Genomic DNA, 144,179 nt, shown 5'->3' on the forward strand with positions numbered 1-144,179 from the left:
CCTTAGTTCACAGATGTCATAGAGTGAGGGGATAAGCAGGAACACACTATAGGGAGATCAAAGAGTTCCCATGCACTTCAAAGGGTGCACATGAACTTAACTGACAGCTAACATTTAACAGACCTTGAGATGCCCTCTGTTCATCAGGAGGAGGAAAAACTATTATCTCTAACAGATTCATGGAGAGCCAAAAAAATCTCCCTATGTTCCAGCCTTGGCAGGCATTTCTGAGATATGTACATTCATCTTCAAGGGCCTGAGAATATGTAGCCCAAGAGAGGTCATCATGGAGACATAAACAAAATGGAGGTCCAAAGATGGAGTCAGTATTGTCAGTGCTCCCATATGTAGCCACAGCAACTGGATTAAAAAGAAAGAAAGAAAGAAAGCCCATCTAAATTGGTAAAAAGTAAAACTGTCACTATTTGCAGATGATATGGTACTACACATAGAAAACCCTAAATATGATACCCAAAAAACTATTAGAATAAATGAATTCAGGAAAGTTTCAGGATACATAATATACAGAAATTATGTTGCATTTCGATACGCTAACAACAAAGTAATAGCAAGAGAAATTAAGAAAGCAATTCCATTAACAATTACACCAATAAGAATAAAATATCTAGGAATAAACTTAACTCAGGAGGTAAAAGATCTGTACTCTGAAAACCATAAAACATTGTTGAAAGAAATTTAAGATGACACAAACAAATGGAAAAATATACCATGTTCATGGATTGGAAGAACTCATATTGTTAAAGGGTTCATACTACCCAGAGCAATCTACAGATGCAATGCAATTCTTACCCATATTTGAATGGTATTTTTCACAGAACTAGAACAAATAATCTTAAAATGTGTGAAGACTCACAAGAGACTCCCAATAGCCAAAGCAATCTTGAGAAAGAAAAACAACCCAGAGGTATCGTGCTCTCTGATTTTGAGATTAGAAAGCTATAGTTATCCCAATAGTATGTCACCAGTGTAAAATTGTATATACAAATCAATAAAACAAAATAAAGGGCCCATATATGATTGATTAATCCATGAAGATGATGACAAAAATATACAATGTGGAAAAGGACAATCTCTTCAACAAGTGGTGCTGGAAAAACTGGACAGCTAGATTCACAAGAATGAAAATGGATCACTTTCTTACACCATACACAAAAAAATAAACTCAAAATGGATTAAAGACCTAAATGTGAGACCAAAAACTATAAAACTTCTAGAAGAAAACACATGCAGTAATCTTTGACATCAGCCTTAGCAATCATTTTCTAGATGTGTCTTCTCAAGCAAGGGAAACAAAAGCAAAGCAAAAATAAAATTTTGATACTCCGGCAAAATAAAAAGGTTTTACACACAAAGGAAAACATCAAGAAAATGAAAAGATAACAAGGTGATCTGTGGCAAATACCTGTTTTCCTTCTGGGGACCTAGGGTCCAATAACTGTTATTGGTTGTGAAGACACTGCATGCCTATGTGAGTGACCACTGACAAAAACCCTGGACACTCAGGCTCAAATTAGCTTCCCTGATACACAGCATTTTTCATGTGTTGTCACTATATGTTGCTAGAGGAATTAAGTACATCCTGGCAACTCCCCTGGGACAGGAATTACTGGTGTTTGTGCCTGTCTGTTTGTTGTTGTTTTTTGGTTTTTGTTTTGTTTTGTTTTGTTTTTGTTTTTTACAAATGGATCCCCATGTACTTTTTCCCTTTGCTGGTTTTCTTTGTATCACTTTGCTATAGAAAGAAAGCAGAAGTCGTGTAATGACCTCTGAGTCTCATGAGTCTTTCTGTTGAATCACCAGACCTTGGGTGGTCCTTGGGACTTCTGATGCAGATCCAAACAATGAGAATCAACTATCTAGCTTATAAAAAACAGTTTTGAAAAAAAAAATCATAAGAAAGTTAGTATCACAAAGAAAGCTCAGGACTTAAAATAGGACTTGCCTATACAGGCAAGAATAGATTGATCACTGCTTTTATCTCTGGCACAACCACAGAAGGAGAATAAAGCTACTACAGGCATGGTAAAAAGAAAACAGCCAATTTTAAACACATTTTCAAAGACAAGTATGAATTTGTATGATGGTTTCATTTGCACTCATCTGCCAACTCTTGTCCACAGTTCATCAGCTGTTCATGAGAACTATTGCTGGCAGAGCAGGAGCACTGATAGACCCTCCCTGAGTCAAAGGCATAAAATACTGATTGAAGGCAGGACAAGTGAAAGACACCTCCCATTGCCCCTGCAGGCCTTACACTGAATACCAAACAACAGCCAATGACTGGAGGAAAGGCAAGAGAGATCAATTACACCTTCCAGGCAATCAGATCCTAAGTGCCAATGAAAGGAAGGTTCTGATACCATATTCAATTAATTTGAAAACTGTGACAAACTCAATCTAACCAAATCAAATCAAACCAAACCCCAAAACAAAAACCTAGCAACAACTAGGTCTAGTTTAACTATAAACTAAAGTAGCTTAATGTCATGCAAGAGACTCAAAGAAGAGGAAGCATGTTCTTTTCTGGGTGTGTATTATTTTCCTAGGGCTGCTGTAACAACCACAAATTGGATGACTTAAACAACAAAAATTTATTCCCACAGTTCTGATGACTAGACATAGGAAATCAAGATGTTGGCGGGGCCATACTTCCTCTGAAAACACAAAGGAAGAATTTTTTCTTGCCTTGTTTAGTATCTGGTGGTTGTTGGCAATCCTTGGCATTCTTTATTTTGTGGTAGCCTAACTCCAATCTTAGCCTTTGTCTTCACATGGACTTCTTTCCTGTGAATGTCTCTCTCTTTCTAAATCTCTCTCCTTCTGGGGACATCAGTCATTAGAATCAAGGCCCAGCCTAATTTAATATAACTTCACCTTAACTTGACTATACCTGCAAAGTCCTATTTCCAAATAAGCTTACATTCACAGGTACCAGAAATCTGAACTTCAAAATATCTTTTGGGGGACACAATTCAATTCACAACAGAGTATAGCTATTATTCACTTATAGCCTCTGTTCTTTTACTGACAGTGTTTTCTATTCACTCAAAATTATTAAACATATAAAACAAACAATCAAACAAACAAACAAAAAAAACACAAAAAAAGGTGACTGGTCATCAAGAGAGAAAATAGTCAATAGAACCAGATCCAGAATGACCCACATGCTGGAACTGTCAAATAGAGACTTATAAAATAGCTATGGGTATGTTATAGAATCTAGTGGAAAATGTGGATAACGCGCATGAGAACACATGCACATAAAACACATAAACAAACACATAAAACACATAAAAACCATTAAAAAAAGAGCCAAAAGGGAATTCTGAGTAAGAATCATTTTTATGGGCTTATATGTAGAGTAGACAGAGAACAAAGGGGAAAAAAATCAATAAACTTGAAGATAATGCAGTAAAATCATTCAATCTGAAACCCAAATGGGGAAAAGGGTATACATTTTAAAAAAAGAAATCAGAGCTATATAGAACAGTACCTAATATATGTGTCATTGGAGCCATAAAAGAAGAAAGAAAATATAGAAGACATTTTGAAGAGATAATGTCTAATAATTTCCTAAAATTGATGAAAGAAATCGAATACACAGGTCCAAGAAGTCCAGAAGAGCCAAAAAAGAATATTTTTAAGACTACAGTTAGGCATATCATATTCAACCTTCTGAAAATCAATTCAATCGAATCAATTTTTAAAAGCATTCAGACAAAAAGACATATTATGTACAAAACAATGATAATGAAGACAGACTTCTCATCAGAAGATATCTAGAAAGCTCCCCAAGTATCTACAAATCAAACACTTATAGGGGCACCTGGCTGGCTCAGTTGGTTAAGCAGCTGCCTTTGGCTCAGGTCATGATTCCATGGTCCTGGGATGGAGCCCCGCATCAGGCTCCCTGCTCAGCGGAGAGCCTTCTTCCTTACCCTCTGCCTGCCACTTTGCCTACTTGTGCTCCTCACCTCTCTCTACCAAATAAATAAAATCTTTAAAAACTTTTTTAAAAAATAAACACTTATAAGCCATTAGAAATTAAGTAAAACAATTATAAACACTTATAAAGGAATTAAAGATGATACTACTTCCTTCGTCTATCCAGTACTACCACAACAATACTGTCATGGTGCCAAGGAATTATAACTATAATTCTTCTACTATGAAATGTTTCAGAATAAAATGTGAATTTAATAAAACAAAAAAATGGAAAAATTTTTAAAAAGATGACACAACAATGAAAATATTAAAATATATTTTGATTGAAATGACAATAAAAAAAATAGGTCAAAATTTGTGGAACACAAATAAAACAGTCCTTGTAAGGAAATTTATAACTTGAAGGGCTGTATTAGTAAAGAAGAAAGGGCACAATCAATGTGCTAAGATTTACTTTAAGGAGCTATAGAAGGAAGAGTAAACTGAACCCAAAAGAAGAAGAAAAAAAGTAACATAACAACAGAGATCAATAAAATAGAAAACAAATAGAGAAAATGACTAAAGAAAGAACTTTTTTTTCTTTTATGAAAGAGAATAATGGTAAAATTTCTAGCAAGATTGGAAAATAGAGAAAGCAGAAATTCTGAATATCAAGACTTAGAGAACATTACTACATATGCTGTAGAATTAAACAGATAACAAATAAACATTATGAACAATTTTATGCCAACAGATTTGTAAACATATGCTAAATGTATAAATTCCTCAAAAAAAAACTTTAAAAATCTGGCATGACAAGAAATAGAGAATATAAATATATAAGTATTCCTATAGCTATTAAAGAAATTATATTAGTAATTTTTAAAATTCCCACAAAGAACATTCCAAAATGGTTTTAAACCAGCTATCAAATGTGAATTCTATCAAACATTTAGGGGAAAATATACCAATCTTATATCCACTATTTTAAAAAATGGAAGAGGAGACAAAATTCCCCAGCTTGTTCTGTGAGGCCTGCTTAATGCTAAGATCAAGAACACAAAAGGACATAGAGAAAAATACATTAGGGGGACACCTGGGCAGTTCAGTTGGTTAAGCATCTGACCCTTAATTTTGGCCCACATCATGATCTCAGAGATTTGAGATCAAGCGCTGTATCAGGCTCCCCCGGCCCCAGCACAGTCTGCTTATGATTCTCTCTCTCCCTCTCCATCTGTCCCACCTCCCACTTGCACATACAGGCTTTCTCTCTCTCCCAAGGGGGGAAAAAAAAGAAGAAGAAAAACATATTAGAGACAGGTATCCTTCATGAACTTAGACCCCAAAATATTAGCAAATAGAATACAGAAATTTAGTTTTAAAAGGATAATATGTCATCAACATGTGGGCTATTATTTCAAGAACACAAGATTAATTCACGAAACTCAAACAATGTAATTCACCAGAGTAACAGATCAAAAAACAATCATATAATCATTTTAAAAGGTTATGATGTTAAACAAGTACTTAACACAATTTGCCAACTATTCATGATACAAATACAAACTCAGAAGCCAATTTGTCAATGTGATAAAGAACACCTAGGGAAGAATGATAATTGTTAAGATGCCTAACTTTGGGCACCCGGGTGGCTCAGTGGGTTAAGCCTCTGCCTTCAGCTCAGGTCATGATCTCAGGGTCTTGGGATCGAGTTCCATGTCGGGCTCTCTGCTTGGCAGGGAGCCTGCTTCCTCCTCTCTCTATTTCTCTGCCTGCCTCTTTGCCTACTTGTGATCTCTCTCTGTCAAATAAATAAATAAAATCTTTAAAAACAAAAAGATGCCTAACTTTGAAATACTCAACCCTATCTCCCGAAGACCAGACTAACACAATGATGTCTCTTCTTACCACTTCTGCCCGACACTGTAATGGAGTTGCCAGCCATTGCAAGTAGTCAAGAGAAAGAAATAAAGAGGCATAAAAATGGAACAGAAAAAAAAGGAAAAATTCCTCGAAATGAGACAAATATAGACTAACTGAAATAAATATAATATCTAGAAGCAAATAGTAATCTATGACAAAGTTGTCACTGCAACACAGTAGGGAAAAGTCAATCTTTTCAATACTAAGCCAATTAGCTAACGTGAAAAAAAAATAGCTTTGACCCCTTCCTAATATCACACACAAAAGTTAATTTCATATGAATTCTAGATATAAATATTGGAGATAAAAACAATAAAGATTGGGGCACCTGGGTGGCACAGTGGGTTGAGCCTCGGCCTTCAGCTCAGGGTCAGGATCTAGCTCTCTGTTCAGCAGGGAGCCTGCTTCCCCCTCCCTGCTTGTCTCTCTGCCTATTTGTGATCTCTGTCTGTCAAATGAATAAACAAAATCTTTTTAAAAACCCCAACAAAGATTCTAGGAGATACTGCTGGAGAATATCTTTGTGACTTTGAGTTAGGCAAAGATTTCCTAAACACTATAACTGTAAATAAAATAATAATAAATAAAATAATGATAAGTTGGAATTCATTAAAAATATACCATTTCTGTTCATCAAAGCAAGCTCTTAAGGAGTGAAAGGTCAAGCCATAGAGAAAAAGAAGCCATTAAAATGTATATACTGCCAAAAGAGATTGTGTCCAAAGTACGGAGAATTCTTAGAATTGAACAACAAGAATAATAGATAATCCAATTAAAAATGGGAAAAATCCTTAGACCCTTTCCAAAAAATCCAAATGACCAATAAACAACAAAAATCCCTGAGGACATCAAGTGTTGCAAAGAGAGGGAGTATGTGGAGATCTCATGAACTATTGAAAGCAAAATTGGTTTAATCACTTCAGAACACTTTAACAGGACCATTCAAAGCTGTTCAGAACTTCTGATCTATCACTCCCATTCCTAGGTACATTCCAACAGGAGTTCTAGCACTCAAAGATAGAGGCAAGGTGCTCTGGCCAATAACTGGAGAAGGATGAAGTAAAAGAGATGCCTAGTGCTTAAAATTTAAGGGAGCACTCCTCTTGAGGTCAAGAAAGTGCAAGTGTGGTCAGAAGAGTGGGAGCTTCCTTAAATTTTCTAGCAAGGGAGGCACCTTTTTTTCCTTACCCTAGTCCCAGTGCTGGTCCTGGCAGAAGCCAGTATTCACAATTACCAAACACCCAACTATCCATCAAATGTAGGAGGGATAAGTAAACTCTGCCATACAAGCAAACTTTGTTTTGTCTTTGTACTTTGTCTTTCAAATGTTTCATACTTTAAAACATACACACACACACACACACACACACACAAAATGGGGGTTGTCTGGAGCTGAGATCTGATCCACCGTGAGGACAGTTCAACCTACATAATTATCAGCACCTCTTGCAAAATGTTATAAAGCCCTGTCTTCCGCAGGAGACTTTTCACTCTGCTCCCTGACCAGGCAAAATAGGATATTTGCAACAAGCCCTTCAATTTTGTTTGAGAAACTCATGCAAAACAAGGAGAGCTTGTTTTAGCTTTCCTTTAATATGATAGGTTTTGAAACTGAAGCTTCAGAAAGAATATCTGGCCCTTCTGTGTCTCCATCAAAGTCTGATGTTCCTTGAAAAACAAATTACAAGGGGTTCTGTTCACTTCTCACTGATCCCAAATCACAGAAAGGATAATAAATAAGATTAACTTCCCACTTTCGAGGACTTCTGTGTAACAGACCTTCAAATGCAGACACCAAGCTGGAGTTTATTTTCACATTTCCTTTCACCTTTCAGGCTGAGTTTTATAAGAAACTACCAGAAACACTAGGACTTTCCTTTTTTTTTTTAATTTAAGCTTTATTTTATTTTTTCAGTGTTCCAAGATTCATTGTTTATGCATCACACCCAGTGCTCCATGCAATATGTGCCCTTCTTAATACCCACCACCAGGCTCACCAAAACCCCCAACCCCACTAAAACCCTCAGTTTGTTTCTCGGAGTCCACAGTCTCTCATGGTTTGTCTCCTCCTCCAATTTCTCCCAACTCCCTTCTCCTCTCCTTCTCCCAATGTCCTCCGTGTTAGTCCTTATGTTCCATAAGTAAGGGAGACCATATGATAATGACTCTCTCTGCTTGACTTATTTCATTCAGCATAATCTCTTCCAGTTCCGTCCATGTTGATACAAAAGTTGAGTATTCATCCTTTCTGATGGAGGTATGATACTCAATTGTATATATGAACCATATCCTCTTTATCCATTCATCTGTTGAAGGGCATCTTGGCTTTTTCCACAATTTGGCAATTGTGGCCATTGCTGCTATGAACAGGGGTACAGATGGCCCTTCTTTTCACTACATCTGTATCTTTGGGATAAATACCAAAGAGTGCAATTACAGGGTCATAGGGTAGCTCTATGTTTAATTTCTTAAGGAATCTCCACACCATTCTCCAAAGTGGCTGCACCAACTTGCATTCCCACCAACAGTGTAAGAGAGTTCCCCTTTCTCCAGAACCCCTCCAACACTTGTTGTCTACTGTCCTGTTAATTTTGGCCATTTTATCATGCTTCTGTTAGCCTTCTGCTCAGCTCCATTTAAAAAATGGCTTCCTTTTTTATATTAAAGACAGACTGGCTGGAAATACTCCACCCTCCCCCATGTCATCACCCAGAGTGGAAGATCCCCCATGATACAGGATAGAACCAACTGAACAGATTTCAACAGATACTAACCAGCCCAAGGTTGCATCCAGCCTATGCCAGTTTCCACAACAACACTCTCTGTAAACCTGTTCCTAATCTCTACTATTCCAATTCTCTCCTAGCTCTAGGCTCTAATAAAAACAGGGAGTCAGGGAGGACATCCAACATGGATTCAAGGGGACACGGTGGCAAATGGAACATATGCAAAGACAGAGGCAGGGATGAGAGAGTGTAAAGAGCAATGAACTTACAAGTCAGAAGCTTTGTGTTCAAATTCTGACTTGGTGGGCTGAGCAACCATGAACAAGTCCTTGAGTCCTTTTTTTCTCTGAGTTCCAACCTCCCTGAGTCCTTTTTTTCTCTGCACAATGAGCAAAGGTAATGCTGGTCTCTGACAAAACTTTATGTGGTTTACATGCTATGAGATGTTGGGATTATTACATGGGCATAAGGCAGGGAAAGAAAATGCCTATCATCGGCTCACCCAACTAGTCCAAAGCCTTGAACACACTAATTTGTCTTTAAGTCAGATTTAATCTTTTCCTTATATGCTCATTAGTCATTGCCTGCTGGTTTCATCTCTTCCACTTCTTTTCCCATTTTCTCAACGGGCTGTTGAATATCATCAAAATCCACTAGGACCTGTCAAAGTATTTGAACCTTTGCACTTCTGGACTTGTCAGTTTGGGTGTGTCTGAAATGCTATCTTCTGGTTGAAAGAAATATATGCCATTCTTAAGCAGCTCACCAGCTGACAGACACCTTTCAAAAGGCAAGTTAACAAGACGTTACTGAGTCACACCACTCAACAGGATGGTGTCAGAAGGTGTCAAGGTTTTGAACAGAAGTGACTGTCAGCCTAAGTAAGGAAATATTTCCAAGCTTTAAGGCTATGCCACAGCCTATGCCAGATTGCACACTTTGGAACAACATTGCAGTAAAACTGACAAATTTTATTAGCTTCTCGTTCCATGACAACACAACATTTGTGATCAGCAGGCTGATTATTTCCTGCTTCATCTACTTTGGAGGCATTTACATTTTTTTAAAATGTGTATTTGTGTTCAAAAGGCTCCCCATCTTATTTTCTACTGGTTGTCAGCTCAAGCTCCTTCTCCTACAAGGTAAGAACATTGGGGTTCCCATTGCTTTAGTCTCTTTCCACTCTTTTACTCAATCCTTAGCAAGGGAAGAGGATTCACTAATGTGATTTTCCAGAGCATCATATGGGACATCTGGCAGGCATGGTCACTACTTTGGCCATTCCATCTCCTTCTGTCTTCCTTTATGAAGCAGACATATGGTTCTAACCAGTGAATTTGGAGGAGTAATTCAGCTCAAGGCAACATTACAGACTAGGTTGTCTTCAAATCAACAGAGGAGAAACTAGGCTATTGGAATTCAACCTCTATCTTTTGTCTCCAGTCCAGTTTTACTAGACATCCTTGCATTTAGAGTTATAGGGTTCTTGTGTTCCATTAGTCTGGAGACTCTGTATAAATTCTCATCAGGCCTCTAAAAGAACAGCTTTAGAGCCTTAATTTAGGGTCATGAATCTGAGATGTACCCTGAGATAAAAAAAATTTAAAAGGCAGGCTTGGAGGGAGACAAACCATAAGTGACTCTTAATCTCACAAAACAAACTGAGGGTTGCTGGGGGGAGGGGGTTTGGGAGTAGGGGGGTGGGGTTATGGACATTGGGGAGGGTATGTGCTATGGTGAGTGCTGTGAAGTGTGTAAACCTGGCGATTCACATACCTGTGCCCCGGGGGTTAAAAATATATTACATGTTTATAAAAAATTTAAAAAAAAAAATTTAAATAAATAAATAAAAAGTAGAGGGGATAGATTTAAAAAAAAAAAAAAGGGCAGGCTTATGCAGCATACACTACTAGATCAATCCCACCTTGCACTGGGCAATGTTCTTAGATAATGCAACAATACGATTTCATCAAATTCAGATCTCTTTTAGAAAGATCACTTGCATAAAAAGCTAAGGCCCAAGTTCAGTCAGCATGAGCAGACTCTCCTACTTGCCACAGCCTGCAGCTGGATATGATCAATCTTCCCTAGCAGCCTACAATATCCCATTTTGAGAAAATGTGGGAATATAATGAGACTCTTAACAGTTGGGGAAAGAACCCAGAATCACCACAAGATGGAATTCAACATCAGGTTAAAGCTGAGGGTCAGAAGTCAGGCAACATTCATCATCAGCCAGTAAGGGGATAACCTGGGACCTACAACCAGGGGTTAAAGAGTTTGTGGATGTCCAACACTCAGCGTGACAGAGACAAGTACTCAGTGAGCACAGTGGTCAGGCATGGGGACCATGGGCACGTTTCTCTCTGTCTCTTGTCCTGTAAACAAGTCTGAAAGAGGAATCCTGGGCCTGAGGTCAGTATGATTACCGCTATCGAGTAACACCCAAACATTCTAGGTGGCAAGACAGACTGTGAAAACATTTTCTTGACATTTTGCTATAGAGCAGGATATTCACAAAAGAGAATGAGAAATAAACATGTGTTTTAAAGGATCTTTTACTCTCCCCCTCTCCATATGGAAAGAGAGCTGATTTCCATAAAAGGTGTTCATCTGATATCCTGGCAGGATATCACTTCTACTGTTGTCTTAGTTCAAGAGATAATTGATCATAACATCTGCACTGTCTTCATGCAAATGTGTAACTGAGTTTCCAGCAGTATGTCTTCACATGCCATAACAGTCTCTTGTTACAAACGAGCAGTTTGCATGCCCACAGAATCTTCTATGCAATACTGGTCCCTAGAGATGCTTTTTTTTTTTTCTTTTGGAGGTGAAGGGAGAGCTTGCAATGGTCAAATATAATTTTGAAAAGCAAAATAGCACACCCTGTCTGGAGATTCACAAGGCATGTTAATCTATCAAAGACTCTGGAAAATCTAGCAAAAACAAAACAAAACAAAGACTTCTGATTAACATTTTTTTAATGTACTAGTTGTCCAAACCTAATGCCCATAAATCTTTTCCATATAACAGTTATTAGGATCCCCTATCACAGAACCGACATTCAGAGGGGCAGGTAGCGGAAAACTCTGTCCCATAGATTTACAGGTACAAGGAATTTGGAGCTAAGTGTAGGTGACCTGACTCTCACTTCTTATCCAAATGCTAATGGGGAGAAAAACCATAACAGACTGTGGACTCTAAGGAAAAAACTGATGGTTTGGGGTGTGGGGGAGATGGGTGAGCCTGGTGGTGGGTATCAAGGAGGGCACGTATTGCATGGAGCACTGGGTGTGGTGCATAAACAATGAATGTTGGGACACTGAAAAAATTAAATAAAATTTTAAAAAAAAAAGAAAAAACAAAACAAAACAAACAAAAATGCTAATGGGAAGGGAAGGGAGGGGAGCAGAAGGGAAGGGGAAAGCAATGAAGTACCTCTCCTACAGGCACATTTGAGTGGTTCAATTTATTGCTACCATGTATGAATTACTACGGTTGTTGCTGAGTAGCCAAACATGGCAGAAATCAGTTGGTCGCAGCATTATTATACCTAGCTGAAGCAGGCTGCATTGATTCATAAGCAGACAGTTGGTACTTGAACCCAGCCATACAGGAGAGCAAATCCTTTTTTCACATCCCTCAGACCCAAAGGAAAGACTCTGCTATGACATGCTTGAAGGTGACCTTGGCAGGATCACTGGTGTAGTTTCCTTCAGACCCTCCTGCCCCTGGGTCTGAAAAACCTGTGCTTCAGTCCTTGGGGTGAAGTGTCGCAAAAGCAGCAAAGAGGGTAAGGAAGGAATCAGAGACGATCAACCCCCGTGTTAGTCAGCAATCACTGCATTAAAAATAACCCCAGCACTCAGAGGGGTAAGCCAATGATTTATTATTACTCACAGTTTTGTGAGTTGACTGATCTCAGCTGTGGAATTCTTTTGGGTAGCTGAAGCGATTCATGAGGCTGTCTTCAATGGGGGCTGGAATATTTAAGGTACATTCTTACCTTCCAGGGACTCTTACTCCACTCCACAGTCTAGTCAGGACTCAACTCACTGCAGGGCATGTGGGCCCCAAGGGAAAGGGAGGAGGAATCTCTAGTTCTCTTACAGCTTCAGCTCAGAAATCCCCCAACATCACTTGTGATGCACTCTAATGGTCAAGGTACTCACTCACCAAGGCCAGAGGTCAAAGGTCCAAGCCTCACCTCTTGATACAAGAGACATAAGAGGGTGGCAGATGATTGGTTATTCCTGCACCTACCACAGTACCCAATGCTACATATTCAAAAGCTTCAATGGGCAGCAAACGGGGGAAAAAAAACAATCATCATTCCTGACAAAGGGTCCTAGGAGAACAAATTCAAAACTTGGTCCTTTTTATCTAGAACTATATAATACTTTAGAAAAACAAAAGCAAACTATTACAGACTCCTCCAGGACCCCAATTGGTGCAAACTAAATGAGCAACTATCTTGCTCTACTCTCTAAATTTCTAAGGTTAACTCTTTTAAGGAGATGATTGGAATACTTTATTCTGGATTAACATTGAGTTCTTTTATGGAAAAATTGTATTTCCTGGATACTCCGTAAATTATAAATTAAACTTCTAATTTGGTTCCTGTTTTCATTTCTCACTTGCCCCCCTTCTCAAGGAGTAACCAAGTCTTCTCCTTATCAACAGTCCAACTTGCCTGAGGCTGGATATAGCCCTATCCAGAGGAGAAGAGCTAACTATTTATTTAACACTAATTCTCACCTTCCCTTAAAGGAGCCAGCTCTTCTTTTTGTCTCATTCACCACTTGAAGCAGAAGGGAAAGATGAGTGGGCTGGGCAGCTGCCTACATGGTACATTCTGAGGGATGCTAAGAAGGGGCCCTGCCCAAAAATAATCTTTGCAGCTGCCATGACATGATGTCTGAAATTCCATCCTGAGATTCGTTTCATTCATTTATGGTATGGTATTGACTCTCCTAGGATTCAGGGACAGAATGCAAGGCTCCCAAGACATGGAGGAACACATGGGGTCCATCATCATCCTTCGCTTCCCAACCTGGGGTCAATGACTGGGTGAGAGATTTTGAACAGGGAGGAAAAACCAAGCAGGTCCGGGGATCTGTGAGGGCCTGCAAGGTGAGTAGGTCTCCTGTAGACAACCTGTCTGTTCTCGGAGGTAGGAACACCTCAAGGGTAGAGATGGATGAAGAAATAAACATGTCCCCAATTTTGTCAAGTTCTGAAGGTTGTTTGTGGGAACTGACATGATGGAGAGAAAGGCAAAAGGATGCATTTGGAGTACCTTCATCCCCAAAGTAACATTTTTCTTAATATGATGGTTAAGACAATGATGAAAAGATATTAAGGAATCACTGTGTGTAGCTAAAAGAACTGAACCCAGTCTAACTACTAGAACACAGAGCCTCGACCCTTTATCACTACTCTGTGATGCCAACCAGGGACATCATACATCCAAATGTTTATCCACAGAACATGCTAAAAAGGATAAGGAATTGTTTCAGTAGTGATCTCTAAGAAAGGAAATTTTGAATCCAATGTTGTTGGTTTTTTTTTTTCATTGAATTACTACTAGTATTGTTAGAGTTTTTATTGTATGTGCTTTAGATTTTTTTAAAGATGGATTTTATTTTAGAGAGAGAGAGAGAGAGAGAAGGCAGGGAGGAGGGGCAGAGGGAGAAGGAGAGAGATAATATCAAGCAGATTCCCCACCGTAGCCTGGTATGGGGCTCAAACTCACAACCCTGAGATCAACACCTGAGCCAAAACCAAGAATTTGATGTTCAACTGACAGTAACACCCTGGTGTCCCTGTGTTTTATGTTTAAAAATAAAACATGGTATTAAAATAAGAGGTTTCCTTCAAAAATAACACATGGAAACTATTTTCTAGCATTTAATCATCGTGACTCAAAATTTATGGTCATTCAGGCAATGGTGAAAAACTGCAAGAAAAACAAATCTCTAAGAAGCATTCATTAGTGTGTTTTCTTAACCCAAAGCTTGTGTCACAAGTTATGCCTGGGCGTACCGAAAACCCCCCAGTGCACCTCAGGATGTGGGATTCTGGCTGGTCTGACCCTGCTCAATGAGTCAGGCAGCCTCTCTGCACCACTGTAGAATCTGAGCGCCAGCTCTGAGAACATACCTAACCCTATTTATTTATTTTTTTAATTTTTTTTATTATGTTCAATTAGCCAACATATACTACATCATTAGTTTTTGATGTTGTGTTCAATGATTCATTAGTTGTGTATAACACCCAGTGCTCATCACCACACATGCCCTCCTTAATACCCATCACCTGGTCACCCCATCCCTTCACCACCCTCCTTTCTGTAACCATCAGTTTGTTTCCCGGAGTCCACAGTCTTTCTTGTTTTGTCTCCTTCTCAGATTTCTTCCCATTTAGTTTTCCCTCCCTTTCCTTATGGTCCACCCTATGTCTTGTTGGTTAGATATTTGATCAACTATAAATGCTGGCGATGATGTTAATCTTCTGCCCATGTTCTGTATTTCTCCCCTTCTTTTCTCCCCTTGACCAACCTCAAACACACAGGTGGTGAAGGCGTTGAGGGAGCCATTTTGCTAAGGTGGGGAAAGTGCTCAAAACTGTAAGTGAAGTCCTTTTCATAGACTGCCACCATTATAGATCTACCCACTTAGACTAATTTAATAGAAATCCAAGTTAGGATATAGCCAGGGAAGATAAGAGTACAGCAAATGTACTACCATCAGTCTCTCTCAGTAAATTGTTAATGCCGGAAAGGACTAAGTCAGAAAATGAGGAGGCTTTGCTCACTCAGAGGGAAGTATAGTATTCAGTATTTAAAATCCAGTGAGAGAACTTCCTGCCCTGCAATATGGCTTTGAGTTCATTGGAGTGAATCACACATTAGGAATGAGAAATGTCCTTTCCAAATGGTAACGCTAAAGAGACAATTCATCCAGAGGAAGCAAAAGCATCTCCATTTCCTGCAGTCTCCCCCTGGTGGTTCTGAACCCAGCACAATGCCATGTTCCTCGCAATTGGAATTACAGGAGAAATGTTCATTAGTCGTCACAGTGACTGAGAGACGCTGCTGGCATTCAGTAAATGTCAGCCAGGGATGCTCAATGTCCTGCAATGTGCCATCAAAGCATGCTGTGAGGGGACAATTTCTTCACTGACAGAGCACCAAGAGCATCCCTACTGAATGCTATTACACAGGACAGCTGTTACATGCTCTCTGTCAAGATATCAGTCCCCAAACCTGCTGTCTACTTACTTGGAATGAACATATTAACTCCCCACGTTGCAAAGTCATGGTCTCCTCCTCATTTTTTTAATTATGAGGAAACACGGTAATTCAACACTACCCAGTCCCACAGCAAGGGATCAAAGGGATTACTTAAATAATATGTAGATCTGGTGGATAGAGACTCCTAGGAGAAAATCCCTCTTTAAGTACAAGTAAGATCTGTGGAATTCGGTGACACAGAAAGACATCGAGTGACTGGATTTGAAAGAGAGGTCATGGATTAATGGTAACAAGGATTTGAGCCAAAGTACGTTCTCACATGTCCTTCCTTCCCTCCTCCCTTCTCTCCCCAATAGTTATTGAGTGACCACTGTCTGTAGGTGTTAGGTGAGGCACCGTAAAACAATGGTAAGTGAAAAGTGACACAGTCTTTACTCTCACAGAGCATATGTCCCATTGAGGGGTGATGTAAAACTAACAATGAGATAATCATGCAAATAAACTGATGAAAGAGGACCATTATGATCAACCATGACTGCCAGATGCATTACCCCCTAGATACAAAGAGCACTGAAGACTATTACCCGTGTGAGAGGTCCTGGGTTCCATGTATTCATGGAAATTAGTTAGGTAGACCAGCTACACAACTTTGATAGACCCTTTTTTTTTTCCTAAGCATGCCAATGCACATTGCTTTGCCTGGCAATATGGTCTCTGAGTAACTAGGGAAGAATCTTGTAGATTTTTTCAAAACAAACAATCAGGACATGACTCATTTCAGCTCAGGGTGAGTCATCAGGGATGAGGGACCCTACTTCCAGATATAGTCTTGATGATTCCTTCCCACAGAGAGGCCATGAGTTATCAACAACCCAGGTGGTCTTCACATCCCTCATGGAACTTTCAAGAGCAGGGAGCATCATTCCACTAATTCCACAAATGCTTATAGGATGCCAACTCTGGGATTGGCTCCCCATAAAGCCTGAGTATATAAAGAGGAATCAGAAGCAGCACCTGGCCTCCAGGGCCTCGGACAAGAGAAGAAGGCATCATCTTACAATGCGCTGTGTCATATGAACACAAGGGCCAAGTGTCATGGGGCCACAGTGGGGCCACAGAGGAAGAGACTCTTTACTCCTGCAGTGTGTTCTGAGAGAATTCTGGCTCAAAAGGAGAATGCTGAAGATGGAGAACTTGGGTCTCAGCCTTTCCTGATAGACATCATTAATGCTGTTTGCTTTGCACAGATTATCTTATCCCAAGACTAAGAAGTCTGGCTTTTTTTTTTTTCCAGTATGGATTCCCCATGATATTTTTTGTCCTAATCGGAGTATCAAGTGCTATCATGAGTAAGATGACTTAACTCCAATTAGCAAAAAGAAGAGATGGACGAATTCCCAACATGTACCTATGGGAAGCTGTGATTTGCTCTTTGCATACCTTAGGAACATTTGCCTTTCTCAACTCCCAGAACCCTCCACCCCAGCTGACAGTCTTCAGTGTACTTGCAGCAATAGACAAGGAGAGAGGTTCCCACCTTTCTCCCCCTCCACCCTGACTTTGCCTAGACAGGAGTGAGGGCTACTGGCCAAGCCCCCAGCATTCAATCTGCTGACTCTGTTCCTTGAGGTCAAACTAACTAGAGCTTGTTGCCACCCACCCCCCCCAAGGCTAGAGAAGCTGCTTGGTTTACTTTTCAGGATGGGTCTCCATCTGGAAACAGTAGGAAGTCAAAGCAAAAACCTCATTTATGTGCTGGGGAAATGTAAACAACTAAACAGTCCACTGGGACAAGAGCAGAAAGAATTCCAGAGTGTAAGCCTTCTTCCAGGAAGCAGAAATCCAGGTAGTAAAAATAAGAAAGAGTGAAAAAAAAAAAAGTGACTTCTATTTTTTTAGGATTCCTTGATTTTTCCCTCACTCCCCTCACCTTCAGCTCATTATCTTAATATCTGCCATTCCTCTTTAGGGAGGCAAACTCAGGTCTTGTTCTACCAGGACAGACAAGTCTCTGAGGATGCTGTGGGCATCACCTAAGTAAGACACAGTAAATTTCTCACTACCACACCAAGCTGAATCAGCTCATCTGTTTCAGTCACATTTTTTCCACAATATCCACTGAGTCTGAAAATGTCTCTGTCCTAAGTTGGTCCAGTTTTCATGAAAGGTATCAAACATGGGAGCTAGAATAATAATCATTCTTTTTTCAAAACTCCAATACAGCAGATCACGTCTTTACACATGTGTATTATGTGTTATTTACACACAATATCCACAAAGATTTCGAGGGCAAAGATATTTATGTATGAAGCTCACTCCACAAACTTCTAAGAGAGCATAAGGTAATTTTTAATAAAAGACATATAGAATAAGGCAGCTGAATTGGGAAATCAAACAGTGGCAGTAATGTTTCTTGGAAGTCAGGCTAGAGGCAAGCATTATTAACCACCTATTTGAGATCAAGAATGGAGCACTCAGAGTTCTGTGACACCCCCTCCACCATGACTTTGGCCCACTCTGCATTCCCAGCTGATAGCCTGGATTCCATTCAGGGACCTATGGCTGGTCAAAGTCCCTACCAGCTCTCCTGGAGGAGCACAGAATGACTTACCAGGGTGAAGTGACCTCTGGGGGGGGCAGGAGGGGAGTATGGGACAACTTCTCCAAAATCTGGAAGTTACAATTTACCACTCTGATGCCAATACTTCAAAGGCCGTGGGATCATGGACCAATGTAGAACTATTTGATTACCAACCAGGTATAAGGGATTAAGTTGGCTACTGCCTGTTGTTACTCAGAGGAAATGATCTTTGATGAAGATGTGTGTCCCATTCAGAGGACGAAGTGTAAGTTATTATCAATCAGATGGTATAAGATGGTATTTCCAATCAGATGGTATAAGTTTAACTGAGCGAGGATTGTGACTTAAGGTCTCATGAGAGGTATACTCAAAGAACTCACTTCTACATGCCATGAAGTAAAGACTGCCACTGTCAGAGAATTGGAGCCACAAAAGAGAAAGCAACAATGTTGTCATCCCATCACTGTGTATATAAATTCAGAATGGCTCTTCCCCGTCCCCAGATTCTCAAGACCCTGGCAGCCTCACCCTGGAGTTGCCCCCTTCTAAACACCTCCCCAGCCCCCCACTGCCCTTCCTTCCTCATGGCCACCCAGGTACTCAGAACTAGACTGTTCAGAGAGCTTCCTGCCTTGACCCTTTCAATCTTGCCTCCAAGTATCACTCCCAATTATGTTTGGCAAAATCAAAGGTAATCATTAACTCCACTGCCATAAATCATTTAATGACTTTCTATAGGAGGGAAAGTGTAAACACCTTAGTTTGGCATCCAAAGACTGTAAGAACAGACTATCATCTCCTCTTTATTCCCACACTACATTATCACAGCCTTTTCTCCAACCCAACACATCCCATGCTCTAAGTGTCCCCAGCTACTCTTCCTTCCTCACACAAACTCTGCAATTTGGTGCATCTGTGCTTTTCCATATACCAATACCTGCACCTGAAATGCTCTTTCCTACCATCTGCATCTGGAACACTTATTCAAATGTGAATTTGCCTGAAACCTTTAGGCAGAATTACCTATGGCCTCTGTATTCACCTAACTCTATGTGCACCTGTTCTCTCTACATGATGAGTAAGTGATTTGGGTGCATGCTATGTGTCAAGAATATGAGAGTGAGTAGAAGAAGAAGAAACCCAGTTCCAGATATCATGGAATTCCCATGGAGGCAACAAAGATTATCAATGTAAGAACTGCTCAATGTGCTACGGGAGAAAGTGGGGTAAGAGAATAAATAATAGGTGTGAGTGACTTAGGGGGCTCAGAAGAGGCTTTTCTAAAGGAGAGGTATTTGAGCTGAAGTCGGATGGAAGACAAGAGTTGTATGCAAACCAGAGGCTTCAGACCCATTCCAGTCTTGGGATGGTTTGCTACGGTTCTGCAACAGTGGTATAGTAATTGAGGAGAGGCATTTAGAAGTTTTTAGAGCAATTTGACAGAGTAATTTTCTATCTCTTGGATCTAATAAAATGCAAAGCTTGTATTTTGTGTCTTTTTTATCCATTTTATTTTTCTTGTATTTCATTTTTATTGTCCTTATAAAAGCATCAGTCTGTGATGGATTAGAAAATTAAAGAACAACTATTCTTTCATCACAGATAGTTTAAGGAGCACTGGCCCAGCCAGAAGGAAAATGTGAATCACCCCAGTGTGGGGAGGGCATGGGAGAAAACGAGGCTGGCAGTATGGATGCTGGGAATATCAAGCTCATACGTGATCAATGAAGTGGTGATTACTGTTGTCACCAGCTGGGGAAAGAGGATAGAATCGGAGCGGCAGCCCCAAAGAGTTTCAGTATGCAATGACTGATTGAGAAAGACAAGCCTCTAAGGAAGACAAGGGAGGAAAAGCCAGACAGGCTGAGTGACAAGAAACGTGCAGCCTTAGAAGTGAAGAGGAGAGAAGGTTTCAAGTGGGTGGAGTGGTCAGCCATGTTGATGCCAACTGAGATGACAACTGATGGAAAACGGTCACCTGAGTACAGAGGTGTTGGGATCTCTGCTGGCTTTAGCAGAAGCAATGTGGTGGAGAGGTGGGGCGATCTGGAAAAAACAAAGCAAGGAATTCAAGGAACAAGATGCAGCCAGTTGCACAGTAGTGAAAAGGGAAGAGAATTGGTGGCTGGCAGTGGATGTGGGCACAGGTGTTGCTTTGGTTGGGGTCATTGTATTTTTGTTTTAATGAGAGAAATTTTTTCAAAGATGATAGACACCCATTGAGAGGGAAGAGATGAATACAGAAAACGGAGAAAACACAATCACTAACTTATGTTTTTGGAGAAAGTGGGTGAGGTTAGTATCTAAAGCACAAGTAAGGAAAGGGAAGTTAATCCCAAAAGTGATAGTCTTATTGAAACAATGGGCTGTGAAATCTGCCTGAAGAGGAAGGAAAGGAGAGAGGCATAGGAAGAAAGTGGATGCATCCAAGCACCGAGGTGCCTTTGCGTCTGAAGAACAGTGATTACGGGAAAGAGGAACAAGAGAACTGGAAGGAAAGAACATTCTAGTGAGAGACGTGAATCCCTGATGTAGGGATTTTTGAAGAGAACACATAACCCCACGGTTATGGGGTTTTTCCCCGGTTACTGCATTTCTCTTTGATGTTTTATATTTCTTCCTCGAGTTTTGTTTTGAAGACTATTTATTGTCTTTAGTGTCTCTGAAACTACAAGAGCGCATCAGTCTGAATTCTTCCATATTTTCTCAGAGGAGTCTTGATCTAAAGGATATTGTTCCTCTCTTGGCTTCCACCGCTTTACTTAACAGTTGGCATAAACGTGTGCTGATTGACTTGTGCACATTTGCTCTCTGCACTGATGCTGTGCTGTTGCTTCCTGGTTATTAATCTTCTCTTCAGCACTCCATCCCGACCAACTATTGCTAAAGAACAGGAGGGGAAGGGGAAGGCCAAGGAGCTAAGGCAGCTCCAGTATGGATCCGGCTATCTTTCCAACCCTCAACTAAATTGGATGTGTCTTCTGCTATGAGCTACACCTACCTGACCCAGTGTTCACTCTTGCGGGAGGCAAGAGAGCTCACATTGAGCACTTAGAGTCCCAGGACTCTGTCCATCAATGCTTTGACTCCTTCTCACCCTCCTCACCTCCCTTGCCTGGAAACCCAGCCATAAACAACTCTACCACCCCATCTTGTCGTAATGGAGAATTAGCTATCTCTGGAGACTCTTCTCTTCCACTCATATGTCTCATCCATCTAATCAAAGAATCATTACATGGGCCTTTGAGAATTATGCCACTTACTTTCTGAGCAGGGATCACAGATTGGCAGCCCACAGATGGAATCCAGCTGGCAGATAATTTTGTTTGGCCCACACAGTGTTTGAAAGATAGGAACATTTCATATAAAAATCCATCTTTTCAGCTTCTTAAAAAAAAATCAGATATCTGGCAGTCCTCAATAGCAATTTTTCTGCATGGCAAAAATTGGCTAGATCGAGCTATGGCTGTCCTCCTCAGATGGGAATGCCATTTACTTCCACCCTCCCTACTCCCTACTGCCTTGCATTCAGCTCCCTTCAGACTCTGTGGCTCCCCCGCCCCTGGGTTTAGAGGCGCTACAGGGTATCACTTGCATCATCTTTCCCTGAGTCCACGTTATAGTCTGTCTAGCAGATCATTTTTATACTTTATGTTTGGGGTTTATGGCTGTGTTCCTTTTTTTTTTTTTTCTTCCTTCTCTCTCAAGGTGGATTTTCTCCTTTGCTTTTTGTTATTTGAACTTTTTGGAGTTATTTCTGTTTGTTACTCCTTTTATTATTTAGTATATGTGGTCCGGGGAGGAGGGAAAGAGTAAAAAGGCTTTTTCATTTCATCTTGAAAACCTGACATCTTCCTGACCTTTTGACATTTCCTACTCCTAAAACAGGCAGTGACAAAACAGACTGCAAAATGTTTGATGCAGCTGTTGATGGAGCACTTTAAAGCCCTAAAAAATTAACTTGCTATAACATCACGCACAAAAACTTCGTGATTTATGCATTAATTGAAAGAAGTGCCAGAATGGAAAGAACTTATAACAAACCTGTTTCCCTTTCTGTTCCATTTTTCTTTGGTTCTCATGGTAATCTAAATATGCAAAAAGATGTAAATAGCTTCTTTTTGGAAAACACTTAAACACTATAGCAGAAGATGAAGGCAACTTACAGGGTCCATTCCTAGCGGGAGGCAACCCCGGAAGGCCCTGAGAATTTTTAAAACTGGGCAAGTGGATTTGAGCCTTTTTGGAGAAAGAAGATCTATACCCTCAAAGATAATGAAATGTTGATCAGAGTCTGACGCCATTGCTTCCCAGTGGGATTAGGTGCAAGCTTCCTCGCAGCCTCCCTGCCTCCATTCTTGACCCCTACAGTCCATTCTCCCACAGGGCAGGCATTCTATAAAAACAATCTGCTAACATTCATTGTTCAAAATTCTCCAATGGCCTCTCGTGCACTTAAAAGAACCTCTTTCTCATGGCCCCCAAAGCCCTATAGAATCAGCCACTGCCCTACTCTGGCCTCTGAGTCCTCTCCCCATGTTGCCCCCTTCCTCATTTTGCCCCCTTCCTCATCATGTACCATGTAGAGTGAACACCTTTCTGTTCCAGCACAAACCATGTTTACTCTGGCCACGGGGCTTTCTCGCTTGCTATTCTGCCTACCCCTCCCTGAACTCTTTCATGGCTTGTCTCCCCCTTTGATGTGGAGCTCAGTTCTAATGTCACTGTGCCATAGAGCTCTCCTCTGATCACCCAGGCTTGAAGGATCTCAGTTATCAACCCAGCCCACTACTCTTATGCCTTCACAGCAGTCACCATCTGAAATCACCTTGGTGATTCATTTGTCTATATCACCCTCCAGCAAATGTCTCCTTTCTTCACTGCTATTTCCTCCACTCATTGGCTGAATGACTGAATTTTATCAGTGTCAAAATGGGATTTACAGAAGAACATGGCTCGTGCAAAGTTCCACAGCTCATCAAAGGCAGAGCTCATCGTGTAATCCACACCTCCTGCCATCAACCCAGAACCTTCTTCATCATCCCTTAGGTCAGCAAAAAAGAAATCTTACTAGGAATGCTTAGAAGATAATGGATAGGTAAAGATGGTGAGCTGTGTTTTTATATTATCAATCTTAGTACTATTTTTATTTTATAGGACTATACCACCACCACCAATAACATATTTTAATACACATTTAATTAAATATATTAATATACAAATATATATTTGTATATATTTGCATATTTATTTATACGCTTTATGTATATGATGTGTTTGTTCATATTTGGTAAGAAAGTCTCTTCGAAGAAAATGCTCTGATAAATCCTAAAGCCGCCCACTGATTTCATTAAATTTACCAATTATTATTTAGGATCATTCTCATCAACAGAGATTTACTCGATTTTATTACATTTTACTACATTTACCATTATAACTGAATGCAGTATACATCAGCTGTTTGTATTAATATTTATTTTCAAAGAAATACCAGGCAGTGTTACTATTTAGCATTGCTCATGGTGTTTGAACCACTTCTAGCAATAAGATTCACCATTTAGCAACAACAATGCTGTTAACGTTCAATGTATATAATTCCTTTGTCCTCCTAAGACATCAAATTGCTAGTGAGCTTACATTTTCTTTCTCAGGCTCTAATGAATAAGCAGTAAACTGCCAGGGTTGCTAATTGAGTAAATTACTTCTGAGTGACTCCAGGGCCAAATGAGTCCCTGTAAACTGATGGTATGAATCTTCCCTTTGACAAAAAGTTAGAGCTATACTCAAAGCCAAGAACTATGGTATAGGAGCTCACTATGATGCCAGGGGCGGGAAGGGGGGGGAAACGAGGGGAAAAAACAACCAAATAAAGTTAAAAAAAGAAAACAAAGTTGTGTCAGTGAAGGAAACATGAAAGTTTCTTCTTACAAGAGCTACAGAAAAGTCTACTAGAAAGGAAACTGGTCCCTTCTCCAGGGACATCAATCTTTAAAAAGGGGGTTCAGGGGAGGGCTTGGATTGCATCCAGTTTTAGACAATTCATTCCTAAGAGGGAAACCCTCCTTGAACACTCACTGGAAAGAGTTTACAATCTCAAACTCCAGCAGAAAAATAGGAGTCTTTTTTTTTTAAGATTTTATTTATGTATTTGACAGACAGAGATCACAAGTAGGCAGAGAGGTGGGCAGAGAGGGGCAGGGGGAAGGAAGCTCCCTGCTGAGCAGAGAGCCCAAGGTTGGGCTCGACCCCAGGACCCTGAGATCATGACCTGAGCCCAAGGCAGAGCCAGCCCCTGAGCCACCCAGGCGCCCCTAAGAAACAGGGATCTTTTGTCTCATGGTGTCAGCTCTGTTGGTCTCCTTACTGCCTACCAAGCTTCCAACACAGTTGGAGCTCAGAAGAGAGGTTGACCAACCAAACACCTTTACAGTACAGAAATGGTTCTCTGTGCCTCACTGAAATTTCCACAGTGTTATGCTCAACTCAAATCCACATTCTCTATTTATAGTTCAAATGAAAAATGGAGTAAGGTATGCAGATTTGAGAAGATCCAGGTGGAAAAGTCAGAAGAGTATGGTCTTCCTGAAGCCTTGACTCTCAGTGGAGCTACTCCAGGAGTTAGTACAACAGAGGCAGTTAATGATGAATTCAAGGCAAACCTTGAGAAGCACACTTTGAGGAACATCAATTACTCTGTGTTCTGGTTTGGAATCGGGGACAACACGATCTTTAGGGCTTGAAAAGTCTTCTTTCTTTGGGGGCCAGAAATGAACGAAGCCAATGAGGCCATTAGCCTGAGAAATCAGCACTGACATTTCTAAATATTTTATGTAAAAGAAAGCAAAGTCCTCTAGTCCCAGCTGCAAATGAAAGGTACACGAAGCATCCTACATCCAGACCATTAACCACTTTCTGCCAGGTCCCTCCTCAGCAAACTGAAACCTACTTCTGCTTCTTATGTGATAATTCCAGGTGGACATGGCAAACTTTCATAGAACAGCCAGAGTGAGTTTGAAAGCATATGAGAGAGAGTTTGATTCCAAAGCACAAATGTTTTAAGTAGCAGCACTGACTATGTTTGATATCTAACACTAGACTTATTAAACATCAGTAGAGTTCACGAGTGTGCGAAAGGGAAAAGAGGACTTCCCCATCGATCTGAGTCAGTTGTTTTTCTGATCAAAAACCTTCAAAGATATCAACATTCTACCACAGTTAAATCTTTCAAGCCCCCTGTGAATCTGATGTTCCCTATCATCCTCTATCACTCTCTGCTCCAGGAGACATGCCTTCTACTCAAGAGTGGCTGGTTGTCTTGTCTTACAAGCTCTCCAGTAATATTTTTTCACCCCATACTCTTTATTTTGTGCATCCAAAACATCTTTTTTCCAAATCCAGATCAGCTCAAACCCCCTTTCCCTGATAATCCCAGCCTTCACTGATAACTTCTCTAATGGGACCTGCTTCGGATCAGGCACTCAGTGGTTTACATTTTACATTCTTCCCCCGAACCAAAAATGAAAATTTCATGAGCCTAAGATCAAATGTCTCCTGTTTCTTCATAAAGGAAAAAGTCCTGGCAATACTGTGGGTACATACCAGGTCGTTAATAAATTCTGGTTATTTGTCATCCTAATCAGTATTGTTACACATACCAAATCCCATGGCGATAAATACAATTTCATCAGAAATATTTTTGATTAATTTGCCAAAACGCAATTATTGGTTCACTTATTTATAATATTAAAGTAACATGGTCAAAAACTAAGCTACTTCATGAACTATATTTAGAACTATCACTGCTACAATAATGATTCTTGTACTCATCACTCTCATGGAATTTGAATTTAAACTTTCCCACTTGCTAACATGCCATACATAAATATAAGAAAATCTGGGAAATTTCCTAAGAAAACCCTACAAGAAATCTCTTCTTCAAATTATAAGTCAGCCAGCAGGATTCCCCAGCCAGAAGGCAAGAATGGAAGTGCATTTTCTCTCTCACTCAGAACCTAGAAGTTTCTGTTGTTTTTCTTCCTTCACTCTCTGGTTTCAAAATTCATCCTTTGAAAGCAGTTGGGTTTAACGGAGAGGATGTAAAAGGATTCTATATCAACTTCCTTACCTCTTTCTCCAGTGAGTCCTGTACAGAGGGAGGGGAAATGTGAATTTCTTCATTACTGAAGAAGTAGCGTTTCCAAGAGCTCCAAGCAGGTAGAGTTAACTGTGTCTGGTACCTGCTGCTGGTTGATCACTTTCTCTGCAGCAGGAGAGAGGGGGCAGAGAAGGGGATACCTGATCAGATAGTTTTTCTCTTACTTGTGAAGTATCTGCCCTGGGAAGTCAGAGGTTCAAAGGTCATACCCTTTGTGCAACACAGGAAGAGGGGAGGGCTGTCCTACCAGTTCCTCAGAGAGTTCAAGGATAACATTACCCAAGAACACAAAATCCCTCAGGAGCAAAGTTCACCTGAGGGTCCAGTTCAAGTACTTCACTTCGGGTTGGTCTTACTGAGTGAAAAGCACAAGTTCAGTATGCTGATGTGGGCCAGCTTTTGAACAAAGGAGTTTTCTTTCCCTTTTTTTTTTTTTTTTAAGATTTTATTTATGTATTTGACAGAGATCACAAGTAGGCAGAGAGGCAGGCAGAGAGAGAGGGGGAAGCAGGCTCCCCACTGAGCAAAGAGCCCAATGCAGGGCTTGATCCCAGGACCCTGAGATCATTACCTGAGCCGAAGGAAGAGGCTTTAACCCACTGAGCCACCCAGGCGCCCTGAACAAAGGAGTTTTCAAAAGCCTGCTTGCCCCAGCCTGAAATCCTCAACTTTGTAGTTATTCTTTTGTTTGGCAGGTTATTTCTAGGAATCCACGTTTAAGATGCAGGGCAGCTCGTCAGCTGAGTGTAGGACTCTTGGGTTCAGCTCAGGTTATGATCCCAAAGGTGTGGAATTGAGCCCCGTGTAAGTGCCTGCACTCCGCAGGGAGTCTGCTTGAGATGCCACCTCCCTCTCCTTCCCCCCACGTGCACACATTCCATCTCTTGCTCTCTCTCTCTCAAATAAACAAATAAATCTTTAAAAATAAATTTAAAAATCAAATAAAATAAAATGCAACTGCTGTCCAGAAGATAGACAAGAATCCTCCCCATTCCAACCCTCCTCAAATCTGAGCAGGATTGGATCTTATACAGACAGGAGAAAGGTAATGTTCTCCTAAAGATTTCTACTAATATTCAAAGGCTTATGTCCTTCTGGCTAAATCTCCTCTCCTCCTCCAACATCCATCATCATGTGACTCTCTACAATGATTTACAAACACACACATACAAAATTCATTCACCAAGCTACTCCATTCAGTCAACTTTTTTTTTTTAATGTGTGTATATTTTTTTTCAATTTATTTATTTTCAGAAAAACATTATTCATTATTTTTTCACCACACCCAGTGCTCCATGTAAGCCGTGCCCTCTATAATACCCACCACCTGGTACCCCAACCTCCCACCCCCCGCCACTTCAAACCCCTCAGATTGTTTTTCAGAGTCCATAGTCTCTCATGGTTCACCTCCCCTTCCAATTTACCCAAATTCCCTACTCCTCTCTAACGCCCCTTGTCCTCCATGCTATTTCTTATGCTCCACAAATAAGTGAAACCATATGATAATTGACTCTCTCTGCTTGACTTATTTCACTCAGCATAATCTCTTCCAGTCCCGTCCATGTTGCTACAAAAGTTGGGTATTCATCCTTTCTGATGGAGGCATAATACTCCATAGAGTATATGGACCACATCTTCCTTATCCATTCATCCGTTGAAGGGCATCTTGGTTCTTTCCATAGTTTGGCGACTGTGGCCATTGCTGCCATCATTAGCCCTCAGGGAGATTCAAATTAAAACCACATTGAGATATCACCTTACACCAGTTAGAATGGCCAAAATTAACAAAACAGGAAACAACATCTGTTGGAGAGGATGTGGAGAAAGGGGAACCCTCTTACACTGTTGGTGGGAATGCAAGTGGGTGCAGCCTCTTTGGAGAACAGTGTGGAGATTCCTCAAGAAATTAAAAATAGAGCTTCCCTATGACCCTGCAATTGCACTCCTGGGTATTTACCCCAAGGATACAGATGTCGTGAAAAGAATGGCCATCTGTACCCCAATGTTTATAGCATTCAGTCAACTTTTATTTGAAGATTTGGGTGACCTCACAGAACCGGGTCTTCCATTACCTTCTCTCCAACCCCACTCTTCCTTTCCACAGCCCCCACTTCTCTCTTTCTCCTTGCCCTCACTTCATTCCTACCCTCTACCATATCTCTCTCTTCTCCCTCCCTCCTTTTCCCTCTCTCTCTGGAATAAAACAAATGGCTCTTCTTTTCTTAGTCCTCCTAAATCTGAGTCCTCTGTGTTGCTCTACTATCCTTGTGATTACACTATTTCCACGCCAGACATCGAGGGATTTCTTCCAAAGTCAAGGCTTTCACTTGCAGGAGCTCAGTCACTATTTTGTTCATGTCTTCAACTTCACAGCCCAGTGTGATAAAGTAAGCCACTGATACTGATACCCTGGTTGATAAAATCTGTAAAGAAGAGGAGAGTCTAAGGGAATGGGAACTTGAGCTTTCATAGAAGAGAAAGCCAAGTAAAACCACCTACCCGGAGCCTAGGGAAGTCCTAAAAGGATCCTGAAAATACTGATGGCAAAGTACTTGAAGTTAAATCCCACCACCTTCTCAGCTGTACCATCAATGGTCTCAGTTAAGAACCTTAACTTTCTGAATGACATTTTGTCATTTTTGCACCTTGGCTTTTTAGAAGGGAAAACTCTATGACCAATTGAAAGCCAGTACCTCTAAAGACATCTTCAACACCTAATTGGAAAATGGAAATATTTTTTCTAGTTACTTGGATTTGTAGAGCCTGAAAGTTACTGATAACCTAGCCCTTACCTACCCAACTTCAGCCACATTTGTGAAAGGGCTTCATGACTCAGCAACCCTGTGCTTACATTGGTCCCTCCAACACTATGTGCTGTGACTCCCTGCCTTCATTGTGTTGGCCCTTTACTCGCACTATCCTTTGCTCCTGCCCAGCCTCCAAAACTAGAATCAAGTGTCTTTTTTCCTGAGAAGATATTCCCAACTGTCCTTTTATGGTGGTTTCGGCTCCTCTAGGTACCTATGTAAATACTTATCTTCTAGCTTTGTGCATTTTACATTTCATTTTAAATATCTGTTCACATGTGCTTCTCCTCTGCTAGGAGGTGATATATTTGAAAGCATGGCTAGCATCTTATTCATTTGCACATCCCCAAGGCTTACTAGCAAAACCTCTTCCACAGAAAGTATCTGACAAAGGCTAACGGCAAGAAAATAAATGATTGAGCCTACATCAAAATAAAAAGCTTCAGCACAGCAATGGAAACAATCATCAAAACTAAAAGGTGACCTACAGAAAGGGAGAGGATATTTCCCAAGACATCTTATAAAGGCTTACTATGCAAAATATAGAAAGAATCTATACTACTCAACAGTCAGAAAACAAATAATCTAGTCAAGAAATGGGCAGAAGTTGCTGTGGCCGATGACAAAGAGGTAACTGCCTATGTTCCTCTCTAGGATTTTGATAGATTTCTGCCTCACATTGAGGTCTTTTATCCATTCCGAGTTGGCCACAGCAACTTCTTTTAAGATATGTCTCCAAAGGCAAAGGAAACAAAAATGAAAATGAACTTTTGGGACTTCATCAAGATCAAAAGCTTCTGCACAGCAAAGGAAACAGTCAACAAAACAAAGAGGCAACCCATGGAATGGGAGAAGATATTCACAAATGACAGTACAGACAAAGGGCTGATACCCAAGATCTATAAAGAACTCCTCAAACTCAACACACACAAAACAGATGATCATGTCAAAAAACTGGGCAGAAGACAAGAACAGACATTTGTCCAAGGAAGACATACAAATGGTTAACAGACACATGAAAAAATTTTCATCATCATTAGCCATCAGGGAGATTCAAATCAAAACCACATTGAGATACCATCTTACACGTTAGAATGGCCAAAATCAACAAGACAGTAAAACAACAAGTGTTGGAGAGGATATGGAGAAAGGGGGAGCCTCTTACACTGTTGGTGGGAATGCAAGTTGGTACAGTCACTCTGGAAAACAGGGTGGAGCTTCCTTAAGAATTTAAAAATATAGCTACACTCTGACCCTGCAATGGCACTACTTGGTATTCACCCCAAAGATACAGATGTAGTGAAAAGAAGGGCCATCTGTACCCTGTTCATAGCAGCAATGGCCACAGTCACCAAACTGTAGAAAAAATGAAGCTGCCCTTCAATGGATGAATGAATAAGGAAGATGTGGTCCATATACACTATGGAGTATTATGCCTCCATCAGAAAGGATGAATGCCCAAGTTTTGTATCAACATGGACAGGACTGGAGGAGATTATGCTATAAGTCAAGCAGAGAGAGTCAGTTATCATATGGTTTCACTTACTTGTGGAGCATAAGGAATAACATGGAGGACATTGGGAGATGGAGAGAAGTGAGTTCAGGGAAATCAGAGAGGGAAATGAACCATGATAGACTGTGGACCTTGAGAAACAAACAGGGTTTTAGAGGAGAGGGGGGTTGGGGGGTTGTGTGAGCCTGGTGGTGGGTATTATGGAGGACACATTTTGCATGGAGCATTGGGTGTGGTGCATAAACAATGAATTTTGGAACACTGAAAAAAATTAAATTAAATTAAATTTTTTAAAAAAGAAATGGATTGAAGACATGAACAGACTTTTCTCCAAAGAAGACACCCAGATGGCAGACACATGAACAGATGTCAGTATCACTCAACATCAGGGAATTACAAATCAAAACTACAATGAGCTATCACCTCACACCTGTCAGAATGGCTAAATTCAACAACACAAGAAACAACAAGTGTTGGCAAACGTGGAAAACAAGGAACCCTCTTACACTGTTGGTGGGAATGCAAAGTGGTCCAGCCACCATGGAAAGTGGAACTAGGGGTCCTCAAAAAGTTAAAAATAGAGCTACCCTATGATCCAGTAATTACACTACTGGGTATTTACCTAAAGAATAAAAATAAAAAACACTAATTCAAAGAGATACATGCATCTTTACGTCTATAACAGCATTATTTACCATTGGCAAATTACGGAAGCAACCCAAGCATCCATTAGTAAATGAATGTATAAAGATGTGTCATATATATACAATGAAATACTTTGCATCCATAAAAGGAATGAAAGTTTTCCATTTGCAAAAACATGGATAGAGCTAGAGGGTATAATGCTAAGCAAAATAAGTCAGAGAAATAAAATTCCATATGATTTCATTCATATGTGAAATTCAAGAAAAAAACAAATGAGCAAACAAAAAGAAAGAGGCAAACCAAGAAACAGACTCTTAACTATAGAGAATAAACAGATGGTTACCAGAGGAGAGGTGGAGGGGGATAGGAGAAATACATGATGGGGATTAAGGAGAGCTCTTGTTAGATAAGTACCCAGTATTGTACAGAAGCATTGAATCACTATACTGTGCACCTGAAACTAAAGTAACACTAAATGTTAACACACTGGAATTAAACTTTTCTTAAAAAGACAATCTGTTGCAACCCTTCATTACTCTCTAGAGCTATTGTTAAAAGTATCTGTTAATGGAAATGTTTTAATCTTAATACCTTCATTCTGGTCAGGATTATTTGTAAGATCAGAGATTTTATAGCTTGGCATCTTACATTATAAAGATGAAATGTAACTATTATGAGAAAGCACAATATACGTTATAATCAGGTTCTTGTATTAGTCTACTGACCCCAAAATTTCACTTGCTTACAGGGCTGTGTAGATGTGCCTATGTTTATATTAAGATTCTACTACTTATTACATTTAGAGGAATTTGTAAGGTTTCTCTTGTCTTCAATCTCATCAATAAAATCAGAATTCTAAAAAAAAAAAAATTTAACTTCATGTTTTTCCCTCTATTTTCATAAGTCATTTGAGAAATAACAAATTCCATTTTCTGCAACTTCCAACCCACCCAGTTACAGTGTTTGTAAATCACTTTTAAACTATTGGGCACCTGGGTGGCTCAGTGGGTTAAGCCGCTGCCTTCAGCTCAGGTCATGATCTCAGGGTCCTGGGATCGAGTCCCGCATCAGGCTCTCTGCTCATCAGGGAGCCTGCTTCCTCCTCTCTCTCTCTCTGCCTCTCTGCCTACTTGTGATCTCTCTCTGTCAAATAAATAAATAAAATCTTTGAAAAAAATAAACTATTATAGGGCTACATAAGGAACATGAGAGTTAAAGCAACACTCCAAAACACACACAGTTACCCTCACTGCAAATATACACTCCAGCAGAGGACAATGATTTAAACTGAGAGTCAGTTTTCCTTCCTTACCTTGGTCAACATCACAGGCTCTCCTCATAAGCTCAAGCAATTTTAATATTATATTGGTGAAAATAATGATATTAAGACTTGTACACTGGGACACGTGGGTGGCTTGGTCATTAAGCATCTGCCTTCAGCTCAGGTCATGATCCCAGTGTCCTGGGTTGGAGTTTTGCATTGGACTCCTTGCTCAGTGGGGAGTCTTCTTCTGCCTCTGCCTCTGACCTCCCCCCCACCGCTTCTGCATGCTCTCTCTCTCTTTCTCACACACACACACACAAATAAATAAAATCTTAAAAAAGAAAGAAAGAAAGAAAGACACACTTGTGCACTAATGTCACCAAAATGGCAGAATACATGTTTTCTACCATCTCCTACAAAGAATGCTGATTTTAACAACTACCAAAAGAGTGCCTCTGTGGAAGTCAGGGAGACTAGTGGAGAAGTTTCCGCCCACCGTTGGAGCAAAAAAATTTCCAGTATTGAATGTAATAAAGAGGGTAAAAACAACAGTTTCATTTTACTTGTCATTCCTTGCCCAAGGCAGTACGGTATTGAGAGAGAATTTTCTGCCTCATGATTTCTCCTGTAGGGTAAGTGAGGGTATGTGCGTGAACATCCAGGTTCTCCAGCTGTGCAGGATGCTTCCAAAGCATCCCATTTCTTTCTACCCCATCCAGAATTCTGAGGTGTGCCAAGTGACTGGGGAGCAGAGAGTAACTAGGTCTGGAGAGCACCAAAGGGACACAGATCCTACTAATAATTGCATGGGTTCCATTAGGAAGCCCATCCCTAAACCACTAGTGATGCCTCTCCTACAGATCCCACCAACTGTCTTGCAGGCACCCCTAACATTCTGCAAAACTCACCCACACAGACATACCCCTATCCTGTGGCCAGGTTCCAATGCACAACCCCCCCAAAGCAATGAGATTAAGTCTGCATATCGCTAGTGAGCATGTGAGGACAGGTGACCTGATTCTGTCAGTTTGGGAGAAAGTACATTAGGAGCATTCATTACCACCCCAGGGAAAGCAAACAGGAGGTTGTCAGTACTGGCCTGGCTTTACTGGATCAAAAGAAGGCATATCATCTTAAGAATTCCCCACCAAGAGGGAACAAGAAGTGTGGAGCAGGAGTATACAAAGAAAAGTCTGAGAATATCTCAGAATCCCTAACACAGTAGATGGGAGGTATTTCTCTCTTGAAGCCCATCATAAAGACTGGAAGAGGTGACTGCTTTTAAATGCAAGATGGCAAAGGACTACTATAAGGAACTGGAAGAATCAAGGAGACATGACACCAGCAAAAAGAATACAACCTTCTAGTAACTGACCTCAAAGATCTATGATTTGCCTGAACAGAATTCAAAATGCTATTTTATGGAAGGCCAATGAGCTACAAGAAAACACAAGGACAATTCAATAAAATCAGGGAAACAATACACAAACAAATAAGAAGTTAAACAGAGAAACAGAATCATTAAAAAAAAAGTTCTAGGGCTGAAGAATACAACAAATAAAATGAAAAAATGAAGTAGAGAGCATCTCAGCAGACTGCATCAGGCAGAATTTAAAAAAATCTGTGAAGTAGAAGACAGTTGATATGAAATCATCCAGTCAGATAATAACAAATGAAAGAGTGAAGCCTATGTGAACTATGGGATACCATTAAAAGAAACAACTTATGCACATTATTGAAGTCTCAGAGGAGAAGAGAAGGAAAAAGAGGGCATAAAAGTTATTTAAAGAACTGATAGCTGAGGGGCACCTGGATGTCTTAGTCGGTTAAGTGTCTGATTCTTGATTTTGGCTCAAGTCATGATCTTGAGGTTGTGAGATCAAGCCCTGTGTAAGGCTCTGTGCTCAGTCGGGAGTCTGCTTCATATTCCCTCTCTCCCTCTTCCTCTCTCCCTCTGCCCCTCCCCAAACTCACACACTCTGTCTCTCAATATCTTTCAGATTAATGAAGGAATGAATGAAGGAATGAATAAATGAACAACTGATGGCTGAGAACCTCCCAAATCTGGGGAGAAATTTGGACATCCACATTCATCAAGCTCCTAATTCTCTAAAAATTTTTAACAGTGAAAATTATTTTCCAATTCAGAATTCTCCAGCTCAGAGTACTATAACATAGACATGTGTTAGCCACTTAACTCTATATATTTACAGTATTTATTGAGAAAAATCCACAGATAAGTGGACCCGCTTAGCTCAAACCCATGTTATTCGAGAGTCAACTTTACTTTTTTTGTCTTTCCCAATCCTCCCCCATCAGATTGTTAATCTCCTGATCTGTAGAGTTGGAGGATCCAGCTATCTGGTCTCTAATGTAACAAATGACTGGGTGACTTTGACCTCAGTCTAACTTGGCAGGAAACCCTGTAACCTGCTCTCTATATGGCAGCTAGGCTGTAGAGACTGCTCTAGGGTTCATACTCACTGAAACTACCAATGTGGCCTCATCTGTGTTCCCTCTGTGGAGCTCAGCAGGCTTAATATATTTGATAACTGCTGATATTCCTAACAATTCTCCCATGTATGACACTTGGGGAAGGGCTAAGATCAAGGAAATTAGAATGTCACTGCAGGAAAGCATGGATTTTAATCAGTTATGCAGGGAAATGACTTTAGCTCATAAGCCCCTTATGCTCACATGGAACAGAAGGCTTGGACTCATTGGACTAATTTGAAAATCCCTGCTGTGAATTGTTAAAGCCATGGGAATTTTGATTAGCAAGAATGCTGTGTTACCTAAGATCTGTCCAAGTGAAGTCCTTGGTGACCAGTGACATTTTCCTTTTTAAAAAATCTTTTGAGGGACACCTGGGTGGCTCAGTTGGTTAAGGGCTGCCTTCTACTCAGGTCATGATCCCAGCGTCCTGGGATCAAGTCCCACATTGGGGTCCTTGCTCGGCGGAGAGCCTGCTTCTCCCTCTGCCTCTGCTGCCACTCTGCCTGCCTGTGCTCGCTCTCTCGCTCTCTCTCTCTGGCAAATAAATAAATAAAATCTTTTTAAAAAAATCTTTTGACACCAGTTTTTGTTCACCTAAATATATAGGGGTTAGGAGAATTTGTGTGGGGAATACATCAATATGGCCCATGCAATTAATACAGGTATTCCTTAGTAACCTGAGGGCAAGCTGAGTGGCCAGCAAGCTGAGTTTGCATTTTCTTCCAAACCCATGTTGCTGGTCTCATCTGGATCTTGAGTTTTGATTTGACCTATTCATTAAGCTTCTATTCTATGGATCAAAGAGGTATTCCAAAATCACTTTAGGCGATTAGATCAAGCTCAGCCTTTTTATTATTTTTGGCAGAGAAAGCTGGTCTCCCAAAAGTTTGAGGTGGATGAGGGTTAGCTATTCCCCGACAACTTTGCTAACAGGCTGTAAAGAAAATATGGGACTAAATCTTCATGATGTTAGGTTAGTCAAAGCCTCCTCAGATATGAAATCAAACATAAGCAACAAGAAGGAAAAAAGATACACTGGTCTTTGTTACTACCCCAAAATTTTGTGCTTCTGGGAATGCCATTAAGAAAGTGGAAAGACAACCCACAGAATAAGATAAATATTTGCAAATTGTCTATCTGGTAAGGGACTTATACCTCAAATATATAAAGAATGCTCACAACTCAATAATAAAAATAAACCAAATTTTTAAAAAATTTTTTAAAAAGAGGAGGTGATCTGAATAGAAAGGACTCCAAAAAAGGTATACAGTGGTCAATGATCAGATGAAAAGCAACATACAACGAGATACTGCTTCACACCTACTAGGAGCCAGCCATTATTGGGAAAACATTTTTATTTACAAGAAATTGTGCTTGACAGATGAAGCTCCTTTATAGGGGGAAGCACAGAGAATGCTTTGTCGATTGTTTCATAAGAACACTATATGTTTAAAGTCCTTAAGTGAAACAGAAATTATTCTGAGTGTTTCCAAAAACACCCTTAAGTCAACAAACTGCATTATGTACAAATGGATTTTAAAATTACATACATGCTTACTGTCAATTACATTTCTTTCTAATCTTGAAAGTAAATTTGATGTGCTGATGGATTACCCCTTCAGTCTGGATGGATTTCTCCTGAGTCGCAGCTGATGCTGACTCTTGGCGGGTTTGACATAGCTAATTCCTCCAAGAATTGGGTTTGCAATCAAAAGAAATGAAATCTTGCCATTTGCGATGATGTGGATGGAACTAGAGGGTGTTATGCTTAGTGAAATAAGTCAATCAGAGAAAGACAACTATCATATGATCTCCCTGATATGAGGAAGTTGAGAGGCAACGTGGGGGGTTTGGGGGGAGGAAAAGAATAAATGAAACAAGATGGGATCGGAAGGGAGACAAACCATAAGAGGCTCTTAATCTCACAAAACAAACTGAGGGTTGCCAGGGGGAGGGGGATAGGGAGAGGGTGGTGGGGTTATGGACATTGGGGAAGGTATATGCTATGGTGAGTGCTGTGAAGTGTATGAACCTGGTGATTCACAGACCTGTACCCCTGGAGCTAATAATACATTATATGTTAACCAAAAAAAAAAAAAAAGAATTGGGTTTGCAGTCAGGATAAGCTGACAGGAAGTAAATGGGGAGGGGAACAGTCCTTAGCTGTTATAACCTCAAGGTCTAAAGACCTATGTTTCCTGTAACAGTATCTGAAGGCAAAGACTATACTGTGATTCCTATCAACTATATCAGCTTTTCTATGTAACTGAATAATTAGCCAAGAACCAGAAAATATCATTCTTGAAAAGATTTACTTGAACAGGATTTAAAGAAATATAAATTTATAGCTATTTAAGATGACTTTCTATTAATATCACTAACCAATATTCACTGAAGAACTGTAGACTATTTGCCCCGACTTCAGAGCTGGAATTGAACTACATGTGCCTTTCTACCTACTTCAGTCATAATGCTTCCAGTTAACTCTTTCATTGGGTATAACTTCAGGGTGGACCTAAGGCTTTAACACTACAATTCAGACATACAGATACCTTGATATTGAAAAGAAGTACATTTTGATACCTTTCATATTTGCCTGTGGCTTTCTTTAAATATCCAATGACTCTTTTGAAATGTTATTGATGAGATAGACTTATATTTGGACTGCTTTTTTTTTCCACATTTCTTCTATGCTTGTCCTACCACCTTACACCTGGATTTGCCCCCCCCATTTCATCATTTAAAAGAAGAGATCAGTCACACCTCATTGGATTTTTGTTTCCTTACCAATAATTTCCTCATAGATTTTTAAAATTTTTTTTAATTTACAAATATGTATTACTAACCCAATTTATAAGTTTCTGCAGTCCCACATCTCTCATTAATCTTTGGCTTCCATCCATTTACAACTGAGCCTTTATTCACTCTAAGATTATAATAAATCACTCCACTCAAAAAGACTCAATATTACAAATAAATCTAAACTTTATTAAAATATAACTTTTGAAAATACACTTAACCAAAGTTGTAAGAAAAATTAGAAGTAGAAGGGGGATCATCTTCTTAGCTGAGGAAAAGCAGTGCTCTTAACACAGAAACAGAGATTAAATATAAATGGTTTGGGAGAGAGACAGTGACTCAAAGGCCATGAGTTCACAAGAAAAAACAACTAGAAAATAATCAAGCCTGACCTTGAAGAATGAACACAAAACACACACACACACACACACAACAAAAAAGCAAAATATTCAGAACATGTAACAGAAAATAAGTTTTAATATCCATGATATATAATGAATTATTTCAAATTCCAAAGGAGAAGAATTCATAAAAATAAGAAAAGAATGATAATGAGGCAAAAAGATGTAACTGGTTAATACTCCTGTAAAGAAGTATTCAATTTTAACTAGTAATCAAAGGGATAAGAATGTAAATGATAGGCTTCTATTTTCAGACTGAGAAATGTAAGAAAAATTGAAAAATCATAAGGTTGAAATTTCTTTGGGTTCATATCATTGCACAACAAATTCCCCTAAACTTTGGCAATTTAAAACCATCATTCAATTCTGTTCTCAGATTCTGTGGGTCAGAAAATTCAGAAAAGGCATAATGGAGGAGCTTGTTTCTGCTCCTTTGGTATGTGGGGACCTGGCTAGCAAGACCCAAAAGTTGGAAGGGCCTGGAAGCTGGGGACAGGAATATCTTGGAGGGGTTTACCTGGCTGAGACTAGATGCTGGCTATTAGCTAGAACTCATCTGGGGCTATGGGCCAGAATACTACTTGTTTCATTTCCAAGTAGCATTGGTATGGAGGCCTCCAAAGACAGAGGTCCCAAGGGAAGCAGATAGAAACTTATGACCTTTTATGACCCAGCCTTGAGAGTCACTCTCAAATCCACTGGTCACAAGCCTGCCCAGATTCACAGGGAGGGAGCAAACAACATCACTCAATGGGAGGAGTATCAAAAGTTTTCTTGCATAGGGGCACCTGGGTGGCTCAGTCAGTTAAGAGTTGGACTCTTGATTTCAGCTCATGACTGAGCTGATTTCAGGTCAAAACTCTTGATTTCAGGTCATGATCTCAGGGTTCTGGAATTGAGCCTCAAGTCTGGCTCTGAACTCAGCACGGAGCCTGAGTAGGATTCTCTGTCTTCCTCTTCCCTTACTGCCTTGGGCTCATGCACTCTATTTCTTTCCCTAAAATAAAATTTTTTTAAGTTTTATTAAAGTATATTAAATATATATAAAGTATACATAAAGTGTATTAAGTATAAAGACCATGTGAGAAGGGAAATTCTATGATGGCCATCCTTAGAAAACAGAATTTGCCACAGAAAAATCATAGAGAAATGCATGCTCTCATGGAATGCCAAATGTTAACTGGTATCTTTCTGAAGGCTAAATGGGCAATGTAAACCAGAGGCATCATAAAAGCTGTAACCCTTACCCAAAAAAGTACATTGTTTCTTCTAGATCATATTCTAAATAAAAAATGGATAGATCTATTTCACTTCTCAAATACATCAATTAATAACCTTCCAAGTATCAGGAAATTAGGTTCTAGAGCACCTTACTTAATGAAGATTTTCTCCTAGAAAATGTTTAACTGAATGAAATCAAGATATGAGTTACCCATTCATTCAACAAACAATCACTGATTTCCTACTAAGTGCCAAGAGCTCTGGTAGGTGTCAATCAAACTGGAAACCATCTTTCCTCTCATGGGTTTAAAATCAATTGGTAAGGTAAATATTAAATAACTAAGTAATTATCATCAAAGCCTGTGAGAAGTGCTTCTAAAATAATGTATAGGCAACTATAGGAGGATTTTCAGGCAGAATTATATTAGGAATTAAGAAATTGATACTAAAATTGAGACCAGAGGAAATACTAGAAATTTACTATTTGGGGGCTGGAGAGATATTGTGGACCATGGGGAGAATTCATAAAAAAGCCATGAAGCGGAAAACAGGTTGGCATGGATGACAAACATCAGAAAGCATTGACTTTCCTTATGTACTTACATGAGGGGGACAAGGGCATAAGAGGATAGAGAGAGGTAAACAGGACCCAGAGGACCCATGGCCTTATATCCATATTAAAGTTTTTATATTAGCTGTGTATTGAGCACTCCTTTTTTAGAATGATTTTTTAAAATATTTTATTTATTCAATTGACAGAGAGAGACACAGTGAGAAAGGGAACAGAAGCAGGGAGAGTGGGAGAGGGAGAAACAGGTTTCCCCCTGAACAGGAAGCCCAATGCAGGGCTCAATCCCAGGACCCTGGGATCATGACCTAAGACAAAGGCAGCAACTTAACAACTGAGCCACCAAGGCACCCCTGTACATTAAGCACTCTTAAAAGGTGTGTTTGTTTGTTTGTTTTAGGATTTTAACTTATTTATTTAAAGAGTGACAGCAAGAGCATAGCCTGGGGGAGGAGCAGAGGGCAAGGGAGAGAGTGGATCTCAAGCAAACTTTGTGCTGAGTACAGAGCTTGACATGGGGCTTGATCCCAAGACCCAGAGATCTGACATGAGCCAAAATTAAGATGCTTAACAGACTGAGTCACCCAGGCACCCCCTTCTTAGAAGGTTTTAAGGCAGTAACATAATTTTGTTTCATTTATTTATATTATCAAAACATTGTTCCAACTTTTCTCTAAAGAACTTAGATAATGGGAATACGAAATGGGGAGACTAGTTACAAATCCATTGCAGTAATCCAGGTGAGAGAGGAGTGTGACTCAGACTAGTGTGGGAAGTGGAGTTCAGATATACATCTGGGAGGGAAATGGAGTTTACTGAGTTCAAAACCCAAAACTATAACTGCTGATACCACTCACTCATATTAATGAATATCTTCTTTCTCAAAGACAACTTGGCAATATATGGAAAGTCTTAAAATATTACATTCCCCTTAACCCAGCAATTCCACCACTAGAACATTGGTCATAAGGAGTCATGACAGATGTCTGCCAAGAGTAGTAAGCTTAAGAGATATTAAGAGCAACAATGTTGTAACTGAGCTTGGAAATTTTCACAAAATTGTTGATTGCCCAAATCTTGGTTTCTAAATATGATTTTGTTATAAAAGAAAATAGGGGACCTCAGAAAAAAATGGCTGATTTGAGGTCTGGGGCAGAGAAAAGACAAGATGAACATGGACACAAATTAAACAAGTACTCCAAAACCCAAAGGATGAGAAATGCAGCTCTCCCAATGGGCAAAACTGGAACATTTTAACTAAAAATGATGTATTAATAGTTATAAGCCAAAGAATAAAATAAATATGTGTGAGTCTCCACTAATAAGTACATGAGTGAATAAATAGAGGGGTGAAGAGACAAACCTCCTTTACAGAAGAAATCCAAGTAATTTATGCAAATAACCCACCCAGGAGATGGACCTTGTGGTTCCTAACCTGTCTACTCCATCCCACCATTACCTCCATACCCTGAATGTGTCTCAGACTTAGTGACTAACTTGTGACAGAAAGACTGGAAAGAAGGAGGACAGGTAACTTTACAGTGGAGAACCTGATGAACTCTACCTGGGCTGGGACATCAAAGTGAACATTGTTGAGGATAAGGCATGTTAATACCATGTATTCTGAATATAGAATGAGAGGATGAGCCCTGCACTTTGGTAGCATTCTTCCCCAGATCCATCATCTCAGTCTATTCATGAGAAACAAAAATTCAGACAAACCCAAAATGAGACACATTCTACAAGACATCAAGTCAGTACTTTCCCAATTTGTCAAGCTCATGGAAAACCAGGAGAGATACTAAGAAGATGACCCAGCACAACGTGGGTTTCAGGACTGGACACTAGAATCATAAAAAGGTGCTAGTGGTAATGCTACTGAAACTCTTAATGAAGTCTGGAGTTCAGTCAAGAGTAGTGCACCCATGTTCATTTCTGAGTTTTGCCAAATATACCCTGGTTATGTAAGATGTTAACAATAGGGGAAGTTGGATGTGGGTAAATGGGAACTTCCTTCACTATTTTTATAACTTTTCTTTAAATCTAAAATTACTCCAAAATTAAAAATTTATTTTAAAAAACAAGCTTACAGAAGGAAGCAAGATGTCGGAGTAGTAGAAAACTGAAAGAAATATCATCAGGTCCCAGGAGTTCAGCTAGACAGTTATCAAACCATTCTGAATACCTACAAACTCAACAGGAAATAGAAGAGAAGAGCAGCAATTCTAGGAACAGAAAAACGATCACTTTCCAGAAGGTAGGACGTGCCGAGAAATGAATCAGAAGCTACAGGAGGATACAATGCTGGGGGGAGAGACTGGCTCCTGGGAAGCAGTGGAGCAGCGGAGCACAAAATCAGAACTTTCAGAAGTCAGCTCCACTGAAGGATGTTGCTCCAAAGGCTAAGTGGGGGTGGAGCCCTCATGGGGAGAGTGTGATCTCATGTACTGTGGGGTCACAGAAAGATGGGGGTATCTGAGTGTGGCAGAGCACACTTGTATCAGAGCAGGGAAGCAGACTACAGAGACAGAGTCAAGGAGGGACTCTCAGCTCAGGGTTACCTTAAACTATGATCCAAGGCACAGTTGGACCACTGTTCTTCCAGCAGGGACCCCACAAGCGGCAGATCTGGGAGACTCACCTTCTCCTCCAAGAAGAGTGGCACAGGAGAGCACAGCAGGAATCTGCTGGGTTTGGAGACTCAAAACAGGGCTATGTGCCAGAGTCAGAAATGCTCGGTCACAGGCCTGGTGAACTCGAACTGTGGCCAGAGACCAGGGAGATGGGAGGAATTGACTGCTTTTCTCTGAGGGCACACTCAGGAATGGGACCCTGAACTCTCGGCTCCTCCATGTAAAAGATTGGGAGGCTGCCATCTTCATTCCCGTCCTCCAGAGCTCTTTAGAAAATGTTCAGGAACAAAAACTCCCAAGAGCAAACCCAAGCAGATTACTTAGCCTGGCCCCTAACAAGGGCAGTGCAATTCTGCCTCAGGCAAAGACATTTGAGAATCACAGCAACAGGCCCCTCCCCCAGAAGATCAGCAAGAACATCCAGCCAAGACCAAGTTCATGGATCAATGAGAACTATGGAACTCCAGAGCTAGGGGAAAGCAACACATAAAATTCATGGCTTTTTCCCCCATGATCCTTTGTCTTTCAAAGTAAAAGTTTTTAAATTTTACTTTTTTCTTCTTCTATTTTTTTAACTTTTCCTCTTTCCTATTTTAATGTTAAACTATCTTATCAATACCTTTTTAAAAAAATATTTTTAGGGTTCCTGGGTGGTTCAGTCAGTTAAGTGACTGCCTTTAGCTCAGGTCATGATCCTGGAGTCCTAGGATCGTGTCCTGCATCGGGCTCCCAGCTCCACAGGGAGTCTGCTTCTCCCTCTCACCTTCTCCTCACTCATGCTCTCTCTCACTGTCTCTCTCTCAAATAAATAAAATCTTTTATAAATACATATATTTTTAAAATTTTCATTATTATAATCATATTTTATCCCTTCGTTGTATTTAACCTTATTTTTTCTATACATATAGGTTTTTTTCTTTAAAAATTTGGGATACAATTTCTTCTAATAAATCAAAATATACCCTAAATCTAGCACATGGCTTTCTTCTAGTCTCCAGTCTGATCACATTCTCTCCTCTTTTTTTTTCCTTTTTCCAAACAACTTCTTACCTTATCAATTCCTTTTTCAGAATCTTTTTTAATTTTCATCTTTACAGTTACATTCCATCCTTTTATCATGTTTACCCTTATTTTTGTATATATAGAAGTTTTTCATTTTTAAAATTCTGGGAAGCAGTTTCTTCTAAAAGACCAGATTACACCCAAAATCAAGTAGGTGGCTCTGTTCTATTCACAAGTCTAATATACATTTTTTTTTCTTATTTTTTTCTCCCTTTCTTTTCCCCCCAGTTTTGATTCTTTTCTGATCTGGTTAGCATTTATTTTCCTGGGGTCTTTACCACCCTTTTAGTATTTTGTTCTCTCATTCATCTATTCTTATCTGGATAAAATGATGGGCAGAAAACTCAGCACAAAAAAAAAAAAAGGCAGTACCAATGGCAAGAGACCTAATCAATATGGACATTACTAATATGTCAGAACTAGAGTTCAAAATGACAATTCTCGAGGTTTTAGCTGGGTTCAAAAAAAGTATGGAAGATGGTAGAGAATCCCTTTCTGGAGAAATAAAAGAACTAAAATCTAACCAAATTGAAATTTAAAAAGCTATTAATGAAGTACAAAAAAACCCATGGAGGCTTTTACTGCTAGGATAAATGAGGCAGAAGAAAGAATTAGTGATATAGAAGAGCAAATGACAGAGAAAAAAGAAGCTGAGCAAAAAGAGACAACTACTGGACCACAAGGAGAGAATTTGAGAGATAAGTGATACCATCAGATGAAACAATATTAGAATAATTGGGATCCCAGAAGAAGAATAAAGAGAGAGGGGGGCAGAAGGTACATTGCACCAAATTAAAGTAGAGAATCTCCCTAGTATGGCAAAGGAAACAAGCATCAAAATCTAGGAGGCACAGAGAACCCCCCTCAAAAGAAATTTAAAAAAAGGTCCACACCCTATAATCTAATAGTAAAACATACAAGTCTTAGTGACAGAGAGAAAATCCTGAAAGCAGCTTGGAACAAGAGGTCTGTAACATACAATAATAAAAATATTAAGTTGGCAGCAGACTTATCCACAGAGACCTAGAAGACCAGAAAGGACTGGCATCATATATTCAGAACACTAAACAAGAAAAATATGCAGCCTAGAATACTATATCCAGCTAGGCTCTCATTGAAAATAGAAGGAGAGATAAAAATCTTCCAATACAAACAAAAATTAAAAGGATTTGCAGACATCAAAACAGCCCTATAGGAAATACTGAAAGGGGTGCCCTAAGCAAAGAGAGAGCCTGAAAGTAACAGACCAGAAAGGAACAGACACAATATAAACAGTCACCTTACAGGCAATATATTGGCACTAATTTAGCATCTTTCAATAGTTACCCTGAATGTAAATGGGCTAAATGCCTCAATCAAAAGACACAGGGTATCAGAATGGATAAAACAAGACCCATCAATATGCTATCTGCAAGAAACTCATTTTAGACCCAAAGACACCTCCAGATTTCAAGTGAGTGGGTGGAAAATCATGCTAATGGACATCAAAAGAAAGCTGGGGGTGGGGCACAACCCTCTATTAGACAAATTACATTTTAAGCCAAAGACTATAATAAGCAATGAGGAAGGACACTAAACCATACCTAAAGGGTCTTTCCAACAAGGAGATCTAACAATTTTTAATATCTATGCCCCTAACATGGGAGCAGACAACTATATAAACCAATTAATAACAAAATCAAAGAAACACATCAACAGTAATACAATAATAGTAGGGGACTTTAAATATGTGGGGCAGTCCTGAGAGGAAAGTATATAGCAATATAGACTTTCTCAAGGAACAAGAACGGTCTCAAGTACACAACCTAACCCTACACCTAAAGGAGCTGGAGAAAGAACAGCAAAGGAAGCCTAAATGCTGCAGGAGAAGAGAAATTATAAAGATCACAGCAGAAATCAATGAAATAGAAACCAAAAGAACAGTAGACGAGATCAACAAAACTAGGATCTGGCTCTTTGAAAGAATTAATAAGATTGATAAACCCTTGGCCAGACTTATCAAAAAGAAAAGAGAAATGACCCAAATTAATAAAATCATGAATGGAAGAGGAGAGATCACAAGCAATACCAAAGAAATACAAACAATTATAAGAACATATTATGAGAAACTATAAACCAGCAAATTTGACGGTCTGGAAGAAATGGATGCATTCCTAGAGACATACAAACTACCAAAACTGAACCAGGAAGAAATAGAAAGCCTGAACAGACCCATAACCAGTAAGGATATTGAAGCAGTCATCAAAAATCTCCCAACAAACAAGAGCCCAGGGCCAGATGGCTTTCCATGGGAATGTTACCCAACATTTAAGGAAGAATTAATAATTACTCTCCTGAAACTGTTTCAAAAAATAGAAATGGAAGGAAAACTTCCAAGCTTATTTTATGAGGCCAACATTACCTTGATTCCAAAACCAGACAAAGACCCCACCAAAAAAAGAGAATTACAGACCAATATCCTCAATGAACACAGATGCAAAAATTCTCACCAAAATACTAGCCAATAGGTTCAACAGTACATTAAAAGGATCATTCACCACGACCAAGTGGGATTTATTCCTAGGCTGCAAGTTTGATTCAACATCTACAAATCAATCAATGTGATACAATACATTAATAAAAGAACAAGGACCATATGATACTCTCAATAGATGCTGAAAAAGTATTTGACTAATTACAGCATCCTTTCTTTTTTTTTTTTTTAAAGATTTTATTATTTATTTGACAGAGAGAGATCACAAGTAGGCAGAGAGGCAGGCAGAGAGAGAGAGAGGAGGAAGCAGGCTCCCTGCTGAGCAGAGAGCCCGATGTGGGACTCGATCCCAGGATCCTGAGATCATGACCTGAGCCGAAGGCAGCGGCTTAACCTACTGAGCCACCCAGGCGCCCTACAGCATCCTTTCTTGATCAAAACTCTTCACAGTGTAGGCATAGAGAGTACATACCTCAATATCACCAAAACCTTCTATGAAAAACTCACAGCCAATATCATTCTCAATGGGGAAAAATTGAAAGCTTTTTCCAAGGTCATGAACACAGCAGGCCCATCCACTATCACCACTGCTATTCAACATAGTACTAGAAGTCCTAGCCTCAGCAATCAGAGAACAAAAAGAAATAAATGGCATCCGAATGAGCAAAGGAGAAGTGAAACTCTCACTCTTTGCAGATGATTTGATACTTTACGTGGAAAAAGACTCCAAAAGACTCCAATCCAAAACTGCTAGAACTCATATAGGAATTCAGTTATTGATATAAAATCAATGCACAGAAATTGGTTGCATTTCTATACACTAACAGCAGGATAGAAGAAAGAGAAATTAAGGAGTCGATCCCATTTACAATTGCACCCCAAACCATAAAATACCTAGGAATAAGCCCAACCAAAGAGGCAAAGAATCTGTACTAAGAAAACTATAAATTATTCATGAAAGAAATTGAGGAAGACACAAAGAAATGGAAAAATGTTCCATGCTCATGGATTAGAAGAACAAATACTGTGAAAATATCTATGCTACCTAAAGCAACCTACACATTTAACACAATCTCTATCAAAATACCATCAATGTTTTTCAAAGAAATGGAACAAATAATCCTAAAATTTATATGGAACCAGAAAAGACCCTGAATAGCCACAGGAATGTTGAAAAAGAAAGTCAAAGTAGGCAGATCACAATTCCAGACTTCAAACTCTATTACAAACCTGTAATCATCAAGACGGTATGGTACTGGTAGAAAAACAGACACATAGATCAATGGAACAAAATAGAGAGCCCAGACATAGACCCTCAACTCTATGGTCAGCTAATCTTCGACAAAACAAAAAAGAATGTCCAATGGAAAAAAAGACAGTCTCTTCAACAAATGGTATTGGGAATACTGGACAGCCACATGCAGAAGAATAAAACTGAACCACTTCCTTACAACACCCACAAAAATAGCCTCAAAATGGATAAAAGACCTCAAAGTGAGACAGACATCCATCAAGATCCTTGAGGAAAACACAGGCAGCAACTTCTTCCTAGAAACATCACCAAAGGCAAGAGAAATAAGGGCAAAAATATAAATATTGGGACTTCATCAAAATCAAAAGTTTTTGCACAGCAAAGGAAATAGTCAACAAAACCAAAAGACAACTGACAGAATGGAAGAAGATATTCACAAATGACATATCAGATAAAGGGCTAGTACCCAAAATCTATAAAGAACTTATCAAACTCACCCAAAGAACAAATAATCCAATCAAGAAATGGGCAGAGGACATGAACGGACATTTATGCAAAGAAGATATTCAGACGGCCAACAGACACATGAAAAAGTGCTCAATATCACTGGGGATCAAGGAAATACAAATAAAAACCACAATGAGATACCATCTCACTCCAGTCAGAATGGCTGAAATTAACAAGTCAGGAAACAACCGAGGTTGGCGAGGATACAGAGAAAGGGGAACCATCCTACACTGTTGCTAGGAATGCAACTGGCACAACTACTCTGGAAAACAGTATGGAGGTTCTTCAAAAAGTTGAAAATAGAGCTACCCTACAACCCAGCAATCGCACTATTGGGTATTTACCATAAAGATACAAATGTAGTGATCTGAAGGGGCACGTGCACCCAAATGTTTATAGCGACAGTGTCCACAATAGCCAAACTATGGAAAGAAACTAGATGTCCATCAACAGATGAATGGGTAAAGAAGATGTAATAAACAAACAAACACACACACACACACACACACACACACACATTGGAATGCTATGCAGCCATCAAAAGAAATGAAATCTCACCATTTGCAATGATGTGGATGGACCTGGAGGGTATTATGCTGAGTGAAATAAATCAATCAGAGAAAGACAGTTATCATATGATCTCTCTGATATAAGGAATTTGAGAGGCAGGGTGGAGGTCTGCAGGGCATAGGGAAGGAAAAAATGAAACAAGAACGGATCAGGAGGGAGACAAACCATGAGAAACTCTTAATCTCATGAAACAAACTAGGGGTTGCTGGGGAGGGGAGAGGGATATGGTGGCTGGGTTATGGACACTGGGAAGGATAGTGATATGGTGAGTGCTGTGAAGTGTGTAAGCCTGATGATTCACAGACCTGTACCCCTGGAGCAAGTAATACATTATATGTTAATAAAATATAAAAAAATAAACTTACAGTATGGGTGGAACAACAGAACTAAGACCCCTGAAACAATCACATAACCAAAGGAGGAGGAGCAGAGCTCCCCCAGCTGGTGATTTCCCACCCGCACTGGCTCACTGCCAACATCTCTATGCTGCTTTATACATATTTGCCTGGTGGTTATAATTTTCTTTTGAGACACTGGGAATTCCTTTAATTAAAAAGAATGATTCTGTGGAATTCAATTTATAAAAAGGCTATTGGTTAAACATAATATGGCATAATCATCAAATAGAATACCACTGTAAACCTTAAAAAATAATGTTATAAGGTAATACATACTGATATTATAAAAGTTTTAGAGCATATTATTAACATGAGATTCCCTCATAGGATGTTCTCATCCTTTTCCATACATCTCTGTCCTGGGAATTACTATAATTGGAATTAACTATTTTTGCTCTTAAGTCTGTAATGCATTTCCTTTCAGTTGAAAGGAACATCCAGTGACCTTTGTCATTTGGGAACTCTGCACTTGCTTTGTCTTCATTTGTTGTTTCATGAGTGTCTCAAGGATTTTCACACGACCAGCCTCTTCTGACAAGTCTCAGCTCCAGTGTCACCTTTGTAGCAAGATTTTCTGACCACCTTTTCAACACAGTATATGCTACCCCTATTTCTCTTCCTCGATCACTCAGCTTTATTAATCTTCACAAACATTTGCCGCCATCTTAAATTACAGGATTATTTGATCACTTGGCTGTGGTCTATCTAGTCCTTCTAGAACATCATCTCCAAGACAAGAAGGCACACTGCCTATCTTCTAGCCACATACAGTGCCCAATCCAGAGCCTCACATGAGGGGCAGCCTGGTTAAGTATCAGTGGCAAAGATACATGGGTAGTTTAAAACCCATGGGTCTTGTTTGGCTACATTCATTTAGAACTCACCACACAGAGGCGACAGCTGAAGCAGAAAGAACAGATGGTTGTCATCCGATGAAGCATGCAGGAAGGGGAAGGCTAAAATCTGAACCTAGCAAGGAACCTCAATAAGCAGAGAGTGGAGGTCGAAGAGTCAGTGGAGATGCAGAGGGAGAATAAGGTCCAGAGTAGTCCTGGGGTCAAGAAAAGAGAGGTAATAGACGCAGGTTCCCCATGGCCACACTAAATACGGGTATCAGGAAAAGTCACAGGTTTTACCCACTCAAATCTAGTTTCTAGTCAGCATGGTTTGCGTGCTCATAGACCAGAACTCTGCTCTAAAACCTGCTACCTCCTTGTGTTTCCTTTGAATAAAGCATTGGCCACATCCAGTGCTACTCCGGGTCAGCAGGGACCAGACTGCTGCCACGTAATTACACCTCCCTGTAGTAAGTAACTGAATACAACACATGAAGAAAAGCCTAATCGGGGTTATAAACATTCGTAATATATTTTAAATGCTTCCTATCGAACAAATGATCAAGACTCATGGCTTTCCTGTTTTATATATTCTGCATGTTCTGAGTTTTCACGCATGGACGTGTGTTGCTTTTACAAGATCTTTACGTATTTGTCAAGATTGTCCAAATAGTAAAAATAGATAACTAAAAGTCAGCTTACATTGTGCCCGACTGTCATGTTCTCATTCTTCAACATTAAACCTAGTGATACTAACATTACCTGGAGAAGTTTGGGGACAGAATATTTTATTTTATTTTATTTTATTGATTTTATTTTTGCCTTCTCTAATCTTCACAGAAACAACTTGACTCTGGTCTAGATCCTTTTTTCCAACAGAATTGGTTTTAGCCCACCCAGGCACTCTGGAAGATGAACATTCAAAATGTTGACTTTTTACAGACTGCCAGGTATTAGACAAGGTGGTTTTCACTGTAATTCATTTAGATACACAGTAGCAAAAACCCAGGGAAATAAAGCTTTTAGAAGATGCCATGAAATGAGGAAAGTCCTTACAAATTAAGAAATGTTAATAACCAAAAAGTAGGACAGAGGATTGTTATTTTTAGTGGAGAAGTAAAGCAGCAGGGTTTTGGCAAGAGGGCCTAGAGAGAAGGCAACAGCGTTTACTCCCCGGAGCTGTATGGAAACATCCCAGTTATTCTATTTGATCACAAGCTCCTACTTTCCTACACACTTCACAAGGCAGTGGCAAGTGCCAGCCCTCACGTCTCATCTGTGCGTTAGACCAGGGCCTTGCTGCTTTTCAGTTGGGGTTTTAAAATATAAAAGAAATCCAGGAAACCTGAAGGATTTTCCCAGGTTCTAGAATCCTATTATTTTTTAAACCCCTCCAGAGAAATTCTTTCACGTACGAAACTACACCGAGAGGAAAGAGAAAAGGCATGTATACTGGGAAGCAGTTCTCAGAAACATGCAACATTATGTCCCAACCAACAGCCACAGACTCTACATTCTGTTTATTTCTTATTGTTGTTCCTGTCCTTGACACATCACCTACAGATACTCTTAACATGGATCATGACTAACCGCTAGCTCTCTCTTCACTTCACAGTATACTATGACATAACTCTGCCCACCTCTACCCTCACCTGTGTCTCTGGAAGGTTTAACCTGACCCTTTAGGTTGTCTTTCCCTGAAGGGGTATCTCCTTAACAAGAGAACTGGTAACATTTCAGGTTGACATGGTGAAGGTTCTTAAATATGTATGAGCTTTGACACCAACGATCAGATTCTACTGTCATGCCTGATACTTGACCCATCATTCGCACAACAGATGTAAAAGTTCATTAGAACACAGATTCAGCTTTTAATGTTGCCACATGTAACTACAAAAACACCAAGATCCTGAGCATACTTATTCCTGGATGTTAACAGCTCATCTATGCAAACAGTGCAGTAATTTGTTAATTAGAGTTGCGTGTGGACTGAGCAGGGTATTTGTCCCATTTGGTAGAAATCCAAAAGACTGCAACTCTACAGTTGGGTTCCAAACATACTGGGAATTCTCTGTCATTTGGTTCCAGGCTACTTCATACTGCTGAAAAGTTAGACTTTGGATTTTTCCAATACCCAGTAAATTAAGAATATCAGGGTAATGAGTTCGAACTGTGCCTGGGTTCACCTGCAGGCACAATTTTGGCCAACTTTGAAAGAACTCCATGATTTCTTTTAAAAAAAAAAAAGAAGAAGAAGAAAAGGAAGAAGAAGGAGGAGGAGGAAGAAGAGGAAAAAGAAGAAGAGGAGGAAGAAGGAAGAGGAGGAAGGAGTGGGAGGAAGGAGGGGAAGGAGGAGGAGGGGGAGAGGAAGGGGGGAGGAGGAGGAGAAGGAGGAGTCATCTCAAGAAATCATGAAAATAGGACATAGCCTAGGTTGTGGTAAAGACTGCCCTTAAATCCCAGTCTAAGGCTTCTGAAATGTTTCTCATGTATATGTAAGGACCTAACAGAGCTCTGGCCAGAGAGTTCCTGTCCAGGGCCCCAATCAACATAGATTGTTCCCAATACACATATCACCGTATGTTACTGTTTCACAAAGTGTGTTCCCAGAACCATAGGATCAGCATCACCAGGGAACTGGCTAGAAATGCATATTCTTAGGCTCCCCCCAGACCTAAGTCAGAAATTCTGAGGTTGGGACCCAGCAGTTTATGTTTCAAGAAGGATTCCAGATGATTCTTATGCACATTAAGTTTGGAGAGCCACTGCTCTCTATGAAGCTTTTCCTGCCCTCATCTATGGCAGGATCATTTCTTTCTGTCTTGACCAGAAGCCTGACATAGGATGGCATTTATTTTTACTCAAACTTGGTATGGAGTAAGTATGTTTTTCACAAACACTAATGTGAAGAATCATTTCTTGGGGCTCTTGCTAAAAGGCAGACTATGGCTCAGTGCTCTGGGATAGAACCTTAGAGCCTTCGTTTTTAGTAAGCTCTCAGGTGATGTCAACCACTGATCAGTGGAACACCCTCTAAGGAACAAGGGAATATAATTACTTATACTCCTTATACTACTATAATTAATTACCTCAACAGACATCGAAATTTGGAGTTATCTTGGACTGTGATATCCACTGTTTATGGGCCCTTTCATGGTGTCAATATCACAGATACCCTGGAATCCTCTGTTTAAAAAAAAAAAAAAGAAGGAACATAATCAATAACCCTTTATCTCTAACATTTTGGCAAATGTTAGGTAGGCTTATAATAGCAGTAGTACTTTTACCACAATGTATAGGAGAGAATTGTGGCTGCAGTGAAAGAAGCAGCCCCAAGAAGAATGTCCTGAGGAGTGCTATTGTGAGGGGGGTCAGAAAGACAAACACTGTGCTTAAAAGGGGAAGCTGGAAGGCATGGAAAGCATGCCTGACCAACTTCACAATTTTGAGAAAAGTCAGCCCAGAGCAGTGGTGCCAAGGAATGTCAATTAACCGTACACAATTGAATCTGAAGGAGAGAACTCATCATGTCCAATGGGATGCCTTCATCTGAAGTGTCAACTCTTACCACTTCCCTGTGTTGACATGCAGTAGTCTTAGATCTGTCTTTCTTATTTTCCTTCTTTCTTTGTTATTAATATGGAGAACTTTCCTCAGAAAAAACATTCCCTTGCCAGTTGCCAATAAAGACATCCAGATGCCCAATGGAAAAAGATGCCGTTGGACTGTACACAAGGAAACATATGACCGCCATGAATTATTCTGACTGATGTCCCAGTAACGAATCTGTGCACAGCACCAGCCTGACAATAGGGCAAGAGAAAGTTCTGCTGCCTGAGGGCCATTGAAATAAGGTACTTCTCACCTCTGCCTTATAGGCCTACATTCCATAATCAGTTTTCATACTCTTCCTTGCTTCTGACTTGGACAAATGGGCAGTTCCCGGCAGTTGTGCCATCCAAAGGTCAAATGGACCTGATGACTGAAACCACATACATGGGGGATAATGATAGGGAAGACCCATGACTCATATTCATGGTACAAATCGAAGGCCAGACACTCTGTGGTTCACTCAGAGAAGATTTGATGTCACCCAGGCTGCTGCCCTGGCTAACCCCATATAATGGATCTTCATTCAATGATATCCCAAGGCGAATTAAAAAGCATAGCCCCTATCATCCAATGGAATCAAACTTCTAGGGCCAAGTTATCTCTGCTATAGGTCAGGAAGGAAGAAAGTAATTACTTATCTTACCCTCCAAGTGACTTTGAAAACTATTTTTTGGCACATTATACTTAGTTGAACTACACTATTCCTGTGCTACAGAATAAACATAGGAGATGGAGCAGCCCAGAATATTTCCCTTCTTGGTGGTTTTACATTATAGTTAGTTGGTGACTTGAAATTTATTTCCAACAAGCCTTGAACCCTGAAGTCATTCTCCTCAGTGATGGTTCACCAGCTGACATTTATGTCTACTGTCTCCTGAGCCAAAAATGCCTCTTTGCTTTTCCAAATATCCTGCCAGGTTCCACCAGGGAATTCTGGATGGTGTGGAAGATTCAGGAAGTCAACTGAGGCTGCCAGGAATCTTCATCCAGGTTAATCATCTCTGTAGACTCTAGGAGAAAAAGAAGCAGGCTGGCTGGCAGAGTGATGCAGGTAAGCAGATGGTGTGGGCACAAGTTAAATGAACTGCAGATTGGCTTCCAAACCCTCCTGCATCTAAAGCCATCAAAACAACGTGATGTTGCTACAGATTTCATTATCAACTCGAAGAACATCTACCATGAGGGGAGAGAAGGGACAAAAATTCAACACGTCGTTGTCTTGGAAATGTGAAATTCCCTTTGACATTGCACACCAACAGTAGTCAAGGAGATGAACTATTAAAGGCATTTGAGTATTTACTTAATGTTTTTCGATGATTCCAGAATCTGTTTTTACAGTGATGGTGAGGAGTCCTAGTAAAATTGAAGAACTTGAAAAAATAAAGAACAATTATTCACGACCAATAGGCCGCAAGCTTTATCTGAAATACTTTTATGGTATGTTTACTAATAAATAGAATATTGCATCCAGTTGCATCAAGATTTCATTAGTTCAGGAAATGATAGAAAAACATTACACATACCAAGATGATCTAACAATTGTAAATATCTATGCTCCCAATATGGGAGCAGCCAATTACTTAAGAAAACTGTTAATCGAGGGGGAGGAGTCAAGATGGCGGAGAAGTAGCAGGCTGAGACTACTTCAGCTAGCAGGAGATCAGCTAGAGAGCTTATCTAAAGAGTGCAAACACCTGCAAATCCATCGGCAGATCGAAGAGAAGAAGAACAGCAATTCTAGAAACAGAAAAACAACCACTTTCTGAAAGGTAGGACTGGCGGAGAAGTGAATCCAAAGCGACAGGAAGATAGACCCCGGGGGGAGGGGCCGGCTCCCGGGAAACGGCAGAGCAACGGAGCACAAAATCGGGACTTTTAAAAGTCTGTTCCGCTGAGGGACATCGCTCCGGAGGCTAAACCGGGGCGAAGCCCACACGGGGTCGGCGTGACCTCAGGTCCCGCGGGGTCACAGAAGGATCGGGGGTGTCTGAGTGTCGCAGAGCTTGCGGTTATTGGAACGGGAAAGCCGGCTGCAGAGACAGAGCCGACAGTAAGCTCGCAGCTCGGGGTTACCTTGAACCGGTCGCAAGCTCGGTGAGCTCGGAGCGCGGCCGGAGGTCAGGCAGACGCGAGTTACTAGGAGCGGTTCGCTGAGGGCGCACAGGAGAGCGGGGCCCTGGGCTCTCGGCTCCTCCGGGCCGGAGACCAGGAGGCCGCCATTTGTATTCCCGTCCTCCGGAACTCTACGGAAAGCGCTCAGGGAACAAAAGCTCCTGAAAGCAAAGCCGAGCAGATCACTCAGCCCGGCCCCTGGTAAGGGTGGTGTAATTCCGCCTGGGGCAAAGACACTTGAGAATCACTACACCAGGCCCCTCCCCCAGAAGATCAACAAGAAATCCAGGCAAGACCAAGTTCACCTACCAAGGAGTGCAGTTTCAATACCAAGGAGAGCAGCAGAATTCCAGAGGAGGAGAAAACAAACCACGGAACTCATGGCTTTCTGCCTGTGATTTTTTAGTCTTGCAGTTAATTTAATTTTTTTCTTTTTCATTTTTTTTCTCTTCTTCTGCTAAATTTTTTTATAACTTTTACCCTTTTCTTTTTTAACGTTTTTTAACTAGATTATCTAATATATATATATTTTTCTTTTTTATACTTTTCTTTATTCATTTTCTTTTTTTTAATTCTTTTTTTTTCTTTCTTTCTTTTTGAACCTCTTTTTATCCCCAAATCAGAAGAGATCCTAATCTCTTCAATCTTTTTTTTCTCTTAATTCTTTTTTAAATTCTTGATTGAATTTTTAATTCAATCTCTTTTTTTTAATTCTTCTTTTCTTTCTCTCTTTTTGAACCTCTTTTTATCCCCAAATCAGAAGAGATCCTAATCTCTTCAATCTTTATTTTTCTTAATTCTTTTTTAAATTCTTGATTGAATTTTTAATTCAATCTTTTTTTTAATTCTTTTTTTTTTTTTCTTTCTTTCTTTTTGAACCTCATTTTATCCCCAAATCAGAAGAGATCCCAATGAGAAGTGATTGGGAGATCCCAATCAGAAGAGATTGGGAGATCCCAATCAGAAGAGATTGGGAGATCCCAATCAGAAGAGATTGGGAGATCCCAATCAAAGGACATCGCAATCAGAGGAGATCCCTCACCCAATCGTGAGGGGGGAGAAATACCCCCTCATGATTTGGGATCTCTTCTGATTTGGTTAAAGCATATTTTCCTGGGATTGTTGCCTCCCTTTTAGTATTTTACTTGCTCCTTCATATACTCTTAGCTGGACAAAATGACAAGGCAGAAAAATTCACAACAAAAAAAAGAACAAGAGGCAGTACCAAAGGCTAGGGACCTAATCAATACAGACATTGGTAATATGTCAGATCTAGAGTTCAAAATGACAATTCTCAAGGTTATAGCCGGGCTTGAAAAAGGCATGGAAGATATTAGAGAAACCCTCTCCAGAGATATAAAAGCCCTTTCTGGAGAAATAAAAGAACTAAAATCTAACCAAGTTGAAATAAAAAAAGCTATTAATGAAGTTCAATCAAAAATGGAGGCTCTCACTGCTAGGATAAATGAGGCAGAAGAAAGAATTAGTGATCTAGAAGACCAAATGACAGAGAATAAAGAAGCTGAGCAAAAGAGGGACAAACAGTTACTGGACCATGAGGGGAGAATTCGAGAGATAAGTGACACCATAAGACGAAACAACATTAGAATAATTGGGATTCCAGAAGAAGAAGAAAGAGAGAGGGGAGCAGAAGGTATACTGGAGAGAATTATTGGGGAGAATTTCCCCAATATGGCAAAGGGAACGAGCATCAAAATTCAGGAGGTTCAGAGAACGCCCCTCAAAATCAATAAGAATAGGCCCACACCCTGTCACCTAATAGTAAAATTTACAAGCCTTAGTGACAAAGAGAAAATCCTGAAAGCAGCCCGGGAAAAGAAGTCTGTAACATACAATGGTAAAAGTATTAGATTGGCAGCTGACTTATCCACAGAGACCTGGCAGGCCAGAAAGAGCTGGCATGATATTTTCAGAGCACTAAACGAGAAAAACATGCAGCCAAGAATACTATATCCAGCTAGGCTATCATTGAAAATAGAAGGAGAGATTAAAAGCTTCCAGGACAAACAAAAACTGAAAGAATTTGCAAACACCAAACCAGCTCTACAGGAAATACTGAAAGGGGTCCTCTAAGCAAAGAGAGAGCCTACAAGTGGTAGATCAGAAAGGAACAGAGACAATATATAGTAACAGTCACCTTACAGGCAATACAATGGCACTAAAATCATATCTCTCAATAGTTACCCTGAATGTCAATGGGCTAAATGCCCCAATCAAAAGACACAGGGTATCAGAATGGATAAAAAAACAAAACCCATCTATATGTTGCCTCCAAGAAACTCATTTTAAACCCGAAGACACCTCCAGACTTAAAGTGAGGGGGTGGAAAAGAATTTACCATGCTAATGGACATCAGAAAAAAGCAGGAGTGGCAATCCTTATATCAGATCAATTAGATTTTAAGCCAAAGACTATAATAAGAGATGAGGAAGGACACTATATCATACTCAAAGGGTCTGTCCAACAAGAAGATCTAACAATTTTAAATATCTATGCCCCCAACGTGGGCGCAGCAAACTATATAAACCAATTAATAACAAAATCAAAGAAACACATCAACAATAATACAATAATAGTAGGGGACTTTAACACTCCCCTCACGGAAATGGACAGATCATCCAAGCAAAAGATCAACAGGGAAATAAAGGCCTTAAATGATACACTGGATGAGATGGACATCACAGATATATTCAGAACATTTCATCCCAAAGCAACAGAATACACATTCTTCTCTAGTGCACATGGAACATTCTCCAGAATAGATCACATCCTCGGTCCTAAATCAGGACTCAACCGGTATCAAAAGATTGGGATCATTCCCTGCATATTTTCAGACCACAATGCTCTGAAGCTAGAACTCAACCACAAGAGGAAGTTTGGAAAGAACACAAATACATGGAGACTAAACAGCATCCTTCTAAAGAATGAATGGGTCAACCGGGAAATTAAAGAAGAATTGAAAAAAATCATGGAAACAAATGATAATGAAAATACAATGGTTCAAAATCTGTGGGACACAACAAAGGCAGTCCTGAGAGGAAAATATATAGCGGTACAAGCTTTTCTCAAGAAACAAGAAAGGTCTCAGGTACACAACCTAACCCTACACCTAAAGGAGCTGGAGAAAGAACAAGAAAGACACCCTAAGCCCAGCAGGAGAAGAGAAATCATAAAGATCAGAGCAGAAATCAATGAACTAGAAACCAAAAAAACAATAGAACAAATCAACGAAACTAGGAGCTGGTTCTTTGAAAGAATTAATAAAATTGATAAACCCTTGGCCAGACTTATCAAAAAGAAAAGAGAAAGGACCCAAATAAATAAAATCCTGAATGAAAGAGGAGAGATCACAACTAACACCAAAGAAATACAAACTATTATAAGAACATACTACGAGCAACTCTACACCAACAAATTTGACAATCTGGAAGAAATGGATGCATTCCTAGAAACATATAAACTACCAAAATTGAACCAGGAAGAAATAGAAAGCCTGAACAGACCCATAACCAGTAAGGAGATTGAAACAGTCATTAAAAATCTCCAAATAAACAAAAGCCCAGGGCCAGATGGCTTCCCGGGGGAATTCTACCAAACATTTAAAGAACTAATTCCTATTCTCCTGAAACTGTTCCAAAAAATAGAAATAGAAGGAAAACTCCGAAACTCATTTTATGAGGCCAACATCACCTTGATCCCAAAACCAGACAAGGATCCCATCAAAAAAGAGAGCTATAGACCAATATCCTTGATGAACACAGATGCAAAAATTCTCACCAAAATACTAGCCAATAGGATTCAACAGTACATTAAAAGGATTATTCACCACGACCAAGTGGGATTTATCCCAGGGCTGCAAAGTTGGTTCAACATCCGCAAATCAGTCAATGTGATACAACACATCAATAAAAGAAAGAACAAGAACCATATGATACTCTCAATAGATGCTGAAAAAGCATTTGACAAAGTACAGCATCCCTTCCTGATCAAAACCCTTCAAAGTGTAGGGATAGAGGGCACATACCTCAATATCATCAAAGCCATCTATGAAAAACCCACTGCAAATATCATTCTCAATGGAGAAAAACTGAAAGCTTTTCCACTAAGGTCAGGAACACGGCAGGGATGTCCATTATCACCACTGCTATTCAACATAGTACTAGAAGTCCTAGCCTCAGCAATCAGACAACAAAAGGAAATTAAAGGCATCCAAATCGGCAAAGAAGAAGTCAAATTATCACTCTTCGCAGATGATATGATACTCTATGTGGAAAACCCAAAAGACTCCACTCCAAAACTGCTAGAACTTGTACAGGAATTCAGTAAAGTGTCAGGATATAAGATCAATGCACAGAAATCAGTTGCATTTCTCTACACCAACAACAAGACAGAAGAAAGAGAAATTAAGGAGTCAATCCCATTTACAATTGCACCCCAGACCATAAGATACCTAGGAATAAACCTAACCAAAGAGGCACAGAATCTATACTCAGAAAACTATAAAGTACTCATGAAAGAAATTGAGGAAGACGCAAAGAAATGGAAAAATGTTCCATGCTCCTGGATTGGAAGAATAAATATTGTGAAAATGTCTATGCTACCTAGAGCAATCTACACATTTAATGCAATTCCTATCAAAGTACCATCCATCTTTTTCAAAGAAATGGAACAAATAATTTTAAAATTTATATGGAACCAGAAAAGACCTCGAATAGCCAAAGGGATATTGAAAAACAAAGCCAAAGTTGGTGGCATCACAATTCCGGACTTCAAGCTTTATTACAAAGCTGTCATCAAGACAGCATGGTACTGGCACAAAAACAGACACATAGACCAATGGAACAGAATAGAGAGCCCAGAAATAGACCCTCAACTCTATGGCCAACTAATCTTTGACAAAGCAGGAAAGAATGCCCAATGGAAAAAAGACAGCCTCTTCAATAAATGGTGTTGGGAAAATTGGACAGCCACGTGCAGAAAAATGAAATTGGACCATTTCCTTACACCACACACAAAAATAAACTCAAAATGGATTAAGGACCTCAATGTGAGAAAGGAATCCATCAAAATCCTTGAGGAGAACACAAGCAGCAACCTCTTCGACCTCAGCCGCAGCAACATCTTCCTAGGAACATCGCCAAAGGCAAGGGAAGCAAGGGCAAAAATGAACTTTTGGGATTTCATCAAAATCAAAAGCTTTTGCACAGCAAAGGAAACAGTTAACAAAACCAAAAGACAACTGACAGAATGGGAGAAGATATTTGCAAACGACATATCAGATAAAGGACTAGTGTCCAAAATCTATAAAGAATTTAACAAACTCAACACCCAAAGAACAAATAATCCAATCAAGAAATGGGCAGAGGACATGAACAGACGTTTCTGCAGAGAAGACATCCAGATGGCCAACAGACACATGAAAAAGTGCTCCATATCACTCGGCATCAGGGAAATACAAATCAAAACCACAATGAGATATCACCTCACACCAGTCAGAATGGCTAAAATCAACAAGTCAGGAAATGACAGATGCTGGCGAGGATGCGGAGAAAGGGGAACCCTCCTACACTGTTGGTGGGAATGCAAGCTGGTGCAACCGCTCTGGAAAACAGCATGGAGGTTCCTCAAAATGTTGAAAATAGAACTGCCCTATGACCCAGCAATTGCACTACTGGGAATTTACCCTAAAGATACAAATGTAGTGATCCAAAGGGGCACGTGCACCCGAATGTTTATAGCAGCAATGTCCACAATAGCCAAACTATGGAAAGAACCTAGATGTCCATCAACAGATGAATGGATCAAGAAGATGTGGTATATATACACAATGGAATACTATGCAGCCATCAAAAGAAAGGAAATCTTGCCATTTGCGACAACATGGATGGAACTAGAGCGTATCATGCTTAGCGAAATAAGTCAAGCGGAGAAAGACAACTATCATATGATCTCCCTGATATGAGGGAGTGGTGATGCAACATGGGGGCTTAAGTGGGTAGGAGAAGAATCCATGAAACAAGATGGGATAGGGAGGGAGACAAACCATAAGTGACTCTTAATCTCACGAAACAAACTGTGGGTTGCTGGGGGGAGGGGGTTGGGAGAAGGGGTGTAGGGTTATGGACATTGGGGAGGGTATGTGCTTTTGGGTAAATTGGAAGGGGAGATGAACCATGAGAGACTATGGACTCTGAAAAACAATCTGAGGGGTTTGAAGTGGCGGGGGGGTGGGAGGTTGGGGTACCAGGTGGTGGGTATTATAGAGGGCACAGCTTGCATGGAGCACTGGGTGTGGTGAAAAAATAATGAATACTGTTTTTCTGAAAATAAATAAATTGGAAAAAAAAAAGAAAAAAGAAAACTGTTAATCAACATAAAGACTCATATTGATATGAATATACTAATCGTAGGAGATCTTAACACGCCTCTTTCAGAATTAGACAGATCATCGAAGCAGAAAATCAATAAGGAAACAAGAGCATTGAATGACACATTGGACCAGATGGACCTCATAGATATATACAGAACATTCCACCCTGAAACAACAGAATACTCATTCTTCTCAAGTGCACACGGAACCTTCTCCAGAAGAGACCACATACTGGGTCACAAATCAGGACTCAACCGATACCAAAAGACTGAGATTATTCCCTGCATATTCTCAGATCACAGTGCTTTGAAACTGGAGCTCAATCACAAGGAAAAGTTCAGAAGGAACTCAAACACCTGGAAGCTAAATACCACCTTGCTTAAGAATGCTTGGATCAACCAGGAGATCAAAGAAGAACTGAAACAATTCATGGAAACCAATGAGAATGAAGACACTTCGGTCCAAAACTTATGGGATACAGCAAAGGTGGTCCTAAGGGGAATATAAATAGCCATCCAAGCCTCCCTCAAAAAAAATGAAAAATCCAGAACACACCAGCTGTCTCTACATCTTAAAGAACTGGAGAATCAACAACAAATCAAACCAACTCCACACATAAGAAGGGAAATCATCAAGATTAGAGCTGAGATCAATGAGGTAGAAACCAGAGATACAGTAGAACGTATCAATAAAACTAGAAGCTGGCTTTTTGAAAGAATCAATAAGATCGATAAGCCATTGGCCACACTAATCCAAAAGAAAAGAGAAAGCCCAAATTCATAAAATTATGAATGAAAAGGGAGAGATCACAACTAACACCAAGGAAGTAGAAACAATCATCAGAAGTTATTATCAACAGATATATGCCAATAAGCTTAGCAACCTAGATGAAATGGATGCATTCCTGGAAAAATATAAACTACCAAAATTGAACGAGGAAGAAATCGACAACCTGAATAGATCGATATCTAATAACGAGATTGAAGCAGTGATCAAAAACCTCCCAAAAAACAAGAGCCCAGGACCTGACGGATTCCCTGGGGAATTCTACCAAACCTTCAAAGAAGAAATAACACCTATTCTCCTGAAGCTGTTTCAAAAAATTGAAGCAGAAGGAAAATTTCCAGACTCTTTCTATGAAGCCAGTATTACCCTGATCCCCAAACCAGGCAAAGACACTACCAAAAAGGAGAATTTTAGACCAATATCACTGATGAATATGGGTGATAAGATTCTCAACAAGATCCTAGCCAACAGGATCCAACAGCACATTAAAAAGATTATCCACCATGATCAGGTGGGATTCATCCCTGGGCTACAAGGACGGTTCAACATTCTCAAATCAATCAATGTGATAGAACAAATTAATATGAGAAGAGAGAAGAACCACATGGTCGTCTCAATTGATGCAGAAAAAGCATTTGACAAAATCCAGCATCCGTTCCTGATCAAAACGCTTCAAAGTATAGGGATAGAGGGAACATTCCTGAACCTCTTCAAATCTATCTATGAAAGACCCACAGCAAATATCATCCTCAATGGGAAAAAGCTTGCAGCCTTCCCTTTGAGATCAGGAACAAGACAAGGATGCCCACTCTCACCACTCTTGTTCAACATAGTATTAGAAGTCCTAGCAACAGCAATCAGACAACAAAGAGAAATAAAAGGTATCCAAATTGGTAATGAAGAAGTCAAACTTTCTCTCTTCATAGATGACATGATTCTTTATATGGAAAACCCAAAAGACTCCACCCCCAAACTACTAGAACTCATACAGCAATTCAGCAATGTGGCAGGATACAAAGTCAATGTGCAGAAATAAGTGGCTTTCTTATACACTAACAATGAAAATACAGAAAGGGAAATTAGAGAATCGATTCCATTTACTATAGCACCAAGAACCATAAGATACCTGGGAATAAACCTAACCAAAGAGGTAAAGGATCTGTACTCGAGGAACAACAGAACACTCATGAAAGAAATTGAAGAAGACACAAATAGATGGAAGACCATTCCATGATCTTGGATCGGAAGAATAAACATTGTTAAAATGTCTATACTGCCTAGAGCAATCTATACTTTTAATGCCATTCTGATCAAAATTCCACCGGCATTCTTCAAAGAGCTGGAGCAAATAATCCTAAAATTTGTATGGAATCAGAAGAGACCCCAAATCGCTAAGGAAATGTTGAAAAACAAAAATAAAGCTGGGGGCATCACGTTACCTGATTTCAAGCTTTATTACAAAGCTGTGATCACCAAAACAGCATGGTACTGGCATAAAAACAGACACATAGACCAGTGGAACAGAGTAGAGAGCCCAGATATGGACCCTCAACTCTATGGTCAATTAATCTTCGACAAAACAGGAAAAAATATACAGTGGAAAAAAGACAGTCTCTTCAATAAATGGTGCTGGGAAAACTGGACAGCTATATGTAGAATAATGAAACTCGACCATTCTCTTACTCAAAATGGATAAAAGACCTCAACGTGAGACAGGAATCCATCAGAATCCTAGAGGAGAACATAGGCAGTAATCTCTTCGATATCAGCCACAGCAACTTCTTTCAAGATACGTCTCCAAAGGCAAAGGAAACAAAAGCGAAAATAAACTTTTGGGACTTCATCAAAATCAAAAGCTTCCGCACAGCAAAGGAAACAGTCAAAAAAACAAAGAGGCAACCCACGGAATGGGAGAAGATATTTGCAAATGACAGTACAGACAAAAGGTTGATATCCAGGATCTATAATGAACTCCTGAAACTCAACACACACGAAACAGGCAAACATATCAAAAAATGGGCAGAAGATATGAACAGACACTTCTCCAATCAAGACATACAAATGGCTATCAGACACATGAAAAAATGTTCATCATCATTAGCCCTCAGGGAGATTCAAATTAAAACCACATTGAGATATCACCTTACACCAGTTAGAATGGCCAAAATTAACAAAACAGGAAACAACATGTGTTGGAGAGGATGTGGAGAAAGGGGAACCCTCTTACACTGTTGGTGGGAATGCAATTTGGTGCAGCCTCTTTGGAGAACAGTGTGGAGATTCCTCAAGAAATTAAAAATAGAGCTTCCCTATAACCCTGCAATTGCACTCCTGGTATTTACCCCAAGGATACAGATGTCGTGAAAAGAAGGGCCATCTGTACCCCAATGTTTATAGCAGCAATGGCCACGGTCGCCAAACTATGGAAAGAACCAAGATGCCCTTCAACAGACAAATGGATAAGGAAGATGTAGTCCATATACACTATGGAGTATTATGCCTCCATCAGAAAGGATGAATACCCAACTTTTGTAGCAACATGGACGGGACTGGAAGAGATTATGCTGAGTGAAATAAGTCAAGCAGAGAGAGTCAATTGTCATACGTTTCACTTATTTGTGGAGCATAACAAATAGCATGGAGGACAAGGGGTGTTAGAGAAGAGAAGGGAGTTGGGGTAAATTGGAAAGGGAGGTGAACCATGAGAGACTATGGACTCTGAAAAACAATCTGAGGGGTTTGAAGTGGCGGGGGGGTGGGAGGTTGGGGTACCGGGTGGTGGGTATTATAGAGGGCACGGCTTACATGGAGCACTGGGTGTGGTGAAAAAATAGTGAATACTGTTTTTCTGAAAATAAATAAATTGAAAAAAAATTACACATTTCTGCTTCCTAATGAAAAGCACTGTTTCTTACTAGAAAGTCCTATGATTTTAAGTTATCCGAATGAATCCACATATAAAAAATTAATTTAGGGTCATAATATCTTATTAGATAAAAATGAGGTGAGGTCTGTCACATTGGGTAGCAGGGAGTTATAATTATCAGTCTAGGTTGAGTTACCCACAAGCTCAGGAAACAATGATGATGACAGATTTGTGGTCATTTTTATGACTGAAAAAAATACTTTTCTATTTGTTGGAGTAAAAAAGAATCACTGGATGAAGACAGTTAAAAAGAAAAGGTTTTGTTTGACTTCATCTTCATGTATACACTGTTTTTCACATTGAAGCACAAAAAAGTGTCCAGGTACCATGACCAACAGGAAAGGACTCAACACTCAAATACATGTTGAAACATGCTGAGGTTTATAGGTTCTGATAGCCCACTGTTTTCGTACTAGAGAAATTAATTATGTCACTTTAAAGGCTTAAATGTGAGGAATTAACATTACCTTTGATACACTGTGAAGGTTGGAACAGAGTGTTTTTCAAAGAAAAACAAAACCACAGCAAGTTTAAGTATTATGTGTTGAGGATCCAAGAATCCAAAGAGTAAATACAAGTCAGTGTGACTTTATGGAATATGTTGTGTCAAACAGATTCCTTCTACAAACGTAATGTATTACATGAAAGCAGTGAGTCTTTCTTGAGTCCTAATGATTCTTCCACAAAATTTCGATAAGCATCTGCTATATGGAAATATTATTTTGGAAGCTGGAGATTTACACTTCTCATCTAGAATGGTGGGTTCCATCACTGTTGTCTCCTCTCATATATGCACGAGATGGACAGTTGACCCAGAGTAGACCAATCAGAGCATCCAATTCTCCTAGAGACAGTAATTGGCCTAGAGGTGAGCACATGTCTCAGAATAGTCGAAGCAGGGTCTTGATGTTTAAAAAAAGATAGTCTCTTCAACAAATAGTGTTGGGAAAATTGGACAGCTACATGTAGAAAAATGAAACTGGACCATCTTCTTATACCATACACAAAGATAAACTCAAAATAGATGAAAGACCTCAATGTGAGACAAGAATCCATCAGAATCCTAGAGGAGAACACAGGCAGCAACGTCTTCGACCTCAGCTGTAGCAAAGTCTTGCTGGACAAGTCTCCAAAGACAAGGGAAACAAAAGCAAAAATGCACTACTGGGACTTCATCAAGATAAAAAGCTTTCACACAGGAAAGGAAATAGTCAACAAAACTACAGGACAACCTACAGAATGGGAGAAGATATTTACAAATGACATATCAGATAAAGGACTAGTACCCACGATATATAAAAAAACTTATCAAACTCAAAACCCAAAAAAACCCCAAATAATCCAGTCAAGAAATGGGCAGAAGACATGAACAGACATTTCTCCAAAGAAGACATACAAATAGCCAACAGACACATGAAAAAGTGCTTAACATCACTCAGCATCAGGAAAATACAAATCAAAACCACAATGAGATACCATCTTACACCAGTCAGAATGGCTAAAATTAATAAGTCAGGAAATGACAGATGCTGGTGAGGGTGTGGAGAAAGGGGAACCCTCCTACACTGTTGGTGGGAATGCAAGCTGGTGCAGCCACTCCGGAAAACAGTATGGAGGTTCCTTAAAAAGTTAAAAATGGAGCTAGCCTATGACCCAGCAATTACACTACTAGGTGTTTACACCAAAGACACTTATGTGGTCATCTGAAGAGGCATGTGTACCCCAATGTTTATAGCAGCAGGGTCCACAATATGGAAAAAGCCCAGATGTCCATCAACAGATGAATGGATAAAGATGATGTACTATACACACACACACATACACACACACACACACACACAGGAATATTACTCAGCAATGAGGATGAAATCTTACCATTTACAATGTCTTGGATGGAACTGGAGGGTATTATACTGAGTGAAATAAGTCAATTAGAGAAAGACAATTATCATATGGTTTCACTCATGTGGAATTTAAGAAACAAAACAGAGGAGCAAAGGGAAAGGAGGGAAAAATAAAACAAGTTGAAATCAGAGAGGGAGACAAGCCATAAGAGACTCTTAACCATAGGAGATAAACTGAGGATTGCTAGAGGGGAGGTTGGTGGGGGGATGGGGAAACTGACTAATGAGCATTAAGGAGGGCATGTGATGTACTGAGCATTAGGTTTTACATGCAAAGGATGAATAAATGAAATCTGCATTTGAAACTAATGATACACGGTGTGTTAACTAATTGAATTTAAATAAAATAAGTTAATAAAAAAACACTTCTTGTGTGGCTTGTTGCCATGGCTACCACCACACAGAAGTGTTCAAGAGAACAAATCTGTCAATCAGTTAAGAAGAGACTGTGTTTGAGACATTCAGGTCCAAATGAAGTCTTTAAAATCCCTAGAGCAGCTCAACACTCTGTAACTTACTTCAGTCCTGTGAGCTACCCCCATAGCCTTTCCAGTGAATTTTCCCTGTGTTACCTAGACAAGTTCTGGTACTTAAACTGAGAGGCCAGACAGACCCAGTCTATCATCTGACATCACCGTTGGTGGTAAAGAACATCAATCCAATAAGAAGTAAATCTGTAGTTTACAAGCTGTGGATGTAGGAAGGTTGTGACACTTCGTGTGGCATGGTCAGCATGCTATGAAAACACATCTTCAATCAGTGGCTTCACAATCTGCAAATATTTTCAGTTTTTCGATCTGATCTGGAGTATAATTTTTGTAACATTTTCCAGAAAGGGCTGCTCTTAATCTCTAAGTCTCAGGAACCCTGTGGCAATGTTCTAATCAAGGGTTCACTGGCTAGGTCTAGCAGACGCAGGGAGATTTGTTGGTTACTTTGCCTGACAGCCCGCTGCAGATTCTGTGGGGCAATTGTTAGCAGCAAACGGACCACCAGACCAAAGGAGCAGCTTTAAAAAGGAAAAACAGAATTAAGAATTTATTCTACCTTTTTGGGATAAATACATGTTAGGGTAATCCTATAGACTGTTTAAGAAGGCAAATGTTATTCTTTACCAAAGAATTTAAGTAACCGGTGTGGAAGGAAAAACAGTACTAGGAAATGACCCTTTTGCAAACCCATGCAATAGTCACCAATGGATAAGGGCATGCAGATAAGAGGATGACAGCACTACAAATGAAGGAACCAGGGATCAAACTTAGCATCCTGAGAAGTGAGAAAACCAGGCACTATGTGCCTCACAAGGGGATCAACATGAGGCACATAGCCCCTCCCGTTAAGTGCCAAAATGGGGGGAAAAAATCAAGCCTGAACGCATCTCTCATTTACTGGAAAGAGACGAATAGAAGAGCAAGTTAAACACCACCACAAAGAAGCAAACAGACAGGGGCACCTGGGTGGCTCAGTGGGTTAAGCCTCTGCCTTCAGTTCAGGCCATGATCCCAGGGTCCTGAAATCAAGCCCCACATCGGGCTCTCTGCTCAGCAGGAAGCCTGCTTTCCCTCCTCTCTCTGCCTGCCTGTCTGCCTGCTTGTGATTTCTGTCTGTCAAATAAATAAATAAAATCTTAAAAAAAAAAAAAGAAGAAGAAGAAGTAAACAGACAAATCCAAAGGGAAAACATTCTGAAGAACACACTTAGTTCTTGTAAAGAGTCACCTGGAGAAAGGAAAAGAAAAAAGGAGAACCACTCCAGATTAAGAGAGATTTAGGAAAAGCAACAACCAAATTACTGTGTGGATCCTGTTTGGGTCCTGATCCAACCAAACCAAAAATAAAATGACCTTGAGTGGTAACTGGAAGAAATCTGATTATGAAAGAGTGATCACATGGTAACAAGAAATGATAGACATGATAATGACACTGTGGTTATGTTATGGCTCAGGTTTTTTAGAGGATATTGAGGTGTATAGAAATGCAACAATGTACTGTGTGAAGTTTGCTTTTAAATACTTCAGCAAAGCGGGGCACCCGGGTGGTTCAGTCAGTTAAGGTCCAGTTCCCGGTTTTGACTCAGGCCCTGATCTCAGAGTCCTAAGACGGAGGCCCACACCAGATGCCACGCTCAATGGGGAGCCTGCTTGAGATTCTCTCTCTCTCCCTCTGCCCCTCCTGTTCATGCTTTCTCTAAAATAAATAAATAAATTTTTTTTTTAAAGATGTCAGCAAAAAAAAAAAAAAAAAAACCAAAGGATGAATAAAGACCACCAATAGGGCAAAGTCTTGGCAGGAGATGAAACCAAGTATTAAGCAAATGGAGTTCATGGTTCTATTCTTTCTAATTTGAACATTTCCAAGTCTGTATTTTAAAGTTTTGCTCTTTGCAGAGAAAAAGTAGCTCATTTTTAAAAGAGCGTGCTATTGAGAATCACTGTGAGACAAAACACATATTGCAATTAAGAACTTAAAAGTCAGTCAGGAGAAAACAAGAGAAGTCAGCTTTCAAAAATATCTTGCTCAGTAACAAAATGTGTTTAAGAGCTGAACATTACAAGATACTGTATTGAATGATAGTTACTAGTTCTTAACATTTTAGCCAAGAAGAAGGAAAATCTTTAGTACCAGATAAAGAATTATTTAGTGTAGTTAGAGATCATGCATTCCTGGATTTCTAAAAATTGTTTTTTTAATGAAAACTTTTTACTTTTACATATTGGTCTCCACAGCTTTATTCACCTTTTCTTTTCTTTCTTTCTTTCTTTCCTTTTCTTTCTTCCATTCCTTCTTTCTATCTTGTAAGCTCCATGCCCAGTGTGGAGCCCAATGCAAGGCTTGAACTTATGACCCTGCAACCAGGATCTGAGCTGAGAACAAGAGTCTGACGCTTAACTAACTGAACTACCCCAGTGCCCCTCACCACTTCTTTAGATTAACCAATCAGGTTTAGGTTTTCATTTACAAGTGATATTTTCAAAATTTCAAAGACAAGATTTAATAGAAATTCATTATCAATCCTTGGTAATATTACTTAGAGTCTTAAAAAGCAAAATAAAATAGAAAATACCCAGGAAATGTTAACAAAGGGAATGGTATCAATAAAATAGACTATTAGGGGAGATAAATACAGAATTTAAAATAGAAATAAACCATGATCTTCCTATACAAACCACATTAGTTTTGACATAAGAGAGGTAGGGATTACAACAGAACCCAAGATAAACACTAGGGTTAACAATATTGTAGTTATAGAAAGCAAATGTAGGAGTAGTTTTTTCCTTGAAATAAAATTTGAAAATCATAAAGAGATAAATATTTAGTCAAAAGGAAGATTTTTTTTTTGGTCTACAATGTTATGCAACACCAAAATTTATAATTAAAGTGTAAGACTGCTCTCTTCTGGGGTCAGGGGGGAGGTGGATGACCTTCTCCCTGATATGTTAACAGGTCAGAGTGATCTGAAACTCTCTGGGGGTCCCCGCTCCTGCCTTTCTGTAACCTCCTTCTTGGATCATCTGGTATCACAGACACATCTTTCCAGCTCTCAAAGAAATCAAAAGCCTTCTTGAAATCTTCTCCTCTTTGAGGTAGAAGATAAATACTCAGAAAGTTTTCAAGCAATATTGTATTACAGGACACCAAAACTGACCAGAAATAAATTTGACCAGAATCTTATCACTGTTAAAAAAAAAATAAAAGGGAAAAAAAAATGATGTTCAGGGCAGACAATAAAGAAAATGCAAGTGCTTCTACCATTTGGCCCTGAACTGCTTTCCCCTGACAAAAGGAGTGTTTTTAGTTTGGCATCATACTGTTTATATAATGAAAATGACAAACTATTCCACAATCCTACAGTGGGATGATTCTGTTCTAGTGGATATTGTGTTTCATTAATTAACTAATTAAATCAATCCTGCTTTTCTTTAAAAAAAATCGAAATAAAACAATTATTTAGTAAAGATACACATCAAACTAAGAACCCCTGTTATGTTTTTCCTTACCTGCTACAACTACACCATGAGGGGTTAACTATCTGCAAAGAGTAGGTGGGTTTCACTGGACAAAAAATAATCACAAACTTTAATATTTCCTATAATCTCCAGGAGTCAGTAAAACTGGAAAACCTTGCCAACCCCCGCTCATTTGCTGTATCCAGCTGGAGAAAGGGACACTCATCTATTTTTTGAGACTATAGACTACAGCTGATGTGACCCCTTGTTGAGCGAGGTCACTAGAGGGCAAGGCAACTGGTCCAACTGTAGCCACTCAACGCTCTCAGAAGAGCACTGCCAAGAAGCTTCTCCAAAGAACTGCCAGTAGTTACGTCTCCTCCTCCTCCTCCTCCTTTGTTCTCTATTCAATCCTCCTGAGTCATGCTTCTACCCTCGATCATGGCACCTGAGACACCACAACACGAACTCTCTCCATGTGCCTGAACGCAATGATCATTTCTGTCCTTTGTTCACTCAAATTTCTACAATCTTTGACCTTCGCTCACTCTTTCCTCCAAGAATCATCTTCTCTGGACATCCATTAAGTCACACTTTCCTGGCTTTTGTCCTACCTCTCTAGCTACCCCCGCTTCAGATCCTTGAACTGTTTCCTTCTCCTAAGCTCCACTTCCATGGGCCAATGTATTTCTTTTGGAAACAGGACATGAATAAATAACAGGATCTCTGATAAATTACTGTCTTCCTGTTCCATCAGCATGTCTTCTTTTTTCCACTCTCCCTTTCTATGACTCTTGTTCTAACTGTAAGAGCTAAAGAAGTTAAGGAGGGCACGGATTGCATGGAGCCCTGGGTGTTATACATACACAATGAATCGTGGAACACTACATCAAAAATTAATGATGTACTGTATGGACTAACATAACTTAAAAAAGAACTTATTTCAGTTTCATTGACTTTATGTATTTATTTGACAGAGAGAGACAGTGAGAGAAGGAACACAAGCAGGGTGAGTGGGAGAGGGAGAAGCAGCTCCCTGCTGAGCAGGGATCCTGATGCAGATCTCAATCCCAGGATGCTGGGATCATGACCTGAGCTGAAGGCAGATGTTTAACCAACTGAGCCACCCAGGAGCCCCAGTTTCATTGATTTTAGACCACTGAGATCACCTGTGGTCTTTAAAGTAGAGAAAACAACATCAGTGATGCCACTCTACAGTGGGACAACTTCTTGGGGAGAAGAAACCTCTGAAATTATTATAAGTCCAAAAAATAATAAAATAAAACATGTGGTATCTGGCAAGATTTATGTGAATTATCTTTGTTCAGAGACTCAAAAACAGAACCCTAAGTGGATCATTAAATGGGACAGTAAAAGGATCATAAAACATGAACAAGTGGGATTTATTCTTTGGATGCAAGGATGGTTCAACATACATAAATCTGTAATCATGATACATCACAATAACAGAATGAAGGATAAAAATGGTGCAATTATCCCAAAAGAAGCAGAGAAAGCTCTTAATAAAATCTGGCATAATTTCATGATAAAAACTCTCAACATATTAGGTATAGAAGAGATATACCTCAATATAATCAAAGCCATATATGGTGACATCATACATAATGGCAAAGAGCTGAAAGCCCTTTAAGATCAGCAAAAAGACCATGGTGCCTACTCTCACCACTTGTTTTCAGCATAGTAGGGGAAATCCTATTCAAAGTAATCAGGCAAGAGAAAGAACACTTGGGCATCCAAATCAGAAAGAAAAAAGTAAAACTGTCTCTATTTGCAGATGACATAATCATGTATGGCAAGAAAAACTAAATTCTCCACCAAAAATGGTTAGAACTGAGAAATGAATTCAGCAAAGTTGCACGATATGAAATCAACATGCAAAAACCAAATGGCCATGGTCACCAAGCTGTGGAAAGAACCAAGATGCCCTTCAATGGACGAATGGATAAGGAAGATGTGGTCCATATACACTATGGAGTATTATGCCTCCATCAGAAAGGATGAATTCCCAACTTTTGTAGCAACATGGACAGGACTGGAAGAGATTATGCTGAGTGAAATAAGTCAGGCAGAGAGAGACCATTATCATATGGTATCACTTATTTGTGGAGCATAACAAATAGCATGGAGGACAAGGGGAGTTAGGAGAAGGGAGTGGAAGGAAATTGGAAGGGGAGGTGAACCATGAGAGACTATGGACTCTGAAAAACTATGGACTATGAAGGGGCGGGGGGTGGGAGGTTGGGGGAACCAGGTGGTGGGTATTGGAGAGGGCACAGATTGCATGGAGCACTGGGTGTGGTGCAAAAACAATGAATACTGTTACGCAGAAAATAAATTTTAAAATTTTTTTTAAATTTAAAAATTTTAAAAAATTATCTTTTTATAAAGTAACAACTGTCTGAAAAAGAAATTAACAAAACCACTTACAGTAGCATCAAAAAGAAAATACTTAGAAAGCAATTTAACCAAGGAAGTGAAAGAGCCTGTACACTGATCCTATAAGACACTGATGAGAGAAATTGGAGGAAACACCAATAAATGAAAAGATATTCTATCCATGGATTAGAAGGATGGTGTGAAAATGTCCATACTACCCAAAGTGATATATAAATTCAATGCAATCTCTATCAAAATTCAACTGGTATTTTTCACAGAAAAAGGAAAAACAATCCTAAAATTCTTATGGACCACAGAAGACCCTGAATAGCTTAAGGAAGCATAAACAAAAAAAAAAACAAAACCAGAGGTATCACACTACCTGATTTCAAGCTATATTACAAAGCTATAGTAATCAAAATAATAGGATAGTGGCATAACTCAACAGGAGAGCCCAGACATTAAATCATACATAGTTGGTCAATTAATTAACAATGAAGACGCTGAGAATATACAAGGAGGAAAAGATAGTCTCTTCAATACGTGGTATTAGGAAAACTGGACAATCAAATGCAAAAGAACAAAGCTGGACCCCTATCTCATACCATACACAAAAATCAACTCAAAATAGATAGAATAAAATCAAAAACCTGGAAACCTAAAATTTTTAGAAGAAAACACAGAAAGTAAGCTGCTTGACACTGATCTTAGCAATGGTCTTTGGATTTGACACAAAAGCAAAGGCCATAAAAGTACAAACAAGTAGGACTATATCAAACTATAAAGTTTTTATACAATAAAAGAAACAGCAGACAACATAAAAACACAACCCACAGAATGGGAGAAAATATTTGCAAGCTATGTATCTGATAAGGGGTCAATATCCAAAATATATAAGGAACTCAAACGACTCAGTAGCGAAACAAAATAAAAAACCCAAAACAACCCAACTAAAAAATGACCAAAGGAATTGAACAGGTATTTTTCAAAAGAAGACATGCATATGACTAACAGATATAAAAAACGTGTTTAACATCACTAATCATCAAGGAAATGCAAACCCGTTAACTTCACACTAGTTAAGACGTCTACTAACAAAAAGATAAGAGGATAACAAATGCTGGCAAGGTAATGGAGAAAAGAGAATCCTTGTACACTGTGGGTGGGAATATAAATTGATGCAGCCACTATGGAAAACAGGATGGAGGTTCGTCAAAAAATTTAAAAATACGACTACCATATGATCGAGCAATCCCATTTCTGCATATATATCCAAAGGAAATGAACTCACCATCTTGAAGAAGTATCTGCACTCCCGTTTTCATTGCACCATTGTTCACAGGAGCCAAGATACAACGTAAGGGGCTATCAAGAGATGACTGGATAAGGGAAATGTGGTCTGTGTACACGATGAAATATTATTCAGCCTTAAAAAAGAAGGAAATCCTGCTGTTTGACAACATGAATAAAACTGGAAGGCATCATGCTAAATGAAATAAATCAAAGAAAGGCAAATACTGCATAATATCTCTTATATGTGGAATCCTGAAAAAAAAAAAGTTGAACTCCCACGAACAGAGTAGAATGGTAGGCTGGGAGTAGGAGAAATGGGTAGAGGTTGGTAAAATGGTATAAATTTTCAGTTCCTAAATGAGCAAGTTCTGAGGAACAAATGTATAGGATGGTGATTAGAGTAACATACCCTACTGTATACTTCCAATTTCCCAAGTAGGCCGTGAGCATTTTCACAAAGGAAAAAAAAAAAAAGGTGACTATGAGATGTGTTAATAACTTGATTATGGAAATCGTTTTGAAACATACACATATATCATATCACCACATTGTACACTTTAAATATACTACAACTTTGTCTATGTTGCCTCTATAAAACTAGACAAAAAGCTCGTTCATGAATACTCATAACGGTTTTATTTGTAATAGGGAAAAAAAGCCAGTAAACAAGGCCTATGTCCATCAGAAAGTGAATGGATAAGCCAACCGTGGCCGAGTCATGAAATAATAACATTGTAGCAGTGGAGAAGAGCTATTCTTACACAAAACAGCATGGATGGAGCCCAAATAACCATGCTGGGTATGGGCAAAAGAAGCGGAGAAGAGAATGCATACAGTATGATTCCATTTATAAAATACTCTAGAATACGGAATCCAATCTGGAGATAAGCAGTAGATCGTGTTGTTCAGGAAAGGGGTTAAGTACTGGGATTCAAGGGTGTGTGCCAATTCTGAGGATACAATGTTTTCATTTTCTTGGATTACTGTGCTAGCTTCATGGGTCTATGCCTATGTCTAAATGTATGAGAATGCATAATTTAAATATAAGAAGTTTGGTGTATAAGTAATATATAATAAAACCCCATAAAAAATTATAGGGCTGGGCTTTGAAGTAAAGATAGCAAGGATGCCATACCAAAGGGAATTCAGGAAAGGTAATTTTGATGTCTTTCCCTGAGTTAACATAATATCATGACATAGCACTCTCCATCAAGTATAATGGGAGGAATTTATTTGAACAAGTGATCATGCTTAAAAACCCAAAACCCAAGGGGAGGCTAAATTAGTAGATGCAAGGCATCCCAGGACAACAGATGCCACCCTTTGTGTAGATAAGAGAAGAACTGCTTCATTATACGCTTCCAGTGACTTGTCTAGATAGATCTTGGTGACTAGGACAGCCTCAACATTTCCTTCAGCTTGGTTGGAAACCCCCACCCAGCCATGTACCTGCTGAGTGAGCATGGGGATAAGTTCCAATGATCTGTGCCTTAGTTTCTTCACCTGTGACCTAGAGATAAGGATAGCACCCAATTCACAGAGTTGTCACATCAATATATGTCAGTGCCAAGATCATCTTTTATTATCCATATCATTCTCATCAATTATCATGATCCTTCTTCAAAGAGGTTATACATGTAAGATTGTATATGTGAGAATGGAGGGCAAGAGTCAGGTCCCCCACTGCTTGTTTGTGTTCTTTCCCACACAACACACAGATTTCCTGAAGACAACCTGTATTTGCTATCTGCAGGAGTTCACACTGCTGATCAAATAAAAGCGGGCAAAACCACTCACCAATTAAGCTGGGCAAACCAAAACCTGGCAACTGTCATTTCCGTGCGTATGTGGGAAGACTCCCAGAGACCTTGTCTAAACACGAATAGGAACCCTAACCAGATGGCAAGTCAGAAGCGGGGGGGAAAATAGGGATCCCTGTGTGGCTGAATCATTAAGCATCTACCTTCAGCTTAGGTCATGATCCCAGGGTCCTGGGATCTAGCCCTATATCGGGCTCCCCTACTCAGCAGGGAACCTGCTTCTCCCTCTCCCACCACCCCTGCTTGCGTTCCCTCTCTCACTGTGTCTCTCTCTGTCAAATAAATAAACAAAATCTTAAAAAAAAAAAAAAAAAAGGAAAGGGGGAAAAAAGAAAGATTCATGATTACAAACTATCGAAATGAGCCCTGAGCAAGGGGAAGCTGGTTCCCCAAAGCTCATAAAAAGGAGAGGTCAGAAGTTAACTTAAGTATATTGTTTTTCCCAGAAAGCAGAAGAGGCTTCCCTTCAATTTGGTCCCTGATTCAAGTAATCAAACTCACAGACTGGCTCACTCTGTGCTGAGGCTTCCCAGGATGCTAAGCCACCAGAGCCCACCATGTGACCCAATACGTCATCCCAGAAAAAACTAAACCCCACCTCAAATTGATTTCATCTCCAGTTATGTAAGAACTCAAAATAATCTGAGCCTCTGACTTGCATTTCAATGCCCTATGTATCTACTAGCTTCTCCAAAGAAACTCAACCTGCTATTTGGAATCACAATGTTCTTTGAGGTCCAAGAGGAGATACTGAGGATGCATATAACATGCAACCTTAGTTCTCCCACCCTGAAATAGTTAGCTTTGGAATAATACCACCTAGCTTTCCCCCTACACTAGGAACAGAAGTCATTCTCTTTATTCTTGCATTAGATGATGAGTGTGTGCTCTTCCTGTCTAGTTACTCTCCAAATGGACATCTCTGAGCCCTCCTTTCCCTGTATTCCCCGTCTGTGCCCTCAGGCTCCTGCTCTTCCATTCCTCTTAGAGAGAATGGGTCATTTCCTTTGCGTTAGATCCACCTCACTACACAGGTTCTCACAACAATGCTAAGTAAAGGACTCCTACACACTTAACAGGACGGTAGAATACAACTTCTAAGAATTCCTTATGGAAAAGCCTCTGGAATCCAGCATGTATTCCGTTGGCTCAAAGCTTGTGTTCAATTTGATTAAGAGCAACTATTCATGGAAGATACTCAAGCCTTCTTGAATGTTTAGTTCACCAATAGAATGATCAAGTTTCTTTTCCCTCCAGATGTTGGAACAGTTTAAGAAGTCATGGGATGGTTAAGTCAGAACTTCTGCTTTTCAGTTTTATCAGCCATGTCCAATTAGCCAATACTATAAAACCCGTATCTCAAAGAAAAAAAAAAAGGATCAGAAGTGAGGTGCACAGAAAGAAGACAGGGAAAGAAAGCCCATCAGGAATGGTTCCCATGAAAAGAGGAGTCAATCCCAAGAGCACAATTTAATGAATATCACTTGGTGAAGTCATTTTTTAAAGCATGTTCAAAAATACCTCATTTCTCCTCATAAGGTAGGTAGAACAGCCTTATTAAATCATTTGTCAGAGAAAAACCATGGCAACAGAGAGGTTCATTAAGGTGCCATAGCTCATAGAGAAACACAACTGCAACCTAGGGTCTCTGAGCTTATAGGACAATGACCTAACCAAGCTAAGGTCTTATTGAAGAGACCTTTGTCTCTTCAATTAAATCCTCCCCTTACTTACATACTAAAGCCCAACAGACTGCAATTCTGCCCATCTTGGACTTGGACTTCATCTCAAGGCAAGTTTCAAAACTGAGCGCTTCCCATGAGACTCAGGCATTTTAGTCCATGTGGCCAAGGCTCAGAGTCCATTCAAGGGAAAGAGAAAGATTACGGGACAGACATCCTTAGAATTCTTCTCAATTATGCAACTGATAAATTCAAAGGCATATTAAAGTACCAGGAGTAGGTCTCTCTCCTTCCTTCAGAAGTACATAGAACAAATATTTTACTTTCTCATCAATTAAACAAGCAGAACCCATCTTTCCCCTCCTCATAAGCTGCTTCTTTTTTAATTAGGAAAATAATAATTTAAGATATTTATACCAAGTTTAGAGGCTTCATCATCTACCCTGGTGAAATTGAGGGTTAATAGGAACATTTCAAATCCACTCATGATGCTAATTAATGATCTAATCGAGAGAAGAAGACAATGATCTTAATGAAATCCAAATATGGAAACAGGAGATTTAAACCAGTGCATTTATTCTTGTCACCTTCCAAAGGTGATTTAATTGGTATGACAAAAATACATATGGTAAGCAAAGAGATGGGAGATGCAATCAAAAGCTGAGACAGAAATTGTCATTGGCCATACCAAGGACTGGACTATTGTTGTTTAAAAAGTGGGAGATGGAGGCGCCTGGGTGGCTCAGTGGGTTAAGGCCTCTGCATTCGGCTCAGGTCATGATCCCAGGGTCCTCGGATCGATCCCCATGTCGGGCTCTCTGCTCAAAAGGGAGCCTGCTTTCCCCTCTCTTTCTCTCTGCCTGCCTCTCTGCCTACTTGGGATCTCTGTCTGTCAAATAAATAAATAAAATCTTAAAAAAAAAAAAAAAGTGGGAGATGGGAGTGCTTGGCTGGCTCCATCAGTAGAGAATGTCACTTGTGATCTTGGGGTCATGAGTTCAAGCCCCATGTTGGATGTGGAAATTCCATAAAAATAAAATCTTTAAAAAATTTTTTTATTGGGGCACCTGGGTGGCTCAGTGGTTTAAGCCGCTGCCTTCAGCTCAGGTCATGATCTCAGGGTCCTGGGATAGAGCCCCACATCGGGCTCTCTGCTTAGCAGGGAGCCTGCTTTCCCCTCTCAAAAAAAAAAAAAAATTATTATGTTTAATTAGCCAACATATAATACGTCATTGGTTTTTGATGTAGGGTTCAACAATTCACTAGTTGTGTGTAAAGAATTTTTAAAATTTTTTAAAAATGGAAGTGGGGATATAGGGCACCACAGCAGGTGTTCAGTGAAGCTCTCTGCTACAAAAACTTTCCAGGCTTTTCTGTTAAATAAGAGAGATTTGAAAAGTGAGGTAACAAAGTTGCTCCCTCTCATCTCCTCTTTATTTCTGCTTCTAAACCTGAAGAAGTTTTCTTTCCCTTGACTCTCTGCTTATCTACATTCCCCAGAAATGCAGCACTTTTTACTACTATACTCAAGGCAGTTTTTTGTTGCCTTTCTCAATAGGGCTTTTCCTGGCAGAAGCAAAGCACAGAGACACAGAAGGGGGCTGGACTGGAAGCTAGTCGAGTTGGGTTCAGGCCCAGAATGTGTCCTCAAACTCACATTTGATCTTGGAGAAGTCCCCTCACCTGCCCTGTTTCCATTTGCTCATTTGTAAAATAAAGGGAAGGAAGCTCTTCCCTGCCTGCAGTCTCCTTCACAGCACCCAGCATTCTGTGTTTGCTAGAGCAAACTTCTAAAGCTCTTCCTTTCCAAAAAGCTACAGCAAGTGTTTGCTAATACAGTCATGAACAACATCTCCAGTTTCCTGGGATTTGCTTCAGCTTTCCTGAGGACCACCTCACAGGTCAGGCTAGTGTTGGCACCTGTGTCCATTACACTAGGTGAACTGCTCTTGAAGCATTAAGCAGTCTCAATATTATCATCACGTAGCCAAAAGGAGACACTTCTTGCTTTCGCTCATCTCTTTTTCCAACAACTACTGTTGATCCTCATCCTGGATAAATCAAGCCTGGAGAAGACACACACAACAACAACAAGGAACCAGATAACGGGGGTGTCGGCGTGGACAGAAAGAGAAGAGTCACTGGAAATATCTGGGAAGCAGCTAAATGTGACTACTGTACTGCATTCTAGGGGGCGCCACAGAGCATCTGACAATGCTAAAGGTTTCCAGATCTCCAGCACCCTTAGAATAAGTCCTATGTGGATTAACAGAAGAGATGTCAGCATTTATTCCTTCAAACCATACCAATTGAAGTTTTTTTTAACATGCCAAATTTTCATACTTTGTGTACCATGAAGGTTCGTTTCTGATCCCAAGACAGCTGTCCCATCTCATATCCCCCCCTTATTCCTTTCAGCAAGAAATAAATTCTCCCTCTAATGACCCTATTTCTCCACAAAATTATCTAAATTTAATTGCTTTGAACCACCATCCATTGAAAAGTTTTATGAATTTTTGTTAAATATCCTACACGTGACATGTGTCATGCTGTGCCACGGGACCAAGTCCCCAACAAAATGCCTGCTTGCCTACAGTTGTCTTCTGTGGGCTTCACTAGATTCCTGTTCAATGCACAGAATGCGCCTTGGTTTCAACCCAAAACAGAGGGACGCAGTTACTGGTGGAACACCATATACACTATGTGAAAATGAAGAAAATCTGAGACTTCTTAATTTAAAAAGTAATAAAAGGAATCTGTTTTCCCTTCCTTCATCTGTGTATTAAAATATTCATAGAAGCCTGAACATGCAAAGTAGAATAGCACAGGTAATAAGGATCACCTGTTTGCAATACACCTGGAGCAATTCTGACTCAGAGAAAAGAGAAATCAGAAATAGAAGAGCCAGAAAAAGACAACATGGGAACTTTCTACACGACAGCAATAGAAACACTTACTTCAGAGAAAAAGGACTTTCTCTGCTCTAAAATAAGGTGTTCCCTATCAAATCCTCAAGTCAGATTGAGCCAAACGCATGTCTTGTCCCCACTTTCTTCATCAGTGGCTCTTTTAACCAACCTGGTTGATAAAGATGTGGTGTGAGTATCTACAAATCTGACATACTGGTTGTGGAGGCAAGGCAGGAAAGACCCCACATCTTAAGTAAGGGCTGGATAGTAGAGGTGAGAGATCCCAGAGCACTGGTTTCCAGGAGCTGGCTGTGCACTGCTGCAGACAAGCAAAGAACCATCAACCACATTCTCTTATGAACATTCTGATAGTAAAAGACAATTAGAAAGCAGGAGGAAGAGAAGACGCCTCTCAGTCCAGCCGGATCACACCAGGAAAATTACCAAAAATTGGCCATGGAGCTGTGAACATCTATCTATCTGTCCTTCAGGATAACATCTTAGGTGGATGGAATTAATTCACGGAAGAAAAGGCTACCTCTGTACAAGACTATCCCTTCTTGCAAACAATCAACATGAGGTTCAGGAGAGATTCTACAACATAAATGAGGACACAGTGCTCAGAGAGAAGAAAAACTTTTTTTCTGAAAATATACACCAGAGAGGAAGAAAAGCACATTTTGGGAGAACTTACATTACAGAAAAGCTCACTAGAACCAACATAGAGGTAGAACCAAAAAAAGGAAGTTGGCTAGGATTGCAAATGACTGTAAAATTCAAATGCAACATTAGAATTAAGATCAGCAGGGGAAGCATTAAAAAAAAGTATATTTTAGGTTGCTGAAAATATCAGCAGTTATGTGGAAGACAAACTTCAGACCTTTCAGAATGCAGACAAAATCACAATTGAAATTATGAGAGAAGAATGAAAGGACACAAATGAAGAAAGATAATGAAAAGTCAGCCTAGAGATTATTGGCATTTTTAAAAATGTGTTCCTGAAAAGCATTACATGCCTCATATTCCATTTGTTAATAGTCTAATTTTGACCTCTCTAGCTTCCTGTTAGTTTTTCACTCCTCAGACAGGTCTCTTTCCCTACTCATGTGAAAAGAATAGCAACACTTACGCTAAGACTGTATATTCTTCTATTATTAAAGAAGATATCCACAGATAAAATATATCCTCTTCTTTTTCCACAGAAAAAAAATATTCTACTTGTAACATCTCCTCATTAAAAAAAAAAAAGGCTTAGGAAACATCTAGGATTCAGTTATAATTGCTATGATAGAGAAAACTACTACTCCAAGCCTCTGAAATATCTGTAATGGTGACTAATCACAGTATTTACCCAGCTCTTTCTGGGTAATAATATTAGCAACTCTACTATTTCAAGTGTAAATTAGGAAGGATTTACACAAAAGACAATAAAATATACCAACTCTAGTAGATTTCTTAAAGGTGGGAGAGTTACATTGGAATTTCTGGTAACAGACAATGTTAGAAGAAAAGAACAAAATAAAACAAAGGTTAGAAGGTTTGCTTGACCTAAATGGATAATAATTTTGAAGAGCTCTATCATTGCTGTATAATATTGTTTATTAAAATTAATCAAGATATACCTACATATAATATCTAAATATCAAGCACCAATAAAAAATGCAAATAAGCTTGAAAAAAAGTATTTTTGTAAAAAATTTTATTTATTTATTTGACAAAGAGGTCACAAGTAGGCAGAGAGGCAGGCAGAGAGGCAGGCAGAGAGAGAGGGGGAAGCAGGCTTGCTGCTGAGCAGAGCCCGATGTAGGCCTTGATCCCAGGACCCTGAGATCACGACCTGAGCTGAAGGCAGAGGCTTAACCCACTGAGCCACCCAGGTGTCCCAAAAAAGTATTTTTGATGGAAGAAATTTCTCAAGAAATTGGTGTGGTTTTTGCACTACAATAGACAGGAGACAGCAAACACATCTTACCTAAGGAGAAGTTTGCAACCTAATAATTCTTAATAATTCTGAGTCTTTAGCTCTAATAAATATAGGAAAACAATAGAAGGTCTTTGTCAGATAATCAAATACTCAAAACTTTACACTACTTTATCATTAGACACACACAAAGATATCCAGTTACATGAGGTGAGAAAGATTTTCAGTGAAAACATGAGAAGGTAATATAAACACCATTTTATAAACAACATTGAACAAAGGTACATTATACATTAGATAGGTACATTAATAAAATGTGCATAAAATAATTGAAAGATATGTATAATAAAACAATTTTAAACCAATACTCTAAGTCTACAAGTATAGATTATATTAAGAAAAAAAATAGGTTACACAGAATGTTTTTGGAAGCTTTCCTTCTTCTTCTATTTTTTGGCATAGTTTGAGGAGAATAGGTACTAACTTTTTTTTAAGTGTGTCCTCAGATTCACCTGTGAATCCATCTGGTCCTGGACTTTCAATTGTTGCTGGTTTTTGGATTGCCAATTCAATTTCATTACTAGTAATCCAATCTGTTTGGATTTTTTATTTCTTCCTGATTCAGTTTTAGGAAAAAAGTATGTTTCTAGGAAATTATCCATTTCTTCCAGGTTGTCCAATTTTTTGACATATAATTTTTCACAGTATTCTCTTGTAACCCTTTATATTTCTGTGATGTCATTTATTACTTCTTTTTCATTCCTCATTTTATCTGAATCTTTTCTGTTTTTTCTTGGTCAGTCTAGGTAAAGGTTTATTGATTTTTTTCTTCTTTTCAAAGAACAAGCTCTTGGTTTCACCGACTTTTTCTATTATTACCAATTTTTTTTTTTAGTTTCTATGTCATTTATTTCTGCTCTGATCTTTATTATTCCTTTCCTTCTACTCAGTATGGGCTTTGTTCTTTTTCTAGATCCTTTAGGTGTAAGTTTAGATTTAAACTTTTCCTTGTTTCTTGTGGTTGACCTGTATAACTCTATATTTCCATCTTAAAACTGCTTTCTCTGTGTCCTAAAATTTTTTGACCAGTGCATTTTTATTTTTATTTACCTCCATATATTTTCTTATTTCTTCAATGACCCATTTTGTCAAAACCAGACAAAGACACTACAAGAAAGAAAACTGCAGACCAGTATTTCCAGTGAACACAGATGCAAATATCCTTAACAGAGTATTAGAGAAAAGAACTCAACAGTAGTTTAAAAGGATCATTCACCACAATCAAGCAGGATTTATTCTGGGGATGCAAGGGTGGTTCAATATTTGCAAATCAATCAATGTGATCCATCACATTACAATAAAAAGGATAAAAGTCATATGATTATCTAATGGATGTAGGAAAAGTATTTGACAAAATTCAACATCTGTTCATGATAAAAGCTCTCAATAAAGTGGGTTGAGAGGGAACATACCTCAATGTAATAAATGCATTATATGAAAAACCCATAACAAACACAAACTCAATGGTGAAAAACTGAGAACTTTTCCTCCAGGATCAGGAACAAGACAAGGATGTCCAATCTCTATACCTTTATTAAACATAATACTAGAAGTCCTAGCCACAGCAATCAGACAACAAAAAGAAATGAGGCATCCATATTGGTCAAGAAAAAGTTTAACTATTTATATATGACAGGATATGATACATAGAAAACCCCAAAGACTCTACCAAAAAAACTACTAGAAGTAATAAATGACTTACAGAAAGTTACAGAACACAAAATTAATGCCCCAAATCAGTAATGTTTCTATACACTAACAATAAAATAACAGAGAAAGAGATTAAGAAAATAATTCCACTTACTATTGCATCAAAAAGAATAAAATACCTAGGAACAAACTTAACCAAGGAGGCAAAAAACCTATACTCTGAAATCTATGAAACTTGATGAAAATGAAGAAGACACAAACAAACAGAAAGATTTTCCATGTTCATAGGTTGGAAGAGTATTGCTAAAATGTCCACACTTCCCAAAGCAATCAACAGATTTAATGCAATTCCTATCAAAATTACTAACATCATTTTTCACAGAAATGCAACAAATAAACCTAAAACTTATATCAAACCACAACAGACTCTGAATGCCCAAAGCAATCTTGAAAAGAACAATGAAGCTGAAGGCATCACAATCCCAAATTTCAAGTCATAATATAAAGCCGGTGTAATCAAGACATTGTGGTATGAACACAAAAATAGACATAGGTCAATGGAACAAACTAGAGCCCAGAAATAAACCCACACTTGGGCAGTCAGTTAATCTATGACAACGGAGACCATAATATACATCAGGGAACAAAATAGTCTCTTCAGTAAATGGTGTTGGCAAAACTGGATGGCTCTACATGCAAAAGAATGGAACTGGACCATGTTCGTAAACCACACACACAAAAATATAAACTCAAAATGGATTAGAGACCAAGTTAAGAGACCTAAAGCCATAAAATCCTAGAACGGAACATAGGTAGTAATTTCTTGGACATTGGCCAGAGCAACATTTTTCTAGATAAGTCTCCTAGGGCAAGGAAAACAAAAGCAAAAATAAACTATTGGGAATACATCAAAATAAAAAATCTTTTGAACAATAAAGAAACCACCAACAAAACGAAAAGACACACCTTCTGAATGGGAGAAGGTATTTGCAAATGATGTATCAAAAAAGGGTTAATATCCAAAATACATAATGAACTTACACAACTCAACACCCATAAACAAAACAAAAACCAGTTTTTGATTTTTAAAAAGTGGACAAAGGACCTGAAGAGACTTTTTTTTTCAAAAACAACATACAGACGGAACTGACTCATGAAAATACATTCAACATCACCAATCATCAGGGAAATGAAGTTCAAAAGCACAATGAGAGATCAATTGAACCTGCCAGATTGGCCAAAATAAAAAAGACAAGAAACAGCAAGTGTTGACAAGGAAGTAGAGAAAAAGGAACTCTGACACACTGTTGGTGGAAATGTAAAGTGGTGCAGCTACTATGAAAAATAGCATGAAGGTTTCTCAAAAAATTAAAAATAGAAATATCACATGATCCAATAACTCTAGGACTAGGTATCTACCCAAAGAAAACAAAAGACAAATTCAAAAAGATATACGCAGCCTTAAGGTCTACTGCAGCATTATTCACAATCTTGCACAAAGTCTTGCAACTCATTTGTAGGAAGCAAAATAAAAATGGGCAAAAGACTTGAACAGACACTTCCCAGTACACACATAAAAAGATGCTCAATATCCTTTACCATCCATGAAGAGACCACAAAGTGGTAATACTGCAGAACCAGAGAATGGCTAACATTGTGAAGACTCTTGGCAAGGATATGGAGCAAGTGAAATGCACACAATTAATAGGAATGTAAAACTGTGCAACTGCTTTGGAAGCTGACAGTTTCTTAAAGCATTAAATACAGGTGCCTGTGTGGCTCAGTCCATTAAGCCTGAAACTCTTAATCTTAGGCTCAGCTCATAATCTCAGGGTTCTGAGATCCAGCCCTGCATGGAGTCCATGCTTAAGATTCTTTCTCCCTCTCCCGTTCTGCCCCTCCCCACTTATGCTTCCTCTCTCTCTCTCTCTCTCTCTCTATATATATATATATATGTCTCTATATACACACATATATGTGTGTGTATATATATATACACACATACACAGTACAACCCAGTGGTTCCATGCCTTGGTATCTACCTGAGAGAAATGAAAGCAGATGTTATACAGAGATCTGCATTGAACCATTTCAACAGATTTATATTTTAAAATGGGGATAAGAGGGCCCATGGGTGGTTCAGTCATTAAGCATCTGCCTTGGCTCAGATCATGATCCCAGCATCCTCAGATCGAGCCCCATACCGTGCTCTCTGCTCAGTAGGGAGCCTGCTTCTCCCACCTCAGCTCCCCCTGCTTGTGTTCCTTCTCTCTCACTATCTCTGTCATAAATATATAAAACCTTTTTTTAAAAAATTGTAAAAAGTAAAATGGGGGTAAGAAAAAAATTATCCTTTAACTGATGAATGGATAAATTGTTATATAACCAATGAAATATTTCTCAGTTATAAATGGGAAAAAACTGCTGATATGAACAAAACTATGGATGCATCTCAAAATCACTGGGCTGTGTGAAAAAACCCAAGCCCCCCAAAAGGCGGGGAGGGTGGGGGGGTGGTAAGTACATCCTATGTTTTTTCATTTCTACACAAGTCTGGAAAATCAAACAATCTATGATAGAAAAAAGGTAAGTGGTTGTCTGGGGCAGGGGAAGAGGGAGAGAGGTACTCCAGAGGGATACAAGGAAACTTTGTGACAAAATAAGTTCTCTGCCTTGACAGGGGCCATGTTTGTATAGGTCTATATTCCACAGGTGGTTTTCCAAGTGTGCACATCAGCAAATCATACATGTTTTTGTGGATCATTTTATTGTATGTATATAGTATCTCAATAAAGTTGATTTAAAAATCTAAGAAGAAATTGACAGAAAGACACAGTTATATGGATTACAAACATATTCCTCTACAAGTGGTCCAACAGGTTACATGAAGAATAAAGAAGGCTAGATTTTAAGATTATGTTTTCTTAAATATGATGCCTTCTCAGTCTATCTTTTTTTGATTTAACACTTCCGGTAGTCGATTTTTTTTCCTGCCCCAATTTATTCCACTCCACCACAATATAATAGAGCAAGAACAAAGATAAGCCAAGAGAGGTCCTCTTGAGGAGAGTGCATGCACTATCTTCAAAAAAGCAGACAACTGGGGTGCCTGGGTGTCTCACTGGGTTAGCCTCTGCCTTCGGCTCAGGACATGATCCCAGGGTCATGAGATCAAGCCGGACATCTGGCTCTCTGCTCAGCAGGGAGCCTGCTTCTCTTTCTCTCTCTCTCTCTTCTGCCTGCCTCTCTGCCTACTTGTGATCTCTGTCAAATAAATAAATAAAATCTTTTTTTTAAAAAAAAGGCAGATAATTCTCAGCTTAAGACAAACATTTCTGTACAGTTATGAGGTTGTAGGTTTGCCAGATTCTCTAGTTTTTCAAAGAAACTCAAAATTCTATATGTTATAGGAAATTCCCTGGCTTTTAAATGCTCATTAATTTAATTTTTAAAATAACATGGCATGGGCAAACAAAAGATATGTTGCATGTTGTTGGTCATTTGTAACATGTGCTTTAAAGATCTTACCTTTCATCAGAACAAGTGAACAAAATATATAGAGAGGATATGAATAACATTAACTTTGATTATATATATATCTGTATGTGCATATATATATATGTAAATATGTAAGTAATATCTGTATTCTGCAAGAGAATAAACATTTTAAGCATCTAAGAAATGCATACAGAATTTGATTATCAGTAGGTCACAACAAAACCTCAGATTCTAAAAGGCAGAATTATACAACTTGGTTTGTCTCCCTCCCTATCCCATCTCTTAATCTCACGAAACAAACTGTGGGTTGCTGGGGGGAGGGGGGTTGGGAGAAGGGGGGTAGGGTTATGGACATTGGGGAGGGTATGTGCTTTTGGGTAAATTGGAAGGGGAGATGAACCATGAGAGACTATGGACTCTGAAAAACAATCTGAGGGGTTTGAAGTGGCGGGGGGGGTGGTGGGAGGTTGGGATACCAGGTGGTGGGTATTATAGAGGGCACAGCTTGCATGGAGCACTGGGTGTGGTGAAAAAATAATGAATACTGTTTTTCTGAAAATAAATAAATTGGTGAAAATAAAAAAAATTTAAAAAAAAGAAGGAATCTAGGCACATCAAGAATAAATAATAAAAATGAACGTAATTATAATACTAAAAAAAAAAGGAATTATACAACTTGGGACCACGGACAAAATGCAATTAAACTAGAAATTTCGGCATAACTTTATATATTACCTTCTCAAATAAACATTACGAAAAGATTTCTTTAAAAAAAAAAAAAAGCTGTCAATCAGACAACAAAAGGAAATTAAAGGCATCCAAATTGGCAAAGAAGAAGTCAAATTATCACTCTTCGCAGATGATATGATACTCTATGTGGAAAACCCAAAAGACTCCACTCCAAAACTGCTAGAACTTGTACAGGAATTCAGTAAAGTGTCAGGATATAAGATCAATGCACAGAAATCAGTTGCATTTCTCTACACCAACAACAAGACAGAAGAAAGAGAAATTAAGGAGTCCATCCCATTTACAATTGCACCCCAAACCATAAGATACCTAGGAATAAACCTAACCAAAGAGGCTAAGAATCTATACTCAGAAAACTATAAAGTATTCATGAAAGAAATTGAGGAAGACACAATTGGCTGTCCAATTTTCCCAACACCATTTATTAATTGGACATTCTTTCCTGCTTTGTCAAAGATTAGTTGACCATAGAGTTGAGGGTCTATTTCTGGGCTCTCTATTCTGTTCCATTGATCCTCTTAAATTTTGGCTTTACATTTAAAAAAAAAAAAGCTGTCAAGTTTAAACACTTAATTTGTGTAAAGTTTGGAACAAAGGGGATATGGAATGGCAATAATATGCCAGATAGAAAAAAGTATCCATGAGAACACAGCATAACAAAAATAATAAAGGAAAACCAAAGTGGTCTTGAGACAAATTCACAACCTTGACTTACTTGTACAAAACAAAAAGTCCTACACTCAATGAATTTTTGAAAAGCAAAAGAGCAGGAGTACTGATGAATACCTTGTTAGAAAAAGTCACAGTCCGTAAACAGATAACAAGTCACCAGCAATGCAAGGTATAGGAAAGTAAGGGTGCCTGCGTGGCTCAGCTGGTTGAGCATCTGACTCTTGGATGCAGCTCAGGTCAATGATCTGAGGATCGTGAGATTGAGCCCCATGTCAGACTCTGTGCTCAACACAGAGTCTGCTTGAGATTCTCTCTCTCTCTCCCTCTGCTCCTCCCCTTTCATGCACTTTCTCTCTCCGTGTAAAATAAATAAATTAAAAAAAAAAAAAGATGCAGGAAAATACCACCTTAAAGGAGAAAAAAATTCAACTGAAAATTCGCCCATAATCAACATAGACAATTAGTAGAAAAGGACATTAGAGCAATAATTTTAACTCTATTCCCTATGTTTTAAGAGTTCTTGATTTCCTTTAATTAAAATCGTGCAGGAAAAGGACAATACAGAAAACAAATCAAAGAAGCATTTTCTACAAGCCTCTTGCCTCCCACCACCAATGCAGTAGACATTAATGGAAACTTAGGGCTCCAGGACACATTGTTTCTTTTCTTTTCTTTTTTTTAAGATTTTATTTATTTATTTGAAAGAGAGCGAGAGAGAGCATGAACAGGGTAAAGGACAGAGGGAGAAAGGATGCGGACCTCAATCCCAAGACCCTGGGATCATGACCTGAGCCATAGGTAGATGCTTAGCCAACTGAGCCACCCAGGCACCACAGGACACACTGTTTCAAACTGTATTTTTAAAAAGTCTTTGCTAAAATTTGTATCTAATCCAGATTTCATCACCAGTACAGAATAAATTTCTCCACAGTGAGTCAGAAGTAATGTTATTAAAGTTAAGATACAAATATTAAAATAACTGCCATTCCTTTATGCCTTAAGTGAAAAAAGAAATCACAAGTTTTGATTTCCTGTATCTCCTGAATGTGTTCTATTGGTTGAAGGAGGATATATGAAGCTGCCAAAATCCCTACTTCTATCTCTGTTATCTTCCTGAATTTACATAGTGAAGCATTTTGTGCTTTTGGTTTTAACCATAGGAATAATGATGTTTTCAGGGTTGGTATCTGATCAAGGGCAAGGCAGAACATACATCAGAAATGACCATTGCTAGGTTACAAAAGTTAAACTGACTCACCTGTTAAGTTCACTATAGTGTAACTCTTAAAATTTTGCTCCAATTACATAATATTTACACAAATACAACATATACATTGTTCCAAAGAGAGGTCTCCATGTATAGTTGGCACAAAATCCTCTTTCTTCTGATAAACTGGATGTAAGAATATACTAGTTTTAATGAACACTAAACAAAATAACTGCAAACATAAATTCCGGCTTCTGTGTTTCTTATCCCATCTAGAAAAAGGATTAGGTAGATTTTTGAGTAAGTTTGAAGCTCATGTTTGGCATCATCTAAAATATATATTATGGAATATATAAGAATTCATTTCAGAGGTCCTAGAAGATATCACAGTTAATTAGGTTCCCATCTTCTAGGACTGGGAGAAATGTACCACCTGAGGGGGCGGTGGGGTCCTCTCCTACTTCTGGCTTCTTCTATTTTTCTTTTCTGTAAATGGTGTTGCCCAATACTTCATTCTCAGACCTCTACTATTAATACTCCAACCTTCTCATGTTCTAGATCCATCCATTTCCTGTTACAGATTAGCCACCCACACGCTTTAAACTATGACTCTCCTTCCAACGATACCCAAGTCTGTCTCTGCAGTCCCGAACTTTCTTCCAAGCTCCAGACACAATATCTCTAAGCAACTGTTGAATATTTTCACGGCCCCCCAACATCTGAGCCAAGTTAAACTCAGCTCCATCCTCTTCCACTTCTCCCTCTGCTCTCTCCAACAGAAGAGCTCCATTTCCAATTACCAGGTTCTCTCAATGACACTGTTGTCATTTTCAAGCAATTATGTGTGAAACCTCGGGCAAGTTTATGATCCAATCCTAAATCTGACAAGGCACAAACGTATGTACATTTTTCCCCAGAAATAGCTCCTGAATGTGGCTTTCCCATTCTTACACCCCCACCTATGATCCAGATCACTAAATTTATCATGCTGTTTGATTCTAAGCTTCCTGCATTTCATCCTACGTATTAGGAAACTCAACAATTCTGCTTCGATCAGATTATATCCTGTTGAAGAATTTATAATGTCAAAAACACTTCACTCCAAAAGAACTGGCTGCCTTACTGTCCCTAAATGTCACTTTTTTATAACTTCTACCCATGGGTATCTGGCATGTATTTTGCCAAGAATGCCTTCCCACCTATGCCTTTCGATGATCCAAGTTTTATCTTTCTGCCAAGACTCACTCAGATAACACCTCCTCCGTGAATTCTTCTCCACTCAACCCAGTTCATGTCTTTGCATTTCTATATGACTTGTGCTGTCTCCACTGCACAGTAACACCTATATCCTAATTTCTGAGTGGCTTTTTACTCCTTAAAGCACTTACTTCTTACTTGCTAGCAGGATTAGAAGGTCCTTGTAAACTACTGAAACAATTTCTATGCCCTGGTAGTTTTCACATAGTAGTTTCTCAACAAAGTGTGTTGAGTTGATACAACAACAGAGAATAAAAGCTTCCTCTAAGCTGATGGCATTATGCCTTCCTCAAGGCATTGGAGGGGCTCTCCACGGAGTGTGAACTCCCTAAAACCTCTACTTTGAGATGAGGTTTAGGGCTTAATCCTGGATCTTGGGGTCTGGAGTGGTGGTTCTCTATTGCTTTAATTTTCTCATCTCCCTGAAGAATCCTGTGACCCTCAAAGTACATGTCATACCTATATGAAAAAACCTGTAAAACTCACACAGCTTCAAGAAAGAATGAACTCGTGCTATTCCTTATGTTCCACATAAGATAACTGTCTTTCTCTGCTTGACTAATTTCACTCAGCATAATCCCTTCCAGTTCCATCCATGTCAATGCAAATTATGGGTATTCATCCTTTATGATGGCTGCGTAATATTCCATTGTATATATGGACCATATCTTCCTTATCCATTCATCTGTTGAAGGGCATCTCGGCTCCTTCCACAGTTTGTATATTGTGGACACTGCTGCTATGAACAGTGGGGTGCATGAGGCCCTTCTTTTCAATACATCGATATCTTTGATGTAAATACCCAGTAGTACCATTGCTGGGTCATAGGGTAGCTCTATTTTTAACTTGTGGGAGAATGAGGTAGCCCAGTGATGGGTATTAAGGAGGGCACATGTTGTAATGAACACAGGGTGTTACATGCAAATAATGAATCATGGAACACTACATCAAAAACTAATGCTATACTGAATGGTGGCTAACATAATAAAGGAGAAAAAAGATAAATAAAATGAGAAAAAGAAAAGAAAGAGTGAACCCAACTGACATGGCCCATGTAAGGAAGAGAATCGTTTCTATTATGTGAACCATCCAGAAATTGGCCATCAATGGCTGATAGAAGAACTCAAGCTCCTTCCATTTCTCTGTCCCCTTATCTTCAGGCTGAGCCTTTCCACCTTGGGGTTACAATGTGGCTGTCACCTTCCTGCAGGAAGATACTAGAAGGGCCAAAAGTCTAAGGGCTATATCACCCAAGCCTGCTCCTTTTCAGAAATTTCCCTAGAACCCCACCTAGAAACTTCTACTTTATCTTACAGGACAAAATTGAATTACAGGAAAGGTATTTTATCTCAGACTTCACTCAAAATAAAACAAAATGAAAACTTTCAGAAGAAAGGAGAAATGGATATTGAGATAGCTAAAAGTGTGTCCCTGGTCCTGATAAAGAAAATAAGCATTAGTAACCTCATTCTCCATACCTGTATTTTGACAGAATTTCAGCCTTGGAAAAAATTTACAAGACTACTAAAAAGAATTCCCAGATACTTTCACTCCTAGTTTCTCATGTTATTGGAAATTGTTCTACTGTTTCCCCATTAAGATAGAATAGTCTATCCTCAGCATACAGTACGGTATACTTTATCACATTAAAGGAAAGAGTCTCCATTAATTCCTATTTGCTTAAGTGCATTTTATCAAGAATAAGTGCAGAATTTTGTAATACTTTTTCTGTATCCATAGAGTCAACCCCTTGCGTTTTTTTTCTTAGACATATTTTGATATTAATACATTTTCAAATTTTGAGCCTCATATTCATAAAATAAACTCAAGGTCATTACATATCATTTTCCTATAATAGCCATGGATTCTGTTCACTATATTTTAGTTTGAACTTTTTTACATCAATCTTCATTGGTGATGTCTGTAAGTATCTCTTTTATGGTCTTTACTGTTCTGGAATAACTCATAGGGCATTGTGATCATCTGCTCTTTGAAGTTTGCTAGAACTTCCCTGTAATTCCCACCCAGACATGGTACTTTTTTTTTTTTTTAAAGATTTTATTTATTTGACAGACAGAGATCACAAATAGGCAGAGAGAGAGGAGGAAGCAGGCTCCCTGCCAAGCAGAAAGCCTGATGCGGGGCTCGATCCCACGACCTTGGGATCATGACCTGAGCTGAAGGTAGAGGCTTTAACCCACTGAGCCACCCAGGTGCCCCTGGACATGGTACTTTTTATGGGTTAATTCTATAAGAACGTTCTCAGTTCATTCTAGAGCAATTTGTCTAAGTTTTACTTATTTAACTGGGTCAGTTTGGTAAACTCTACCTCCTTGGGAAGTTCTCTACTTCATGCATAGATTCTCAAATTTATTTACTAAGAGGACTGCGACACTGATGATATTTTAAGATTTTGGAACTTTCTGTCTTGCCATTTCTTATTTAGTATATTTATGATTTCTCTCTTTGTTTCTTGATGACCTTATCCATAGGCTTATCTATTTTGTTAATGTTTTGAAATTATCAGGTGTTTCATTTATTAATTAGCTCTGCTCTTTATCATCTTTCTCACGAATTTCTGCTTTTATCATTACTTCTTTCCTAGTGCTTTCTTCTTTCTGCTTTACACTGGGATTATTTCTAAGTTCTGCACTTGGAATGTCATTTACATATTCTTTCATTTTTATTTCAAAAAAGTTTCTGTGCTACTGGGATGCCTGGGTGGCTTAGTCTGTTAAGCATCTGCCTTCTGCTCAAGTTATGATCTCATGGTCCTGGGATCGAGCCCCACATCAGACTCCCTGCTCCACTAGGAGTCTACTTCTTACCTTCTGCTCCCCTGCTTATGCTCTCGTGCTCCCTCTCTCTCTCTCAAATAAATAAAACCTTTAAAAGAATAAGTTTCTGTGCTACTGATGTTCCTCTCATCACTGATCTAAGTGTATTTTGCCTATTTTACTAATGCAGATACTTTTAGTTATATGATTTTATAATCATATAGGTTTTTACAAATTGTCACTTTATATCATACTATATCCCTCCTTATAATATAAAGTACAAGATTTAATCATTCCTATTTTTATTTCAGTGGAAGCCAATAGTGCTAATTACCATGTCCACTGACATTTTCTGTTAACCACATTTTTAGTGTTCCTTCAACCTGTGCTTGAGATAAACATGTATCATCTATATCAGGGTATACAATTCAATATGCCATAAAATACCTATTGTTTATGATGTTTTGATTTTCTATATGCTTACTTTTTCTGTCAGCTTGATCTTATCACATCCTAAAGATTCATTTTATCACTGGTTGTTTTTTTTTTTATATCTCCTTGCATTTCACGAACTTTTTTTTTAAGAAAGAGCTCAAGAAGTTGGGCAGGGAGAGAGAGATCCCTAAGAAGGCTCCATACCCAGCCCAGAGAACAACAAAGAAGACTTGATCTTGCAAGTCTGAGATCATGATCAAAAGTCAGATGCTTAACCGACTAAGTCACCTAGGTGCCCCTTTTGAACGTTTTATCAACCTTTTATAAATAGCCTGATGATATTAAAGATCATTTAGGAAATTCTGGATATTTCTTTCTTGCCATTTCTTACTTTGTATATTTGTGATTTCTCCGTTTCTTGATTACAGTATCCATAGGTCTGTTCTGTGATCTCTCTCTTTGTTTCTTGATTACGGTATCTATAGGTCTGTCTGTTTTGTTAATGTTTTGAAATCACCAATTTTAATCCTCATGGCGATGATTGCTATTATTTTAGGTATGCAGATATATTCCTAATTGTTGCCCATTAATTGTGAACTATATATTTTAACATTAAATATCTTTTATTTTGGGGGTACCTGGGTGGTTCAGTGGGTTAAGGCTCTGCCTTCAGCTCAGGTCATGATCTCAGGGTCCTGCAATCAAGCCCCACATTGGGCAAAACTGCTCAGCGGGGAGCCTGCTTTCCCCTCTCTCTCTCTGCCTGCCTCTCTGTCTACTTGTGATCTCTGTCTGTCAAATGAATAAATAAAATCTTTAAAAAAAATTTTTTTAATCTTTTATTTTTATGTTTTCTCTTCTTTGAAGTGAATTATGCTTTGTATGATATTAATGTGCTAATCCTGCCTTTTTACTCTTTCCATTTGCCTGGTATACCCTTTTCTACCGCCTTCTTATTCATCTACTGGAATGATCTTGTCTTAATGTCTCTTATATACAGAATATAGGTGGGCTTTCCTTTATGAGCCCAAAAGAACATCTTTTTCTTTTAATAGGTACATTATGCCCATTAACATTTATTAGTGAGACTACAACATTTGATCTCAATTATATGATAGAACTTAACATTTCTTTTCTCTTTATTAAGTTTAACTTTGTTTTCAATTTTTGTCTTGGTATATATGAAGATTTGTTTTTGTTCTGATGGTTACTTTTCTACTTGGACTGTTTTAAATGCTTTTATTCCCATGTTTTCTTAAGTCATTATATCACTCATGCATTTTTAATGATAATCTTACCCCCATCTAATGCCTATGTAATAATTAGAGAACTTACTCTATCTCTGTCTTTCCAGTCACATTATTTCTACTTTATCAGAATATAGAATGCATAAGATTAGCATGTGTCATAACATTTTCTTCTGAATACTTATTACTATTCTATTTAAAAAAAAAATTTTTTTCTCCACCTCCTCACCTCTTCTTGCAATGCCAATCTGTTCTCTATCCGTGAGCCGAGTATTTTTGTTTTTAGATTCCACATGTAAGTTAAATTCTGTAGGCATATTCTTTTTACTAACTTATTTCACAGAACATAATGCCCTTGAGTTCCAGCCACGATGTCACAAATGGTAAGATCTTACTCTTTTTATGGGTGAATGATATCTCATTTAACACACACACACACATACACACAATTTCTTTATCCATTTATCCACTGGTGGATACTTAAGGTTGTATCCATATCTTGGTTTTTGTAAATAATCCTGCAATGAAATGGGGGAGCAGATCAATTTTTGAATTACAACTTTTATTTTCTTTAGGTAAATACCCAGAAGGAGAATTACTGGATTATAGGTAGTACTATTTTTAAACTTGGGAAGAACTTCCATGCTGTTTCCGCATTGGCTGCACCAATTCATATTCTCAATAACAGTGCATGAGGGTTTGCTTTTCTCCACAGGCATGCCAAGACTTGTCTTTTCAGTAATAGTCCTTACAGTAGGTGTGGGTTGAGATTTCCTTGTGCTTTTGATTTGCATTCCCTTGAGTAGTGATAACAAGCACCTTTTCATACACCTGTTGACCACCTGTAGCTCTTATTCAGAAAATGTCTACCCAGATCTTTTGCCCATTTTTTAAATTGAATAGTTCGGTTTTGGGTTTTGTTGGGGGTTTTTTTTGGTTTGTTTTGGGGGCTTGGGGGCTCTTGAGTTATATAAATTCCTTATATATTCTAGATATTAGCCATTGATCAGGTATATTTCTTGCAGTTATTTTTTCCCACTTAATGAAAACTGAAAATGGTTGCCTTTCCAGTTTGTTAATGGCTTTCTTTGCTATGCAAAGTTTTTTAGTTCCACAGAGTCCCATCTGTGGTTTTGGTGGGCTTTTTGTTTGTTTGTTTGGTGTTTTTGTTGTTGTTGTTCTTGCCTTTGTTGCTTTTACTTTTGGTGTCAGATTTTTTTTTTAAAAAATCATTACCAATACCTATGGCAAAGAGCTTTATCCTGTGTTTTCTCCTAGTTCTATGGTTTCAGGTCCACATGTAGCTCTTTAGTCAATTTTGAGTTAATACCTATGTGTGGTTTAAGAGCAGTCCAGTTTCATTCTCATGCATGTGGCTGTTCAATTGTGTCGGCACCATGTAATGAAGAGACTGTGTTTGCCCTATCGCATATGTTTGGTTCCTTTGTCTTAAATTAATTGACCCTTTACATATGGATTTATTTCTGTACTCTTTCTTCTGTTTCACTGGTCTATAACTCTGTTTTTATGCCAACACCATATGGCTTTAATTACTAGAGCTTTGTAATATAATTTGAAATCAGGGCAGAAGAAGCTTCCAGCCTTTTTTCTTCTTTCCTCAATATTCTTCTGACTACTTGGGGTCTTTCATGGTCATCAAGTTTTAGGATTGTTTGTTCTAGTTATGCAAAAATTATCACTGAAATTTTGACAGGGATCGCACTGAGTCTGTATACTTTAGATAATAGTAATATTTAATAATATTAATTTTTCCAATTCATGAGCAAAGAATACCTTCCACTTTTTTGTGTCTTCAATTTCTTTCATTAATGTCTTGTTTTCATTATACAAGTATTTCTCCTTCTTGGTTAAATTTATCCCTAGGTATTTTATTATTTTTGATGGCATTGTTTTCTTAACTGTCCTTTCTGTTAGTTTGTTATTAGTATAAAGAAATTACAATATATTTGTATGTTGATTTTCCATCCTGCAACTTTACTGAACTCATCTGTTAGTCTATAACAGTATTTTTGATTGAGTCTTCATGTTTTCTAAATATAGTATCATGTGTTCTCCTCTTTGCTCCTGTCATCCACCTACAATTACTAAATGCTGTCCATACTCCTTCTGCTAAAGGCACCCTGGTCATCTCTTGGTTGAAAGGAGTTCACTTTTCCAGTAGATTCTTCAGAAAGGGCTTATAGATACAGAATTCTCTGAGCACTTATGTGTTTAAAATTGTTTCACTATAGACAGGATAGTATTTTAAAATTTTTATTTAAATTAAGTTAATTAACATATAGTGTATCATTAAGTTTCAGAGGTAGAGTTCAGTGATCCATCAGTTGCATGTAACACCCAGTGCTCATTACATCACATGTCCGTTACCCAATTACCTCATCCCTCCACCCATCTCCCCTCCAGCAATGCTGATTGTTTCCTAAAGTTAAGAGTCTCTTATGGTTTTGTCTCCCTCTCTGCTTTCATCTTATTTTATTTTTCTCTCCCTCCCTATACTTAAAGGGCAGCTTGGCTGGAGGGAAATTTGGGGATTACACTTGCTTTGGAGTTTCTGAAAAAGCCTCCTCCTTGTCGCTTTGCATTCTTTTGTTTTTGAGAGATCACACGCCAGTCTACCTATACTTCCTTATGTTATTTTGTTTTCCCCTCATGGTTCTTAAGATTCTTTATCTTCATTTAGTAATTTTAGAGACAATGACCTTGAATTGATGTTTAAGGGTAAATTTGAAACAGTGCCCTTGAGTCCTTTCAATATGTATATTCAAGTCTTTCGCATGCAGAAAGTGTGTTAACAGTTACAAATATTTATTCTGTTCTGCTTTTGTTCTTTGGGACTCCAATTATATATATGTTATTCCTTCTTTGGCTATTTTCTGAATCAGTCATCTTATCTTTGGCTCTTCTTTTATTTCTTCTTTTATTTCACTTTCATTCTCTTGTTTATTAGTTTATTCCAGTATTCTTTATTATGCTTCCATCTATATTTATTTGGGCAACTCATAAGTAGGTCTACATTTCTGATACAATTTTAGCTTTTTTTCCATTTCTTCACTGAGTTCAATCAAGTTTTTTCATTTTCTCAAGTTTTTTGTCCATTAATGTTCATAGTTCCTGAACTTTTGATCCAAAATATTTTCCAATAAGCCCAAATGCTTGTTTGAGGCTATTTAATTTAGTCTTATGGGTTGCATTTCTGCTTCCTTCTGTATTACTGTTGATTTGGGGGAGGATGATGAATTTTTGCCAGTTAAATATTTGGATTATTCTAATTTTATTTTGCGGCCTCCTATTAAAAAGAAACAAACAAATGGAAACTATGCTTCTGCCTTTCTATGAACAGAGCCATCAGTTTGGATTGTGAGATTTCTAGTTCAAGGACATTCTCTTCTACCAGCACAATAAGAGGTAAGTTCTTTACAAAGTGTTTGAGTTTTTTGAAAGGGAAATGGGAGACAGCAGAGAGGGTGTGTGACCTTTGATATTTTTATTTTCTCCTGTCTAAAACTTTCCTACTTTTCCCCCAATGCACTAGACATTATTCAAGTATGACTCTCCATTGCTTTAAGCCTCTTCTTTGCTTGGGTATAACACCTCTGAAAGACTGTCTACTCATGTTTCTTCTCCTTTGAGGTTCTTTCTCCTGTAGTCAGTACTCTGGCCTACCACTAGAATTTTCTGTGTGTTTTCACAATGTTTTGCTTTCTGTTGGTTGTTTTCTTAACTGCCACCTCCTCATTTTATGTCCTCCATGCAATTTTTAGCTGAAATGCCCATGCAGTCCCCAAAGTCTTGCCATGGGGAGCGTGGGAGACATGCTGGGATTATGCATTTATTTTTCCGCTTCCAACTAATTCATGGTTCACACAGTCCCTGACTTCTAATTATACTGAGGGAATAGAGTTTGTGCGGTTTAGTTCTTCTTGTTCTCCATCACTTTTTTTTTTCCTTTAGAAGTTGATAGAGTTAAATTTATATATCCACCCTGGTTTTAGCTCTCTACTTTTTAAGATAGTGACACAAAATTGAGGAACTGATAGCACGATGAACATCGCTATCCAAAGAGGCTGACTAGAAGACCCAGCCTATGAACTGAAAATAAGTGTAAAGAAGAGAGCTTTCAGGGAGCTGTGCCTCAATGGAATCGACCACATTCACATTTGGTGACTCTCCCATGACTTCCAGGACATAGAAAGGAGGCAAAATGAAGGGATATAAAAGGATACAATGGTAAACTTGAAAAAATTAACCTAAGGAATACTACTTATAACATTATTAGATATTCAAAGGTGCTACCCACCCCCAGCACTGTATCAGTGTAAGATCATTAACAAATATATCCAAGTGGTATTTAGGACTTTCAGAATTATCTTTACTTTCCAGTGAAGACAGGAACATTGAAATTACCAGTAGACTTGACAAACAGTCACTGCCACACTGAGGATGGATAGCTTATTTTACTTTCATGGAAAATTATGCCACTACCTCACATTACAGTACAATAGAATCTCCTGAACTACCTTCTCAGTGTGAAAAATTGAACATCTGCTCCTATCAGACACTGTTTAATGATGTGTGCCAAACTTAATGTAACTTCTAGCTGACACTTCATCACTAATTCTTGGAGGACCATCTTCTAACACCAGCATTTCTTAGTGTTCCAATGTTGTTTACATCAACTAAACTCAGTAAAAATTTAATTAATTCATTAGATGGTATCATATGTTCTCCACTCTGTGATGTACATGAGAAAGAAAATTAGAAATACTTCATTTCCATTTTTGCGTGAGATCAGATAACAGGGTATCTTTTTCATATGATTTCCACTAATTTAATCTTTGCTTCTTTCCTCTCAGATTCAAGTATTACAGAAGAAAGGGTGTTTTCTTCTCTTGATTGTTTTGTGATGATTTAGTTGCATTTTGGAGTTGTTCAGTGAGAAACAACTTCACTGTCAAATTCTGTAAGAACTTCAAGAGCTTTCTGGAAAGGACTTAAAAAAAAAAAAAGTCCATTTCACTTTTTCTCAAGAATTCCTAGCAAAAATACAGGAAAAAAGAATATTTTTCTTCTCCTTTTATAAGACAAATCCACTTATAATTACCATTGATTATTAGACTTACCTCATTTTTTTTTTTGCTTTCATAGCACAAATATCATCTTTGGAGGGACTTTCTGCTTAATTAAAGCTTCCTGCTTTTTAAGATATATTGCTTTTTGATTCAGTATTCGTTTAGTTCATTTCTTCTAGATTCTCAAGTTTATTTAAAAATGTTATACTTGTTCTTTTAAGTCTCCTAAAATCTATAAATTCTACTTCCTTTTTCATTCTTGAAAAAAAAAATTGGTTGTCATATTCCCAATTGAGTTAGTTCAAAAATTTTCTATAGTCCAATTAAAGGGGAAAAGTCTTATACTCTAATACAGTCTATTTTTTTTTTACTAATTTATGTTTATATCTTTATAGTTCCTTTTGAGGTTTTTTTTTTAGACTTTTTCTATTTGTCATCAAAATTCTCTCATTTTAGGTCGTTAATAGCTTCTCATTTCAGCTTTGATTTTTTTTTCCATTTTTCTGTGAACATAAGGTGTATGTGAGAAAACTCTCTAGGTTACAAATGTGTATATATTATCACTCAGTGAAATTTATAAATTACATCCTTGTGTATTGTAACTCATTTTATCTACTCAATCTTTCGATTTCTGAGTGAGGTTTTCATTGAGGTTGTTTTTTTTTAAGAAGTCTGCCACTCTGATTATGATTTTGTCCATCTCTCCCTACTCACTTTTTAATGTTCTGTCATACACATCATAAAATCCATGCTACTAGGTTTATAAAGATTTCCTATTCAAGTTTTCGGACTGATTTATTGGATTATCATGTCCCTTGTAGTGCTTCCCCTGAATTCCACTTTTGCTTGTTATTTTCCTCTACACCATCTCCACTTAAAGCCATAAGTTGGGTGTCTCTTTTCATGACTTGATTTCCAACCTTCTGGTTTCATTTTGTTTTAGAAATTTCCTAAAATATTCTGAGCTTGATTTTTTAAATCCAATCTCAATTTCTGTTCTCAGAACAGAATTTAATCTGTTCATATTTAACAAGATAACTGATATGTTTGGACTTACATTATCCACCTTATTTTTCTAGTTACTAGGTTTTCTTATTTTTATTCCTCCTTTGTATTTAAAATCATCTAGTTAGGGTTCCTCCCCCCCAATTCTAATGGTCTGGAATTTACACATATATTTGTATACCAATATTCACTATTTTCCTATCATGTCAATTAGTTAACATCACATTATCTTATTGAGCAAGAAACATTAGTTCATACATCCTTTCATTCTCTTCTAATTTCACATAAAAATAATATAGATTCTTTCTCTATTAATGAACAATTATTTATGTATAACTGGATCTATAATATCTCTTCTTCTTCCCTTTGATTTCTTATAATTCACAGCCTTCTTCTTAGGCATATTTCTCTTTTTATTGGAATACTTGTTGGTTCCTCTCTCTAGGGTCTGTGGGTGATGAAATTGTCTTTTATCTTAAAAAAAGATAATTTGCCCTCACACATGAATTAGACTTTCATTACACACCTAAGTCTGGGTTCAGATGTGGCCTTCCTGCATCAAATATTGCCACCAAGAACTATATTGTTAATCCAATTCTTTTTCATGTTGCCCAGAACATATGCTATAGGCTATATAATATATATAAACACAAGTGGTGGGAGAGATTGTTCTCTCTTTGGAAATGTCCATTTATGTGTGGTGCTTTCTAAGTTCTCCCTGCTGTGTCCAGGGAGGTTTTCTATCTTTTCCATTCTACCAGGCCTCTGTGTGTTCATTCAAACTCAGGGTCTCCCCCCGCCCAAGTTGTGTAGATTACCTTCTATTCTTTTAAGGAACTACCTTCTGCCTTTTTTCTTTTTATGAGTTCCTATTTGATAGATTCTAGAGCATACAGGTTTTTTGGTTTCACCCTTCTTCCATACTTTTTGCTTCTGTACCCTTTTTGCCCTGGTTCTGGGAAAACCTTCTCTAAGTTTTTGGTCCTTATCTTGGTGCACACATGGTTCTTTGTGTCTGTGTGTGATTCAGGTTAATACAGCTTTAGATTTTCAATGTTGATTATCTTATTTCTGAGTCCCAAAGTCTCTAAGGATTTTAGTGTAACATAGAACTATTCTTCCTTTGTAAATATGAGACGCTCTCATCTCATAGAAGACAAGAAATGTACTGTTTTAAAAATCCATCATAACCTCAGAAATTGGGTCTTCTGTTGAATTGGTGATGTGTTTTTCAAACATCTGGAGATCTGGGTTGCTGGCTTTTCTTTGGGTTTGAATCCCCATTTGCTGTTTGTGGACATCACTCATGTTTTTATCACAGCCTTTCTCTAGTTGTGGGGAAGAAGATGTGTCCTGGTGTCCTGTACAAGTGACTATTCCTCTGGGTGAGAGGGCCCTCCACTCCTCCCACTGGCCAAGGCTGCAGAGGGAGACTAGATCACCTGCTGATCCCAAAACCCATTCTCTAAGGACCAAATTCTGTACCAGATACCCCAAAGCTAATTTTAAAGAAATTCTAAATCTGTTTTTATAGACACTGACCATCTTCTCTTAGACCCATCTAAGCTTAGTTTCCCCACCAGTTCAAGCCTACCTGCCTTCTTTTGTTCAAGTATTTTTCAAATTCAGTTGCACTGATAACTCCTCTTTTTTTAATATGTTGCTATGTACTTATCCTTTATGTTTTAGTTATGTGATTCATAACCCAAGAATCCAAAAAAATGAAGTCCCCTCTTGCCCAGAAAAAAACACATATCCATGGAAGCTCCAGGACTCTCTCTCCCCCAACTCTCCCCTGCCTACTGGGGAGAATGGACACAAGGTAATGTCACTTGAGTGACTGGCCTACATTCACTCTAGCTTCTCCCAGAAGACATATTTGAAGTCTCCATATCACAGGCTTCTACTGCTGACTTTCTACTCACCTTTTAAGATCCTTTGTAGCCACTCCATTGGCATCTCATCCCTTGCTAGTCAAACTGCCCAACTACCTGACTGTTAGATGCTAATATAAACGTACCTTGCATTTGCTTTGTTTTTACAACCACAGGTCCATACCAAAAAAGATGAAGACATTTTGAAGAAAGAGATCAAAAAGAAGGCAGAGCTGACATGACATGGTATCACTGAGCACCAGAGAAGTTAGGTGGGAGAGGACCAAAGGGCCTACAGCCTCAGCTGCAGACAATTATAGGCGGTGATGAATGGTGTTACAAAGGGTCATCATTATCCTCAGGGATGGGGACAGCACAAGAGGATAATGAATATGTTTTGGGAAGAATAATATAATCTCATCTGGTATGGATGAGTGGCATCAGCATCCAGGCGGCTGGATAGGAGAACATGTTGACATTATTTATAGCTACAATGCAGAGCTATGACAGAGATCCATTGTAAACAATGCCTTCCAAGGCAGCTGCTTTCCATTAAAAACATATAACAGAAAAGAGTTTGCAAAGGGTGGCTTAGGGTGGCGGCATTAGAGGGCTGTCATCTTTGCTAAATCTGGGACTCATTTGCGTTCCTATTTTTATTTCCATTTACTTTTTTTTAATCTGAGCAAGCTTTCTAATTTTTTTAACCACTAAGTTTTTTTTTTTTTTTAACAGTACGGTTCTATTTAGAGTTCTCATTACTTGAAAATGGGCCAAACTACACATTTTTCCAAACACGCAGAAACTTCGTGTAAGATGTTCTCCCCAAGCCCCCACAAAAAAAATATTTTTCTCTATAAAGAGTTTTAATGCCTAAGTCTATTAAGGAATTGCCATTCCCAGAGGAGAAGTCTTACTTTATATGAAAATAGGTTAAAAGGTCATTAAAAGTTAAAAAAAAAAAAATCTGGTTCTAAGTGAAAAGAAGCTATTAATGTCCTGAGGGTAGAATACATTAATCATGAAACATGACCTAGATAAGTCCCCACGTATCTAGTGCCAATCTTTAGTTGTAAAACCCCAGGATCTTGACATCAGAAGAAATTAGAGCCCCCAAAGTAAGGAATACTGAAAAGTTCTTGTAGAGAAAGAAGTACAGAACTATGATTTTACTTCAAAAAAATGTTTGCAAGATTGACTGGTTTGCAAGAAGACTTTAGAAGCCAAAGAGATAGAAATTTTGTAACTAAATATGTGGAAATCTCTTCTAAGTTCTTCTTTCTTGGTATCTTCCTCCCGTCTGCAGAGTCAGGTCAACCATGTTGCTCTAAGGTCATCACAGGGTCTCCTTCCAGCTTCACCTACTGGGATTTCTTTCAGTCTTCTTGGATTCAATCAAAACGGTACCAGGAAGCCATAGCCTTGACTCATTTCTTTACCATTATGCCGAGCAATGGGTTCTTTACCCCTCTCTCATTGCTGTTCCTTGCCTTCCAGCTGGCCTGGGTTTCTTACTCCTTTCCCATCGCCGAAACAATCTACGGTCAAAGCTCATCTTTTTGTGTTCCTTGATAAAAGCCACTGGTGTGATGTTCATTTCAGGATCAGTTCTGCAGCGTATCAGTCCATGTTAGCCTCCTGTCTCTCCCCAGGTCTCTCTTCATTCTTCCCTCAACAGCCAAAGACATAGATCTCCATCACCCACCTCTCTGTCACAATGATTTTTTTTTTCTGAGCAAAGTTCAGCACAAGAGCTTATTTCTGGTCACCTCTACTTTGGGACCTGGCAGCCCAGCAGTGAACATGGATTCAAGCTCCAGTGTGAGAATAGCACCAAGCTCATATTCTAGAGTTTGGGGCTCTGTTACCTACTGAATGCATTATATACACAAACCATTAATCCTCTCTGTGCCTCAGTATATTTTTCTATGAAATGGAAGTAATAATGTCACAATAACCTTCAGACATCATTAAGTTAATCCATATGGTGTCTTCATAGCATAAATGTGCAGTAAATGTTAGATTACTCCCACTCAGTGATTTTCCTTTATACTTAATGGCAAAATCAAAGCACAGAGAAAAAAAGAGGAAAGACATTTATGCCCATGAAATAAGACCCAACAAAACCATTTGAAAAACTATTTAACACTTCACACAGAGCTTTCAGCCATAATTGGGCCTCCCATCCTCTCATAGGACACTCACTGTGCAAAGTACAGTCATTCCCTTGCTCTTTACAGGGGCTTCTGATTTTCCTTGTTGAGCCATTAGTAATTATGGCCATTAACATTACTCATATGCTGTTAAATACTAGGGAAGCCAAGAGCCCCTTGGGACTCATTACATTTGTTTCCAAGCCTTACCCTCAGGACACTCTCCAAAGAGTTCACAACAGGACCAACAGTGGCTGATGGCACCTGGGTAATTGCCATGATGTCAGAACCTTCTGGAACTACACCAGCTGTAAATGATAGGTCATCATTTGCCTTCTCACAGAAAATAAGCATTCATCTTTGAGATAGCCCAAATCAGTGGATTATTCCCTCAAAACCTTAAAACCACTATCCATATTTTAGCTCTGCATATTATCTCGGGCTAATTATGATGCAACTGGCAATTGAGCTAAAACACAATCATTTCAAGGGTTGTTTATGTCAATTTCCCCTTCACAGTAGACCAGACCTGGCTTCACCAGGTAACTTGTTACTCATCCAGCAGGTGGGTTCTTAAGGTTTGGGAGCAGCAGGAGTTCCTGCCTCAGACAAAGGAAGTGGAGTTAAGAAAATATTATAAGATACTGCAAAGCTAGTCAGGAAATGAAAAGATTCCAATTAACTGGGATTAAGAGCAACTTCAAACCCCCTGGGGGGTAGAGGTGGGATTATGGTCTCAGATATGGTGAAAGAGTTTAAATTCAGTGAAGAGAGTATTGGAGCAAAGAGTGCAAGGACAAGGGAGAAGGTGGATTCAGAGGGGCTGCTGTAGTCTGATTAGTTTTTAAGGTTTACCTTATCCCAGCAGAGGGGTGGATCTGGCTGTTTTCTAGGTGACAGCACTGGATACATCCATTGTGGCCCAAATCAATTCAGCCACTTGTTTCAATGTTCACCTACACTGATCATTGAACCTAAAATTGTGACTGTCATTCTGATTAAAAGGTCACCCACTCGTTTAACCAACAAGCCAGAGTACTCACTTCACGCCAGAACCAACCAGGTACTAAGGACACAGAAATGAATCTATGGTGTCAAGAGTCTGTTCTTTAATAAGTTTGTTGGAAAAGAAAACCAGACTATTGGGGGTCATTAGTGAACACACTGTGAGCCAACTGTGAGCCAACAGAGAAAGGAACTGTAAACCCTGCACGGGGAGGTATGGAGCATTTCACAGAGGAGGCCGCGCTTAGGTCAGACTGGAAGAAATGTTAAGTAGGATTGTGCAAGTTTGGGGGATGTTGTCTCCCAAGCAGGGGGGCAATTTACGAGAGCAAATGTGTGCAGTTCATTTGAGTCATGAGATAAAGCGCTCAGAGAATAAAATAGTTCGCTTTGACCCAGCCCTGGCATCATGTCGTGGAAGGAAGTGCCTAAGGAGAAAGCCAGGAGAGTAAAGTATGGAGAACCCTGCCAGACACTGCCAAGGACTTTGAAGGATCTTAAGGTCAATATGATCATTGTCCATCAAGAATACAAGCAAGGAAAACCAGAGCTATTACTGTAATTATGTGTGAAATTTTAAAAATCTGAAATAAGTCTCAAGTATTTCCATGCAGATTTCTGCCTTAAGTCATCAGGTATCAAAATACCGATTCAGTATCTCACCCTTGATGTCTCAGAGGATTTGCAAGCACTATATATCTAGAACAAGATTCCTTGCCTTTCCAACTCCATCTATTCCTTCTCCTGTTTTCCAATCCTACTTAATAGTGACTCTTGCATCCATCCAGTTGCCCAACCCAGAAGTAAGTGAGAATCCCACCATTCCTCTTCCTTCCCCTGCCCTCCATCAAATCCTATTGATTCCAATGGAGTAAAGAAGTAAAGGGGAAAATCAATGTGAAAAATCAGTCAAGATCAACATGGAATCAAGAAAACTATGTGTTCCTTCAGGACTGTGAAGTCCGCTGACTGGGAGGGATCTACTCACCCCTCCACCCTAAAAGCCTCTGCTCCCAAGAAAAGTAGTAAGTCATTAAGGCTAAATCCATTTTCCCTGCTAAGTGCTCTCATGCCTTCTAAATTCTCCCCTGCAATCAGTGGGCTGATCACCTTACCTCATTTTTCTATTATCTTTTTCATCTAAAAACAAACCGATTTTAGAGGTCCCTAATTCTTAACAAGAACCAAGTCAATGTTTTCCAAAGACTTTTTTAAAAAGTGTGCTAGCAAAAAGCTGTAATGTTTTTCAAGGATACCTCTAAGGGTATCCTTAGGTAAGGGTAAGGGTATCCTTAGGTAAAGGTAAGAGTAAGATTGGTTTGGAAAGAGAGAAGCTAAATAGAATGAACAATCCCCTAAATAACTTTATTTAGAACTGTGGGGTCGTGGGGAGGTAAAGAGCAGAGAAAAATGATGAGAATGCTTTCTCAAAGCCTCTGCTATGCAAATAAAAATGAAAACCAAAAAGAAATCGGGAAGAAAATATACTTTACTAAAACTGACACTAGAAATGAAAAGCAGTAGGGAAAATATTGTTATCCAAAAACAAAACAAAACAAACAACAAAAAAAAACACTTCACAGTAAGCAATATGCAGGTCTTCTCACAGGTGAGTTCTAAAACCTTCAAGGAACAAACTCAGCTGTTAAAAATTTTCCAGCACAGATGAAGAGAACATGAACTGTCAAGTTTTCTCAAAAGCCTGCATGATATGGATACAGAAATCTAATATAGGGAAAAAAAAAACCCAACAACAAAACTTTAGTCTAATCTGATTCATGAATATTAATGCCAAAAAATCTTATATAAAGATAGAGGCAAAAGAAGCCAGAATCACACACTGAAAGAATGACGTATTATAAACAATGCCAAAATGATTTGCTATTAAGATGTATTAATATAATTCACTCTATCAACATGTCAAAAGAGAAAAGCACGCTGTATTATAAGCTATACAGATGCTAAAATGGCACTGCATTTTAAAAATCCAGAACAGATGAAGAATAATAATTTTAAACAAAATATAAGTATGTGGAAACTCAACTGCATGATAAAATACATAATCTCAAGTCAAATACCAGCCATTCTGAATGTTAAATTAATGTATATTTAAAAACTTAGAGTTTTGGGGAACATAGTATCATACACATGTTCATTTTGCTATCATCCTGACAACTATAAGCATTTCCATTGCATCCATTACTTATGAAAAGAAACAAGTATTTAACACTTGTGGATGTACTCGATTAAATAGTCAAGAGAAGTAAAAGATGTAAAAATCAAGAAACCACAGTGTTGGTGAGGATGTGGAGAAAAGAGAGCCCTCATGCACTGCTGGTAGGGATGTAAATTGGTGCATCAGTATGGAAAACAGGCGGGAGATTTCGCTAAAAAGTAAAAATACAAATACCATATAATCCAATAATTTCACTACTGAGTATTTACTTTAAAAAAAAGACATTAATTCAAAAAGATATGCACCTATGTTTATTAACCCCTATGTTTATTGTAGCACCACTACAAATCTGAGATATGGAACTGAGATATGGAAGCAACCCAGTGTCCATCAATAGATGGGTGGAAAAGAAGATATAGTATTCATTCACACATACACACATGCTTGCACACACACACACATAGGACTATTACTCAGCCATAAAAAAAAAAAAAAGAATGAGATCTTATTTGTGACAACATGGATAGATCTGGAGGGTAGTATGATAAGTAAGTCAGACAGAGAAAGAAGTATCACAGGATTTCACTTATAAGTAGAATCTTAAAAAAAAAAAAAAGACAGAAAGAAAAATGAAAAATGTCAGACTAAATACAGAAAATAACATAGTGGTGACCAGAGAGGAGGTAAGGGGGGGGGTGGATGAAGCAGGTGAAGGGCATTAAGAGGTACAAACTTCCAGTTATAGAATGATTAAGTCAGAGATGAAAAGTTCAGCATAGGGAATATAGCCAATAATAGAGTAATGATGTTGTATGGTGATAAATGACTATATCTACCATGGTGAGCACAGAGCCACGTACAGAACTGTCAGATCACTATGCAGTACACCTAGAATTCATACAGCATTGCATGTTAACTATTTTAATAAAAGACAAAAATTGGGGGGCAGCCGAACACCATTTTAGAATACAGGACTTGATACCTGTAAACCCCAAGAAAATCAAGCAAAGACTAATGGAAATGGTAATAGGATCTAGTAATGTATCTGGTTATTATATTAATGTATCATTATCAATGGGTCTATTTTATAAAAATAATGACCAATTACAAAATATAACAAAAAAATTATAATATACATAACAGGATAAAATATGTGGATGGGAAATTTACAAGAGATATCCCCAATACAGATAAAGAAAACTTTGTAGTGCTAAAGGAAAATATAGAGGATGGGGAATAAATAGAAAGATACACTTCATTCTTTGAGAAGATGCAGAAGTATACAGATAGCAATGTTCTCATTAGTTTTGAAGTTGGACAGGTTGAACTTTTTTCCCCCTTTTAAAAAATTTATTTATTTGAGAGAGGGCAAGAGTGCATAAATGGGGGGGAGAGGCAGACAGAGAGAGAAGCAAACTCCCCACTGAGCAGGGAGCCTGACATGGGACTTGATCCCATGAACCTTGGACCATGACCCAAGCCAAAGACAGATGCCCAACCAACTGATCCACCCAGGCACCCCAGACAGGTTGACTCTTGAAATCATATATAAAATAACCAAAATTTATTATTAAAAATAGAACAAGAAGATTCTAAGAGGGAATTAATCTCACCAATGTAAAAACATTACAAACAGATTACAAATGGGAAGGTTGATACAGGGGTGCCTGCCTAAAGAGACTAGTAGAACAGAGTTGAATTTAGAAATAAGTCTATCAGGGGCACCTGGGTGGCTCAGTGGGTTAAAGCCTCTGCCTTTGGCTTGGTTCATGATCCCAGGGTCCTGGGATCAAGCCCCACATTGGGCTCTCTGCTCAGCAGGGACCCTGCTTCCTCCTCTCTCTTTCTCTCTGCCTGCCTCTCTTCCTACTTGTGCTGTCTGTCAAATAAATAAATAAAATCTTAAAAAAAAAAAAGAAGCTTATCAATAATGTTTGGGTCAATCAAAAATCAAAGAAGAAGTTAGCCATTTCATGGAAACCAATGAGAACGAAGACACATCAATCCAAAACCTATGGGATATGGCAAAGGTGGTCGTAAGGGGAAAATACATACCCATCCTCACTCAAAATACATAGCCAAGCCTCATTCAAAAAAATAGGAAAATCTCAAATACACAAACTATCTTTATACCCTAAAGATCTGGAGAATCAACAACAAATTAAACCTAACCCATGCATGAGAAGGGAAATAATTAAGATTAGAGCAGAGATCAATGAATTAGAAACCAGAAATACAGTAGAACACATTAATGAAACTGGAAGGTGGTTCTTTGAAAGAATTAATAAGATCAATAAACCACTGGCCAGACTTATCCAAAAGAAAAGAGAAAGGACCTAAATTAATAAAATTATGAATGAAAGGGCGGAGATCATGACTAACACCAAAGAAATAAAAACAATCATCAGAAATTATTATCAACAGCTGTTGCCAATAAGTTAAGCAATCTAGAAGAAATGGATGCATTCCTGGAAACCTATAAACTTCCAAGACTGAAACAGGAGGAAATTGACAACTTGAATTGGCCAATATATAGTAATGAGATCGAAGCAGTGATGGAAAAAACTCCCCAAAAACAAGAGCCCAGGACCTGATGGATTCCCTGGAGAATTCTACCAAACATTCAAAGAAGAACTAATACCTATTCTCCTAAAGCTGTTTCAAAAAATAGAAACAGAAGGAAAACTTCCAGACTCTTTCTATGAGGCCAGTATTACCCTGATCCCCAAACCAGGCAAAGATCCCAACAAAAAGAAGAATTTCAGATCAATATCCCTGATGAATACAGATGCCAAAATTTTCAAAAAGATCCTCACTAATAGGATCCAACAGTACATTAAAAGGATTATATGCAACAAGACCAGGTGGGATTTATCCCTGGGATGCAAGGGTGGTTCAACATTCACAAATCAATCAATGTGACAGGACACATAAACAAGAGAAGAGACAAGAACCATGTAGTCCTCCCAACTGATGCAGAAAAATCTCTAAAAAAATAGAGGATCAATTCCACTTACAATAGCACCAAGAACCACAAGATACCTTGACAAAATACAGCATCTTTTCCTGAATAAAACTCTTCAGAGTATAAGGATAGAGGGAACATTCCTCCACTTCAAAAAATCTATCTTGCGGGTGCCTGGGTGGCTCAGTGGGTTAAAGCCTCTGCCTTCTGCTCAGGTAATGATTCCCGGGTTCTGGGATCGAGTCCCACATCGGGCCCTCTGCTCCGCAAGGAGCCTGCTTCCCCCTCTCTCTCTGCCTGCCTCTCTGCCTACTTGTGATCTCTGTCTGTCAAATAAATAAATAAAATCTTAAAAAAAAAATCCATCTCGGAAAAACCCACAGCAAATATCATTCTCAATGGGGAAGAGCTGAGAAACTTTCCCTTAATATCAGGAACACCACAAGGATGCCCAGTCTCACCACTGTTGTTCAACATAGTACTAGAAATCCTAGCAACAGCAACCAGACAACAATAAGAAATAAAAGGTATTCAAACCGGCAAAGAAGAAGTTAAACTCTCTCTCTTCACAGATGATATGATACTCTATGTGGAAAACCCAAAAGGCTCGACCCCCAAAGTATTAGAACTCATACAGCAATTGAGTAATGTGGCAGGTTACAAAAATCAATGCACAATAATCTGCTATTTTCTTATACACTAACAATGAAACTGTATAAAGAGAAATTAGAGAGTCAATTCCATTTACAATAGCACCAAGAACCTAACCAAAGAGGTAAAGAAACTGTACTCTAGGAGCTACAAAACACTCATGAAAGAAATCAGAGACAACAAAAACAGGAAAAACATTCCATGCTCATGGATCAGAAGAATAAACATCATTAAAATGACTATGCCGCCCAGAGCACTCTATACTTTCAATGCCATTCCAATCAAAATACCAACAGCATTTTTCAAAATGCAGGAACAAACAATCCTAAAATTTTTATGAAATCAGAAATGGCCCCGAATCGCCAAGGAAATGTTGAAAAAGAAAAATAAAGCTGGGGTATCACATTGCCTGATTTCAAGCTGTATTACAAAGCTGTGATCACCAAGACAGCATGGTACTAGCACAAAAACAGACACCTAGACCAGTGGAACAGAACAGAGAGCCCAGATATGGATCCTCAACTCTATGGTCAAATAATCTTGGACAAAGCAGGAAAAACTATCCAATGGAAGAAAGTCTCTTCAATAAATGGTGCTGGGAAAATTGGAAAGCTGTATACAGAAGAATGAAACTAGAACATTCTCTTATACCATACACAAAGATAATCTCAAAATGGATGAAAGACCTCAATGTGAGATAGGAATCCATCAAAATCTAGAGGAGAACATAGGCAGTAACCTCTTTGACATCAGCCACAGCAACTTCTTTCAAGACACATCTCCAAAGGCAAGGGAAACAAAAGTAAAAATGAACTTTTGGGACTTCATCAAGATAAAAAGCTTCTGCACAGCAAAGAAAGCAGTCAACAAAACAAATAGGCAACCCACAGAATGGGAGATTATCTGCAAATGACACTACAGACAAAGGGCTGATATACAAGATCTATAAAGAACTCCTCAAACTCAACACCCAAAAAACAATCTAGTCAAAAAATGGGCAGAAGACATGAGCATGTCTCCAAAGAAGACATACAAAGGGCTAACAGACACATGAAAAAGTGCTCATCATCGTTAGCTATCAGGGCAATTAAAATCAAAACCACATTGAGATCCCACCTTATACCAGTTAGAATGGCCAAAATTAACAAGGCCAGAAACAACAAATGTTGGAGAGGATGTGGAGAAAGGGGAACTCTCTTACACTGTTGGTGGGAATGCAAACTGGTACAGCCACATTGGAAAACAGTGTGGAGGTTCCTCGAAAAGTTAAAAATAGTTACCCTATGACCCAACAATTACACTACTGGGTATTCACCCCAAAGATACAGATGTACTGAAAAGAAGGACCATACATACCCTAATGTTCATAGCAGCAATGTCCACAATATCCAAAATGTGGAAAGAGCCAAGATGTCCTTCAATAAATGGATAAAAGAGATGGTCCAGGGGCACCTGGGTGGCTCAGTGGGTTCAAGCCTCTGCCTTCGGCTCAGGTCATGATCTCAGGGTCCTGGGATCGAGCCCCTCATTGGGCTCTCTGCTCAGCAGGGAGCATGTTTCCTCCTCTCTCTGCCTGCTGCTCTGCCTACTTGTGATTTCTGTCTGTCAAATAAATAAATAATCTTAAAAAAAAAAAAAGATGTGGTCCATATACACGATGTAATATTATTCAGCCATCAGAAAGGATGAATACCCAACGTTTGCATCAACTTGGATGGGACCGGAGGAGATTATGCTGAGTGAAATAAGCCACACAGAGAAAGTCAATTATCATATGGTTTCACTTATTTGTAGAACAGAAGGTATTCCTTATGGAGGACATTAGAAGGGAAAAACGAAGGGGGAGAAATCAGAATGGGACATGAACCATGAGAGACTATGGACTCTGGGAAACAGAGTTTTAGAAGGGAAGAAGGTGGGGGGATGGGTGAGCCTAGTGATGGGTATTAAAGAGGGCATGGATTGCATGGAGCACTGGGATATTATACGCAAATAATGAATCATGGAACACTGCATCAAAAAAAAAAAGAATTAAATAAATGCCATTACATCCACTAAATAAATAAATAAATAAATAATAAAAAGCCTAAATACATAGGAGACTCCGTATGTAATAAATTTGGCATTCCAAATCAATGAATGATATTAGGGCTACCCACCAATCTGGGAGCGGGGGGGAGACTAGGTGACTTCTAGATTAGTGAAACTTCCAAATGGACTGAAGATTTACAAGTATTTTTTAACAGTAAAACTACAAAGTATTAGACCCATTATGTTGTGTGGTGGCCATTATGTTGTATGTACTTTTCAAGGTGGAGGCCAAGTTCTCAGACACTGGCTATTCCAAAGGAAAACCTCCCCTTTATTCCAAAGGAACTCTAAAGGACTGACATCCCAGACATGTCTCCTGGTTCATTTGAAATGGTCTAAATCTCCTTTTCCATCCCTTAGACTCTGGCTTCGAATGCTACTTCCATTCTTTTTTTCCCCCGAGTTATAGTTCATTCGTGGGGGGGTAGGGGGGGGTCCCTGGCTGGCTCAGTCAGTAGAGAATGCAACTCTTGAACTCAGGGTTGTGAGTTCAAGCCCACATGGGGTACACAGATTACTTAAAAATAGACTCTTAAAAAAAGGAAAGAAAGAAAGAAAGAAAGAAAAATAATCAAGTAAGTTTCCTAAAAGTAGAGGCCATGACTTGCTTGGCTTTAGGAACAGAACTGGTCTTGGGTGTTTGTGGGTGTGAATCCTAATCCCACCCTCATGGAAGGGTGGGTCATGCTTCGGAATCCTCTCTAGACCTCTGTCCATCCTTCTACCCTTCCATTCTTAATTCCCACGTACCGTCCTCATCTTCTCTTTCTTGGGAAAAGTTGACTTCACTGATTCAGATCTCTTTTCTTTTACTCCGGAAATACCCCCTAGAAACACATCTTCATCTGACAGTGTTCTATGCAATGTGTTCCTTTTTCAAATACATTTCAGGCACTAACTGTTCTGAAACTGTTCAGACTGCATCAAGAAATCTGCAATCCTAAAATATCAGTTTAAGAAGGAATACACTAAGAAATAACAAATTTTAAGTTCTCATATTTAGGGACCTTTATAAAATGAGAAAATCTGATTAATCAATACAGTCATTAAAAAAACATACACACGGGACGCCTGGGTGGCGCAGTTGGTTGGACGACTGCCTTCGGCTCAGGGCGTGATCCTGAGGTCCCGGGATCGAGTCCCACATCAGGCTCCCAGCTCCATGGGGAGTCTGCTTCGCTCTCTGACCTTCTCCTCGCTCATTCTCTCTCTCACACTCTCTCTCTCAAATAAATAAATAAAATCTTTAAAAAAAAAAAAAAACATACACACATATGAACTAAAATTAGAACAAAATATGAACATATGAACATAGCTGTAGACTAGCACAGTAGAAGAATGACTAAGTTTCTTTTAATTTTTTAGTGTTTTGTAAGAATAATATACATTTTTGTTCTAATTTTAAAATATATTCATTGTAAACAAATCAAAAATTGAAAGAAAAGTTAAGGAAATCAACAGTCTTACACATTCCAGAAAGTTATCCATATTATGGCTTTATTTTGTTCTTTTTCTTCCTTACTATTTTATTTACAAATATACACTTACCATAAAACGTGATGTTTTGTGGACTGTTTTGTTAGTTTACCTTTAGAAATTAAGCATTTCAGGTCACTTAAAATTCTTGAAGAATATTTGATTGGTTACATAACAATCCCAAGCTTATATAATTCTGTTTACTTATTTCTTCTATAGTTGGACATTTAAACATTATAATAGCAAAAAATTAAGACAAATACTTTACCAGCAGTAATGACATTTCTCACTATTTATACACGATCAGTTTTGATAAGGAGAATTTCTAGTTCAAGTTTTAAAAATTTAATGTAGGGGTGCTTGGGTGGCTCAGTGGGTTAAGCCTCTGCCTTCAGCTCAGGTCATGATCTCAGGGTCCTGGGATCAAGCCCCGAATCGGGGCTCTCTGCTCAGCAGGGAGCCTGCTTTCCCCCTCTTTCTCTGGCTGCCTCTCTGCCTACTTGTGATCTCTCTTTCTCTCTCTCTCTGTCAAATAAATAAATAAAAATCTTTAAAAAAAGAAATAAATAAATAAAAATAATAAAAATTTAATGTAAAATTTTAATTAATTTTAATTTAAAAGTAATAATTGTTTTAAATTCTTAAAAAATTTTTCAAATTATTATCAGAGTTGGTTTCCATGATCAACATTAGCCAGGCACCCTTGGTACTCATTCTTTTCCTGTCATAATAGGGGCAGATCATTTCAAATCAAGAATTCAAAAACTGACAGACGAAGATTTCAAGACATGATCTCACTCGCTAAAGTTGTGTTAGTTAGAATAGGGTAAGTTTCTAGCTTACTCTGAACTACAGTTTGAGTCTCTTCTTTTTTAACCCACTCTGTAAGACCTTAGCTGGAAACCTAAGAACACCTATGTGTAAAAAGAGCATACAAAACTCCCCCATAATGCCTTTGCTTCAACTTTCATTTTAAGGACTCGTTAAACCCAAGATTGTCAAAATCAGTGTTCATCAGAGTCACCTGTGAAAATAAAGAGGGCCCCCACCTCTAGTGTTTCCAATGTAGTAGGTCAGATTGGGGCCCGAGAAGGGCCTATCACATCCCCAGTGAGGCCAATGTGTCCAATTTGGGGACCACACTTGAAGAATCACTACATAAAATGATTATACTCGGTGCCTGTTTGGTCCCAGTACATCCCAGGTGCGTGAAGACAGCGGTCAACAAGACTACCAAGGTCCCTGTTCTCATGGAGCTTATAGTCTCATCAACAGACATCAGACAACAAGCAAATAAGCAAATGAGCAGAATTCTCTAGCACTGCCAAGAGTTACATCCTCACAGAAATTCTCTAGGGTTGGGAATGGTATTTCCAAATACAGTATGCTGGTATCTGTTCTTCAGCGGTGTCCTTTTCCTCTGGCCATTATAGGGTTGGAGCCAGCAAGACAAATTGAACTACACATGTTAGCCATTCTCTTCTCAAACTAGGCAACAACAACAACAACACAACAACAACAACCCTGGGCAGAAAATCCAGAATCAGAGAACAAAGAACATTCCTTCTGTTTACAATCCTGGAAGCACTGTGCTGCACTTCTTAGAACCAGGAGGGAAAACTGTAGGGCTTTTTGTATCAGAGAACAGAACTCTCCCTGCCTCTCTTACTCAAGGCTTAATGACACACAAGGAAAAATTAATAAAGTGAAATTATATGTACAAATTACACATGCAGACCACCTGACCCAGCAAAATCCATGAAAACGAGACAAGTATCTGAAGCTAAAACTGTTTCAAACAAAAAGGGAATGGAGTACTGGAATGTGACTGAATACTACATGCCTATCTCACATCTGCGAGATACCTCCTTCCAAAATGCACTTGCTATTAGCTATTAAAGGACATTCAAGAACAGGCATTATCCCACCGCACCTGTTCAGACCCCAGAGACCACTACAGAATAGCCTTAAAGATCTCCCAAGGGAGCAAACCGCCCTGGAGGCTTTTGCTTCTACCAATGCCTTTCAAGTAAGACCTAATAAGTAGTCTTTGGTATAAATAAATGAGCTTCTTAGCATTTACTTGCTGCTTGCATTTGCTTTAGGGCCTCAGATAGTTCATTTCATAGTTCATCAATTTCAGAGATTTCTCTCAAACAGGTTTTAAACATGACTTCGTAGAATACACGCTTTTACCCAGTAAAGCAGTATACCCCCATATACACATATCTGAATCAAAATTTTTCAAAATATTTACTGCCACTACACATAAAGTGTGCTTAGATAATCTGTTTCTTTTGTTCTTAATGCTAGTATAACCTACCAGGTTTATTTTACAACCTAATGGGTCATGATGCATGGCTTGACAATCTCTGTTCCAGGATGTATACAAAATGCTACAAATCCGTGCAGAACCACCACTCAAAGGAACAAAAGTTACTCTTAGCTTAGGTTTTCAGAGATAGAGATGGAAGAAAAAGGCTGTTTGTACTTATTTGGTTATGCAGCTCAGACTCTAAGATCCTCCCCCAGCCAAGTCACGAAGTGTGTTTAAGTACCTAACCTGCATCAGGTGTATAATTTTCACCTGTGTCTGTCCTTTCCTTAAGGGACACAGAAAGGCTGTGGCTTTTCATGATCCAGATCGCCAGACCAAGGGAGCTTTCTGTGAGGACAGCAACGCTCCATATCTGTGCCATCCAACGAAATAACCATTAGCCTCATGTGACTGTTGGTCACCTGAAATTTGACTAGTGTACTGAGAACCTGAATTTATTTTAACTAATTTAATTTAGCGTTCATAGACACCTGAGTCTAGTGGCTACCAAAGTGGACAGAGCAGATCCAGATTCTTCTTAAAATATTTGCTGTATTTCTGTAGCAAAAAAATTTGCCAGACAAATCAATACTGAACTTTCTGCCCTGCTATTAACTGAAAAATGTTTCCCTAAGATTCAAATCCATTCAGTTTAGGACTACACAAGTAGGCCAGGACTGTAGAGATCCAAGATCAATTTGCTCCAACAGTAAGATTTAGCTAAATCTTGGGATGGTCTCACCCCTTCCAGAATATGTCTACTCTTAACCCAAGGGAGTTCTCATTCTCTCCCTGACCCCACACTAGCTGATTGCCCTGGGACACTTAACTTCTCTTCACCTGTGCTCTCTTTCCTTATAAGAAACCAAGGACATGCTCAGGCTTGCCATCAAGACTAATCCACAAGCATTATCATTCACCTTTTGTTTGCACCTTTTCACAGAGTGGTAAATCGTATACACAAGGTACAGAATGGTAATAGGCAACAGAGACATATCTTCCCTGGAATTTCTACCAGGGAAATTTCCCCTTGGTCTCTTAACAGTCACAAGTGCTCTGGTGGTGGCTTTTTTATAAACTGCTTCCACACCTTCAGCCTTCGTTTCAAGGTGGCCAGGCATGTCTGCACTGTGACTCAACCCTCTGCTAGCCAGCACAACACTGGATGTCCAGGGGCCCTTTGGAATTCATGGTAAAGTCCAGGAAACATGCTTTTCTCTTGAATGCCCCAACCTCCTCTACTCGCTAGGTTTTCAGTGGGAGCCATAATCTAAGAAGACTAGACAAGATATGATTTGATTTTACTCTCAAGCAAACCATGTGTGCTGAACAACGCTGGTTTAAAGCAGGTATTAAACAAATGAAGCTCATCTTCCATTATACTCATCTCCTCTGCTGCTGCCCCCAGTCCCATTAAAGGATGGTCTCTGAAGTTCCTAGTCACTTCCTACTGCTCAGAGTCTCACTGGGAGAAACAACAGCCCAGACAACACTCTACTTTAAATGAATGGCTCACTATTTGGAAGCTCTTACCAATCTCTTATTCTCAAAACTTACCTCTTGCAGCTGCAGTGAGTAATGAAGAACCTTGCTAGATAAAGTAATCTCATAAAGCAGCATGCCCAAGATATGAATTTAATAAAATCAGCATGCACTGAAGTTCTATGACCTTACAGAAAAAATGCCTTAACTCTTTTTATGATTAAAATTGCAGGCCTCCTAGCAGGTCTAGAAGATATTTTTTTTTTAAGATTTTATTCATTCATTCATATGAGAAACAATGAGCAGAGGGAGGGACAGATGGGGAAGGAGAGGCAGACTCCCCACTGAGCCGGAAGCCCAACGATGCAGGGCTCCATCCTGGGACCCTGGGATCATGACCTGAGCTGAAGGCTGACATTTAACGGACTGAGCCACCCAGATGACCCTAGAAGATATTTTTCAACTTGGAAACATTTTAGAACGCTTCAGTCATATATAAAGAGAGGTCCTCTGCCTGTAGCTACAGCATTATCAGTAATAAATCAAAATTAACTGACTCAAGAGTCCACATAATAAATCCCTCTCTGCTACGGAGTAAATAGTGAAGGAGACTGAATTCTTCTGGGCTTCCAAGTTGTAGTCAAATATATCTGATCCAAGTCAGAGGTATGATCCTTGTTTCAGATAAGGCATTTCCAAATCTTTGCCATATTCTATCCTGCACCCCTTTACCATTAATGTAGTTAGACTCAGGGGCCTTAAAATGTTAGAAAAAGCTTAGCATCAAATTACCCAGTTCACCTTTTGAGAAGTTGTTGACAACACATGTAAAGGTGGAAAGAAAGGTAAACAGTAAAGCCAGATCTATCAGAAGTCTTGACCCAGAGACCTTCTCAACCTGTTCAAGCTGAATACTAGATAATGTCTGAACTTGGACTTTCAAATGGTGAAAATGCAGGGGGTTCTCAAAAGCTTAGTAACTGGTCGCAAGCTCCAGAAGAGTTACTGGTACCATAGAGAAAGGAAAGGAAAGACCATCTACATATATAACATTGATATTTCCTACTTAGAGCTATGAGTCCAAGACATTGCTTCTTAAAAGCATGTTTCTGGGGGCACCTGGGTGGTTCAGTGGGTTAAAGCCTCTGCCTTCAGCTGAGATCATGATCCCAGGGTCCTGGGATTGAGCCCTACATCAGGCTCTCTGCCCAGCGGTGAGCCTGCCTCCCCCTCTTTCTCTGCCTGCCTCTCTGGCTACTTGTGATTTCTCTGTCAAATAAATAAATAAAATATTTGTGGTTTTTTTTTTTTAAAGCATGTTTCTGAGAATACGCCATGCTTGCCACTCTGCTGAGGGACTTACCCTGCCCAAGGCTTTCCTCAGCATAAATTTATCTACCCAGAACTTGTAAGCAATATCAGCGACATGACATCACAAGACTTTGCATTGTCTGTTCTAAGAATTGTCAACACATTTTTTTACTTCCTTTGCTTTGATTCAAATCAAAGTATCCTCTCTCTCAGCAATCTTAGGCACACATGAGCATGCACCAGCACTTAGATGTGTAATGGGCCTCCCAAGTTGACACATTCAAGTAGGAGCCCCTCATTCTACATATGCTCCAACATGCCCTTCCCAAAATTCCCCATCACAGAATATGGTAATTCTACTCTTTGAAATTCTAGGCCAAAATCAGAGGGAACATCCCACATTTTTCTCTTCATTCCATACCCTACATCCAATCTAGCAGAAAGACTTTTGTATCTATCTTCAAATTATACACAGAATCTGACCACTACTTACCACTTGCCATGCCACCTCCTTGGCCCAAGCCACCATCTTGTCTCAGTGGATTATTGCATCACCCAAGTAATCTGTCTACATCTTCCCTGACCTCCACATTCCCAATGCAGCACCTAGAGTGTTTTTGTTTAAAATGTAGGTCTGATGACATTCCCTCAGAGCCCTGAATTAATTTCCTAGATCACATAGAACAAAAGCACAGAGTCTTACAGTAATGTATATGACCTTATCATCTCTGCTCCTGCCCCTCTTCCTCAGACCTCCTCCCTTGCTTTCCTGCTTCAGCCACCATCATGGCCTCCTGGCCATTCCTCAAACCAGCCAAGAATTCTCTTGTCTAAGGAATTTGCACTTGTTCCTTCTCTGCCTACCGTTCCCTTCCCCAGATGTGTGGTTCATCTCTCACCTCCTTCACCTTAGACTTGTAGCAAATGTCACATTTTTAGTGAGGCCTTCTCTGGAATTTAATCTAAATTTTAATTAAATTAAATTTTAATCTAAAATTAAAGCCCTGCTATCACCACACACACACACACACACACACACACACACACACGCTCATCTCCTATCCTCTATTCCTGCTTTATCTTTCTTTCTTTGTCTATGGCACATATCACTTCTTACCATGCCATGTACCGCCTTTACTTATTTCTCTTCTTTATTGGATCTCTCCCTTATTTGAATATAAGCTCTGTGAAGACCGAAATTATTGTGTGCTCTATTCTACGACTCAATCCCCAGTGTCTAGAACAATACCAAGCTTAAAATAGGTACTCAGTAAATATCTGGGAGATGGGAATACATTGATTACATTGATGTGTATGTAGTTTTTACAAGCCTGTAGCCCCCTCCTGCCTTCTTTCTGGCCCTCACACTTGCTCTCCTACCTCGGGCAGCCCTGGTTGGTATCTGCTATGAGGATGCCCTTAACACAGCCGTTGTCTCTCCCCTGCTGTGCTCCAGCTCCTCCTTCATCATCACAAAGGGGGCCACGGGCTATGCTGCCACTGCCCGCCTCACTTTTCATTCACTCAAGACCCCTCCTGAGCTGATGTTCACACTGGTTCTGATCACCACTACCGCCCTGGGCCCTGGCTACCAGTGCCAGTCTGGCACTAAGCCCTGCCTTCCCCTAATACTTCTGGACCAAGCATGACTGCAAGCCTTCTTCTCAATTCCTTGGGGCAACTTCTTTGCTCACTAGTGTAATACTAGGCAGATGATTTTACCTCTCTACTCCTCAGTATTCTCACCTGCAAAATGCAAATAATAGCTATCTCACTGCACCCTTAGAAGGTTGGTGCTAATATATTCAAAGCATTGAACATTCTCCTGTCTGCTGGAGAAGTACTCAATAAATAGTAGCTATCATGTTCATAAATGATGGCCATTGTTATTGACCCAGTTGTGGCTTGTTATAATTCTTCTTTAGAAGAGTTCTTTTGGGAACTCACAAGCCCTCATCTCCAGTCCCAGGCTCCTCTCAGAGCTGACTTCTATGGTAAGGCAATCAGCAGCTCCGCCATACAGGAGAACCCTGAATAATAGTATCTGGGCCTGCATGAGCCCAAACCCAAAAGAGCAAGGCCCACAGAAAGGCAGGAATGACCCCTCCTCTGAATCTAAGTTCTGCCTCTTTTCCTGGGCCCTGACTCCTCCCCACATGAGAATCAAGGTAGAAATCCAACATCTATACCTTTTAAAGGCAGCCCTTGTACCCAAACCACAAAAGCATTATCTATCACTAACTAACGTACCACCCAACACCAGTCCTCCAGACTCATTGCTTTTAGCTCCCCTTTCCTTTGGGGTGGGGGGAATACTCATTAGCTCTGTGACCCTGGTCAAGTTCCTTCAATACTCTGTGCCTAGTTTTCCCAGCAAAAGGAGTAGTTAAAATGGTATCTGCCTCCTAACGTTGTTGTGCGGATGAAATGAGTGACTGCATACCAAGAACTAAGAACAGTGCCTGACACACAGTGAAAACAATGAAAGATCAGCTATGACCATTTTCCACTAACAACAGTACTGAGACAAGCTCTTCCAGCATGGAACCATGAGAAGCATCACCCGGCTCAACTATCCCCTGCCTCTCCAAGCCTGGAAAGGCTGAGGGCTGGAACAAATTTACTTTCACATTCTTATTTTCCGTGTTGACCAGAAGGTCCAGCACAGAGTAGACCCTCTGTGCATTTTTAGTTGAGTACAGTAAAGAAAGGATAAATACATTCAAGAATGAGTGATTCCGTTATTCAGGGCCATGGGAAAGCCCAGGTTACTGAAGAAAGAGAATGCCTACAAGCAGGAGACAATAAAGAAAATAAAGAGGGAAAGGAAAGCAGCATCTCAAAGAACCAGGCTATTCCTTAAGGATGTGGCAGAACATTCAACTCATGATGGATCGGGGCCCCGGGGAGGCATCCATCACTTCTAATCCTGGGCTCTGCTGGAGGAAATGAACCCCACATGCATAAATTAGTGAAAGGCATGATAGAGGTTCGTGTTCCTTTTGCAATTTCCTCTTCTACACAGCCGCTTATGCAGATTGAACAAGATGTCACTGTTACATCAGGAACAAAGTGAGACGGAAATAGATAAAAATAAAGCTTTACCCTGCGTTTGATCACCCTCTATCTAAAGACTTCCTCAAGAACAAGTCTCCACGATAAAGGAGGATTATTATTTTAAGTCTGATATTTAATGATATTGCAAAAGCCATGTGGAAGTTACTAAAGAAAAGCAAAAAGGAAAAAAGGTCATAATTATAAAATCAAAGGAAAGAAAAGAGAGTAGGGGCACCTGGGTGGCTCAGTTGGTTAAGTATCTGCCTTCAGCTCAGGTCATGATCCCAGGGTCCTGGAATCAAATAAAATATCGGGATCTCTGCTTAGCAAGGAGTCTGCTTCTCCCTCTGCCCCTCCCCCCATTAGTGCATTCACGTACTCTTTCTCCCTCTCTCTCTAAAATAAATAAAATCTTTAAAAAAAAAAAAGAAAGAAAGAAAAGAGAATAGAGAGACAGAAGCTTAGTTGAATTCCTACAGTTAAAAGGGTACCTGAGCAAAGACAGAGGCATGAGAAGCCACAGTCTTAAGGCCAGAAAACAAACACTGGGGGGAGAAAAATGTTATTCTTACTGTCCCAAGGAGGTATTGAGTTAATCAATGGGTGCTCCAGGTCACAATACACATCACTAGCAAAGATCCCTAAGAAACTGCGCCCTACACACCTAGACAAATACCAACAAGCAGTTTCACATAAAGGTTTGAACTTGATACTTCATTAATCCACAATACGAGTGTTTAAATTGTTCTCATTTTACAGATAAAACTGAAAGAAAGCGACTTTCTCAAGGCCATCAACAGAAAACGGCATTTGGCCTTGGCATTCTACCTTAACAACTCAGTCTTTTCTTTGTCATGAGTCCTGCATGTCCAGGCCTCTGATTTAAACCCCACTTAAAATGACAGAAATTCACATGTGAAAAAAATGTACTTCACTCTCCAGTCAGTAAACGTAAAAGAAGAGACTAAGGGTAACTCATGGACCATGTTACAGAGAAGGCCTCCTGGTCCCAGGAACCACCCTAAACTCCTTAGTTGATATTCTTTTTGGAAAAGACAGAGAATAACAATATCTCAACAGTTTTGGAGACGGTGACTCTACGTACCTTGGCCATTGTGAACCAAAACAAGACTAATTCAAGAAGCTGAGTGGTGGGGGGGTGGGAGGTTGGGGTACCAGGTGGTGGGTATTATAGAGGGCACAGCTTGCATGGAGCACTGGGTGTGGTGAAAAAATAATGAATACTGTTTTTCTGAAAATAAATAAATTGGGAAAAAAAAAAAGACTTTAGAAAGAAAACCATATGCAACGTTGTCCTGAAAGTGTGAATATTGATAAATGTATCAATCTAATATGGAAAAAGTAGCCAAAATAGTCATTCTCGATTGAAGAAAACCATGTATTCAGGAACCCACCACATATTTATGTAAATTAAAGTGATTTAAATAGTTGAAATGAAAAGATGTGAGTTAAATAGAAATATTTATTATTTTTTATCAGATTCAGAGAATTTAGCCTTCTGCAAAATGCTTCACAGTAATGCTTATGCTATTCCTTAACATTTCCCCCAGATTGGCTCATATCATTGTCTGACAAAATCAGTGTTTACATTAGGTTAAAACACAGATTCAAGAATTTTCCTTTTCAGGGCTCCACTTTGAGAAGAGAGAATGGAAAAATAAACCAAATCCTGAGATGGCACAGAGGTCTCAGCAGAGACAACAGGAATGGGACTCCACTTTGGCTTCCCCAGAAACCCAGTCAAATGGGCGGGCCCAATGGAGGCAAACTGTTCACACCTTTGCTTCCTGAGCCAGAGAGCCCAGGAAATACCCTTTGTTTTTTCTCTGTTTAAAACAAGAACAGGAAGGGATAACCACCAGAGCACCATTTCCATGACTTAATGACTTAATGACTTTCATTCTCCATGCTGTTATTGCAATAATATGGTCTCTAGATCTATTGTTCCACCACTATCCCTTCCTTTGCATCAACAAAGCTGGAGTCTCTTCATCTGACCTCTAGCAAAGTAAATAGAGGCTTGGAGAGTTTGATCAACTTGACTGAAGTTGCAAGGCAGGTCAATAACAGAGTTGAGATTTGAACCCAGATCTGGGCCCAGAGGTCACTGTGTTCCTTATGTCTTAACTGGATCATACCGCAGTGTCCTTGCACTGAAGGTAAGGGGCATAGAACTGGAAACAGCAACTTCAGCAGGTTTGAGATATTCTGTTTCTGTTAATTTAAAGGCAACATTCCTGAAAGCTCTTACTTCTGTAGACAATTTTTATAATTGACCCTGAGATTTCCTCTCCTAGAATTCATTCCAGCAATAAAATCATTTAGAAACTAACTACTGAGCTATCATTTCTTGAGCGAAGTGTCTTCCTGGCTCAGAATTCCTTAGGGTAGTGGCTGGATGAACAACAAATGGCTCATGAGTATGATAACTCCTGGCTAGTGGCAGGAAGGGGTGCCCCAACCCTAGAGTTAGAAGGGGTGACATGACTCCCTCATTGCTGGATGTTTCTGCGAAATGAATCATCCCAGCAGGCACCCACAAATTTTCACAGTTCAGAAAGAATGCATTTGCAGAGAAAACAGAGTGGTGTTCACTAACCAAGTGAAGAAATATAACCCTAGGTTTAAAAGCAGGGGGGAAGAGAGGATCCCTTCCTCTTTCTTCATAACATCATAATTCAGCCTTTCAGCCATGTGCTGCCATGCTTGATCTTTTCCCTTTTAATTTATTATTTGTGCTGCTGCTGCTGCTGCTGCTGCAGCTGAGAAACTTTGATGTTAAGGGACTTGATAGAGGCAAGGATATCATCTTGGGGAAGCAAGGATGTGACTTCAGCACCATGATCTCTCCCTCACCTGGTTTCTTTCGAGCTCACCCCAATTGTATCATGCGGGAATTGTAAAGGAGAAGAATCTTACCTCAAGGGTCTGCCAGAAACCTAGCACAAGGAGAGGCAACTGTTGAAAACAATTCCCTTAGCCTCAAAGGATTAAAACTGAGGCTGTCTGCAGAGGTGCTCATTTACCATATCAGTTTGTGAATCAGTCACCATGCCATCCATTCAACCAGTCTTGAGCATCTGACAGCTGTATTTCAGAGCAATGGGGATACAGCATGTGACAGATATGTTAATCACTTACCCATTCCTTGCACTTTCCTTGCTTAGAGAACCAACTTTATTTAAGTATCCAACCCTCAAGGAAGGTAACCCTTTTCCCTCTCCAGGTCATTAGTCTAAGTCAGAAGTCTGCAAATTATGGCTCACAAGTCAAATCCAGCCCACTGGCTACTTCTGTAAATAAAAATATACTACAACTATATCACTCATTTACACATTGTCTATGAATGTTTTTATGATATAATAGCACAACTGAGTAGTTGCAACAGAAACCATATGGCCTGCAAAACCATAATATTTGACATCTGATCCCTTGTGGATGAAGTTTCCTGACCACTGATGTAAGCCAGTCATAGTGATACCATTCCACCTGCTGCTGCTTTAGTTTATAGGTAGGCAGGGGACCCAGTGTGGATTAATGACACTTGAGGAGAAGTCTGTTTGGGGCAATCCCCGAAAAAAAGAGGCTCCTTTTTTCCTACTGGATGTTTTCCCTAGAATGATGGTGGCCATCTTGCCTTTATTAGGGAAGACAGTCTGAGGACCAAGCTGACATCCTTGGAATGGCAGAGCAGAAATAGGGAAATAACCGAGTCCTTGATGTTGTTGTTAAGCTACTGAACTAGATGCCCCTAGAAGCAGATAACTCTGCATTTTCTGTCATGTGTGATAATGTGTCCTCATTGTTCAAAGTGGGTAAGTTAGAGTTATCATCTCCCCTTGATGCATCAAGGCCTTTCTGTTTAAGAAATGACCTTCTTTTATCCTGGTAATATTCTTTGCTCTAATATCTACTTTGTTTGATATTAATATAGCCAGATATTAATTAGTGTCAGCAAAGAAATCTTTTCCCATTCTTTACTTGTAACCTATCAGTGTCCTTTTATTTCAAGTGTGTTTCTTGTAGGCAGAATATGGTTGGGTCTTGTTTTTTTTTAATCCAATCTGGTGCTATTTGTGTTTTCATCAGAGTATTTAGGCCATTCACACTTAATGGGATCATTAAGTCTAAGTTTAATTGTGAAGTTTAAATATATCATCTTACTATTTGTTTTTAACTTGTCTCACCTGTGCTTTGTTTCTTTTTCCTTTTTTTTCTGCTTCTTTTGAACTATTTTACAGTTCTTAATAGCTCCTTTCTTGGCTAATTTTGGTGGTTGCTTTTGGGTTTAGAAGACATCTTGAAGTGATCTTGTACCACTTCATGTATAGGAAATGAACCTTCTAACCATAGGCTTCTATTACTCCTCTCACAACTTTTGTGCTATTTTTTAATGATTTTATTTATTTGAGATACAGAGAGAGAGCAAAAGTTGGGGGAGGAACAGGAGAGGATAGAGAGGGACAAGCAGACTCCCCCCACCCCCGGGTATAGAGCTTGAGAAAGAGCTCAATTCTTGGACCCTGAGATCATGACCTGAGCATAAGTCAGATACTTAACTCACTAAGCTAACCAGACATCCTCTTCTGTGTTATTCTTGTTACACATTTTCTTTTACATTTTTGTTACACATTTCTTTCACATTTTTGCCAAGTCCACACTGCATTGGCATTATTTTGTTTAAACAGTGACTGGTTATTGGTTATTTTTAAAGAATAATAAGAAAAAAGTCTTGTAAACAATCAATTATCATATTAAAAATTTTAAGTAATAAGAAAACGTTCTTATATATTTAGCATGTTTTCACCATTTCTGATGCTCTTATTCCTTTCTGTAGTTTCATATTTCCAAAAGGTATTATTTTCCTTTACCTGAAGACTAGCTCTAACATTTCTTAAAGTGAAGAGCTGCTGAATAAATTTTATCAGTTTTTTGGTATCTTTAAAAATCTTAATTTTGCTTTTACTTTTGAGAGGTATTTTCACTGGACATTGAATTCTTGGTTGACAGCTTTTTCCCCCAGCTGCTCCATTGTCTTTTTGCTTCTATTGCTCCTTATGAGAAATCTGCTATAATCTTATCTTTGTCCCCCATTATACAACATGTCCTTTTCTTCTGGCTGCCATGAAGATGATCTCTTAATCAATGGTTTTGAGCTATTTGTATATGTTGGTGTGTTTTTCATCATGTTTATTGTGCTTGAGTTTTATTGAGCTTCTTTGAATTTACAATTATCATCAAATTTGGAAACACTGTGGCCATTATTTCTTCAAACATTTTTCATATCCCCACCTCTTTCATCTTTACTTTGAGGACTCCAATTATACATATGTTAGGCAGCTTGCAGTCAATACTCCACAATTCACTAATGTTCTCTTCATTTTGGTTTTTTCTCCCTCTGTGTTCCACTTTGAATAGTCTCTTTTTCTGTGCCCTCTGTGTTAACTAACCTTTTCTTCTGAAATTTCTAATCTGCAATTAATCAAAAACAAACAATTTTTATCCTACACTGTAGTTTTCATCTTTAGAAATTCAATTTGGGCCTTTTTCATATGTTCCATGTCTCTACTATTGTCTTGAGCCATAATTATTTTAATGACCTTATCTGTTAATTCTAGTATCTGTATCAATTTGGAGGCAATTTCAACAGACTGGTTTAGCTCCTCATTAGAGGCTGTATTTTCTTGCTTCTTTGCATGCCTAATAATTTTTTTTTTCATGAATTCTAACCATTGTAAATAGTACCTTGTTAGATGTTTGATTTTTTTGCATTCTTATAAATGTGCTTGAGATTCATTCCACAGAGAAGTTGGGATTCAGGAACAGTTTGTCCCTTTCAGGTTTTTCTTTTAAGATCTATTAATCAGGGGGCACCTGGGTGGCTCAGTGGGTTAAGCCGCTGCCTTCGGCTCAGGTCATGATCTCAGGGTCCTGGGATCGAGCCCCGCATCGGGCTCTCTGCTCAGCAGGGAGCCTGCTTCCTCCTCTCTCTGCCTGCCTCTCTGCCTACTTGTGATTTCTCTCTGTCAAATAAATAAATAAAATCTTTAAAAAAAAAAATCTATTAATCAGAACCAGAGCAGTGCTAACTCCGGGGCAAATCATGCCCTACAGTGAGGCAAGACCCATCTATTTATTTTACCTAAGGCACCTTGAATTATGAGGTTTTCAGTCCTGGGTGCTGGGAACAATCACTATACCCATGTCTATGCAGGCATTAGGCAATGATATCTCTAATACTTTTGGGTGTTTGGTGTTTTTTTTTAAAACCAACCTCTGTTGGCACCTGCATGCAATGATCAAAATCAATGATCACTACTCAACTGAATACTCTATTATCTTCTCTTCCTCATGTCTCATCAATCTGAGAGCCCCCAAAACCAAAAAATCTCTAAAATTACACCCAACCTTTTCATTTATCCAGGACTGATCTCTCTTTCAAATTGAAGTCTCCTATTTTCCACTAGACTCTACCTGGATTAACCACCAACACTTCAAATACAATATATCCAAAGCAAAAGTTTACTATCTTCCTCCTCTAGCACTCTTATTTCTAACCTTCATAACCCAATGGCTCCCCAAATTCATTTAATATTGGTATCACTTCAAGTAAGCCCTAACCCTATAGTCACCTATGAAATTTAGTATCATTTCAAGGGGACACCAAACCTTATAGTTACCTCTGACATTACCTTATTTCTCACAGTCCAAATGTCTCATATATCCTTCATTTATTGCCACTCTCCTGTACAGAACCTGTGCTTCAGCCAAACTTTCTAGACACTTTCCATCAATCCTATTTCTTATACCACTCTCTCTGCCTGAAATGTCTTCCCTCTCCACTGCTGCTATAAAAATTATGCATATCCCAAATGGAAGTGTGACCAGTACAAGCTATCTGGAGAGCAACTGTCAATAGGCTTTACAATTTCACATACACTTTAATCCAAAAATTTCACATTTGGGATTTTTATCCTACAGAAATTAGGGATATGAAGAAAAAACTTGGCTAAAAGTATGTTTACATCATTACCATTTGTAAAGGGAAAAACTGGATACACATAAATGTTTCAATAATAGGGTATTTAATAACAAAATACGCAGTCATTTTAAAAACATAGAGAGATATTTGTCAATATAGAAATACGCTCTCTATGTATCAAAAAATAACAGAAGGGATATAATGTAATACCAGTATTATTTTTCAAATGTAGTACATAGATTGATATTATCTAGGTAACTAAATAGAAAGACAGAATAAAAAGAATATCTCTAAACTCTCAATAGCATTGTTTCTATGGGGCTGAATAACAGTTGTTCTTGATTATTTGTATCGGCTTGATTTTCTGTAATAAATACATACATATTATAAATATATATTATTTATGTACAACTTGCAAAGCTCTTAGCTATTATTTAAGATCCAGCTGTCAAACAATCTCCTTTCAGGATATCCAAGCACTCATTTATCACTCAATGTCACCTGGATCTTATATCATAGACATCTATGTGTCTCTTTCTTCTACACAATCCTCAACTACTTGATGGCAGAGAATATGTCCTAAAGAGCCATGGTCTTCCATCATCACCCAGACCTAGGCTGGATATAAGGTAATGATCACTAACTGAGTAAATGTTGGGCAATAGTGCAGGGCATAAAGGCTGCAGATAAAAAAGACAACAGCAATGGTTGATGCAAATATTATATTAAGTTTATTCTTGGGTGTATAAACCCACTTCCCACTCCCTCTGGGAAAACTTTTTTTTAATTTATTCTACCTTTCAATTTTTAATTAATTATGCCTTTTATTTTATTTTTTAAATTTTTATTTATTTTTTAAATTTCCTTTCAGTGTTCCAGAATTCATTGTTTATGCACCACACCAAATGCTCCAATACATGCCCTCCATAATATACCTTTTAAAACTTTTTATATTATTCCTACCATAAAAAAAAAAAAAATCAGGTCCGAAATTTCAGTTCTCCCTTTCCAAAGGAAAAAGTCATGGAATATTTAAGGACTGTTTGATATTTTCAGACCCTGTTAACCTACAATACTGAAAATATAGTCGGTGGCTGGTATCACCATAAACTCTTTCCCTGGAAGACTGTTTACACACCTTCAGAAACACTCACAGCCCCACTGCCTGGCAGACTATAGGGATGTGAGGAGCAGAATTGATCTAATAGACTTTCCCTGGGAGAATAATTACTAAGTGACATACAGCCTGCAGGAAAAACAACTAGGTTGGAAACTATTATTTGCATGGGGACCTCATCTCAGAAGGAAGATTTAAACACAATGTTCTGTAGTTCTATTCCTGAAGGAATTAAGGCTAATATCTGCCAAGACAAGTTTGCCAAGACAAACTCAAATCAAAATCTGCATGAAATTGTCCAATGGGGACTCTTCTTCCTGACTGACCTGTGGTCCAGATGTGCTTCCCCAAAATACTTGAAAATGTAGCTAAACACCCTGCTTCTTTCTGGGGGTAAAGCCCCCACCCTCTTCCATGCTGTATCTCAGTAGTTAGAGGCAAAATCATCAAGTGAATACAATTGATTGCTAACAAGGTTCTTTATGGTGATGAAGTGTTCCTCCATGCCTCTGGTTAGAACTCCATCTGCATAACCAGTACAGTCTTAAGCCAGGGGTCTCAATTTTTGTTGACAATGAGATTTACCTGGGAAGCTATATTATCTAATGCTATGAAACACGTCACCTCAAAACTTAGTGGGACAAGAATTCTGAAGAGGCATGGCTGGCAGTTCTTGCTTGGACTCTTTCAAGAGTTTATAGCGAGACACTCATAGGGGCTGCAGTCATTGGAAGGCAAGACCAGGGACTTTGAAGACCAACTTCAAAGCTGGCTCATTCACATGCCTGATGCGTTAGTTAGTGGCTTTTTAGAAAGCCTGAGTTCCTCATCTCATGGCGGTTGGGCATCCACACAGCCATGGGGCCAAGTTCTCAGAGAGAGAGCAGGACAGACCAAGCAGAAGCCACAATGCCTTTTACAGCCTGCCCTTAGAAGTCACTCACCTCAGACATGCTGTATTCTTTTGGCCACATGGGTCAGTCTCATCCAATGCGGGAGACTACACAAAGCCATGAGTCACAGAGGAGATAAGGTTCCTGGGTACAGGCAATTTTAGAGTCTGGCCAACACAGTCTACCCTCTAACCTTGAATCCTAAGCCTGATCCTGTAATGGGATGAGACTTGGAAGTCCCAGGGGAGGGAATGGGTGTGTTCTATACACAAGAGAATATGAATTGTTGTGGCCATAGAGTAGCTGGAGACAGAGTATTCTTCAAAAATGGCCACACCTGTATATTTATCCCATCCCACAGGCTCTTCTTATAATATGATGAGTATTTCTCCTCCCAGGGCATGAGATCTAGGTTTTCTTCCTTTGACCCGGTGCAGGGAGAGGTTGACTGCCCCAACCAATAGACTAGGAGTTCTGCTTAAAGTGATGCTATTACATTTCTGAGGCCAGGACATAGATACAACTTCTGCCTAGTACTGTCCCATACCCCTCTCTGAGAATAACTGCCCTCGAGACATAGCCACCCTATTGTAAGAAAGCCCACGCCACATACAGAGGTCCTATCCTATATGAGTGCCATCCAGACCCTCTGCAGACAATGTGCATCACTTACCAGACACGTGAGTGAATAGCCCTCAGGTGATTCCTGCCCCAACCTGAGTCTTCTCATTGAGGCCCCAGACATCAAGAAGTGACTAGCCATGGGCACTATACTCTGCGGGAACAACTGAACCACAAAAATCATAAGAGATAATACTTAGGGACACCTGGGTGGCTCAGTCAGTGAAGTGTCATGACCTCAGTCGAGGTCATGATCCTAGGGTCCTGGGATCGAGTCCCACGTCAGGCTCTCTGCTCAGTAAAGAGCCTGCTTCTCCCTCTACCTCTGCCTGCCTCTCTGCCTACTTGTGATCTCTCTCTCTCTCTCTCTCTGTCAAATAAATAAATTAAATATTTTTTTAAAAAGAGAGAGAGAGATAATACTTACTGATGATTATGTTAAGCCATGAAATTTTGAGGTAATTTGAGGTAATAATTGATAACTAATACCATAACTTGAAGTATACTTTTAAGGGCTATAAACCATCCCCTGCTCGGACCCACTGAATGAGCTCTCCTAGGCAGGGAGAAGCTTGGGAAACTATTAGTTTACCAAGTGCCCCAGAGGTGTCTTATCAGGGATATTATGGCAATTTTGATGACATATCTTCCTATTTCACAAGTCTCAATGGGATGATCTCCTTGTTTTTTTACCTTTGTCTGTGTGTTTCACCTACTTACTGAAAACTACAATTGAATTAGAAGTTGAATCTAAATATGGTTCTGGATAAGATAGAACTATATACTATTTTGTATTTTTAACTCTCAGTTTTTATATTAAATTAACAGAAGGCCGTGCTTGAAGAAGAAATGTGAAAAATACAATATGAAAGTCTTATTGATTTTCAGATTATAGAATCCTCTTTCTTACATCTTTAACTACAGCACAGTTACTCAACTAACAGAAAAACCTAAGGATAGAGGCAACAATTACCATTTTCTGTGGCAATTCTAAGTGTACTGAGATGGTATGGAATTCCCAGGTTATATTAAGACCAAAAAAATCAAGGTACATAACAGTATCTATGTGTTTTTTTTTCTTTCCAATTTATTTATTTTCAGAAAAACAGTATTCATTATTTTTTCACCACACCCAGTGCTCCATGCAAGCTGTACCCTCTATAATACCCACCACCTCGTACCCCAACCTCCACCCCCCCACACACTTCAAACCCCTCAGATTGTTTTTCAGAGTCCATAGTCTCTCATGGTTCACCTCCCCTTCCAATTTACCCAAAAGCACATACCCTCCCCAATGTCCATAACCCTACCCCCCTTCTCCCAAACCCCCTCCCCCCAGCAACCCACATTTTGTTTCGTGAGATTAAGAGTCACTTATGGTTTGTCTCCCTCCCTATCCCATCTTGTTTCATGGATTCTTCTAAAGTAACAAATGCACAGAACCACCCCGATAAAGACACACACAAAACTAATCATGAGGAGTCAAGATGGCGGAGAAGTAGCAGGCTGAAACTACTTCAGCTAGCAGGAGATCAGCTAGAGAGCTTATCTAAAGAGTGCAAACACCTGCAACTCCATCGGCAGATCGAAGAGAAGAAGAACAGCAATTCTAGGAACAGAAAAACAACCACTTTCTGAAAGGTAGGACTGGCAGAGAAGTGAATCCAAAGCAACGGGAAGATAGACCCCGGGGGGAGGGGCCGGCTCCCGGCAAGCGGCGGAGCAACGGAGCACAAAATCGGGACTTTTAAAAGTCTGTTCCGCTGAGGGACATCGCTCCGGAGGCTAAACCGGGGTGAAGCCCACGCGGGGTCGGCGTGACCTCAGGTCCCACAGGGTCACAGAAGGATCGGGGGTGTCTGAGTGTTGCAGAGCTTGCGGATATTGGAACAGGAAAGCCGGCTACAGAGACAGAGCCGACAGTAAACTCACAGCTCGGTGTTGCCTTGAACCGGTTGCAGGCTCGGTGAGCTCGGAGCGCGGCCGGAGGTCAGGCAGACGCAAGTTACTAGGAGCTGTTTGCTGAGGGCGCACTGGGGAGCGGGGCCCCGGGCTCTCGGCTCCTCCGGGCCGGAGACCAGGAGGCCGCCATTTGTATTCCCGTCCTCCGGAACTCTACGGAAAGCACTCAGGGAACAAAAGCTCCCGAAAGGAAACCTGAGCGGATTACTCAGCCCGGCCCCTGGTAAGGGCCGTGCAATTCCACCTGGGGCAAAGACACTTGAGAATCACTACAACAGGCCCCTCCCCCAGAAGATCAACAAGAAATCCAGGCAAGACCAAGTTCACTACCAAGGAGTGCAGTTTCAATACCAAGGAGAGAGCAGCAGAATTCCAGAGGAGGAGAAAACAAACCACGGAACTCATGGCTTTCTCCCTGTGATTTTTAGTCTTGCAGTTAATTTAATTTTTTTCTTTTTCATTTTTTTTTTCTCTTCTTCTGCTAAAATTTTTTTTAACTTTTACCCTTTTCTTTTTTAACGTTTTTTAACTAGTTTATCTAATATATATATTTTTTTCTTTTTTATACTTTTCTTTATTCGTTTTTTTTTAATTCTTTTTTTCTTTTTTTTTCTTTCTTTATTTTTGAACCTCTTTTTGTCCCCAAATCAGAAGATATCCCAATCAGAAGAGATTGGGAGATCCCAATGAGAGGAGATCCCAATCAGAGGAGATCCCTCACCCAATCGTGAGGGGGGAGAAATCTGGGATCTCTTCTGATTTGGTTAAAGCATATTTTCCTGGGATTGTTGCCTCCCTTTTAGTATTTTACTTGCTCCTTCATATACTCTTAGCTGGACAAAATGACAAGGCGGAAAAATTCACAACAAAAAAAAGAACAAGAGGCAGTACCGAAGGCTAGGGACCTAATCAATACAGACATTGGTAATATGTCAGATCTAGAGTTCAAAATGACAATTCTCAAGGTTATAGCCGGGCTTGAAAAAGGCATGGAAGATATTAGAGAAACCCTCTCCAGAGATATAAAAGCCCTTTCTGGAGAAATAAAAGAACTAAAATCTAACCAAGTTGAAATCAAAAAAGCTATTAATGAGGTGCAATCAAAAATGGAGGCTCTCACTGCTAGGATAAATGAGGCAGAAGAAAGAATTAGCGATATAGAAGACCAAATGACAGAGAATAAAGAAGCTGAGCAAAAGAGGGACAAACAGCTACTGGACCATGAGGGGAGAATTCGAGAGATAAGTGACACCATAAGACAAGACAACATTAGAATAAGTGGGATTCCAGAAGAAGAAGAAAGAGAGAGGGGAGCAGAAGGTATACTGGAGAGAATTATTGGGGAGAATTTCCCCAATATGGCAAAGGGAACGAGCATCAAAATTCAGGAGGTTCAGAGAACGCCCCTCAAAATCAATAAGAATAGGCCCACACCCCGTCACCTAATAGTAAAATTTACAAGCCTTAGTGACAAAGAGAAAATCCTGAAAGCAGCCCGGGAAAAGAAATCTGTAACATACAATGGTAAAAGTATTAGATTGGCAGCTGACTTATCCACAGAGACCTGGCAGGCCAGAAAGAGCTGGCATGATATTTTCAGAGCACTAAACGAGAAAAACATGCAGCCAAGAATACTATATCCAGCTAGGCTATCATTGAAAATAGAAGGAGAGATTAAAAGCTTCCAGGACAAACAAAAATTGAAAGAATTTGCAAACACCAAACCAGCTCTACAGGAAATACTGAAAGGGGTCCTCTAAGCAAAGAGGGAGCCTACAAGTGGTAGATCAGAAAGGAACAGAGACAATATACAGTAACAGTCACCTTACAGGCAATACAATGGCACTAAAATCATATCTCTCAATAGTTACCCTGAATGTTAATGGGCTAAATGCCCCAATCAAAAGACACAGGGGATCAGAATGGAAAAAAAATACAAAACCCATCTATATGTTGCCTCCAAGAAACTCATTTTAAACCCGAAGACACCTTCAGACTTAAAGTGAGGGGAAAAGAATTTACCATGCTAATGGACATCAGAAAAAAGCAGGAGTGGCAATCCTTATATCAGATCAATTAGATTTTAAGCCAAAGACTATAATAAGAGATGAGGAAGGACACTATATAATACTCAAAGGGTCTGTCCAACAAGATCTAACAATTTTAAATATCTATGCCCCCAACGTGGGAGCAGCCAACTATATAAACCAATTAATAACAAAATCAAAGAAACACATCAACAATAATACAATAATAGTAGGGGACTTTAACACTCCCCTCACTGAAATGGACAGATCATCCAAGCAAAAGATCAACAGGGAAATAAAGGCCTTAAATGATACACTGGATGAGATGAACATCACAGATATATTCACATTTCATCCCAAAGCAAGAGAATACACATTCTTCTCTAGTGCACATGGAACATTCTCCAGAATAGATCACATCCTCGGTCCTAAATCAGGACTCAACCGGTATCAAAAGATTGGGATCATTCCCTGCATATTTTCAGACCACAATACTCTGAAGCTAGAACTCAACCACAAGAGGAAGTTTGGAAAGAACTCAAATACATGGAGACAAAACAGCATCCTTCTAAAGAATGAATGGGTCAACTGGGAAATTAAAGAAGAATTGAAAAAAATCATGGAAACAAATGATAATGAAAATACAATGGTTCAAAATCTGTGGGACACAATAAAGGCAGTCCTGAGAGGAAAATATATAGCGGTACAAGCTTTTCTCAAGAAACAAGAAAGGTCTCAGGTACACAACCTAACCCTACACCTAAAGGAGCTGGAGAAAGAACAAGAAAGAAACCCTACGCCCAGCAGGAGAAGAGAAATCATAAAGATCAGAGCAGAAATCAATGAAATAGAAACCAAAAAAACAATAGAACAAATCAACCAAACTAGGAGCTGGTTCTTTGAAAGAAGTAATAAAATTGATAAACCCCTGGCCAGACTTATCAAAAAGAAAAGAGAAAGGACCCAAATAAATAAAATCATGAATGAAAGAGGAGAGATCACAACTAACACCAAAGAAATACAAACTATTATAAGTACATACTATGAGCAACTCTACGCCAACAAATTTGACAATCTGGAAGAAATGGATGCATTCCTAGAAACATATAAACTACCAAAATTGAACCAGGAAGAAATAGAAAGACTGAACAGACCCATAACCAGTAAGGAGATTGAAACAGTCATTAAAAATCTCCAAACAAACAAAAGCCCAGGGACAGACGGCTTCCCGGGGGAATTCTACCAAACATTTAAAGAAGAACTAATTCTTATTCTCCTGAAACTGTTCCAAAAAATAGAAATGTAAGGAAAACTCCCAAACTCATTTTATGAGGCCAGCATCACCTTGATCCCAAAACCAGACAAGGATCCCATCAAAAAAGAGAGCTATAGACCAATATCCTTGATGAACACAAACGCAAAAATTCTCACCAAAATACTAGCCAATAGGATTCAACAGTACATTAAAAGGATTATTCACCACGACCAAGTGGGATTTATCCCAGGGCTGCAAGGTTGGTTCAACATCTGCAAATCAGTCAATGTGATACAACACATCAATAAAAGAAAGAACAAGAACCATATGATACTCTCAATAGATGCTGAAAAAGCATTTGACAAAGTACAGCATCCCTTCCTGATCAAAACCCTTCAAAGTGTAGGGATAGAGGGCACATACCTCAATATCATCAAAGCCATCTATGAAAAACCCACTGCAAATATCATTCTCAATGGAGAAAAACTGAAAGCTTTTCCACTAAGGTCAGGAACACGGCAGGGATGTCCATTATCACCACTGCTATTCAACATAGTACTAGAAGCCCTAGCCTCAGCAATCAGACAACAAAAGGAAATTAAAGGCATCCAAATCGGCAAAGAAGAAGTCAAATTATCACTCTTCGCAGATGATATGATACTCTATGTGGAAAACCCAAAAGACTCCACTCCAAAACTGCTAAAACTTGTACAGGAATTCAGTAAAGTGTCAGGATATAAGATCAATGCACAGAAATCAGTTGCATTTCTCTACACCAACAACAAGACAGAAGAAAGAGAAATTAAGGAGTCCATCCCATTTACAATTGCACCCCAAACCATAAGATACCTAGGAATAAACCTAACCAAAGAGGCTAAGAATCTATACTCAGAAAACTATAAAGTACTCATGAAAGAAATTGAGGAAGACACAAAAAAATGGAAAAATGGGGGCGCCTGGGTGGCTCAGTGGGTTAGGCCGCTGCCTTCGGCTCGGGTCATGATCTCAGGGTCCTGGGATCGAGTCCCGCATCGGGCTTTCTGCTCGGCAGGAAGCCTGCTTCCCTCTCTCTCTTTCTCTCTGCCTGCCTCTCCATCTACTTGTGATCTCTCTCTGTCAAATAAATAAAATCTTAAAAAAAAAAAAAAAAAAAAGAAATGGAAAAATGTTCCATGCTCCTGGATTGGAAGAATAATTATTGTGAAAATGTCTATGCTACCTAAAGCAATCTATACATTTAATGCAATTCCTATCAAAGTACCATCCATCTTTTTCAAAGAAATGGAACAAATAATTTTAAAATTTATATGGAACCAGAAAAGACCTCGAATAGCCAAAGGGATATTGAAAAAGAAAGCCAAAGTTGGTGGCATCACAATTCCGGACTTCAAGCTTTACTACAAAGCTGTCATCATCAAGACAGCATGGTACTGGCACAAAAACAGACACATAGACCAATGGAACAGAATAGAGAGCCCAGAAATAGACCCTCAACTCTATGGTCAACTAATCTTTGACAAAGCAGGAAAGAATGTCCAATGGAAAAAAGACAGCCTCTTCAATAAATGGTGTTGGGAAAATTGGACAGCCACGTGCAGAAAAATGAAATTGGACCATTTCCTTACACCACACACAAAAATAGACTCAAAATGGATGAAGGACCTCAATGTGAGAAAGGAATCCATCAAAATCCTTGAGGAAAACACAGGCAGCAACCTCTTCAACCTCAGCCGCAGCAACATCTTCCTAGGAACATCGCCAAAGGCAAGGGAAGCAAAGGCAAAAATGAACTTTTGGGATTTCATCAAGATCAAAAGCTTTTGCCCAGCAAAGGAAACAGTTAACAAAATCAAAAGACAACTGACAGAATGGGAGAAGATATTTGCAAACGACATATCAGATAAAGGACTAGTGTCCAAAATCTATAAAGAACTTAGCAAACTCTACACCCAAAGAACAAATAATTCAATCAAGAAATGGGCAGAGGACATGAACAGACGTTTCTGCAAAGAAGACATCCAGATGGCCAACAGACACATGAAAAAGTGCTCCATATCACTCGGCATCAGGGAAATACAAATCAAAACCACAATGAGATATCACCTCACACCAGTCAGAATGGCTAAAATCAACAAGTCAGGAAATGACAGATGCTGGCGAGGATGCGGAGAAAGGGGAACTCTCCTACACTGTTGGTGGGAATGCAAGCTGGTGCAACCGCTCTGGAAAACAGCATGGAGGTTCCTCAAAATGTTGAAAATAGAACTGCCCTATGACCCAGCCATTGCACTACTGGGAATTTACCCTCAAGATACAAACGTAGTGATCCAAAGGGGCACGTGCACCCGAATGTTTATAGCAGCAATGTCCACAATAGCCAAACTATGGAAAGAACCTAGATGTCCATCAACAGATGAATGGATCAAGAAGAAGTGGTATATATACACAATGGAATACTATGCAGCCATCAAAAGAAATGAAATCTTGCCATTTGCGACAACATGGATGGAACTAGAGCGTATCATGCTTAGCAAAATAAGTCAAGCACAGAAAGACAACTATCATATGATCTCCCTGATATGAGGAAGTGGTGATGCAACATGGGGGCTTAAGTGGGTAGGAGAAGAATCCATGAAACAAGATGGGATAGGGAGGGAGACAAACCATAAGTGACTCTTAATCTCACGAAACAAAGTGTGGGTTGCTGGGGGGAGGGGGTTTGAGAGAAGGGGGGTAGGGTTATGGACATTGGGGAGGGTATGTGCTTTTGGGTAAATTGGAAGGAGGTGAACCATGAGAGATTATGGACTCTGAAAAACAATCTGAGGGGTTTGAAGTGGCGGAGGGGTGGGAGGTTGGGGTACTAGGTGGTGGGTATTATAGAGGGCACAGCTTGCATGGAGCACTGGGTGTGGTGAAAAAATAATGAATACTGTTTTTCTGAAAATAAATAAATTGGAAAAAAACTGGTAATCATGTCTATCTTTGGAAAGGAGAACTGGGTGGTTCAGGTAGACATAAAGGAAAGACTTATTTTTTCACTGAATTCTCTTTTGTATCCTTTTAGTTTTGGACCAGGATCATATAATACTTTGCAAGAATAAATAAAAATTTTTAAATACAATTTCTCTTTGAGGGTTTTCTCTTGGAAGTCATCCCAGAACATAGATGGTATGACCCTATATTATTACTGGTTATAGTTAATTATTTGGGGTTGGGGGGATTTAACAGGAAAGAGGAACCTGATATTCTTCTGGACCAGTGATCCTGATAGATTAAAACCTAGCCAAGTTGATGGTGTTGATACAGTTGACAGACTCATTCCCATTTCTTATTGGATCTCTCATCCATCCTCCACCTCTG

This window comes from Neovison vison, chromosome 1, assembly GCF_020171115.1.
Source record: "Neovison vison isolate M4711 chromosome 1, ASM_NN_V1, whole genome shotgun sequence".
NCBI classification, from domain to species: Eukaryota; Metazoa; Chordata; class Mammalia; order Carnivora; family Mustelidae; genus Neogale; species Neogale vison.